The 144,179-nt window shown below is 37.9% G+C and overlaps 1 protein-coding gene and 5 long non-coding RNA genes across 6 annotated transcripts; 1 reads left to right on the top strand and 5 right to left on the bottom strand.

Moving 5' to 3' along the window:
- Nucleotides 1–21,602: 21,602 nt before the first annotated feature.
- On the bottom strand, nt 21,603–24,906 carry LOC131243046 (uncharacterized). Its single transcript, XR_009169826.1, has 3 exons — nt 24,842–24,906; nt 22,790–22,860; nt 21,603–21,694 (listed from the first exon to the last, which is right to left on the bottom strand). It is a non-coding gene; the product is annotated as an uncharacterized LOC131243046 (long non-coding RNA).
- An 18,401-nt stretch (nt 24,907–43,307) lies between these two features.
- LOC131244464 (uncharacterized) lies at nt 43,308–44,098 on the top strand. The gene is made up of 3 exons (XR_009170304.1): nt 43,308–43,442; nt 43,721–43,777; nt 43,907–44,098. It is a non-coding gene; the product is annotated as an uncharacterized LOC131244464 (long non-coding RNA).
- Nucleotides 44,099–49,803: 5,705 nt separating this feature from the next.
- LOC131243044 (uncharacterized) lies at nt 49,804–105,809 on the bottom strand. Its single transcript, XR_009169824.1, has 4 exons — nt 105,761–105,809; nt 104,752–104,795; nt 50,454–50,820; nt 49,804–49,932 (listed from the first exon to the last, which is right to left on the bottom strand). It is a non-coding gene; the product is annotated as an uncharacterized LOC131243044 (long non-coding RNA).
- Nucleotides 63,849–65,010, bottom strand: LOC131243045 (uncharacterized). Its single transcript, XR_009169825.1, has 3 exons — nt 64,581–65,010; nt 64,229–64,285; nt 63,849–63,959 (listed from the first exon to the last, which is right to left on the bottom strand). It is a non-coding gene; the product is annotated as an uncharacterized LOC131243045 (long non-coding RNA).
- On the bottom strand, nt 67,188–67,871 carry LOC131243043 (uncharacterized). Its single transcript, XR_009169823.1, has 2 exons — nt 67,779–67,871; nt 67,188–67,316 (listed from the first exon to the last, which is right to left on the bottom strand). It is a non-coding gene; the product is annotated as an uncharacterized LOC131243043 (long non-coding RNA).
- On the bottom strand, nt 69,097–78,439 carry LOC131243042 (uncharacterized). The gene is made up of 3 exons (XM_058242105.1): nt 78,131–78,439; nt 69,729–69,845; nt 69,097–69,535 (listed from the first exon to the last, which is right to left on the bottom strand). Exons 1-3 carry the CDS (start codon nt 78,197–78,199, stop codon nt 69,143–69,145), a joined length of 579 nt encoding a protein of 192 aa, XP_058098088.1. The 5' UTR covers nt 78,200–78,439; the 3' UTR covers nt 69,097–69,142.
- Nucleotides 105,810–144,179: the final 38,370 nt, after the last annotated feature.

Below are 144,179 nucleotides of genomic sequence, written 5' to 3'. Positions count from 1 at the left end.
TCAATTGTTTTTCCACTCCTAAGAGTGGTGATAGACTTGGCTTGCTCCATTTGATTTGAAGAGCTTGGGTCACTAATTTCACATTGTGGCTTTAGATTGGGAAGAGATTGGGTTAGAAGAATCCCTTTCTCGCCACTCGCTAAGTGTGACTCAATCGTTTGAATGGACGATGCAAACATTCCCATTGTTGTTTTGAGATCCTGGAATGCTTGTACCGTATTCTGGTTGAATAACTCTTCGTTTTACATGAATTTTTGAACTGTATCCTCTTGAGGTCTCTTTTGATTTAAAAATTGAGTAAGGTTCTCATATGGGTTAGCCGTTTGATCATTCCTCCAATTGAAATTTAGATGGTTTCTCTAGTTGGAGTTGTATGTATTTGAAGTGAATCCTCTGAAAGGTCTTTAGTAGTGTTTACGATATTTAATTACTCATTCAATATCTCTTGAAAAGGAGAAATTGTTGGATAATTTTCAGTTGTATGTATGTTACAAGCACAAATACTACAAATAACTTCTTCAGCCTTATCGGGTTTGATAGGTTCCGCCTTCTTAAGTTCCATGGCCTTGACTTTCCTTGTGAAATTTTAATGGTTTCTCTAGCTGGAGTTGTATGTATTTGAAGTGGATCCTCTGAAAGGTCTTTGGTAGTTGTTTACGATATTTGATTCCTCTCATTTCCTTTGATTGAGTAGGCTTAGAAGTGGTGGGTCTTGGGGAGGTGTCCCATGATTGGATGTTTTCTGCCAATTGATCAAGGTAATCCTACTTATATCATCCTCCTTGTTCATGAATTCACCTTTACACATCATCTCTACGAACTGGCGCATTGGTGAAGTTAATCAGTTATAGAAAAAGCTTATTATTTGCCATATTTCGTAGCCATGGTATGGACAAGAATTCGTGAGATCTTTGAACCTTTCCCAACATTGAAAGAAGGTCTCTTCCTCTTTCTGAGCGAAGTTCATGATTACTTTCCTTAAAGTGTTAGTTTTATGAAACGGGAATAACTTTTTGAGAAATTCTCGGGTCATTTCAGCCCATGTGTTAATAGATCGTGGCTTTAAGGAGTGTGTCCACATCTTAGCTTTCTCCTTCAATGAGATGGGAAACAATTTAAGTCGCACTATATCTTCAGATACATTTGGAAAGTATAATGTGATGACTATCTCATCAAAATCTTTGATGTGTAAGTATGAACTTTCAGATTCTAGTCCATGGAATTTAGGAACCGTTATATCATTCCATGTTTAACATCCACGGTTCCTACATTCAATGGGAATATCATGTAGGAAGGTCACCCCCGCTGGTTATAATAAATCTCATAGAGAATGAGGTGGGTGTACATGATATACCTCATTCTCATCTTCAACTTCCTCAACTAGATGTTGAGGTTGATTTGCAGCCATAACATTAATTAATTTAGAGGATCTCAAGTGATGTCTAATCCGGTGATGGATAAGCAACCCTTCAACTAATCCTCCTTCACTCAAGAGACGGAAGTGGTAGCTAAGAAGCCATTAGTATGTTCTGCATTGGTCAAAGTGAAATTGACCATAGTCACCACACAAAAGGCTCAAAAGGTTTACACTTTTAGTATCACTAGAGCTGAGGAAATATTTGACATTCTATTGGCTAGGAAATTGATCAAAGTTCCTATGAACCATAAGATAACCTCGGCTGAAGAATTGCAAAAGACCAAATATTGTAAATTGCACGAAACTTAGTCTCATTCAACTAACCTCAAGGTCACATCGACCACATATTGTTCTATTTCCTGAGAAAGGGGAGGAAGCCACGTTGATCAATACAGACCCATTCCCATCTAACCATGAGGTTAACATGGTCATAACTAATATGAGGAATCAGCCATGGTTGAAGGTCAATCTTGGCCAAGGAGAGGTATCACAACAACCAACATAGGGTCGGAGTTGGCCCTACCATTCAATTAAAAATCGGTTAGACCCCGTTCAACGAGCTGGTCAAGGCTCACAACTTTGTGACCGATGTGCCCGAAAGATTGTTCCTGGGTGGGGGGATCCTCCCGAACCAAGATGGAGAGGTCATTATGTGGCCCCTCAGCTAGTTAAAAACAACGATCGTCATCGACCGTAGCAGTTGGCTCCCACTTACCGCTAGCAAATGAAGCCACTGAGCCAAAGGATTGTCAAATTCCCATCAACTCGAGAGGGAATATGGAAGCAAGTCACGCATCCAAAATTCCCTGTGGTGCCATAAGCAATAACTTAGACTCAAAAGCATTGATGGCAAAGACATCAGGCCATGATAAGAAGGAGATTAGAAGAGAATGTAAGACCTCCTCAGTTAGAAATAGCTCCACCCAAGCCTTTCTGGAGAATTCCTATGACTGAAGGACATGTGACTGTAAACATAGTAGGGGCAATACTGTCTCCCATGTTACAAAGTTAGGATTCTGATGTTCTCGGCCGACCTGGTTAGTCGGTAAGTCCTAAGGAAGAAGATAGTTGTGGTAACTTATCAGACTATCTTAGTGACAAGTGCTTCTCGGTGGATGAATGGTTGGCTAATGAGTTAACGTTGACTACTAAAGCACTGAAAATTGTCTCACCAACGGATGCCTCGGCCGAACTTGTGGTTGATGAAAGCATTGATTAGATAGAAGATATCAGGAAGAAAGCAGACCCTGAAACACTAAGGCGACAATGTCTAAGTGATGGGATTATGTTAGGGACATTGCCACCAGTTGTGTTCCACTGCAACATGGTTTTCTCACTGTCTTCTAGTTTCCAAGCAAGACCAACCTAGCCAAAAAGGATGGCGGGCGATGTGGATGAATATACCCCCCAATAATAATACAACATGCTTCTTTCCCATTCAAAGAAGATGATAGAAATGAATCCAATGCCGGCGGAGCCCCTCATATTAACACTATCACAATAGAGGTGTGGACTATGTCCAAAAGGGTGATTATCGATAAACTTACCCATAACATGATGCAACACCTCATGCTATTGTACATATCGTCTCATCTCGAAGGATGTCCTGTTATTAGAATCTTGGTCGACAATGGGGCCACTGTCAACCTTTTGTCATTGAGGATGATGGCTAAGTTGGGAAAAACCCTAGCCGATTTGATTCAATAAGAGGTGACTATTAGTAATTTTTGTCGGTCATGTTATGAATACTCATGGTGTCTTACCCGTTGATCTGACTGTTGGAACTAAGACAATATTAGAGCCATTTTTTATGGTCGATACCTCATTAAGTTATAATGCTTTGTTGGAGAGGGACTAAATTCATTTGTTTGCATGCATCACATCCTCCTTACATCAGTTTGTGATTTTCTTAAAAAAAGATAAATTCTAATTATCTTGGCTGATAATAAACCTTTTTTAGCCACTTTAAATGCCAATAAGGCTTATTATCATGGAGAAGAGGTAGAACCGATTAGGTTCACCGGTGTAGAAGAACCTTGAGAGTATTGTACAAGCCATCATCGAAGTAATGCGATCAAGTGACACCCTACTGACGAACATTGTTCCTTATTGGCCGGTTTTGCATTGCACTATTGAAGAAATTCCATGATCAATACACCAAGAGATGAGAACCACCAAGCCAATTTCAAGGCCAAAATAAGAAGGCTCGAAGAAAGCCTAAAAGCAATGGATGATGGATGTCTTGTAAATTTGGTTGATATGGAGGACTCGGCCGAAGAAGACGACATCAATATTAAGGAGGCTCCTGATAAGATGGAAGATTCTTGGCCCTAAGTTCAAGATATGTTGATCGAAGTCAACTTAGGGACCGAGCAGAACCCAAAGCCTACATTCATCAGTGACTTGTTGAAGCCTCATGAGAAGGTGCAACTAGAGGATCTACTCAATGAATTTGCTGGTAGTGTTGCATGGGATTATCACAATATTCGGGGGCTCGATCAAGGTTTAGTCGAATACGTGTTGTCGATAAAAGAAGGATGTCAGCCGCACAAGAAGCCACCTAGACGGATGACAACTGAAGTAACCCACAAGATCAAAGAGGAGATTGAACAACTTTTTAAGGTTGGTTTTATTTGGCCTATCAAATATGCCGAAAGGTCTCAAAATTCACCACGTACAAGTACTAAAGTGAGTCCATTTGCACTGTTATATGGGCATGATGCAATGGTGCCTTTAGTGGTCATTGCGCCATCTTTATGAACCACTTATCAACCCAGATTAACTCCTCCTGAGTTTACAGAAGCAATGTTGGTAAGTTTGAAGGGCTAGATGAAATTCGAATGAAAGCCCTTGACTCGATCATTGCCCATAAAGCAGTTGTTACTCATGCTTATAACAAGAGGGTGAAAGGGAAATCCTTTAGGGTAGGAGATATGGTTTGGAAGGTGATACTACTTATCGGTCAAAAAGACCGTGCTCTTAGTAAGAAATGGTCTTGCATGTGGGATGGACCATATGTTGTTATCCAAGTTCTCAAAAGATAAGCATATATTTTAAGGGATATGAACGGAAAGGTCATGAAAGCTCCAAGAAATGGCCGATTCCTAAAGCCTCGCTTCCCCTTGTTGTGGAAAGTTTTTAAGGAATAGGCCGAGTGAAGTTAAAGGATAGAAGGAGTAATATGTTTCTTTAATAAAAAAAGGGGGTCCTAAAATAGAGGCCATTCGATTAAAAAAAAGAGGGAGAGCAAAGAAATATATTATTAACTAATCGGCCAAGTTACAAGTGGGCTTCCTAGAGTTCTTCAAATCTCTTGGTGACCGATTCCTTGACCTTTACAACAAGTGCACGCTTTCTTCTCCACGAAGGTTGCTAGTCTGTGAGCTTGCAGAGAAGGTTGTTGACTTCATCAATGCGCCGATGGACAGATGCGTACTCCTACTTGGCCTTCGACCTCTCGAACTTGTTGGACTCCTCGCGAGCTCGATAGAGTTCTATTTGAGACTCGATGAAGTTTCTCAGGTCCTGATTGTGTGGCCAATCTCGGTCTAGATAAGGTTGTTGGGCCTCGGAGAAGTAAGTGAAGAGGTTGCCAAGTACGACCTCCATAAATTGTAACATCTCTTTGTCAAAACGATATGTTGATGAATCTAGTGCAATCGATTCTTCCAAGCTGCATCATAACGAGCTGAAAGAGCCGCGAACTCGACACGAATGGCCGAGAATTCCATTAATGGGATAGTGCATCGTTCAGGTTCAGAGTTGGCTCTGGAGTATGTTTCTCAAAGCTGTTGGAGTTCCTAAATGATCTTAAGGACCTCTTGAAGAGGTCCATTGGTCTCAGATGCTTTAGTTGCATCCCTGAGGAAGGGATATGGATCATGAAGGAGAGAGGAATGGAAAAAGGAGTCGATCACTTGAAAATTTCCTCCAGAACTTTGAAGGATTGGGAAAAGAAGGAAGGAGAAGTCATGGTGTCAAGGTTTGCTACTAAGGGTTTTGTTCATGATGTGTTGCAAATATGAAATATGAGTTCTTTTTATAGACCTCGTAAGGAATAATAAATGCACATATTGGATAGGGTTCGACGGTTGGGAACTCGAAGAAGGCGATTGGGTTGATTTGTTTTCAAGAATATGGGGAATGCAACGGAATAAATGAGGCACCATAAGGAACATTGTGCATTTACTCCTATTGAGTCAACATATGATAAAACATATGCAATTGGAAAAAATGGCTAAGTGATGAACGACTGATTGATGATAAAGAAATTCGATTCACTGTGGGAATGTTGTTCGATCTATTTTGAACATCCCTAACCATGACTGATTATAACATCCCGAATTTCCACAGCCCGAGTACATACTCGTGCCTGATAAATCTGGGTGTTAATAATGTATAAATTAGATGCTTTAAAAATCACACCTTTTTTTTTCATTTAGATCACATCCAGTTACATTTTGGAAGGTAGCCATTCGAGAGAATAAAATCGATTGTATTCATTATTTCATTAGAGTAAAAGAATTTAATAAATTATCAAATGTCCTCTCAATGTGAGTGTATTACATTATTAAGTTTGTAGCAAAAATATAAAATTAAATCATAAAACTATCTTTTTATTCATTCAGTATAATCTTCCATACAGAGATGGTTCTCTGAGTCTTCAATCTATACAGCACCTGCATCATCTTTATGGTTGGAGAGGGTCAACGCCCTACTCATAGTGATGGTTATCCTATAAGATTAACTATAATTCAAGAGATTCATAAAAGTAATGTAAGGGTTCTGATACGTCCCGTACTCTATGACTAAGAGGGTATCAATATGTGCAACCAATATGTATATGAATCCATGCCTAGCAAAGTGTATGCGGCTCATCATATGTAATAATCATCACAATGTGGAATATAATTGTTAATCCTAAAGTCTCAAATCCCTTTTTTTAGCCCATTTCGTTCAAAATCTCACCTTTCACCATCTTATTCTTTAAATTTTTCTAGGTACTTTTACATTAGACACTAATCCTAAAGTTTAAATGATGAAGAACAATACTTAAACTAAAACTTACTATAAACGGTAAATACATAAATAAAATGAGACTTTTACAATTAACCTTTTTGTAATATCATGATATAAATAGGTTATTTGGATAGATCAGCTTCTCTTACCCCAAAATCATATATTTCACATCATTTAACTCATTCTAAATTTAAAGATGCACCCGTTTCAAGTATCGGGTGGCGAAACCACATCAAACGAACTCGGAGGGCCAAACGACGCAAATCGTGGGGACCCGAGGTGAGTCCCGCACATTTTCAGAACCCTGGGGGGGATAGCATTAACCCTAGGGTGACCCATGACCTTAGGGTCCAGCGAGCGGCGTTGCCCTCGCCGAAGCGGTGAGGCCTCGCCGGCCAGCGGACCGGGCGGCCCATTTTCTGCACATTTTTTGTAATTTTTATCCTACTTCAAAAATTCATATCTCCCTCGTTATAACTACAATTTAGGTTATTCAAAATCTAGATTGGATCTTGATAAGTCTAATTTCATATAAAAATAAGGTCGTTTTTAGAATTTTTCTATAATACGAAATCTAATAAAATTTGGTCGAGAGAATAAAATCGAAAGCGGCGTAGAATCGACCTGTATTTGTCGTAATTCATTATTTCACTGAATAAGAAAAGAGTAAAAGATCTCAAAACCCATTTAATAAATTCGACCGCACATCGAAAGTCTGATTACCGCGAAACTCTACGGTTATGACCGCCTTGTTGGACTTAACAACCATCTCAGAAATAAAATCCAGATAGTGTCCAGAAATGCACAACTTGAGCCTGGAGCGAATACATTATCAAGTTTGTCGAGAATCGAAAAATATAAAATTAAATGTCGTGCACTTGTAAAAATATCGAAATATTCATTCAAAGATAATCGAAAGCTTATGTCCAACCGCATGTAGAAAAGGAGCCTCCATATGTGCCCCGTTGAGCCAAAACAACCAACTTTTGGCTATAACTTAAGTATGCCATTTCCATCAATCCCGGGCCTATATAAAGTTCTCTAGGTTTCAATAACCACCGTTACATCACCTACATCATCTCTACGGTTGGAGAGGGTGCTATGGACAAAGACTTAGTGTACAAACCGAGTTCGTCGAGTCGACTCGGACTATAAATATTTATAGTGATGGTTATCTTTGAAGATTAACAATAATTCAAGAACTATGTTGAATATAGTGTATTCCATGTGTTTATTAATATGATTGAATGAGTATGGAATTTGGATTCATGCTGGCCATGATTATTCATCATGAATATATGGTTGTCATATGTGTGACAACTCCTTGGTTAAAGGATTTTCCCTCTTGTGAAAATGTCTGAATGAGTAAATGCTTGTTTAAAGGTATGATATAAGGGCATTGAGACAGGATTCTCAACCCCCTTATCTATACTTATGGTTTCCTTTATGTAACCTATCATACTATTACGTGATTTGTGATGAAATGCCTATGTATGTTAACATGTACACTAGGTGTTTGTTAAAATGCTCAAATAAGATCTCTATGTGGATTGATTGTCACATGCTGTTCTTAACTATCACATGTGAAATAAATTATTTTGGAGTGTGTTTGGGACTATGGTATAGTCCAGGCAATCAATAACAGGTCCTAGATTGGTGGCTGAGGTTGTTTCGCCACACCGGACGTGTTCGATGAATCTGAGTCGTACTTGGGTTGTCGATAGTGGTTAAGCCACACGAAGTACTTACGCACTTCATGTCGATCATCTCGATGTGCGCTCGTATTAGTCGAGCTTGTCAAGTAACTCGATTGGCCCGATCTATGTTCACCATGTATGGACGTTACTGCTTGAACCAGAGGTACCAAACTCACCAGTGGAAACCTGGTTAACCTTGGTACCTCGATCCGCTAAGACTCATGAGTCGAACATGGTGGTATGGGACACCGTGGTCGAGTTGTCAGCCTACATTGGGGTGACGAGCCTCCCCGCAGTGACCAATCAGTAACGCCGCCTCGTGAGCCGAATACGATGGTATGAGACACTGTATTCGAGCTGTCAGCATACACTGATCAGGTGACGAGCCCTTTATAGTGACCTCGAGCATACTCTAAGACTGTGTTCAGGTGACGAGTCTTTCCATAGCAACTAGAGTATAAACTAAGCCTACCCCGGTGCAGCCTGGCTATGGTCCCCAGTCGGGTTGGTGACGAGCCTTCAAAAATATACTGCCAATTGGTAGGGCGTTGGTGGTAGTGACCTGAACTTGCCTATCATATGTGACTGCTAGGATTGACGACCCTAGAATGGATCATTGTTTGGGAATTGATATAAGGGAGGTACCTTAGCTTCCCAATCTTACTATATGAAGAACACCGCATTGGATGTGCCTTTGGCATTGGAGTTGAGCACTGTGGAAGGGATGCATGCCGCGACCTTGAGATGAAGTTTGTAAAGGGAGTGCAGGCGAGGGTATGCATCATTAATACACATCATGTTTGCATTAACCAGAGTACTTATGGATGCTTGATTGCATTGCTTTATCATTACTGTTTGACTAAATTAATAACATGTTAACCTTTGCTTTATAGCTCCACTGAGTTGATCATTCCCATGTTACAGGACGGTGTTTTGAACACCAACCAGACCCTGTTTTAGTTTTAGATTATGGCGATACTTATGAAGCAGAGCTGGACTTTTATGATGATGAGGAGGGTTTCTCCAATATGCAGCTATCAGGTGGATCTATGTAGACCATGTTCTGATCGACGGGGTTACAGGGATGCTGATTAGACGTCATTACGCTTGTTATTTTACACTTTTGGAACACCCATGTATATTCATTTTGTTCATTTTTGGAGTATACATGTATATATTTAACCTGGTAACATGTTCACACTCTAGAGACTTACAACAGTTTATACATTTTATATATCCATCACAGTCTTCCACTTGCGTAATTTAAATGTTTCTGGAGTATGATATGCTGATTTGGTATAATCTCATTCATGTTTAATGCACTAATATGGACAACATTCAATCATCATTACCTATGTTACATAAGTGATGCGTTAGAACTCGGGAGTTGAGCTTCTGCTCAACCCCTGATTTTCAGGGCGTTACAATAATTCATAGAAAATCTGACTCGCCCTGCATCCCATTACTACAGAGATTCGCCGGCATGTCTAACGCTACCATGGATTTATGTGAACATCTTGAGGCAACACAACACATGAGTCAGATGAATTACATGACACGATTTGTTCATGGAGCGACTTTTGCAACATCCAATCTCGGAAGTGATGTAACACACATTGTGAATTACTTACATCGATTTGTGTACCATTACTCAAACCCATGAATAATGCGTCGACCAAGAGAGTCACTACCTAGAGCTCATTACGTCCATGATAAGTATTTGAATCACTAGTTGTGATACCCTAATACATCACTTACACCAAAGAGAAAATAAATTGAATCGTGAGGGTTTTGGAATTTCAAGACATATGCCTAAGCCATAAATGGAGGTAGTACAATGCTAACATAACAAAGGATAAGAGTAGCAATGGCTAACTCAACGAAGAGGAGAGCGGCAATGGCCAACTCAACAAAGAGGAGAGTAGCAATGGCTAACTCAACAAAGAGGAGAGTGACAATGGCCAACTCAATAAAGAGAAGAGTAGCAAGGGCTAACTCAACAAAATTGGTAAAGGCAAGGGCAAGACTTGTATCCATCACCCCAAAAATAATAAAGATCACCCATAATCATCATCATACCATAATTTACAAAGGGTAATTGATTGTTGGTAGTAAATTGAACAATTACAGGGAGAAAATCATAGTAGCATGAAAGAAAAACATGTAAAAGACAAGATGAATCATATGTACTTAAATCAAGGTAAGCTTAAAGGAATCCCTTGAAAGTGCCTTGGTTTGTCAATTAGTGTGAGGGTTGAGTCGGTGAGTCAAGTGAGCCCCATATGAAGATCATACAAGCTACTGCCTCAACCAGATGTGTGTTTCAAGATCGTCAAAGGTAAATTAAGCCTCACATCCCATGTCCCAAAACACCCAGGTAAATAAATCATTAAAAACCTTACAACAACATAGGAGTTAAAAGTCTGAAAACTTATTTTTAAACAGGAAAATTTTCTAAGTTTTCTGCTTAGTTCGATGACATCGAGCTTACGTTGATGACATCGCACACTCATGTTTGATAACATCGAACAGGCTTTGATGACCTCGGAGTTTGGGGAGAAGTGACTCAAGCATTGTGTAAAGGATCCACCATCCCTATGAATGAGGAAAATGTTCTCCACACCAAGTATCTCGAACCTACATTCAAGATTCTTCACAACATTTTTAGTACCAATGTCTATCCATGTGAAGTAAAAGGAAATGAACTCTCTCCCTATGTGCTCAACATCTTGTATGATGTTCATCAAGACATTTCCTATGTGTTTGCCAACCCTTGTACTCCAACAATTAACTTGCTTAGTCAAAGGGGAGCATCTTGCCAAACTACCATTCCCATCTCTCATTTGCAAGATCGCACGCTTTGTGGGGTTGCCGCCTTCGTTTGGCCAAAAGAAACCTGAGGTTTGGTTTAATGAAGATACTATTCAGAGCCTGCACTTAACAACAACTATCTATCCGGTCAGGCCCACTACTCTGACCCGAGATGCAGAGGACAATCAGCACAAACATCCACAAATGATGCGGGATTCCAGTCAGACACCTCTAAACAGTCTAAATTTGGTCAGTAATCGCCAACTGTTCAGTCAACACGATCTTGGCCGACATCTGCTGAATGGGCAATCTGACATAGAAGAACGGCTTCGACAATGCGAAGCACGTTTGACCGGAATCGAGGAGAGTATAACCATGTTGCAACATACTACACAGCAAGTCACTGACTTGCTGACATCATGCTTGGATGATGTGGCTTTTGCACCATAGGGTGTCTCCCCTATCATCACTTACCCATGAATGGTTGATTGGTACTTGGGATATTTCTTTTTACACCACGTATATATCTCTGGGTATATGTGAAGTTCCTCATTTTGTGCAGACATTTTTGTCTTTGCTTATGCCATGGATGGGCAGAATGGTTGGAGATTTTTTTATTTTTTATTTTTGGTTAGATATGCCCATGGATGGGCTGGATGATATTTTTATTTTATTTAAAAACTAAATTACTGCCAAGCTTGGGTAGTGACTTTTGATTGCTCTTATATATTCCTGATGATCTTTCTGGGCTTCATACTCAATGTCCATGGGAGTGAATGTTATTTGTAGAATGCTGACCTAATTACGGTTTATCATATGCACTATGGAAGCATGTGTTATTTGTGGAATATTGATTTAAGGTGTTCATATGCATATCTGTGTCTCTAATATGCTCTATGGAATGTTGATTGAATTCCTATGAAATGTTGATTAAGAATGATGATACAATCCCCTGCCATGATCCTTATATGCTACATCTCCCTCCCATTACATTGGTTCTCCTAGTTTCTTCAAGTTCAACTTTTAGTCAATCTATCTGATATTGGTGTATACTAACCTTTTCCAATGACTGATAAAAAGGGAGAAAACAAATCCCACCATGAGAACACTTGGGTGTATGTTTTATACGCATGGTGATACAGGTGATAGGGGGAGAAGTTGCAAGAAGATAGGGGGAGCAACTACATGAAGATTCAAAATTGTGTGTGATCTTAATAGAATATTTGTAAAATTTTGTAAAGTTGATGTACACATAATTTAGAGCGTTGTTCTAGGTATTGTTTTAGGTGTTTTGTCATGTAATTGACAAAGGGGGAGATTGAAAATTCCCTGGTTTGTCAATTAGCATGAGGGTTGAGTCGGTGAGTCAAGTGAGCCCCATATGAAAATCACACAAGCTACTACCTCAACCGGATGTGTGTTTCAAGATCGTCAAAGGTAAATTAAGCCTCACATTTCATGTCCCAAGACACCCAGGTAAATAAATCCTTAAAAACCTTAGAACAACATAAGAGTTAAAAGTCTGAAAACTTATTTTTAAACAGGAAAATTTTCTAAGTTTTCTGCTTAGTTCGATGACATCGAGCTTACATCGATGACATCGCACACTCATGTTCGATAACATGAGACCTTTTATGTCCAGCAACCACATAATATTTGGATAAAATATTCAATGAATCGAACATACCTTCGATAACATCGAACATCAGTAATCAATGACATTGAAGGCAAGTCGATGACATCAAAAAACTTAGAGCATTATCCAGCAAAACCTCATGGAAAATATTTTGATTTTGCTTGAGGAATTGAACACGCTTCGATGTCGTCGAAATTCAAATTTCGATGACATCGACCAATGTTTGATGACATCAAATCTGGACAAGTCTGTGTTCAGCAAGCTTCAAAGGAAAATCAACTGAAAAGTTTGAGGAATCGAGACTAACCTCATTGTCATCAATATTCAAACTTCAATGACATCGAGGGAGCCTCGATGACATTGAAGTTGGACAAGGCTGGTCCAACAAGCTTGAAAGGAAAATTAAATGGAAATGTTCAAGCAATCGAGATAGCCTCAATGACATCGAAATTTAAACGTCGATGACATCGAAACTAGTTCGATGACATCGAAAATGGACAAAGAAGTGTCCAGCGAGCTTTCAAGGAATATCTTCTGAAATGATCGATGAATCGAACTGGGATTCGATGACTTCGAACTTCAAAATTTGATGCCATCGAATCAAGCTCGATGACATCGTAGACAGACTTAAAACTGTTCGACAAGCTCTAGTGAAATGTCATGTAGATTGTCAAGGAATCGAATCGTAATTCGATGACGTCGGAGTTCAAATCTCGATGACATCGAATCAAGTTCGATCACATTGATCTCTAGTGAAAAAGTTCTAGCAATGTTTTACAGTTGAGTTCGTATCATTAAATTGATATTCGATATCATCAAAAGTATACATTCGATGACATCGAACTCAGTCAGACACTGACTATTTTATTACCGTTGGAGCTTTTTACCTTTATAAGGAGAGCTTGTTCTTGGTTGCTGTATTGAGAAAAAGAGAGAGCTTTGAGAGAGTTATTGCTTATCACCAACCGTAAGCCCTTTTTCTCATGGGAGTTCATCCTTCAATCCACCCTCATCATTGATATTTAATAGAGTGGATTGGTGAATGAACTTCCTCATTCAAGGATAATCCAACTACTACCTTAATGGCAAATCATTGAGCCGGGATCCCTTGAATGCTTAAGACTTTAGAATCACTCCGTCTCCTCAATGATTAACATTCATTAGAGTGGATTCTAACAAAACCTTGACCCAACCCCATCGCGTTACATTGGATCATCATCAATGTTGCGGATCAAGGGAGCTAAAGAATCTCTGCCATCAAGGGAGAGCATCTTCATCCACGCGCAGAATGGGGCTCATCTATTTATCTGTAAGTCATTAAAGTCCATAGACCCTGTTGATCATTCCTTATGCAGGATTGGGTCATAGGTGAATCTCAAACCCTTCAAGCCCTCATTTAAGGCCTCCGACGGGAGAGTATTTTTAGGTACTTAGTGTAGGACCTTTGCTCTTGTATAGGGTATAAACTTAGATCCTTTGTGTAGGTTCTTGGCCTGTGTGCCCTAAACTAGGTTCCTTGTGTGGATCCTTGGCCTGTGTGGCCTAAACTAGGGTCCTTGTGTGGATCCTTGACTTGTGTGGTCTAAACTAAGATCCTTGTGTGGATTCTTGTGTTTTCACACCCCAAACTCGGAGAACGGGCTCACAAAATTCCTGATCGCCAAATCTGAGACCAACAGCCTCCGTAGTGCCCCATTCTCGGCTCCCGGCACTCACATGCCAGATTTCGATCCTGGGATCATATAAGGAGGATTTTCAGTATGATTTTTTTTGTAATGGAGCATAACCGCAAGCATAACCAAATCACAAAACAACATCACCACATATCCACTAATATAAACATTTGAATACAATGTTGAAAGGGAAACTCATATGTATCAAAATCAAAGCTCCAGAAGTCCGCTACATGCTCCAAATTCAATGCTACTACGACCTAACGCCACCTGTACACATCTATCGTGCATAAGCTTATAAAAAGCTTAGAGGGTGATGGAAGTGTGTGTAAGGTAAGTGCCAAGTATACAATAAAGCTTATAGATCATACATCATTGGAATAAGCAGAAATACTAACAAGATCATGAATCAAACGATATCAGAGTAAGCAGAAATATACTGGTAAGTTCATGAGTCATATAATATCAGAGTACGCAATGCAGATCATAATGAGCCAAATATCATATACTGCGGATGCAATGCAATATGCAGATCCTGTCAAGTCTGTCTAAGCCATATAAGTGCAGAAACATAGCAATCCTAAATGCCATATGCTATGGATGCAATGCAATATGCGATACGAATAAAATGACCAAGCTAGAGTGAATTCGGGATGATAGTACGTAGTATCGCAAGTTATGGGGTCCATCACAAGGAAATTCTATCCAAACCAGTCCCATACCTAAATTTGGATAGTCAAACACAATGTAGTAAAATCTTGATCTCAGGTTAGTCGTGTGCTCAAACCGAAATCCTGGCCATTGTGAAGGTACACAACAAATAGTTGTGCACCACCAGCCCGAGTGGATAGTGAATGGATGAATGAATGAGTATGAAACTCCTGCTCAGTAGCTTGCCAACACAGTAACCTGCCAACCACTGATAGCTCGCCCAGTGTGGTAGCACGCCTAGGCCTCAACCCCACCCACATCACACCCGCCCACATGTGCAACATGGACGGAGTGTCATAATATCATGTTAGTCCTCATATCAAGTCCACATATTAGTACTGTACATCTCTGGGATTATCACTGGGGTCTAATACACTCCACACTGACTGCTGCCTCCCTAGCCGCATAACCCAGTGAGAGGACACCGGTAGTCTGTCAATACCTACCCGGCTGGTCGATAGTGGACTCATTTACGAGCTGGTCAAACTCGGCCTAGCTTATAGCCCCCTCACTAAGGCGGATAAGGCTACAACCCCTCCTAACTGACCATTACACAGTGAGAGACGCGACCTACTAGTATTCAGCACTCGAGCGCTCATGTATCCACTCGGTCTAAACGTTGGGGCATCTCGTGGCCTCGAAGGTTTAGGGACTTTCACCCACAGACATCCAAAGTGACCAGATGCTCGAACTAAATATTTCTAGTGTCCCATCTGGCCATCCACGACATGCTTGTGGAGGTCACAGCCTTGATGTCTCCAGGGCATACAGTAATCACAATCACACAATATAAGATGCATGAGTCATACAATCCAGTCATACATCAATCCTGTGCATACTGTGCACTCATGTGAGACAATCTCTGCCTATCAGGGAGTCTCACAACAACATGCCCAATGACATATGCAATGGTCAATCACACCTCATAATAAACATGGAGATGATGCGTATGGGCATGTATCATGATGCTATGCTGTTACATACTCATAATCAGTATCAATAACTGGTATCGACAATCGGCATCGACAATCGGCCTCGACAATGTGGACATTTAACCAACATTGCCCCCAAGGAGTGGCCCACATAGAGCCTAACATATAGTGGACCCATGGCCTCATACAAGGGCCTAATATACAACACTATGGGCCTCACTCAAGAGCTTAATACACATTACGATGAGCCTCTCACATGTGCCTAATATACATCACAATGGACTCTACCGCCTGGCCCTCAAATGCATCATAATGGGCCTCATCACATAGACCTCATATTCATCACATTAGGCCTTAAACACGGGTTGTATATACATCACATAAGTCTCGACAATCAGCCTTAGTAATCAAAATCGGCCTCAACAATCAGAATCGACACTTGGGATCGTCCTCAATACTCGGCCTTGACAATTAAAATCGGCCTCGACAATCGAGATCGGCCTCGACAAATCGAAATCGGCCTCGATAATCGGAATCGGCCTATACAATTAGCCTCGACAAATCAGAATCGTCCTTGACAATCGAAATCGGCCTATACAATTGGCCTCGACAAATCAGAATCGGCCTCGATACTCGGCCTCGACAATCGGAATCAGCTTATATAATCGGCCTCGACAAATTAGAATCGGCCTATACAATCGGCCTCGACAAATCAAAATCGGCCTCGACAATCGAAATTGGCCTATATAATCGGCCTCGACAAATCAGAATCGGCCTATGCAATCGACCTCGATAAATCGAAATCGGCCTCAATACTCAGCCTCGACAATCGAAATCAGCCTCGATACTTGGCCTCGACAATTAGAATTGGCCTATACAATTGTCCTCGACAAATCGAAATCGGCTTATGCAGTCAACCTCAACAAATCAGAATCGGCCTCGATACTCGACCTCAACAATCAGAATCGGCCTATACAATCGGCCTCAACAAATCAGAATCGACCTATACAATCGGCCTCAGCAAATCAAAATTGGCCTCAATACTTGACCTCGACAATTGGAATCGGCCTATTCAATCGGCCTTGACAAATCAGAAACAGCCTCGATACTCAGCCTCAATAATCGGATGAACCAGGCTTAAGGGAAGGTACAATGTGAACATCTAACCATCATCGCCCATCAATGTGGACATTTTACTATCACTATCCTTACAATGTAGACATCAAACCATCATTGCTCCCAAGGCATGGCCCACTATAAATATCATTACATAAACCATGGTGGAATCACACATTGCAATGAACCTTATATACATCCCATTAGGCCTCGACCCATGGGCCTCAAATACATCAAATGCGTCGCATCTCATGGGCCTCATATATATCAAGGTGGGCCTCAACAACAGGCCTCATATATCACATCGGGCTTAATCAAATGGGGTGAATCAATGAGCTGAATCAAATGGGCCAAGTTGAATGGGCCGACTTGAATGGGCCAAGTCGAATGGGCTAATTCAAATAGGCCGAACCCAACTTATCTATTTTTAGAAATCAATATCTATATATAAGAATATGAATCATATCAAAAGATCAACTGGACCATACCATATCTAACCGTAGTGATAATGATTTCCACGGTTAAATTCTAGTGGACCCCACCATAGGGTTTATTTTCCATCGAGTCTATTCATAAGGTTACAAAGACCTGGATTTAGAGGAAAACAAATATCATAATGGTCCAAACTTGGTAACCCAAGGGTTTAATGGTGGACGTTCAAACCCATTGTTTTCTATAATGTGGTCCACCTGATCCTAGATCTGTCTTATTTTTAGTCTCAAGTTGTAAGATGAGCTTGCTAAATGGTTGGACGGTATGGATATAACACATGCATCATGGTGGGCCCCATCGTCTAAACAATGGATGGTGTGGATAAATCAATTACATCAAGTGGGTGGGTCTCACCGGCCAATGGTGTAGATGATGTGGATAAAACACACACATCATGGTGAGTTCCATCGTCCAGTGGTGTGGACGGTGTGGATAAAACACATACACCATGGTGAGTCCCACTGTCCAGTCATCTGGACGATGTGGAATACAATACATACATCTGTGGGTCCCACGTGGAGCCCGCCATAATGTTTATCTACCATTCAATCTGTTGGTAAGGCCTTACAGACCCGGATTGAAGAGGAAAAACAAATTTCATAATGATCCAAAACTTATGTTTTCAATGGCAGACGTTCAATCACACTGTTCCCTGTGATGTGGGCCACCTAAGCACCACATACGGCTAATTTTTGGGTGGCCCAGGGTCCCAGAAGGAGGCCTATCAAATGCACGGTGTTGATGTCAACACACATCACGGTGGGGCCCACGGTAGGGACCCACGTCCCTACCCATTCACATACGCAGCAACAACAGGACGCTACTACAGGACGTCAGCAGCAGTGCCTGCTGTATAATAGTTTTTTTTCTTTCTTTTTAGGTTTGTGTGTGGTTTTTCCTAGGCGGGCCGGCATCAGGTGAATCTAACCCAACCACTGGATTCTAGGACTCAAGACGGACCAAACAAGCCCAATTGCGATGTGTTTTGGTGGGTAGAAACATCAAGGTGGATTTCAATGGTAAAAACCACTGTTTTCGATGCTATGGCCCGCTAGAAAATCGGATTGGCTTCATTTTTCAGCTCGACGCCTAAAATGACTTGGGAAATAGGATAGACGACGTGGATTAAAAGCATGCATCAAGGTGGGGCCTACATGAATAGCCCACCATAACGTTTAGAATCAAACTGATATTTTTGTTTTCACTGCACGTCCAACGTCCCTAGATGTTGGATGGTTTGGGCGCAACACATATATAAGGTGGGCCTTCCTCAGGTGGGCCACCAAATGCACGGATGGTGTGGATAAGATATACATCAAGTGGGGTACATCCAGGTGGGCCATACGGCCACATCATCACATAAGAAAAAATGAAAAAGATAGGGAGAGCGAGACAGAAAGAGGCACGCGTGCGATGGAGAGACCCCGCCACTATGGTCCCTCCCTTCCATACATCATAAGATAAATCAAGTAGGTCCCATTACATGTGGGCCCATCGATCAAAAATCAATGGTGGAGATTACTTCTCCACCAAAATGAAAGGTCTAGATGACCTCTTTAAATCTAGAAAGTAAACATCATGATGGGGTCCATGAAGATTGGCCCCATTATGGAATGATCATGAGAATCATAGTGGGCTATCGGCCACATCTAGGGTCCAAAGTGAGATCCATAGCATCAATCGGTAGGCCCCACTTGACCCATCATAAAAACATGAAATCTATGCCTATGAAACATCCACTGTTCAATCTTCTTGGTCCGATGGAATGTCGAGGTCCTTATGTCTCACTTTGATGGAAGGTGATAAGAGATGAAGGGCTAAGATGATAGATCTTGGAAGAGGAAGTGGGCCACACACAACATCTCACTTTTCTCTTATGGAATAGCTTGGACGTCCATTTTTTTCTTTGCTAGGTTGCTTGGAAAATGTGAAGAGAAAGAGAGAGAGAGAGAGAGAGAGAGAGAGAGAGAGAGAGAGAGAGAGAGAGAGAGGGAGAGAGGGTGGTTGTAAGAGAGGTGATGGGTGTGAGTGATGGATGTGAGGTGATAGTTATACTTAACATGTATGGGTGTGTAAGAGCACTACAAGAAAATTGGGTAAAGGCTACGAACAAAAACCGTAGCTAAAGGCACGTCCGTAGCTATTGGTGGTGTAGCTAAAGGTCCAAAAACCGATGGCTACGGATTCAATCCGTAGCAATAGAGATCAATCGCTACGGACAAAAGCCGTAGCTATAATTTCTGTAGTGAAATGTAATTATGCCTATAGATTGAATTTGTAGCAATAGATATTAATAGCTATAGATAAAGGCCATATCGATAATATCTGTAGCAAAACATACCTACGGCTACAGATCACATCCGTAGCAATAGATATCACTAGCTACGGAAAAAAGCTATAGCTATAATTTCTTTAGTGAAATGTACCTACGGCTACAGATAATATCAGTAGCTAAAAGTGGAATGAAATCCGTAGCAATATGCTGTAATTATCAATAGTTATGGTTTTCAGAACAATAGCTATAGCTAAAATCCGTAGCTATTTTTAAAAAAAATTTAAAATAAAATTATAATAATGGTGCTTGTTTCCATTGCAAGAACCTACTATGATTGATAACTCATCTAAGCTTAATGCTGATAGGAATAGTACATAAAATGCAATTAGAAAAAAAATGATGCATTTATTACAAATAGCAATCAAATCATACAATGCATCTCACATTCACATTTCTAAATAAACAATACTTCACTTTGCTCAACATATCATAAGAAGATAGAGCTTCTTTCCCTGAAATTACAGATGTAACTTCTGTAGACTTTAACACAAGATCACTTTCAAGTTCTGAAACCTTCCTTTGAGAAAGTGAATTTCATCCTCCAGTGACTTCTTTAGCTTGTCAGCCTGTATAAAAAAGCATTTGTAGATACAATCAAACAAGCATGCCTTTGTACACATCTCAAAAGAAAGAAAGACAAAAAAAAAACACTAAAAACAAGGATTGCAACTTTCAAACAAATGAGGTTCAGGATACAGGGATGTACCTCAACCTTGAATTTTTCATAAGCAGATTCAATTTTCTTCGATGCAACTTCATTCACTTGTGCTATTTCTTTATACTGTAAAAACAAATATCAAAAAATATTTAAATCCTTAAGAGTATCAGATAATAAATCCAAGTAAAAAATCTAAACCACCTGTAGCATGTGATCGTTGTTGGCTTGTGCCTCCCCTTTCAGTTTTTCCATCTCCTCCTTTGCTTTCTGCATGTCCTCAATAAGTTTTACATATATAACTAACAAAATTGGAACATACTTGTAGAACATTACATAGTAAGAGAGAAAGACATGAGTAAGATAGGTTTAGGTTTAGGTTATAGGTTATAGATTTAGGTTATAGGTTTAGGTTTAGGTTATAGGTTATAGATTTAGGTTATAGGTTTAGGTTTAGGTTATAGGTTATAGATTTAGGTTATAGGTTTAGGTTTAGGTTATAGGTTTAGGGCCCATTTGGCCGGGTGGAATGGAAGGGATTGAATGGTATTAGGGTGGATGGCATGGATTTCAAGGTAATGATGGTGTTGTCAGTGGATTGTCTTAAGATCCACGGGATTGCTATATCCCAATATTGTTATATCGAGTATGTTTGGCATGCTTGGCCAATCCTGGGATTAAACCTTCCCATCCCTTCCAATCCCTCAAACCAAACACGTCCCAAGCAAATTTGAAAGGATTAGGGTGGATTGGATGGGATTTAAAGGTAATGATGGTGTTATCAGTGGATTGTCATCTAGTAGTAGAAATCATGGTGTTGGGTGGATTCAACCACATGATTACCTGTGCACCACATAGATCTAAGAATTTCAGACGTGGTAGAAATGACATCTTCCTATAAGCCTGATCTATTAAGTTGTAAGAAAAGATTGAATATTACGGCCAGTATGTTCATTTGAAGTCGGGCATGCATGCATGTCAAAATAAGTGGAGCATAACTCAAAAGCATGGCATGCATGCTTATCAGTACAACTGCAACATTTTTTTTGAAGGTCAGTACAACTGCAGTCTAACTTAAAAAAATAAAAATAAAAATCCTTTTTTGTACCTTGAAAGGGCATAAATTAAAGGTTCAAGCTTCAGAGGGAAGAACACTTGAGAAGTATCTGTTGCAATCCGCCATCTGTTAGCTTGATGCACCTAATAATGATTGAAGGGTTATGTTACATCTATAAGCATGAAATGTGGCATGATTCAAGCAATGATTACCATTTGCACCAATCTAGAACTAGATCACATAACATGATAAGGGGATCAGTTTTTTGCAATATTGATATTGATGCATGTACCGTACCCTTGAGATACAGAAACATATCGGTATCGGATGGGAAATATTGCATGTATAGAAGAATGTGTTGCTGTCTAAGGGAAACATCAGGAGAATGATGGAATTTTTCAATGGAACTTTAGGAGATGTTTCACAAGAGAACAAGTTTGCATAATATGTTTCATGTTGGCTTTGTGTGTTGCAATTCCACATAATTGTCTTTCTATCATCTTTATGCTTCAAATTTTGTACATAGAATTCAGCACCTCCGATTAGTTTCAATAACTTTTATTCTATTTACATTTGCAGGCCAAGGTAAAATGCTTGGGATGAGCTGATTGAAAATTTCTGAAGGGGACTCGTCATGTGGAAATGCAAGCTCCTCTAATTAGTCTTTCGGCAATCCAATCATGTTTCTGAAAGTTGTAATCTCCAGTCTTCCAATGTACACTATCTGGATGTTCAAAGTAGCTGCTAGATTAGAATCCATCTAAAAGAAGTTTTTGTGGAGTGGCAGCGAAGAGAAACACAAATAGCACCTCTCCTCCTAGAAAGACATAAGACAAGAAAAGCTTGGAGGTTTTGATATTAGACAAACAGGGCTCATGAATACCAGAGCCACGCATTCACGGGGTGCCTCCACTTGTGATCCAAATGACACCATGCCAGAGACATGCATGCAACTTTGGAGCAAATTTACGGGATGGCTCCACTCATGATCCAGATGAAATGAGAAAGATCATGAGAGAATTTCAGGGCAAGAATGGAAGAATAATATCGCTGCAATTGATATACATGATAATCAAGATGCATTGAATGAAAGTAGTCCGCACTGGTTTACAATAAGAAATTCAGAATTCTTAACATCACCATCACGGCCTATCCCGGCTATTTGGAGTAGGCCGAAATTTGAAAAATTAGAATTCATACATGAGATCAAATTAGAACATTTTGATAAGTATGCATACCTTGTCAAATTCAACACTTCCAACTCTTGATAATCATCAGCAATTAGATGCAAACTCTAGTCCGTTATATTCTGCAACTCACCACATAAAAAAAGAAAGTTAAAAACATGCTTCAATATAAACAAATTTTAGAAAATTTGTATAGAAACAATAACAAGGAAACATCTTCATGCATTATATATGGGCCTATTTGCTGCATTATATATGGGCCTATTTGCTAGACACATAAAAATGAGTTCATCTCAATTTAGTTGCTTATAATATGTGTTAGAGATCATGATTGTTGGTTATCAAGATTATTTTTAATCCTGAAATGTGATCTCTAATGCATGATAAAGATTGATGAATGTGAGATGAACTCAATTTAGGTGGCTACCAAACAGTCCCTGAGTGTGGACAAGAACTTCTACATAGATTATGCAGTTAAGATACTATTCCATAGAATCTCATGGATACTTATTATGCAGCACATGCTTCAAATGGGAATCTTTATGCACCTAAAGCTATTTTTTCAACATTATTTCAATAATTTAAAAGATGTTTACTCAAATAGTTTTTTCATAGGTTCCCCATAGAAAATGGAACTATACTTGAAGAAGCTCTAGCTAACCCTCTTTTGTAAGAGTATCATGTTAGCCTTGTAAAATAGAAGACCAAAGCTGGGTTACTTTTTTTAGCCTACCACAATGAGAATGTCCCGATAAGAACAACTTGAAAACATTCAATCTTTTTATGTTCCCCTCTCATCTCTTAAAAACCATCTATAAGAACTAGAACCAGTTCTCAATTGAGCTCCCATCTAAGCTGAGGTTGATGGAACTGAATGGTGATTATTTCCATCTCATCACCAATCTCTTTTCCAACACTGCTTTTATGCTACAAGCTTCCGATGTCTGTATCTTCTATCATTCCTTTCCATATCCACAAGGATAGGGAGGGAGAACTTTCCAAAGAAAGTAGAAAATGCCATTTTATCCCCAAGTGGAAATTTCTGCTTCCATTGAATGTCTTCTACCATCATTGGAAATGCCCAAGAAATCCCACGAATATTGAGAAAGTAGTTCCAAAGTCCAAAATCATCCCCGTGTCAAACAGAGTGAAACAAGATGAATTTTTCTTTTGCTTTCATTCTGCCAAGTCAACATCATTCAACCTATGGGTGAATTGCCACTCAAGTTCAAGTTTCCAGTCCATCAATCTATGCCTAATTCTTCTGTCAGAAGTTCACCTTCCACACCTGAGATTTCTTTGCACGTAACCACTAAAAATATAATAGAAAACTAATAGCACTGAATGGGCTCTGTTTCTTTTTTATTAGCGAGAGTAACCTTATCAATGAAGGACGGAAAGAAATATAGAAAAGGACAGAAACTGAAAAACTATACAGGAGGGTCTACAGTTGCGAATGACACCCTCCGTAGCTTGGGAATGAGCAATAAAAAGCAAGCAAAGTACATTCAATTCCATTATCTGATGAAAAAATCCATCCCCTGTATATCTGCACTGAAGGGGAGTCTCATACACTAACAATAATAGAAGAACAAGGGAAGATGGCAAAAACCGTAATGTTATCCAAACATCACCCTTTACAACTTGATAAAACTTTCCAAAAATTACCTTAATAACTTTATAAGCTCTATTTGTGCTTTTTTTTTGGGAAAGGTGAAGCTCTATTTGTGCTTGACTTTATTCAACCTCAAACATCTAATACACAATTCCAATTTGCAATTTGAATACTAGTGAGTGAATGAGAAGACTCAACATCCAGGCATCTTCAGAATGCCAATAAAATGTGCATGGGCATGATAATCTCAATAGAAACCACCAATTCCAATTATCTCATGAAATTCTTAATGGACTAAAAGAACTCAGGTGCCAAAACAATCATATTCAGTGACACAATAAAAAATCCCAAAATAAAAATTCAAATAGAAGTTGGATAAAGATTCCCAAAAGAAAAATAAAAATAGAAGATGGATTGAATTGTGGAAAGGGGCAAGGCTCCCAAACAAACAATTATAAGGCAGATGCATCTTCTTTGACAATAGATACTTTACAGCCACTCAAGTTCAGATCTATTATCTCTTTGCAGTTCTTAACCAAATGCTTCATACTTACTCTGATCTCAATCGTCATTCCAGTCCTAACATATTAGTATGAACAAGGATGATATTAGGGAATCACTATTCACACCCAACTTGATTGATTTGCTTACACCTATTTTCCATCTTGGGAACTGAGATGTTAGAAAATGTACTATCTTAATTCTCAAAATGGAAATTGGTGCTAGCAAATTAATCAGGCTAGTTGTAGATATCAATTCCCTAATGTTATCGTTGGGTATGTTGAAAATATCATGAGGCAGCCATACAAAACAGGTGAAATACCTCACGTTCCAATAAATGGAGAAGTTCTTGAGTTTTGGGGAGGCACTAGTTATACCTTCAATTCCATTATCAGAGATCTTCTGGTAGCAATTCAGATTTAGAGACAACAAGTCTTGAAGTGTCTCCATACACTGTCAATTCACAGCAGTAGAGGGAGAGGGAGATCGATCGTAGAGGGAGAGGGAGAGGCACAGAGAGAGAGAGAGAGAAAAGAAGAGGAGGGAGAGGAGAGATGGAGGGAGAAGGAGTGGTAGACGGAGAGAGAGAGTGAAATACCCTCTTTGGGCGCGGCTCTATTTTGAGCGCGCGCCCAAATTTGGGTGAGACGGACGCAGACGGTCCGGACAGGTGCTCCGTGGGGCCCACCATGATGTATTTGGTTAATCCATTCTGATAAATAATTTTAATAAATAATTTTAGTTTATGACACCAAATTTCAAGTATATTGAAGGCCCAAGTGGACCACACCATAAGCAGCAACTATAAATTAATATTCATGTTTCCTATCATGTGGTCCACTTGAGCGTTAGATCTAGCTAATTTTTTTTTTATCCTCTAACGTAATATTTACAAATATATAGATGGCTTAGATATAACATATAGTTTTTTTCAGGCATCATAAAGCCCCTTATAATACCATTAATTATTAATGGTGTATTAACTTTTCAGCTACGGATTAAAACCGTAGTAACTATAGTTAAGGCTTATATCCTTAGCAGAAAACTAACGTGGTCTGTATCCTTTGCCCCTTTTTTTGGTAGTGGAGAGAAAGAGGGAGAGAGTTGACTTTGGGATTTCTCTTGTACTTGACATGAGCTCATTGATTGATTGATTGATTAATTGATGGGACATGATGTAGAGATTCTCTTGGAATTGTAAATGCATAGTGTTTTCTTTGAGATAAACGTCAGTCCATATCTCTTGGCCAGGGTATCGAATCAGTGCGCAAGACGTGGCGTTGAAACCGCGGCAACGGTGCGGTCGCAATGGTACAAGTCTCGGATTAAGCTGACTTAAATCTATGGGATACAACTTAGAGTCATGCGCAAATGTCGATTATAGGTCGCAGGTTGCCGAAATTTATCGGAAAGGATCATGGGAGTCGACGGAACAGTACGGACTAGGATACGGGCTTTACATGTATGGCCTAAAACCCAAGTTCCTTGTGTGGATCCTTAGCCTGTGTAGCCTAAAACTTCGGTGCTTTGTGTAGGACCTTTACTCTTATGTAGGGCATAAACTATAATATCCTTGTGTAGGACCGTTTACCTTGTGTAGGCATGTTTAGGTACCTTGTGTAGGTCCTAGAGTCAACCTTGTGTAGGTTGTAAAGGTTAGAGGTGAACCTGATTTGAAACCTCCGTTAGTGAAATTCGGTACACTCAAGGGTTGAGTGTGTCTGCCGGGAGTGGAGTAGGTACATAGCCGAACCACTATAAACGACTGTGTTTGGGATTTCTATTTGCATAATCTTTTATTGTGTTTACTTTGAATGTTCACATGAAGCATGATAACATGATTATCTAGAACTGATAAGAATCACATCCCACACACTTTCACATAGTTCGTCCATCATAGACTAATTATTATATCTTGTTTAAATATTGAGTAGTCTTGTGATTGGATCCTTTACTTGGCTTGGAAGCCATTAGAGTTGAAATGAGTATATCTTGATGGTTGCATATGAGATCAAGATTAGGTTAATAGGATTTTAAATTGCCATAAAATTTTATAAAGTCCTATTCACTCTCCTCTAGGACACTTTGTGTAACGCCCTGAAATTCGGGGGTCGAGCATAACTCAGCTCTCGAGTTCCAAAACATCACTTATGCAACATATTTAATGATGAATGTATGTTGACTGTATTAGTGCATGAAACATGGAATAGATTAAGCCAAAACACAGATATGATTCAGGGATAAGTGAATAAAGCAAGCGGAAGACTTATAGTAAAATGTGTACAAGTGTAAAACCTTGAATTTCATATACAAGCCGGATCGTGTAAAAGTGTTATTTAACAAAATTTAAGTATCAAATACATCATTTCAGTTCCCAAAATATAATCCCAGAGATCCTGCGCAACAGACCGAAGCTCGCTAGAACCCGTCTGAAAACTGCATATAGGAGAAAGCAGCCTCGTCGTCATCCAGCTCCCGCTCTGCCTCAGACGTCGCATCCACATCTACAACATCAGAGCCTAAGACAGAGTCTGGTGGGTGTGTAACACCGCCCCAGAAACGTGGGAGTGAGTGATCAACTCAGTGGAACAATAAGGCACTGGTTAACATGCTATCAGTTCAATCAAACAGTAATGATAAAGCATAACACTTAAATAAAGCCTAAGTACTCTTATTAATGCAGGTATGAATATGATGCGTGCCCTCACGCGTACACCCTCAGCGTCTTCATCTTACGTTACGCATGACATCGCCTCAAAGTGCGCCACATCTACAAAGCACATGCAAATGCGGTGCATGGATATGATTACCAAGTTGTTATTAGTCCATTTCACACAACAGGATTGGGAAGCTAAGATACCTTCCTCATATCACCATCCAAACAGTGATCCATACTAGGGTCGTCAATCCTAGATATCTCATACGATCATATAGTTGAGGTCGTAGCAAAGGGCTAGTCACCAATCAATGCACGCCTTTCATGCCCTTACTACCACAGATCGGCTCGTCACCTCCTTGCGGTATCCAGGTATGCTCGAGGTCACTACAAAGGGCTTGTCACCAATCAATGTAGGCCGACAGCACGAATATAGTGTCCCATACCACCATAATCGGCTCACGAGTTAAGTTGCTCACTGGTCACTACGGGGAGGCTCGTCACCCCAGCGTAGGCCGACAGCACGACCACGGTGTCCCATACCACCATGTCCGGCTCATGAGTCTTAGCGGATCAGGTACCATGGTTATTAGGATTTCACTGGTAAGTTCGGTACCCTAGATTCAAGCAGTAGCGTCCATACATGGTTAACATACATCGGACAATCGGGTTATTTGACGAACTCGACTAGCACGAGCGCACGTTGAGTTGAACGACATAGAGTGCGCAAACACTCCGCGTGGCCAAACCACTGCCGTCAACTCTAATACGGCTCGGGTTCGTCTAATACGTCCTACGTGGCGAAAGCAATCTCAACCACGAATATAGGGTCAATTACCGATCTCCTGGACTAAGGCATAGTCCCAAATATCCTACACTACGACAGATACTCATATGGAATGTAAAACAGTAATGGATCAACAACTCAAATCATGGTACATACACATCTGAAGAATATCAACTTAACATAAATGTAAGCATAGGAGATGCTTGAATTTAAATAACTTGAAAGGTAACTGCATAAAGGAAAACATGCGCATCAATAGGAGTATTGAGAATCACTTCTCAACGCCCACAATTAGTGTAATCAGTTACACTTAGATCATTCATGCATTTCTACAAACACTTAGCATACAAGGAACAACATACATGACGTATGTTGGAATACATGCACTTAGACAATTCCTTTTACCAAGGAGTTGTCATACATGCATCTAGCATACATACATGACAAATAATCATGGCAAACACAAGTGCGTATTTTATACGTATACGGTACTTTATAAATACACTTAGAATACACAAATCTCAACATAACACATGCATATCAGGAAAGCAATGTAAACACAACATTTGACATGTGAAATCTCATCCATAACAAGAATAAATCACTAACTGGGATTGAAAGCCTTGAAAACCATAACCTATACACTTAAAGTCCGCACCTTAAGCGAAGAAAGAACCGCCGAGCTGATTTAGACGAGTTGTCTTCGTCAACGGCGCTAGAATACCCTAAAATAAGGATAGAAATGAGATACAACAACACCAAGTCTAATCTAAGCTCTAACACAGGTTAGGGTTAGGTTAACTTACCCCAAGAGAACTCAGAATCGTCAGAGGAATGATCCAAAGTGAAGGTTCAAAGATGAAGGAGAACAAGGAAGAAATCAAGACGATTCACCAACTTATCTCTCTCACTAACTCTCTCTTTTCCACTCTCTTTCCAAGCTAGGGTTAGAGAAAATTCGTATGGAAATGAGAGCTAGGGTTTAAGGACTATATATAGGCCTTAAAATGATGGAAATAACCCCAGGGTCAAGGTATACTTACGTTATAACCAAAGTAAGCCTTTCTCGATCCAACGAAGCACTTCTGGTGGGCCTATAACCACGAAAGGTCGGACTTAAGCTCATTAACCATGGATCTAGGTCAAGCTGAGATTTCATACCGACCGGCTCTTCAGATCAGCCGTGGCGGACCACACTCAATTCAACGGTCACGGAAACTCGATCAGGTCCACAAGCACTAGGATATGCCTGGGCCAACTATCCTGATCAGAGGGTGAAATTGGGTCAGAATCCAACGGTCCGAATGCTTAAAATCGTCGCGCAAGTGACACGACTCAGATTTCAAATAAAGCTTAATAAGTTCCAACCGTTCTCACACTCTTCACTCCGAGCTCAACCAAATCGACCCAGAACATCAGATCGACTTGATTTTCGAGGTGAAGATCAAGCCCAACTCGGTGACCGCAACAGCCTAAGATCATCGCCACGGACTTTCGACGCGCGGTCCAGGTCCGATCCAGATCTTCCAAAAATTCCCCAGAACAACTGGATTTAGCGATGGATCCCAGATTTCAGAGTAACGTAGCGCTCACTAATCTACACGTTTAGAGCCATGCAGATACAATTTAAAGTGATTGATGCGAATTTCACAAGCAATCGAGTAAAGCGCTAATTACCCCAAAACAACTACTTGAGGAAAGATTAGCACAGAAAATTCCAAGGTCGTTACACTTTGAGCTATTCCTACTACTAGAGCGGTCTTTACCGCAATTTCATCCCTCACCTTTATTGTCTATGTCTCCTTCGAGTGTGAGGATGTGTCACAGGCTTGGAGCCTTAACCTAACATTTAACACTTTGAATGGTTAAGTTCTTTTATAATTTATCTTGGGTTAGGATATGTCTTATCAACGTGATTGCATATTTATGAGATTAAGGGCTTAACGTTAATTTGTTATGACTTGAGTTTACACTCGGGTTTCCCGGTCGAGTCGACTCGTTTCGACTCGGCTTTAGTTAATTTGAATCACACCGTTGGACAAAGAAGAAAAGAGGAATTCCAGAAGGGAATGGGTGATGGTCTACCTTGGCTTGGGTGTGACTCAGTGACTCAGTGGGTGCAGCACTCATCTTTGATCACCTTCTCCCTTGTGCTTGCGGCCAAGAGTCCCCTTCCTTTCTTTCTTTCTTCCTTCCTTCCTAGCGTGGAGCTGTGCTTGCGGCTAGGAGTCTCCTTCCTTCCTTTCTTTCTTTCTTCCTGGCGTGGAGTTGAATGGTTCTTTCCCACCTCCAAATACCAGGGTTTTATAAGCCTTTAGTCCAGTAGAAAGGAGAGTCTCGATCGAAAGTGGTTGCGTCTTTCGCACATTGTTTATGCATAACAATCTGCTATTGGCCTATGTGGACTTAACTTTTGTAGTGTAGTTTAGCATTCAGTTTCATCTAGAGTGTTGGGAGAGGTTTCTTAGCTAAGGGGCCAACAGATGGTCGGTTACGATCATTCCTTGCGTGTTTAAGACAGATGCTGTTGTCTAGCGATCAGTCGGGAGGACGATCTCTGCTCTGATGGCAAATCCATCACCGACCATTCCTCATTCAAAATCTTTCTTTTAGAGGGTCTAGGATTACCATTCAATGCTCACAAGCCCAGAAGATGGGTGGTCCGATCGCCCTAATTCTTACGAACATGATTTCCACGGCGCGAGGGGTTGGGGGGGGGGGTGGGGTGAGGAAATGACGGAATATCGTAATCTCTGCTTCCTTTTCTTCATTTCAAACATCTTGGGGAGGATCAGAATCCCATCTCTTACGATTTGGACGGCTCAGATCGGAGCTAGGTAATTGATTTTAGTTGTCCTACGTGTGGAGTTTTAAACACATTTGTTTTCTCTGCTGGCTATCATTTGTGATAGAAATTCACTTTTGCTAGTCCTTTGGAAGGTCCACTCAGTTCATCTGGTTTTGTATATTAGTGTCAGGTTATGGGCCAAAATCTAAAATGGATTTGAGCTTTGTGTGGCCCACACCATTCGTAGGTGAGGAGGTGGTGTACATCATTGAAGCTAGCTAATGTAAGAAGTAGTTATGTGCACTACACGTGATTGTACATAACTCCTCGGCTTCGTGAGTGGCTAGGGTGAAGGAGGGGTCTACCATAATGTTTTGTCGAGAAATCCACTCCATTCACCAGTGTTGTAGGATCATGTTATGCTATAAGTTCAAATGTAAAGCGTGTTCGAGCCTTGGGTGGGCCACACACCACAAAAAAATGTGTGAGTTTCATTCACGTGTAAAATCTACGTGAAAACCATAAAATGCACTTATGTTGTGTATAAGTTGTGACTCTATAATTACAATCTTACCGCTTTCCATTATCTCAACTTCTATCATCTGTTCCTCCTAATTGCACCGTCCGAATGAGATGAAATCTCACCACTAATCGTTATTTTTCAAGATCTCTCAACTAGCTAAGTTTGGACCCTGATCTCTTAAGGATAACAAAGATGCTCTTTTTATGGCTAGCACACTCCGTGCTTTAGAGTGGCAGTTGTAAATGTCTAATTAGACTATTACCCAGTAGTTTAGACATATGACTTAAGATCTTCATAATTACCAAGTTGTCCTAATATTCGGATGACATGTTTGGGGGATCCAAATACAATGGACAGTTAGGTGACATGCTAAAAACATGAAGACTTGATGGTTGGTATTTTACCAATGTCTATAAGTGGGTATATGGTCACTTTTACAAACGGATGATCACAAGTGAGTTTTTAGAGTGATCCAGAAGCAAAACATGTCTACCGTTAGATTTAAGTGACTGGTTCACATGTGTAAGTTTCTCAGATTGTAGTTTTGATGGTGGGTTCAGCATATTCAATAAGATGAACGGATCAGAATCTCAACTTGTGTTGAGTGTCAAATATTACTTATTTTCCCATATTTATATCTTGGTTTTATGAACATGATAAGGCTTAATGGTATATTTTATACATGTTTGTGTTGGAAGGTGAATCTGAGAGCTTGGATTGTTAAAAGCATGAATTTAATGCTCAAGAATCACCAAGGTAAAAGATAGATCTTAGGAGACCAAGAATGAAGAATTCACATGCCAAAGATCCAAGGAAGCTAAGTACAAAGGATGAAAAAAGGACTTGAAAGAATGCAAAATCTGTAGCAAAAAACAGGACATTTCGGTCCAACCTAAGCCAACTTCGATCTGACCGAAATCGCAGAAAACAGTCCAGAAAGAAAACAGGGTAATTCGGTCTGACCTGAGCCAACTTCGGTCTGACTGAAGTGCTTTGGTTGAAGTCGATTCGACCTAAATTTGACAGATTTTCTGCACAAGAATTTTCAGTATCAACTACGGTCCAACCGAAGTCAACTTCGTTCTGACCGAAATCGCGCAGAATTGTCCAGCGAGAAAGTGCGATTTTCAATCTTAATTCGGTTCAACTAAACCTAATTTTGGTCTGACCGAAGTGTAATGCAAAAAAGCTGCAGACTGTGTAAATTGATGCAATTTCACAACGGATTGCAGAAATTCCAAGTTGGTGCATAAGGTGGAGCTTCACAACTATAAATAGGAGTCCCTAGGACGTTCCTAGGCATCTTCTAGGGTTCAAGAAGTGGAGAAAAAGGGTGGAGCCACCGCTCGTGGGTTTTTCTTCTTCTTCCTTAGTTGATCTTTTTGTTTTGTTTAAGAGTTCTTAGTTCAATCATGTTCATGGTTGGCTAAACGTCTTAGTTAGGGCTAAGAGGTGAAGCTTGTAGCGTGATAAGGATGTTTACTTTGCTTCGATTCTTGTTTATGTTGAACTTCATTGATTTATAGTTGATTTCAAGAAATATTTTCAGTTTTCAATGGTTTGTTATGACTCAAATTATAATAGATCTGCGATAACTTTAGATATCTTCTTTTCTTAATTGAGATTGTGGGATTAATAAATCTTGTTGTTTTCCATCGTCTCCGGGCCATGGTTGGGTGACGAAATCCCTTATAAATCCTCACAATTCTCCTCCTTGAGACTGGATCAATGAGAAGTTCAGAGATTCGATTATCTCTTTGTCCAACTGGATAAGATAGGACCTGACTCTAGTTGGATCTCTTGAATCAAGTTAGATAGCATCCCAAGAGCTACAAGTGGATCCTTGGCACCCTAGTTCCCACCTTTGAACTTATAAGTTTTAATTATCTTATTCAAAATTACCCTCTCAAATACTTTAGATTTAGTTTCACATCTTCTTCTAGTTCTATTTCTAGTTACTTTTAGAAACGTACGAGTTTAGTCCCTGTGGATTCGACCTCAGTCTCATCGAGATTATTTCTACATCGCAACCCTAAACTTGGGGTTGTGAACAACTTGATGTGTGTATGAGTAGATGTAGAGATCAAGTAGCTAGTTTACTACATTCGGGTGGTTCAAAATCAAAGTGGACGGTTAGATGTCTCTATCTAGCAGTGCATATTTGCTTGAATGGTTGGTTATGATGGACAAGTGAGAATATTTGGGTATATGATGATCCTATCTTAAAATCAATGGTCAAATTACATGATTTATGAATGGAGATTATTCCCAATGGTCAGATTCATGTTGGAGTATAGGTGTAAGGTTAGGATAGTTAGATTGGTATCGTACACATGTACAAAATAAGTTAAATTTTATAGTAACACTCAAGAACTTTCAATACTCGGGTATTGAAAAGTTTGGGGTGTTATAATTTACCCCCCCTTAAATAAAATTTTACCCCCAAAATTTAATTACTTGCACCATCTACATTGATTCATTTGGTTTAATTTTTCACTATATTCCTCATGAGGTGGATATGTATGTCAAGGTGGGCGTATAATTGGCTATATGTAATCGGGATGCTATACTGATGGTATAAGGTTTGGTACCTAAAAGGGAAACATCCCATGCCTTATTAAAATATCAATTTTATTGGTAAAGGGATATATTTATTTAAAACATTGAAGGTCATTGACCACATTACATACGCAGGAAAGGGAAAACTTAAAGCGACTGAGTGACTCAAATCTTCATTCCCTCGAACTCCTTGAGGAGAGCTGGCATCTCGGTCTCATTCTTCTCTTGCGTCGGTGCCCAATCTACCCCTTTTTTATGATAATTGGTAGGAGGTGAAGCAGCTAGTCAACGCAGATACTGCTTGAAGAAACCTTGCTTTCGGTTGTTCTCTTTGCACTGAGGCTTATTTTCGACCGCATCTGGTAGATGGTGATCTGTCCGTCTAGAAATGAGAGGTCTTCTAGGACGACCACATCTTTCACAAAGAAGGAATGTTCCCATTACTTGAGTTCTTCCATCAGTCCAGTCTAATAAGCTTGCAAAGCACGAAGCATGGTGGTTTGAATTGGTGGGTCTAAACCCAGCGAAATTAGTCGTGCCAAGACAATTCATGGGTCCTACTCACTTCTGCAGAGTCCTCCTTGGTTGATGCTTGCTGATGAAGGTACCAAGAGAACACTTCGAAATTGAAGGTAAGCTTGAGATAATGACATCACATGTTATATCGACGCTTTAGTTTTTTAAGGAGTTCCCTAAGCGTTGCCTCTGATTCAACCGCTATTGAAGCCTCTTTGATGAAATAGTTCACATCAAAAGGTAACAAGGATTGAGAAAACTTTGCTGAATCCCACTTAAAGATCTCTTTCAGATAACTCTCAGCACCAACAATGAAAGAAGGGTTGGAAGTCATGAGAGCAAGATAGGGGTATAAAGACAATGTTAGTTTGAATTTGAATGAGGTTTGGATCGGTTTAAATAGGTGATTTTGGCATCCACGATCTAGAACGATTATAGCAAAGAAGTCGCTTCATGTTCCGAGCAACTAGGGACGTGTAGCGATTGAGGCTTTAAATTTGAAGTAAGCCCATAACGTTTTGGGTTTTAAGGGCTAGTTCAACAATTAGTTACAAACAAAAAAGAAAATAAAACAAACTATGGCATGAAAAGAACAAAACAAGCTCGATGGCCTATTATATTGATAAGTGATTTTTGGTACAAAGTTACAATTCAACAGAAGAGAAGCATTGAAGTGACATGATTATCATCTCCAATTGGCCCTTCAGTAGATATAGAGTGGCCTCCTACTTGATCACTAATTGACAGAGTAGACTGATGGTGGTTGTTTGAGTCTTAACAAATACCACCAATCTTTTGACTATCTCCTTTTGGCGAATATGTTATGTGTGCATTGTTGAGTGTCAAATATTGTATATTTCTCCCTATTTATATCTTGGTTTTATGAACATGATAATGCTTAATGGGTATTTTTATACATGTTTGTATTGTGAGGTGAATTTGAGAGCTTGGATTGAACAGAATGTTAAAAGCATGGATTTGATGCTCAAGAATCACCAAGGCAATAGATGGATCTTAGGAGACCAAGATTGAAGATTTCAAGACCTCAAGATTCAAGGAAACCAAGTGGAGAAGGAAGGAAGTCGAAAGTGCAAAGTGCATAAATTCAGAGAATCTGAATTTCACTGTCTATGGCATGGACCTTCGGCTGATGACATCGAAGCAAGTTTCGATGACATTGAACACGGGTCGATGACATCGAGAATTACATGAAAATTGAGTTTGGTTGATGGACAAATTAGATGCATTTATTGATGACATTGAATCCCTGTTCGATTGCTTGAAGACCCGTTCGATGACAACGAAGGCCGATTTTTGGAAAATTCTAGAGCAACTCACTGAAACGTTCTGGACACTTTTTTTTATTACTCGAGCACCCTTTGATGACATCGAAGGATTGTTCGATGATATCGAAGGAATCTTCGATGACATGAAGAGTTACGCAATGCGAAAGGCGTTATGCAGTGAGAAAAGGCGTGACTTCCGGATTTGATTCACATTCGATGACATCGAAATGTTACGCAGAGTGCGTAAATTTAAGGCAATTTTCAAAGACAATCGGACAAAGGCTACAAATATGGGTTGTTTGAGGAGTTCTAAACATGAATTAGGTTTTTAAGAGTAGAGAAAAAGGGTTGAGCAGCCTCCCAAGAGTTTTTCTCCTTTCCTTATTTATTTTTAATGTTTTGTTTAAGGGTTTTAGTCTTAATCATGTCTATGGTTAACTAAACCTCTTAGCTAGAGCTACGAGGTAAAGCTTGTAGTGTGTTGGGATGATTATCTTGCTTTGATTCTTGTTTATGTTGAACTTCATTGATTCTTACTTTGATATTAAGGAATATTTTTAATTTTCTATGATTTATTGTGACTCAAATTACAATAGATACTGTGATAGCTTTGAATATGTTCTTTTCTGTTTTGAGATTGTGAGATGGATGAATTCTCTTCCAATCATCATAATACCCCATCATGTGTGAACTAATTCAATGAAAAGTTTAAATTTAATTTAATTGCTTCATCTTCCAACTGGATAGGATAGGACATCGATTCCAGTTGTGTTTATTGAATCAAGTAAGGTATCATCTTGATAGCTACAAGTGGATCCTTGATGCTCTAGTTTCCTTTTAGATTGTTGATACTTTATTCACAATTATTCTCTTTTATTCCATATTTTAGTTTAGATCTTATTCTAGTTCTAGTTCTAGTTATTTTCAAAATAGGTACAAGTTTAGTCCTTGCGGATTCGACCTTGGTCTTATTGAGTTATTACTATATAGCGACCTTTCACTTGGGATCGTGAACAAGTTTTTGGCGTCGTTGTTGGGGAACTACGGCTACATTTTTTTTATAGATTAATTAGTATTGAAATTAGTTTACAATTAGGGTTAGGCTTTTGTTCTTAGGTTAAGATTTTTTAAATTTATTTTTAGAACTAACTTTGTTTTCTGTTTTGTAGAATCCTAACATAGCAACTATAATTGGGTAACTTCTCTCCAATTCTCTCTTATCTTTTTATATTTCTTACATGCTGTAGATTTTAGTTTTCTCTTTCTTAGGTTTTAGTTATTTAGAATTTGAGGGCTGTGAGTGTTTCATGCCCAAGTGGGTTCGTGACAACACTCTTTGTCTCTTAAGTGAAGGAGGATTAGTCAAAGGATTGCCTATCCATCACCGAATTAGACACCACTTGAGATTATCTGAATTAATTGAAGTTATGGCTGCAAATCAACCTTAACATCTAGTTAAGGAAGTTTGAAGATGATAATGAGGTGCATTATGCACCCCGCTTCGTACTCTACGAGATTATTTACAATCAACGGGAGTGAGTACCTCTTGCATAATATTTCCATTTAATGCAGGAAACGTGTATGTTAAACCGGGAGTAATACAACTCCTTCCTAAGTTTCATGGGCTAGAATCGAAAAGACCATACTGGCACACCAAAGAGTTTGATGAGACAGTTGCTATATTACACCTTTCACTACGTGAAAAATGAAAAAAAAGGACAGATTTCGAGACGGTTCTGGACCGTCTCTAAAATTGCTTGGTTTAATGACACTTTAGAGATGGCCGTAAACTGTCTCTAAAATTTTAGATGGCCCCTGACCATCCTTAATATTGTCTTAAAATTTTGAACATCCAAAAATCATTTAAGACGGTCATTGACCGTCTTATATGCGGTCATATGAGACGGTCGTTGGCCATCCGCATTAGAGACGGTCCTTGACCGTCTTATACGCGGTCATCTGAGACGGTCATTGGCCGTTTGTATTAGAGACAGTCATTGGCCATCTTTTACCTGTAATCTGAGACTGTCAAAGACCGTCCCTATTAGAGACGGTCCTTAACCGTCTTATAGCCTTGTTAAAGACCATCTTTATTTGAGACGGTTCGAAACCGTCTCTATTAGAGACTGTCAAATGCCATCTCTATTAGAGACGGTCCTAAACCGTCTCTCTTAGAGATTGTCAAAGACCATCTCTATTAGAAACGGTCCTTAGCCGTCTTTTAATTGTAGTCTGAGACTGTCAAAGACCGTCTCTATTAGAGACGGTCGTTAGCCATCTTATTTCCCTGTGAAAGTCCATCTCTAATAGAGATTGTCAATAACTGTCTCTATTAGAGATTGTCAATGAGCATCTCCATTAGAGACGGTCCTTAGCCGTCTTATAGCTGTCATCTGAGACCGTCTAATGTTACCAACCAAAAAATTATGAATTTCGAAAAAAAAAAATAGTTAAGAAGCTTAGAAAAAATAATTAACAATGTTTATAAAAAAAACTATGATTTTATAAAAATCTAAATTTTGAAAAAAAAATTAAAAACTTTGAATAATGTTGATAACTTTGAAAAAAAAAAGATTTCGATAAAAAAATGATATTTTGAAAAAGAAAATATTAAAAATTAAACAAAATTGTGAAAAAATTGACAAATTGTAAAAAAAATATGTTTCAAAAAAGAAAACTAGATTTTGTATTTTGACAAAAAAAATTAAAAAGTTATATAACAAGATTTTGATTAAAAAATTGATATTTTGAAAAAGAAAATTTAAAAAATTAAACAAAATTGTGAAAAATTTGACAAATTGAAAAAAAAAAATATTTTTTTAAAAAAAGAAAACTAGATTTTGCATTTTGACAAGAAAAATTGAAAAGTTATATAACAAAAGTGTGCCGACTTAAAAATGATATTTTGAAAAAGAAAATTTAAGAAATTAAACAAAATTGTGAAAAAATTGACAAATTGTAAAAAAATATATATTTTAAAAAAGATAACTAGATTTTGTATTTTGACAAGAAAAATTGAAAATTTAGATAACAAAAGTGAGATTTTGATGATGTATTGTATATCCTTGTCGCCCCTATGTTTCTCCAACCCATTTTTGGGCCAAGTATAAAAATTTGTGTAGATTTAAATCTTAAGTAGACCACACCACTGGAAAGAATGATAATATAGTACCTCGCCATTAAAAATTATAAAGAACCCATCGTAAGGTTTTAATAATGTTTATTTGCAATCCAACATGTTGATAATGTAAAGATCTAGATGAAGGTAAACTACAAAGATCAAATTCATTTAAAACTTTTGTGGCCTTCAAAAGGTTTTTAATAGTTACTCATCATTGTTTTAATTGGTATGACCCACCTGAGATTATTGAGTTCTTATGATTTGAAATCACATCCTAAAATTTGATGGAAAAATATATGGATGGTGTCGATATACATAAAATATATCAAGGTGGGCCCTACACGGTTAGAGTAACACCCATGAAGGAGTTACCTAAATAGTGAAATGGTACTATAAGGTCACCTCATGGGAACTTCCCATGAGGTTAATCTATGTGCGCCCCACCATGATGTATGTAGAACATTAACACCATGCATTTGATGTGTCCTCTTTAAGTCCAAAAATCAGTCGTATCCGAAACTTAGGTGGGCCATAGCATCTAAAACTATGTGAAGACATCCCTAAAACATATAAAAGCATTTAATTGGTGGGGCCCACATGAGTTTTGGATGTGTATGAAACTTGGGTTGACTCCTCATCCAAGTGGGACACACATAATGAATGGGCTGGATCTATGAACCACATCTAGGTGGGCCCAATAAATGATTATGAATGTTTTAATGGGAGAGTAACCCTCTTAACAATAGTATGTGGTGTGGCCCACCCAAGTCATGGATTGACTTTATTTTTAAGCTCGTGGCCCACCATGGAATGGTGCATCTAACTGACGGGGCAGATCCAAAGTTCAAGTGGACCCACCATAGAAAAGAGTGGGATAGTGACACCCACTATTGAAACCTTTTTAGGGCCCGCCGCGATGTTTATTTAAGATCCAACCTGTTTATAAGTTAATACATACATGGAATAAAGGAAAACATATATATTATAGCTTGGTTGAAAACTTCTACGGCCCAAAGTAAGGTTTTAATGGTAGGCATTCAATCCCCACTGTTTTTTGTGACGGGGTCCACTCGAACTTTGAATCTACCTCATACTTTGGCTCAATCACAAGAAGTTTTTAATGTTGGATATTCAATCAACACCATTTCATGTGGTGTGGACCAAATACTTGGATGAATAGGAAAAACAAATTTCATATTGATCCGAAACTTTTGTGATCCCCGAAAGGGTTTCAACACACATTGCATCCTACCATGCCGTATCTAGTTAGTAATGACATAGTGAATGTATCTGGTTTATCCACACTGTCAATCCATTTTTTCAGATCATTTTAGTGGTTGAGCCCAAAATTAAAGCATGTCCAAAGCTCAAGTGGACCATACCACAGGAAACAGTGGGAATAATGATTTCCACCGTTGAAATCTTCCTATGGCCTACAGTAATTTTTATTTGTCATCCAACCTATTCAATAGATCACAATACATGGATGAAGGGAAAACTAAAATATCAACTTGATCCAAAACTTCAGTGGCCTCCCAAAATTTTTCAATGGTAGACGTTCAGTTTATACTATTTCCTATGATGTGGTCCACTTTAGATTTTTATAGGCTTCATTTTTGAGCTTATGTAATAAAATTATATGTTAAAATGGATGGATGGAGTGGATAAAATGAATAAATCATGGTGGGCCCTACAGGATTTACTTAGTACGCTTAGGGTATAAAGGGCCCTATAGGGCCTAAAAAAATATGTGTTCTATCTAAGCTGTCTATATATTTTGAAATATTATTATAAGGCATGAAACTAAAAATCACCTAGATCAAAGGCTAAAGTAGACCATACAGTAGGAAACATGGAGATTGAATCATATGTGTGGATATAACAAATACATCATAGTGGGGCCCATAATACTTGGTGTCCTCACCGTATGACATCCAAGAGAGAAACGAATTGGCTACTCCCCTTACACCAAACCCGTGGCTGGTAGTCAGTGCTCTATGGGTCCCATATATGTTTCATCCATGCCGTCCATCCATTTTTACATATCATATTAGGGCTTGATACCAAAAATGAGAGGGATATAAATCTCAGGTGGACCACACCACATGAAAATAATAGTGATTGGATATCCACCATTAAAACCCTCCTAAGGTCCACTGTACTTTTTATTTGACATCCAATCTGTTGATTAGGCCATACAGACCCAGATGAAGGGAAAAAATATCAGATTGATCCAAATCTTTATATGCCCCCAAAAGGTTTTTAATGGTCGACACTCATTCAACACTGTTTCCTATAATGTGGTCCAGTTGAGATTGGAAAATACCTCATTTTTTGTCTCATATAATAAAATGATATGGAAAAATAGATGGATGGCAGGGTTGAAACACATACATCATGGTGGGGCCCACAGAGCACCGACCACTAGCCCTTGGCGTTGGTATCAGCGCAAGTAGCCAATCCGTTTCCTGAGAGAGACTTCAAGTCTCTCTCTCTCTCTCTCTCTGTCCTCTCTCACTCTCTCAATATCTCTCACTCTCGCGCACCCTCGCTCTCTCTCTCTCGATCCTCTCTCAACCGCACCCTCTCTCTCTATCTCTCTGTCTCTCTAGGTGCTCTCTCTCTCTCGTGCACCCTCTCTTTCTCTCTCTCTCGGTCCTCTCTCAACTGCTCTGTGGTTCCATACAGCCCCAGGCACATAGGTATATCTCCATGCCGTGTCACATTCAATCCGCTCTCTGTTCTTTTTCTTTGAAAACATCGGCCTTGGTTAACAGCTCAGTGATGAGTCTCTGACCATGGGGTCACCACGAGGTACGTGTTGCATATCTACGTTGTTCATCCATTTTATTAGCTAATTTAGGGATTTATGGATTTGGGGATTTAGGGATTTGGGGATTTAGGGATTTGGGTATTTAGGGATTTAGGGATTTGGGGATTTGGGGATTTGAGGATTTAGGGATTTGGGGAATTGAGGATTTAGGGAATTGGGGATTTAGGGATTTAGGGATTTAGGGCGTGTTTGGGCAGTGGGAGGTGGGACCCACCTAGACGTGTATGGTTTGGTGGGCCATCCATTTGGACAGCGGGGTCCACCTTATGTGCGGCTCGCCCGATTTATGTGTGGGTTGCACCTAAATAGGGCAAGAGTGGTTGCTTGGGCAACCATGATTATCTAGGGTTTCCATCATTACTTTTGTAATCTAGGGTTTCGATCATCACTTTTGCAAATCAAGGGTTTTTGCAAATCGTGGCTATGAATTTTGTATCTGATGTTTTTTTTTTCCGGTTGTTTTGGATTTGTTTTTGGATCTGGTACTGTGTATTGAGATCAATGATATTATTCCCTGATGTTCTTTTTGTAGCTCTATTACTCGTTTTATGATATCGGTTTATGTTTCTTGTAGATCTGATTGTTTTGGAGAGAGATTGGCTTCGCTGAGCTTGTTTGTATCTTTCTAGTTCTGATTTTACATAGTACTGTATTCAGATGCTTCTTGTGAGGTGGTCAGATTGGTCAGATTGATGTTGTGTCATTTGGTTGGAGGATTTGGTTTTGAGATTTCTCCCATTTTTTTGGTAGATGTCTTTGCCCAGATCACAAGTGGGATGGGTGAGAATTGGATTTGAACTGTTCTTATTCTCTCTTTTTCCTGATTTCAAGCAGGGATAAAATTCCAATGGGGAGTGCCTCATTTGGTTGTGTTTCTAGCTCTGCAAGGAATCTATCCTGGTTAGGAATGCCTTTGGAATGGACTATTGTGTAGTTTAATGAGGTTTGTGGGGCTAGATTTTTTCATGCTTTGCATAAGGGTGCATATGATGATGCGGTGGTGATGATGGAAAAAAAATACTAATATTAATTCTTGCAAATGTAGTGAAGTAATCTATGTGCCTATGGTCCTCTGTTAGAATTCTAGTAATAGTTTTCCTTGCTTGTGTATATATGTTGTTGCATATACTTGAGTAAAAATAATTTTAATGAGTTGCATGTAGTGATATATGTGCCTAGCCATGGAATTCAACTAATACATTTGCTTACATATGTTGCAATATTAACAAATCAGCTGTAGTTCTTGAAATTTCAGATACTTTAGGGACCGATTAGATACTTGGAAATTATTGAATCAGAAATTGGAGCAACATAGAAAACCCAAAAACCAACATACAAAGTCATAAAAAGGAAATGAAATGAATTTTATGTTTGTTGAATCGTGAATGAAAATCCTTCCTAATGTGCAGGTGCTTGTTTGTTTGTCTTATTTAACATTGCCTCTTTCTTTCTGCCAGGATTATTTCGATCCTATAGTTGAAAAAGCAGGTCGTGAACTGATCCCTGCTATGGTCTATGGGTAAGTCATGGACATTGTTCATTTGAATTTTGTACAAATGAATTGATTCTGTCTGCCGGCAAGGGTGCGATGTGAATAACTACGCGCCGGCCCATATAAGGACACAAGTGATCCCAATTGCATGCGAGCATGAATGCCTATATTTATTACTATTATCATTATTTTGTTTTAGTGTGAGGCATAAATTGCCGATTCCTTGTATCCTTTTCTTCTCTGCCTTTATGATTTATATCTTGTATAGCATCCCACATTGCTGTGGTTTCTTAAATATTTTGCAGAAGAAATGTAGCAGGTCAAGAATTTGGTGGGATGTATTGTGCAATTTTAACTGTAAAGTAAGAACTTGCATCTTTAAGCCAAAATATAATTTTGCAGAAGATTCAAACTTTCACATTCGTATCTCTTTGCAGATTTTGTATTCCAGATCATAATTGTTTTGATACTTGCATTTTTAATCAATACAGTTTAGATGTTGTATCAGCTGGAATCCTTAGAATATTTGGTCAGGATGTTGCTGAACTTCCTATGGTTGCTACAAGTAAAGAAAGCCAAGGAAAGGTAATGCATTCAAGTTGAAAAGTAAAAGCTAATTGCGATGCACTTGGTTTTTTTTCACTAGCATTGTTTTTTTTAGAGTTTTTCTTATGCTTATGATTTCCATGCGCTTTTCAGATTAGTTTTCCACTCTTTCTTTTTCTTTTTTTTAGTGTTTTTCTTATCCTTAAGATTTCTGTGTGCTTTGCATAAGGGTGCATTTGCTTGCATATGTTGATGGAAAAGCAATTAAGGACAAACTTCTTTCTGACTATCCTTTGTTTATTGTAATTAAGGAGTATCTAAGCAATCCTGTGCAAGTAAAGGTGGGAAAGTAAGTAGCCTGACAACAAACGTATCTCAGATTTTGGAGAAGGTTACTGAAAGCGAGAAGGTTAGCTTATCTGGAAACTTATGTGAAAAGTAACGTAAGCTTGAAATTTTATTTTCTGAATTAGTGCTTGAATATTGATAATCGTATTTGTAAGTTAGATAATTAGTTACTTGTTTGAGGATGATGAATGTTTCAATTTCTTGGATGGATGATGAATATATTTACGAATGTAAATGAAAATAAAGAACTTATAATATATATATATATATATATATATATATATATATATATATATATATGTTATCAATGGAGGATACCTTGTTTAGGGGGACATGAAATTCTTGTAGCTTATGGGATGGTGCCCCAATATTGGTTGTATGTTACTAGCATGTACTAGATAATACTAGGTTCAATAGTAGATAATACTAGAGAATACCTAAACCCGATGTGCGTCTTAATCCAGAACCTATGTAGTTACCGATTCATTGTGTCCTAGTAACAGTGTTCTTTCTTCTGTCAGTGACATTCGTAAACCCCTTTTCTTGAATAGATAATGAGTGTGACAAGATCACGCCATTTTCTGGGAAAAAAGTGGTTTCTGGCAGTGTTCAACACTCATGTCAGACATTGACATGGCCATGAGGGAAAAGAAAAATCAATTTATATTCTATTCTATTATTTCAGAAGCATTTATGTAGTATTTATAGGGCTAGTGCATTTCTTTTTGTTTAGATATACTAGTCTATCTTATGCATCTGCAAGCTAAATAAACTTTTATGTAATAAAACATTTTTTTATTTATATTATATCGCCTGTCAGGTTTCCAACATCTATTTACTGAATACCCATGTTTATATATACTAGTCTATCTTATACTCATGCCACTGCTTTCAGACTGCAGTGCTATAGATTTTGCTGCTTTATATCAGACTATAAATATCTACTTAGCTGACTAGTGTGTGTTGCTGGATAGAGGAATGTTAATTCCATACAGCTTATTGAAACCGCGAACGTCGTCTCTGTATGGCAGGTGGCTCCATCTATAATACAGATCTTGACGGAATAAACTAGTAAACCCTCCAACCATGCATGCAACATGTCAACAAAGTCATATTCCATTATGTCAAACATTATGGGGATTAAGTGGCGGCGACAATGCTTAAACATGAATTTGAGAGTATCCACATGTTAAGAGGACCGCATAGAGTCCAATCATTTAAATCTACTTCCAGAATCATGAATCAAATCTTTTTTTTACAATCCGATAATAGGAGAATTCTTCATACCGGCATTACACATTGCATTATGAGCAAAGAAACCCCCCAATCCGCTATTCAAGTAGTCTCGACATTTGTCTCCTCCCTCCCCGATCTCTACTTGATGGTATTCGAAGAAACCATCTGTAAAAGGTTACACTCTTCGCGATCCGGCCCCCCATATTTCTTTCATAAATGGTGTGGGAAGGGGATCTCGCATACATCATGGAGCATGATGAAGTCTATGCCCTTCTTCTTTTCACCATTCCTCTTGATAGAGATGACGATGGGAGTAACCCACTTAGATTCTATGACGAGGGAGGCAATTGTAACCATGTGGCAGTTCTCACACTGCACTGAATGGATTGGTGAGGGTCCAAAAATCAAGGTGGTTGGACAAATTCTAACCATTTGATTGGAGTAGGCCATGTCTAACTTTGTTTTTTGGAGTTCCAAGTGTATATTTCTTCTCAAAATTGCAGGGCTAAGGATTATAATGCAGTAGAACAACCTATGGAAGCATTCACGAATATCCTTTTCTCATCTGGAACTATAGGTAAACTTGAAACCTTTTAACTGAAACATCTCAAAGATCTTGATGCTTCATCTTGCATATTTCATGCAAATTTCAATTTTTTTAATGCAAAACACTGCTTGGTTTTCTCAAGGGGTCGAAGTGGACAATGATCACCTGCAAGATCCCGGCTATAAAGAGGTCTATGGAACGCTTCTTGTTTCACGTTAAGGCTCTCCTTCACAACACATCAAACGGGGAAACTTTTTAAATGGGTATGTTATATCTTAAACAACTCACTGTTTTTGAATAGATTGGTATCTTCAATGCCATGTGACATGTCTGTTATTGGAACTTTTGCAAGGTGCATGCATACAAGGCATGAATTAGGCTTTTTCTACTAATAGTTGTGGTGTTGTGTCACTTCAGGGGGTGTTAACCAGATAAGTTTGTTTTAGATCAATAAGGGACATCCCCGTATTCAAGGAACAGTTTCAACATGACAATGATGGTAAGCTTAACTCTAAATATCACCTTTATAATAAGAATTTGTGCTCTTTATTGTCTGTTTTTGAATTATAATTTTTTATATAATAGACACATTTTATCTCGGAATATGATCTATGAAGTAGCATTTGAACGCAATCCTTATCAAAATTCACACCTAAGGGAGCACAAATAAGAGGATTGATTTTAACAGTATGGTCGTCATGGATAGAAATTGCTTGCAATGAATGTTTATGAGTACTTGGTAATTTTGGAGTCCTTCTTGATTAGGGTTTGGGCTGAAAGTACGAGTGTTGGAGCCAACGCTTTCTTGGAAATGTTATTCTGATAACTAACCTGATGAGAGTAATTTGTGGTTCAGTTCTTGGACCAATCTCTCTATGATATTTAAAGAAATCCACATTTTTCTTCGTGTTTCTTACATGGTTCTCTGTCCCATTTTTGTTTGACTTAAAAGTAAAGGTGATTCATCTTCTTATTTATTTAATCACGGAATGCAGGATGTTGCCGTTAAGGTTCTTACAGATTAGGACTTTCATGAGGATTAACTGAAGGACTTTCTAAGGGAGGTATGCATTTGAAACATTGCTAATAATATTCTTTGAAACTGTACTCATTTATGTATCCGGATGTGCGTTGGAGCTATCTGGATGCTGAGCAGGGGTCTCTGGAAGGTGGGAATCACTGTTATGACCATGATGAAGCTGTCCATTTCCTATGGACAACATTGGAGAAGCCTGACCATTTAGACAAGCCGTGTTTATGTATTTGCTTGAAATTAATGGAGCAGATCCGGATGTGCATCGGAGCTATCCGGATGAGCAGGGGTCCTTGGAAGGTGGGAACCGCTGTTATGACCATGATGAAGCTGTCCATTTCCTATGGACAACATTGGAGGGGCCTGACCATTTGGATAGGCCGTGTTTATGTATTTACTCGAAATTAATGGAGTAGACCCGAATGTGCGTCGGAGTTATCCGGATGTTGAGCGGAGGTCCCTGGAAGCTGGGAACCGCTGTTATGACCATAATGAAGCTATCCATTTACTATAAACAGCATTAGAAGGGCCTGGCCAATTGGAGCAGGCCGTGTTTATATCTGTATTTGTAGGGACCACACCCTTAACTTATAACCTAAACCTATTCTCAAATTCCAAAACCTATAACTACAACCTAAACCTTAACCTAAACCTACACCTATAACCTAAACCTATAACCTATAACCTAAACTCAATTCCATAAACTTTAACCTACAACCTAACCTAAGCCTATACTTATAACTTAAACCTATTCTCAAATCGAAAACCTATAACCTAAACCTTAACCTAAACCTATAACCTACAACCTATAACCTGAACCTATAACCTAAACTCAATTACCTAAACCTTGACCTATAACCTAATCTAAACCTATACTTATAACCTAAACCTATTCTCAAATCCCAAAACCTATAACTATAACCTAAACATTAACCAAAAACCTATAACCTAACCTAAACCTAAACCTACAACCTTAACCTTAACCTCTAAACTTAACCTAAACCAAAACCTATTCTCAAATCCCTAAACCTATACCTAAACCTAAACCTTAACCTAAACTTTAACCTATAACCTATAACCTAAACTCAATTCCCTAAACCTTAACCTAAACCTAAACCTAAACCTATAACCTTAACCTAAACATAAAACCTAAACCTAAACCTATACTTATAACCTAAACCTATTCTTATAACCTAAACCTATTCTCAAATACCAAAACCTATAACCTAAACCTAAACCTACACCTAATCCTAATCTCAACTCCACAACCTAAACCTAAACCTAAACTTGAAAACCCAAACCTAAACCCGATCCCGAACCTGAACCTGATTTCCTAAACCTAAACCAATAGTTTATAACCTTAACCTAAACCTAAACCTATAACCTTAACCTAAACCTAAACCTAAAGCCTAAATGTATTCTCAAATCCCTAAACCTAAACCTACACCTAATCCTATTCTCAACTCCCTAACCTAAACCTAAAGCTAAACTTGAAAACGCAAACCTAAACCCGATCCCGAACTTGGACCTAATTTCCAAAACCTAAACATTAACCTATTCTCAATTCCCTAAACCTACAGCTTATAACCTAATCCTAAACCTAAACCTAAACCTAAACTTATAACCTATAACCTATACCTATACTTAAAACCTAAATGTATTCTTAAATCCCTAAACCTAAACCTACATCAAATCCTAATCTCAACTCCCTAACTTAAACCTAAACCTAAACTTGAAAACCCAAACCTAAACCTGATCCCGAACCGAACCCGATTTTCTAAACCTAAACCTTAACCTATTCTCAATTCTCTAAACCTATAACTTATAACCTTAACCTAAACCTTAACCTAAACCTGAACCTAAACCTATAACCTATAACCTAAACCTAAACCTAAACCTAAATCTATTCTCAAATCCCTAAACCTAAACCTACACCTAATCCTAATCTCAACTCCCTAACCTAAACCTAAACTTAAAAACCCAAACCTAAACCTGATCCTGAACCCGAACCCGATTTCCTAAACCTAAACCTTAACCTATTCTCAATTCCCTAAACCTATAGCTTATAACCTAAACATAAACCTAAACCTAAACCTTAACCTAAACCTAAACCTGTAACCTATAACCTAAACCTAAACCTAAAGCTAACTCAATTCTCAAATCCCTAAACCTAAACCTACACCTAATCCTAATCTCAACTCCCTAACCTAAACCTAAACCTAAACCTAAACTTGAAAACCCAAACCTAAACCTGATCCTGAACCCGAACCCGATTTCCTAAACCTAAACCTTAACCTATTCTCAATTCCCTAAACCTATAGCTTATAACCTAAACCTAAACCTTAACCTAAACCTAAACCTAAACCTGTAACCTATAACCTAAACCTAAACCTAAAACCTAAATGTATTCTCAAATCCCTAAACCTAAACCTACACCTAATCCTAATATCAACTCCCTAACCTAAACCTAAACCTAAACTTGAAAACCCAAACCTAAACCCGAACCCGAACCCGATTTCCTAAACCTAAACCTTAACCTATTCTCAATTCCCTAAACCTATAGCTTATAACCTAAACCTAAGCCTAAACCTATAACCTATAACCTATAACCTGAATGTATTCTCAAATCCCTAAACCTAAACCTACACCTAATCCTAATCTTAACTCCCTAACCTAAACCTAAACCTAAACCTGAAAACCCAAACCTAAACCCGATCTCAAGCCCAAACCCTATTTCCTAAACCTAAACCTTAACCTATTCTCAATTCCTTAAACCTATAGCTTATAACCTAAACCTAAACCTAAACCTTAACCTAAACCTAAACCTAAACCTATAACCTATAACCTAAACCTAAACCTAAAACCTAAATGCATTCTCAAATCCCTAAAACTAAACCTACACCTAATCCTAATCTCAACTCCCTAACCTTAACCTAAACCTAAACTTGAAAACCCAAACCTAAACCCGAACCCGAACCTGAACCCGATTTCCTAAACCTAAACATTAACCTATTCTCAATTCCCTAAACCTATAGCTTATAACCTAAACCTAAACCTAAACCTAAACCTATAACCTATAACCTAAACCTAAACCTAAACCTAAAACCTAAATGTATTCTCAAATCCCTAAACCTAAACATACACCTAATCCTAATCTCAACTCCCTAACCTAAACCTAAACCAAAACTTGAAAACCTAAACCTAAACCCGATCCTGAACCCAAACCCGATTTCCTAAACCTAAACCTTAACCTATTCTCAATTCTATAAACCTATAGCTTATAACCTAAACCTAAACCTTAACCTAAACCTATAACCTTAACCTAAACCAAAACCAAAACCTATGACCTAAAACCTAAATGTATTCTCAAATCTCGAGACGTAAACATACACCTAATCCTAATCTCAACTCCCTAACCTAAACCTAAACCTAAACTTGAAAACCCAAACCTAAAACCCGGTCCCGAACTCGAACCCGATTTCCTAAACCTAAACCTTAACCTATTCTCAAATCCCTAAACGTAAACCTACACCTAATCCTAATCTAAACTCCCTAACCTAAACCTAAACCTAAACTTGAAAACCCAAACTAAACCTGATCCCAAACCGGAACCCGATTTCATAAACCTAAACCTTAACCTATTCTCAAATCCCTAAACCTAAACCTACACCTAATCCTAATCTCAACTCCCTAACCTAATCCTAAACCTAACTGGAAAACCCAAACCTAAACCCGATCCCGAACCTGAAACCGATTTCCTAAACCTAAGCCTTAACCTATTCTCAATTCCCTAAACCTTAACCTATAACCTAACTTGAACCTAAACCTATAACCTACACTTATAACCTAAATCTAAACCTATAACCTAAACCTAAGCCTAAAACCTAAACATATGACCTAAAACCTAAATGTATTCTCATATCCCTAAACCTAAACCTACACCTAATCCTAATCTCAACTCCCTAACCTAAACCTAAACCTAAACTTGAAAACCCAAACCTAAACCCAATCCCAAACCTGAACCCGATTTCCTAAACCTAAACCTTAACATATTCTCAATTCATAAACCTTAACCTATATAACCTAACCTAAACCTAAACCTATAACCTACACTTATAACCTAAACTTGAACTTGAAAACCCAAACCCAAACCCGATCCCGAACCCAAACCCGATTTCCTAAACCTAAACCTTAACCTATTCTCAATTCCCTAAACCTATAGCTTATAACCTAAACCTAAACCTTAGCCTAAACTTAAACCTATAACCATAACCTAAACCAAAACCTATGACCTAAAACCTTAACCTATAACCTATAACCTAAACTTATATCCTATAACCTAACATTAACCTAAACCTTAACCTATAACCTAAAACCTAAACCTAAACCTAAAACCTAAATGTATTCTCAAATCCCTAAACCTAAACCTACACCTAATCCTAATCTCAACTCCCTAACCTAAACCTAAACCTAAACTTAAAAACCTAAACCTAAACCTAATCCTGAACCCGAACCCGATTTCCTAAACTTAAACCTTAACCCATAACCTAACCTAAACATAAACCTAAACCTATAACCTACACTTATAATCTAAACCTATAACCTGCACTTATAACCTAAACATATAACCTAAACCTAAGCCTAAAACCTAAACCTAAACCTAAAACCGAAATGTATTCTCAAATCCTTAAACCTAAACCTGATCCTAATCTCAACTCCCTAACCTAAACTTAAACCTAGACTTGAAGACCCAAACTTAAACCCAATCCCAAACCCGAACCCGATTTCCTAAACCTAAACCTTAACCTTAACCTATTCTCAATTCCCTAAAGCTATAAGCTATGTATTATAACCTATAACCTAAACCTAAACCTTAACCTAAACCTAAACCAAAACCTATAACCTAAACCTTAACCTATAACCTATAACCTAAACTTATAACCTATTACATAACCTTAACCTAAACCTAAAACCTAAACCTAAACCTAACCCTAAAACCTAAATGTATTCTCAAATCCCTAAACTTAGACCTACACCTAATCCTAATCTCAACTCCTTAACCTAAACCTAAACTTGAAAACCCAAACCTAAACCCGATCTCGAACCCGATTGCTGTAATAATATAGCCCAATCACATGATAACAAATAAGAATGGATTCCTTTTAACACATGCCTATTTTTACAAAGCTTTAATTTTTGTTGTTGTTTCTATTAATTGAAACACTTTTTTTGCATTATTTACTCGTATTAGTTTTATTTTAATGATCAGTTTTATTTTAAAAAAGTGTCCACTTTTTTGGAAGAAGTTTCTGCAATTCTTCATGATTCTGAATTATAATGTTTTGTTGGTTGAATATTTTTTTATTAGATGAAAGACACAAAAAGAAAATTGTTGCTGATTTTTTTTTCCTCTTTTTTTTTTACTTATGATGTTAAACTTATATGTATTATACGTGGATGAATGTAATGTGGATAAGATTGTGTGTTTGGGTGGATGTAGTTTATGTTTGGATAGATTTACGTAGTTTGGGTTTAGATGGATGTGAATGTGAATATGATGAAATATATTGTATAACAGGTGTATATCAGGAAGAATATGATGATTGTAACAGGTCAAATGTGAAAATGTCCTTTAAGGATCATAAGAGATGGACCATAGCAGTCCTTTTGAAGGACGGTCTATAACCGTCCTTTGAAGGCTCATAAGAGACGGTTCATAGTAGTCCTTTTAAAGGACGGTCCAAAGCCGTCCTTTGAAGGGTCAAAAGAGATGGTTCATAGCAGTCCTTTTAAAGGACAGTCCATGGCCATCCTTTGAAGGCTCATAAGAGACCGTCCATGACAATCATTTTTAAGGACGGTCCATCGCCATTTTTTTTAAGGACGGTCCATGATCGTCCTTTTTTTATCAATAAGAATGATGGTTTTCAACCATCCTTTAAGTAATATGATACGTCAAAATTTGACGGCCTATACGACGGTCCATGGCCGTCCTTTTTGGTCATTTGAGACGGTTTTGGACCGTCCTTTTTTCACAGTTTTGGCGTAGTATCTTGTGCATGGGAGCATATTACTACGCACCTGCGTGTACGTACGAAGGCAGCTCATGTGCATGATGAATTATTTCATTGGTCAAAGATGTTTTGTTGGTAATAAGTATTACCAACGAAACATGTCGTCAAAAAAATCGTCGCAATAAGACCGTGGCTAAAGGCTTTTATTGACGAAATATTAATTCGTCGGCAATGGTACACCTTTTACCGTAAAACTGACTTTTACCTACGAAATTTTTCGTAGGTAAACAATGTGGATGAATATTTTACCTATGAAATTTTTCGTAGGTAAAAAATGTGGGTGAAACTTTTACCTACGAAATTTTTCGTTGGTAAAATATGTGGATGAATCTTTTATCCATGAAATTATTCGTAGGTAAAAAATGTGAATGAATCTTTTACCTAAGAAATTTTTCGTAGGTACAAAATGCGGGTGAAACTTTTACCTACAAAATTTTTTGTAAGTAAAAAATATGAACTAAACTTTTACCTACAAAATTTTTCGTAGGTAAAAAATGTGGATGAATGAAACTTTTACCTACGAAATATTTAGTCGATAATAGTAACTTTTTTTTTTTCAAAATTCAGGCAAAATTTCCCGATATACACCTATTACGATATATTTCATCATATTCACATTCACATCCATCCAAACACAGACTACATCCATCCAAACATAAACCACATCCATACATACATTAACAATCTTATCCACATCACATTCATCCACACAAAAATACATATAAGTTTAACATTTGTATATAAAAAATCATAAAAAATTTTAAAAAATCATGAAGATAAAGGCGGAGGTGGTGGGGCATCAGATGAAGGCAAAGGTGGTGGGGCATCGGTGGCTAAGTGTGTAGCAAGAGCCTGAAACATCTCCTGCATCCGTCGCTCATGCTCCACCCACATCTCTTCAATCCTCCTCTCCTGGTCCTCCATCTGCCTCTCCAGCTGCTCTCTGATCTCTTCGACGACGACCCATAGCTGTTGAACCTCTCTCTCTGTGATATCAGCTCGGCGTAGGGCGCTCCTGCCAATGACGGATCGGTTAGAGTCAGGTCTAGCGGGTGCCATGAGCTTGGCACCATGTCCAAGCCCACGCACATATCCAGAACAGGTGTCAAGCACCTCACTCAGGATATCTGGCTTACTTCGCTGACTACCATCTGGAGTGGGCTGACTGCGCATGGTGTCTATCACCGCCTATAATGAAAACATATGAATTTTCATAACGAATGATATTATTATAATTCAATGCAATTAAATTTTACAATGTAAGGATTTTTGCCCAATTCTCACTGGCTCTAGGATGAACCCAAGATCTCATCGCCTGCCGACAGTGAGTCCCTCTGTAGAGGTCCACTGGTCCAGGCTCCTGGCCAGTGACGGAATCTCTCTGTGTAATTAAAAGGACAATAGAGTTAATATAAATGACTTTGAATATACCAACTTAATAATCACCAGAAATTTCTTGCCATGTTGTGACAATGTCGTAGAAATGACTTTGAACCAGCTATGTGGTTCAGTTCTAACTTTCCCTTGTTCATAGAATTTATTCTGCTCATTTTCTGAACACATTATTCATAATACATTGTTATTAATTGTGAATTTAATTATTACCTTAAGATATCGTAAATATGTAAATATTACCTGAAAAGCCTTAGAAGAAAATTTATCGCAGAGCGTCCACTAGTCGTCTATAGTCACTTACGGCGGTGTGGACAGTATGGCCTCCTCATGGCTCCTGCACCACTTGTATCACTGGTGTAAATCCCCACATTACTCCTTGAACTGCTCCTTAACCATGTCGTCGACAACATGGGAAATATATGGAACACTTAGATTTAAGACAAATTTATCCTGTAGTTTTGTAAATAATAGATTAAGGCAATAAAAATAACTTAACCGTAAATGAACTTTTAAAAAAGAAAATCTAATTTACTAAAATTTACCTGAAGACACTGACGGATGAGCTACCGTACATCATTTGTCACGTCTGCCCAACGGGGGGTAGTGGCGGGATCATAGATCGATATAGGACACCGATCTCCGATGCAAACAATCTGACATTGTCCCCAATGGGTATATGGCAGTCCTGTGGAAACTCTACCATCACCCTACCCTCATGCGTAAGTCGCTCTAAAACTAACCCACGCGTGGGTCCACGTCCTCGTCGGCTGGTCAATGATGCTGTCGCAAAAGAAATATGTAAGTCTAAACATAAACAGAAGTCACTAAAAGAAATATATGTCTACACTTACATGCAGTGCCCGGTATATGCTGAACGGAGGGCTCAGACGCCTGTAATGCAGCATACGATGTCGATGCTGTCTCCATCACATCACGGGTGGAAGGGGTAGATCCAGTGCGCGAACGACCTGATCTCCCACCTGGTGCCATGACTAAGCTGTGCGAACTACAAACTTATAAATTTAAATAATGTCAGTACAAGTGTATGAATATTAATATAATAAACACATTAAACTTTACAGTGTAAGTGGAATATACTAAAACATTACACAAGTAGTGTTGATGGTAGAATGAATTTGTGCTTATACTTAGAGAGATGATTAAAATATGATTAGACCATTACACTATAATGCAAACAAAATATAATAAAACCGTAAACATTCTAATAAAATTTAGAAATTTCATTACACATTGTCACTCTATATTAAATACATTTATTTCATTGTAATAATTTATAACTTTGGATCAACTATCCGAAGTACTCCCTGCGTAAGTTATCATAAGCTGCAGAAGTATATGTTAAGCTATGTGAACCACTCGACATTGTTACAGCCAACATGCTAGTCACAATAGGAGAAATCTGGTCTTTCAAGACTCCATTCAGATGTGCAAGTGACAAAACCATATTATCCATACGAAGTTTCCAACGGTTATATTCCTTAATCAGGTCCAAATTTTTTTTGAGATTGTATAATCTTTCATCTGAGTCATCGTCGATATATTCCTCCCTACACTCATCGACTAGACCGGGTATCTCTTTGGCCCTACCAGAAGAAGATAGGGCCGGAAAGTCCACCCACAATAGCTAATGACGTATGCTGCATGCTTCCATTATGCTCCGGTTTGAGGAGGACATGATTAGAAATTGACTCAACTACAAATGTGGATTATAAACAAGTTAATTAAAGGAATAAATTATGACTTGTAAAACATGTATACATGTAATAATCAAATTATTCAAATTGAAAAATGACATGTAAATCATATGTATATTTAATATTCGTTACTTGTATCACTATCGCTTAAGACTATTTCTTCTTCACCATCACTATCGCTGATCAATATTTCCTCTTCATCGTCTGCAACATCGTCATCACTATCATCTCTAACAGTGTCATATATTATTGCGGCATCAATATGATCAGGTGGCACATCATCTCTATCCAATTGCACCACATCAATATTAACATTTGGATCAGTCCATCTATCCCTAAATGGTAAGTCTTCTTGATATGCTTGTTCAGCCCTAGACGTTTCATTTCCCCCGTCCTCGCTATCTTCAACATCTGGTTCGAGAACGTCAAATATGTTCCTGGGCTTTATTTTCTACACCACGTGTCAAGAGCTGCCTAACCTGGTGTCAGTGAGGTAAACTACTTGTTCAGCTTGGCTGGCGAGGACAAATGGGTCATCCTTAAACCACTTCCGAGATAAATTTACGCTCGTAAAATAGTCGTCAGTCTGTATTCTCAACTTCTTATTTCTAATGTTCCACCAATCATATTTAAATAAGTACATCTGTTTTCTCATACAATAACTCAACTCATTAATATTCGTTAAAATGCCATAAAAATCAATTTCTACCTCCTCATGCATTCCCTTCACAACCACCCTATTATTTTGTGTAGTCCTATACTTCTCACGCTCTTCAGTGTGGAATCGAATCCCGTTTACAATACAACTTGTATACCTAGATGCACGTCTATCAGGGCCACACACTAGTGAGTAAAGTGCATCAGATGCATCCACAAAGTTGGTAGCGTGTGACGTCTTCATTTATTATCATGTATAGAATGTAATTGTTTAGAAATTTTCTTAGGTTTAAATATTGTGCAATATAATAAAATTCTAAATGTGGTGAAATACAAGGTGAAATCTTACATGTTTCGCGAACCATTCTGGAAACTAATCCTAATGCATTCGATCATAATTTGTAGGGTATTAGGACTTCATCTCCTAGATATGTTCGCTACACATAATTGGCACGTCATCAGTAAGAAACATTAAAGATCATCGTATATAGAGATACAATTATCAAGGGATTTGACTTACTCTAAGTACGACTCTATTTCTTTACAATTATGCAACACATACCACCGTGCCTTTACTTGATCCCCAAGGTTCATATCATGAAACATCGGGGATCCTAAAGGATGGACGTTATGTGAGAATGCAGATATGAGTCCTTGTTCATGCTCTTGCCCTTCATCGGCATTCCGATCTTCTTGGTTGAATCTAGTGTCTATGTTACGAAAATACATGGAGTAAAATGTCAAACACTCATTATCAATGTACGCTTCAGCAATGGATCCCTCTAGACGTGCCTTATTCCTCATAAATCATTTTAGTGTGTAAAGGTATCTGTACACAAAACCACTATGTTATACGTATGAAAACATGGATATATGTAGTCTATGGAATGAATAAAAAAATTTATAGGTTCTATCACCTTTCGATCGGATACATCTATTGATATTGATATTGTATTGGATAAACATGGATATATGTAGTCTATTGATAAGTGAATCACTAGGTGTATCATGACATCAAAAAACGCAGGTGAAAATATTCTTTCAAGTTTGCAAAGGGTTATGATAATGTCCCTCTCCAGTTGTTTAATAACCTCTACATTTAATGATTTCGAACACAAATCCTTAAATAATATTCCTAACTCAATCAGTGCCGCACTGATATCCTTACAAAGGAATCCATAAATCGCAACCGGTAATAGACGTTGCAAAAGGACGCGACAATCATGACTTTTCATTCCTATTACCTTACAGTCTATAAAGTTTATGCGCCCAGATATATTTAACGCATACCCATCGAAAAACTTCATCGATCTCAACCATTCACATAAATGCTTTTTCTCTAGTTTTTTCAATGTGTAGTAGGCTGCTGGTATAGTATATGAATTTTCATGTGGTTGCAAGTGTAACTCTTTCCTTAAACCCGTTGCTTGTAGATCCAATCGAGTCTTAAAATTGTCTTTTGTTTTCTTTTCTATGTTCATCAATGTTCCAAAGACATTGTCACATATATTCTTCTCAATATGCATGACATCCAAGTTGTGTTGCAATTTTCGATCACTCCAATAGGGCAACTTAAAAAAAAATGCTCTTCTTCATCCAGTTATACTCCAATACTGTACGTTTCCTCTTCTTTAAGTGCGATGCCTTACCAAATCTAAGTTCTCCAATGTTACTCAGTTGTTGTATCATATCTTCTCCAGATAGCTCTTTTGGTGGTGGCCTATGATCTTATTTGCCATCAAAGATCATCGTCTTCCTGCACCAACTATGATCGCTCGGAAGGAAGCGACGATGGTCCATATAACACATTTTTTTACCATGCTTCAATGACAATGAAAAAGTCTCAATACTACATGTAGCACAAGCTAACTTTCTATTCGTGCTCCACCTAGACAAATTTCCATATGCAGGGAAGTCATTTATTGTCCACAAGACCAATGCATGCAATCGAAATTTCTATCCTGCAAATGTGTCATACATCTGTACACCTTGACTCCACAATTCGTTTAACTCATCTACTAGCAATCGTAAATACACATCAATGTCATTCCCGGGTGACCTGGGTCCAGGAATAAGCAATGACATCATGAAAAATGACTCATTTATACACAACTAAGGAGGTAAATTGTAGAGCATAAGTACCACTGGTGACATATTGTACGAGCTACTCATATTATCAAATGGATTAAAACCATCACTTGTAAGACCTAGTCGAACATTGCGAGAATCCTCTATAAACTAGTCATATTGCTTGTCAAAATTTTGTCAGGCTTCAGAGTCCGCAAGGTGCCCCAGTGTACTATCATCATGAACGTGTTTCTCCTTATACCACCTCATATCTTCAGTCGTCTTGAGAGACGTAAATAATCTTTGCAATTTGGGTTTCAATGGGAAGTACCTTAACACCTTTTGCGGAATTCTTTTTACGCTTGGCTTCATCATACTTCCACCTAGACTCTTCAACATTTTCATGCTCTTTCCAATATAATACACAACCATTTATATATGCGTGTATGAGGATGTAACCAAGGCTCAAATCTCGCATCAAGGATTTTGCCTCGTAATAAGACTTACGCAATGTCTTACCATCCGGTAATGCTTCTTTCAACAAGTCAAGCAACATGTCAAACGATTTGTTACTCCAATGATTTATTGTCTTCAAATGAAGTAACCTTGTAAGAAAATTCAACTTGGAGAAGTTCTCACACCCCGGATAAAGTAGACATTGCGCATCCGTTAACAACTTACTAAACTTTTTTGATTCGATATCACCCATAGGAGGAATATCTTGGCTACTACTTGTCACTACAAAATTAGTATCTGCAATTGTTCCCCTAAACACATCCCCTATGATATCTTGCATTTCGTTAACGTCTTCATCCTCGTCATTTGGCACAATTGGGTCAGTAAGGACTTTAGTGGCCTTAACTTTTTGGTGGATATTTTCACCATGATGGATCCACCAAGTGTAACCCTGGTCAATCCTAACTAGGAACAAATCGTCTTCTACTTTGTCTAAAGTCTTATGAACCATATTCTTGCATTTTCAACATGGACACCTAATCCTACTGCCTGAATCTGCCCGATTTCGTGCAAATTCTATTAACTCTTGAGCCCCTTGTTTATAATCTGGGTCAAACCTGTTCTTAGCTCGCATCCAACTCTTATCCATCTCAATAATGAAAAGACTAGAGTCAGCTTACACAAATAGGTTTAAGATTAGGTTAGGGTTATAGGTTTAAGATTAGGTGTAGGTTTAGGTTCAGGGATTTGAGAATACGTTTGGGTTATAAGTTATAAGTTTAGGTTATAGGTTTAGGTTATATTTTATAGGTTATAGGTTTAGGTTATAGGTTTAGGTTAAGGTTATAGGTTAAGGTTATAGGTTTAGGTTTAGGTTTAGGTTATAGGTTTAGGTTTAGGTTTAGGTTATAGGTTTAGGTTACAGTTATAGGTTTAGGTTATGTAGGTTATAGGTTTAGGTTTAGGTTTAGGTTAAGGTTATAGGTTATAGGTTTACGTTTAGGTTTAGATTTAGGTTTAGGTTATAGGTTATAGGTTTAAGTTTAAGTTAAGGTTATATATTATAGGTTTAGGTCAAGGTTAAAGGTTTAGTTTATAGGTTTTGGTTTTGGTTTTGGTTTTGGTTTAGGTTGTTGATCTGCTAAGCAGAGTGGCTAAGCTGGGTTGGAAATGGAAGGCTTGGTTGTATAGAATTCATCAGCTGCAGAGAATCGGCAGTATCAGATTCGTGCATGTCCTGAGGGAAGGGAATTCTCCCGCGGATTTCATGGCCCGGATTGGGAGTGCTTCTCAATCTTCTGTTTCTTTCAACCAGCAATCTGATCTTCCTCAACAGGTTAGAGGCTCTATCTTTCTTGATAAAGTTGGATTGGGATCGATTAGGGTTGTGTGACTACCCTTTGCTGGTTTTTCTTGTAATTATTTGGTGCTTTCAATGTTGGGCCCTCTGTTTTATGTAAAGGGGTGCTCAGATGCATAGGCAATTTTTTTGAAAGATCAATGATATACATAGTTTTAACCAAAAAAGAAGGTTTAGGTTTAGGTTTAAGTTAAGGTTATAGGTTTAGGTTAAGGTTATAGGTTATAGGCTTAGGTTAAGGTTAAGTTTATAGGTTTAGGTTACAGGATTAGGTTTAGGTTTAGGAATTCGGGTTCGGGTTCAGGTTTAGGTTTAGGGATTTGAGAATAAGTTTAGGTTATAGGTTTAGGTTTAGGTTTAGGTTTAGGTTATAGGTTATATGTTTAAGTTAAGGTTCAGGTTATAGGTTTAGGAATTCAGGTTCGGGTTCAGGTTTAGGTTTAGGGATTTGAGAATAGGTTTAGGTTATAGGTTTAGGTTTAGGTTAAGGTTATTGGTTTAGGTTTAGGTTAAGGTTAAAGTTATAGGTTTAGGTTATAGGATTAGGATTAGGTGTAGGTTTAGGTTTAGGGATTTGAGAATAGGTTTAGGTTATAGGTTATAGGTTTAGGTTTAGGTTAAGGTTATAGGTTATAGGTTTAGGTTTAGGTTAAGGTTATAGGTTTAGGTTTAGGTTTAGGAATTCGGGTTCGGGTTCGGGTTTAGGTTTAGGGATTTGAGAATAGGTTTAGGTTAAGGTGACAGGTTTAGGTTAAGGTTATAGGTAATAGGTTTAGGTTATGGTTAAGGTTATAGGTTTAGGTTTAGGTTTAGGAATTCGGGTTCGGGTTCAGGTTTAGGTTTAGGGATTTGAGAATAGGTTTAGGTTATAGGTTTAGTTTTAGGTTAAGGTTATAGGTTTAGGTTTAGGTTATAAGATTAGGATTAGGTGTAGGTTTAGGTTTAGGGATTTAAGAATAGGTTTAGGTTATAGGTTATAGGTTTAGGTTTAGGTTCAGGTTTAGGTTTAGGGATTTGAGAATAGGTTTAGGTTTAGGTTGTAGGTTTAGGTTTAGGTTAAGGTTATAGGTTATAGGTTAAGGTTAAGGTTGAGGTTATAGGTTTAGGTTTAGGTTTAGGAATTTGGGTTTAGGTCCGAGTTTAGGTTTAGGGATTTGAGAATAGCTTTAGGTTTAGGTTTAGGTTTAGGTTTAGGTTATAGGTTTAGGTTATAGGATTAGGATTAGGTGTAGGTTTAGGTTTAGGGATTTGAGAATAGGTTTAGGTTATAGGTTATAGGTTATAGGTTTAGGTTTAGGTTTAGGTTATAGGTTTAGGTTTAGGTTTTGGAATTCGGGTTTGGGTTTAGGGATTTGAGAATAGGTTTAGGTTATAGGTTTAGGTTTAGGTTTAGGTTTAGGTAATAGGTTATAGGTTAAGGTTATGAGCTGAAGAATGAGGTAGATATTGGATCCCACCATGATGTATATGTTATATCCAACCGTTCATCCATTTGAAGAGATCATTTTAGGGCATGAGCTGAAAAGTGAGGTGGATCCAAAGCTCAAGTGGACCTCGAAACTAATTGGGGCCACAACAGTTTTCGATCAAGCTGATTTTTGTGTTATCCCTTCTTCAGGTCTAGGTCTGTGTGAACTTACCAACAAGTTGGATCTCAAATAACCATCATGGTGGGTCTTAAGAAGGAATCAACGGTATAGGGCACTGTCCCCACCATGATGTTTAGTTATAGGTTTTAGTTTTAGGTGTAGGTTTAGGTTTAGGGTTATACTAGGGTCTGCTCCATCAATTTTGAGCTAATACATAAACACGGGCCTGTCCAAATGGTCAGGCCACTCCAATGTTGTCCATAGGAAATGGACAGCTTCATCATGGTCATAACAGTGGTTCTCACCTTACAGGGACCCTTGCTCAACATCCGGATAGCTCCGATGCACATCCGCGTCTGCTCCAACAATTCTGAGCTAATACATAAACACGGGCTTGTCCAAATGGTCAGGCCACTCCAATGCTGTCCATAGAAAATGGACAGCTTCATCATGGTCATAACAGCGGTTCCACTACACCAAAATCATCAATTTAGGAACGATTTTAAATTGTTCCTAAATGCTTTAGGAACGGTTTAAAACTGTTCCTAAAAACAGGAACAATTTAGAACCGTTTTGGGTACCATTTCAAATTTTAGAAACGAAATTTTAGGAATGGTTTTAAACCGTTCTAGTGCCAACAGTCACATTTTAGGAACAAAATTTTAGGAACGGTTTTAAACCGTTCTTAATGTTGCCAACGGTCAAATTTGACAGAATTTTAGGAATAATTCCAAACCCTAATAAACACACGAAATTTAGGGTCAAAGAAAATAAATTAATAGAAGTTTATTGCATTCCATCAAAATAGAGATTAATTCAAAGAAAAACATAAGAAGCAGAGGGGTATGCTCGTCTTAAGACTGCAACTAAGTACATTTATCTAAAAATATCTACATTAGTATCAAATTTTATGAGCAAGATGCCATCGATCAATCTAGCACTAGGTGCATCCGACAGGTCCATTAATTTCTGTACAAAGTAAGAAAATTTCTCATTCCACACATCATCAATTAGCTAAAGAAATCATAACAAAATGGTGGGAAAAATCTCATTAATTTGAAACATGATCTCAATACAACATATAAAACTCGACAAAGAAAAGCTAATCATGAAGGACAAAAAACAACCAATAATAAAGTTAGCTCAAATAGCTAACGGAAAAAGAAAAAGAAAAGAAAAATATAACTTGAGCAACCATCCAATAATAATAATAATAATAATAATAAACACAGTAGTCTAATCCAGATAAAGCAATCCAAGAGATACTGAATCAATGGAAAAAGAAATCCAAACTCACTTGGCTTGTAGTTGGTTTATAGAACGACACACTTCCCCTTCATGAGTCAGGATCAACATTGACACCATCTTCCTCCGCTCCATCTTCTAGGTTCCTTTCCAAGATCTAAAGTCTATCTAAGACATCACCATATCAACATCAAAAGGCCATGAATGCACATAAAATTGGAGAAAAATCAAGCTGCCACTGACCTGCCCCTAGTCTCCATCAAGGCCATGAATCCACTATCCATTTAACCAAAAAGAAAAACAGAATAGAGAAACAAGGCCAACAACTCAATAAACATGTTCTAAATGAGAATATAGTCAACTAGCAAGTTCAATTCAATTGGCACTGAATGAAGTTTGGTCAATCTAAATGAAATTTGATCATCTACTATGGTTTTTTTAGATAGTAGTGGCGGAAGATTTGTAAAGCTGACAATTAATAGCTGGGACAAGGCTATAGTGATGATGATGAATTGATGGAAATGATCAATAGATACAACATGCACCTGAAGTTCAGATGGTTTGATGACACAAGCACACAACCACTTCAGCCTCAACAAGCTCTAAAATTATAGAAGAAATTAATTCCATCAGTATGATTAAATAGAAACACAAAAAAGTAACATATATATATATATATATATATATATATATATATATATATATATATATATATATATATATCAAGTGCAATTTTAAATGCAATCAATGTGACACAATCAAGTTGCACTTTTCTTAAGAGACTATCAGATGGATTATAACCAAGAATGGAAACAACTTTTATCTAAAAGCAGGTTTATCTAAAAGCATCCAAATTTTCCATTCAGGAAACAAGCAATCAGTTACTAAATAGCTCACCTGAAACACAGCAGTTCACTTGATCATTCGCAAGATTATGCTATGTCAACCCAGCACTAATGTCAGAGATGAAGGAACCCATGAGCAATACCCATCTCGCGAAACCCTCAGTAAGCCACAAAGATTTGAGGAAATACACATTTCAAAGATTGTCTCCATTTCATTGTTTGTTTTTTTATCCATTTTCCTCAATAATAGCAGGGTTGATTATGGAGAACTTGCTGGTTCTGTCAAAACAATTGAAACCAGCTTGAACCAAAAAAGATAACAATATCACTTTGAAAATGGGAAGAAAAGGTAAACTTGTGGATGCTACTATGTATAGAAACTATTTGAATTGTAGATATTTTTCTCTAGATGGAAAATAGAACAGATCTTCCCAATGTCGTCTATCATGAATTCTCCAATTAGTCTAGCAACTAGTGGTAGCTGAAAATGTGCAATTTTTTTTTTTGAAAGATAACGATTGCATTAAGAAAAGAGAAAGATACAAAAAGAAGAGGGAGGCTGCAGAGATTGCAAACACCCTAAACACCTAAAAAATTGAGATCCATTGTAATGTGAAGTTTTAGAAACCTTTATATAGGCTCTACTACATTTTAGAGAGTAAGAGAGAAGTGTCTCTTTATCGTTCCCTCCTCCTGTCCTACATACCATGTTAATCAAACATCCAATCTATGTGATTCCGCATTGTGCTAGTGGAACAAATCCAATTGTGGTGTGACCCATATATGTTTTAGATTGGTGTGATTTTTGGAATAGCTAATGGAAAAATAGTATGTGAGCTAGCTAGCCCTAAAGCCCATGTATCTTCTTGTAATCTTATTCCACAAACATTAAAGCAGATCAACCGTCCTCATAATAACTCCACATCTTCATTTGGCCAACCCCAAAGCAAAAATCTAATAAGATATTCTGGGCAAACTACCTTGTCTGGTTGGAAGGGTGGGAACTTGAGCCCACTCCTCTTTCTAGGATTACGTTGGGGATGGAAAGGTGATTTAGGTATGTTGAGGTTGCTAAGCCTGATGGACCAGCTCCTACTATCACTACTATGCTCTCCATCTCTCACACTAGTGTAGTATTTTTCTCTCTCACTGCTATTATTAATGCCTAATGTCACTGTAGCTATTGAGGATGTCTCCTTATTGTATTTATAATCAATGGGAATTGTTTGATACTCTGGCAGTTTATGATGCTTGATACACAGGCATTGTTAATCAATCACATGCCATATATTACATCAAATTACATGGTCTAAATTGCAGAAGCCACCATAACTATGTCACATGCCCAAAATCAGATAGGTTTACTGGTTCTTGCTTCTGATATGTGGATACTTGTTGGCTGAAATAGGACTGTTGGATATTTTTTTTATTTCAATGATTGTTTCCCATCTTTCAAAAAAAAAATATCAGTGTTTGGATGCCCCCAAAATGCAGAGAGCGCATCCCACCACCTGCACTATGGCAGAGAACACTCAAAAATTTTGAAAAAAAAAAGTAATAGCATACCTAATAATAGGTTTGCCACATGAAAAAGCAAGTGGCTGGGAAGTTAAATAAAAGAAGGTGACTGCCACAATAGTGTGGTCCTCCAGCACCATGTATGAAGAGATGGAATTTGTGACAATATGGATGTGGGCAACTTACTTGTAAATGATGCTTTATTGGCAGTGAGCTATTGCTGCCTCTGATAAATCAGCAGATATTTCGAAAAACCCTGAACACAAAAGTAAGGTGTAAGTAGAGACTGTGAAAACAGCCCACCATATTAATCACAGTATCGAAAACAACAGAACACGAGATCTGTGAAGATCAAAAAGAGGAGATAATGGAGAGTTAGTAATGAATTAAAGTACATAAAACCGTGGACACTGACCATAGACATCGAACCCATCAGGTCATCAAATGGATAACCGATCATGGACCCCACTTTCAGAAATTGGAATATTCGACTACAATTTCTCATCAATATATCCGGGCATGTGAGACCCATGCATGTTATTCAAATAGAACATACCCATGGATTCATTGTACCTCTGAGTTAGCTCAGTTGAATTAGCATTTTGCATTCTTGGTGCACATGAAGCATGTTGAAAAACAAGAGGAACCGAAATTACTTGACGATGCCGAAGATGAGAGAATGCTGATTCTGTTTCACTCCTGTTTGATGGATACCTAAAATATGAATTTCCAAAACCTGAACATACAGTTAGAATAGTTTAATCAATGACATGAGAAAAGCAAACTTGAAAATTCAGGTGAAATTCACAGTGTCCATCCCAATCTGGATTCATATTCACATGAAGGGTGATAATGCACGACTTTGACTAAGATTTCGTCCTAAAACCCATTCAAGGAATTTTCAATAGGTTCTCTTCTACATGCATTTAAATGAAGAGCTATATATGCTTGAAATACCAACAGTAAGACAATATAGCTGTTGACCCCTGAATAAATCTTAACACAAGTGTACCGCTGCCCATCCACATAAAAGAACACGTGCCAATATGGACTATAAAATTAGTTGAGCAATCCTAACCTCTGATTCGTGGATGCTTGTTTGTGGAAAAGGACTATAAAATCAGTTGAAGCATTTACTTACATTAAAACTAGTCAAGAATAAAGTAGGAGGAAGTATAAGTTCCTATCCATTTGGTTGAAGTGTTCTTCTGCCAGCATTCTATGCAAGTGGATATGGTCTACTGCAGATCCTAATCTGTCAATCAATGTCCTACAAAAGACGGACAAAAATACATAAATTTTATGTGAAAATAATAGCATAAATGTTGGATGACAAAGAATTCCTATTTAGATTTGGTTGAAATATTACTAACATAAACAAAATTAAAATTTTGGGATATGAAATAATTTTTTCATCGAATATCGGCTTTAAATGATGGGCCAATATCAAAGAAACTCAAATGCACTGGCTTCTCGATGAGTTTTCTATTCTGTGAAGCCAACTAGCAATAGGATGAAAGCAAATTAATACCATATGAAGTAGACCTAAAACAGTACTTAAAAAATGTAAAAATAATGTGGTATAAAAAGGCTACAGACGGATTTCTTAAGAGAATGAGAAATTTTGACTGATGTTTATTTTACACCCAGCTCTTGAACCAATGTTTAGATTGTCCATATTCTAGACAATAACAACAAAAAGGAAAAGTTAAATCAATAGAAGATGGTTTACCAGTCATGCAAAACACCAGCAAAGCCTACTGTGCTCTCCTCTAGTTAAGATTACATTGCAATTAGGCGGCTAGCCAACTAACCACAACCGAGTAGCAAGATCTCTACTGATGCACGACCTAAAGGAAAGGACTTGGGCCATGATATAAAGCACTGCAATGAAGTCCTCACTATCCAAACATGAATCTCCAGCTGAAATGGTAATTGCAGCAGATAAATAAGATGAACACTAACATGCAGCTCCCTCGGAATAAAGCAACACATATGGCATGCAGCCAGACAGTGGCATGCAATAGGAACAGTTGGGAGGAGCAGATTCTAACCAGCAAAGTAGATGAAGAATGCAATTATTGCAATTTAGAGTCGTAGACTCACTGTAATTTTTTATTACATGGATGACCCAATAGATTGAATTATTGCAATTATGTTCAACTGAACATCTATATATCAAATGCTTTCCACACAAACACAAGAAATGAATGTAAATATTCAGCTCAATTAAGAGATGAGATTTTTGTAATAACATCATATTCTTGCAATCAACTATGTGCAGCCAAACAAATCATCCATGACAAGAATAAAGGCAGCTTGCTTTTCAAGTACAAACCAAATTCACTGAGTTTATGCAATCCTAGGAAGATTTAAAGAATATCAAGGAGCACCCAATGGTTACAGTAAATATATCATTGTCTAACCATCACAGCCAATTTAACTAATTGAAATGAAACAAAATTAACAAAGCCATGTGAACTGAAAATGGTACTAAACAACTTCCAAACCATTTGCGGTATAGCCCCACTTTTGGAATGAAACAAAATTAACAAAGCCATCCTGGTTTTCCCTGTAGACAATCATTTGCGGTATGGCCCCACTTTCTGCACCATCCGAATGATTACGAAAAGTCCCACTTTGGGTAGGAAAAGAAGGCGCTGTATGTGAAATCTTCCATACAACGGGTGAAATCGCCCCTAATTCGCCAAGAGCAACGACAGTTGGAGGCTGTAGCTGCAAAAAAAAAAAAAAAAAAACCAACCACAAGATGCTACCACCACATCCGCAGTCACCGGTCCCTGCAACAAGATCTGCCAGTGGGCCATTAGCTTCCCAAGAAAGCTAGATGTGGGCCAGACCTGGACATGTCCTGCCACTACCATCCCTACCTTTTTCATCTTCTCTAGTTATTTTTGCTAATACTCCAGCCAACTCATCTTATATGCAACCTATACACATTGTGAAAGATGAGTGAAATTGATTGATGAGAATAGAGAAGGAGATGGGAGTTTCTCTTAAGTGGGCCTCACCAGATCATTGAATCCTGCTCGTAGGGAAGCTCATTGCTGTGTGCGAAGCTTGATATCCATTGTCTTATCTTGGAGATATTACATTATATACATACCCAGGAAATGCATTGGATGAAGCAGAAAAACTATCTGGTGGTAGTTCCCCTCTATGTTCAGGATCCATCAAGTTGGTAAAGTCCGAAGATAGGATCACCTGAGCAGCTCTGAATTGCAAGAGATCACTTCTCATTTTAGTAGTACTTTCTTTTTCATTATTTTGAAAATCATCCCCACAGTTGTCTTCTGCATTTCCCTTTGGATCTTTTATCCCTGGTGATTTGTCCTGGAAGCTTACCCTGAAGACTAGATTGAAGCAAATCTGAAGATTGGGAAGGATAGGCCTGCTCCATTTGCAATTTTCTAGGGCAAAGACTCTCTTAAGCAATTGGTTTTTTAAGAATGGACTGGATCTGGCAGGCTGAAAAGGGGGGAAACTAGAATTAGCTACACATCATGGTAGTATGGTACTCAGAAAAACAAAATTAACATTATCCAATCTCGACAACATGGTAAAATCTTCAATCACAGCAAAGGAAACTCAAGTTTATCTAAACATGTGTTTTGAAGATTTGTCGCTGATGTCAATAACATGAACTGAGAAACAGACGAACCATCACGTAACAGCTTATTTCTAGGTGTCTTCCCACCACTGGTGAACTTGCGGACATTTGAGCTGCTAGAATTTGAACCCTCAACTGGCCCCGAAGAAGTATCATTTTTGAGGTTTCCTGCACATTCAAGAAATATATTTATCATATTTTTGTGAACGTTAAAGGCAAATAAATTTTTTTGTTGCGCAATACGTTAAAAACAATAGAGATAACATTATTAAGTTTAATGCCTTTTTTCCTATTTCAAACGTGGATGATCTTCTGAAAAAACAGCAATAAAGAGAGAACATGTGCATAGTAAAAAAACACACGAAGCTCAAGTCTTCAAAGACCATCAACAGGAGTATTAAACATCCAGGTGGTTGGCTGTTTCTTTGTTTAGGTTACAGTAACGTCAAAGCTTACTAACCAGGAGTTAAGCAGGAGCCAAAATGTGGAAATGGCAGTGGCAAAGGCTAGGAGTGCAAAGGAAGTCTCAGTGAATGTATTAATAATTCAGACTAGGGCTAGTCTACAGTGTCAAATGTATATATCCAAGTTATTAAGCAATCTATCTCTACACATGTGGCATATTTTCACCTGATCCAGACAGTTCATCTCTACTGGGATAGGCCACACCCAAAAAATCAGTGGTCAAATGATTATAACCTCCAATTAGAGGACATTGCTCATTGAATATTAGCTACCTATTTGACTTTTTCCTAGCCATCGATCATCCAATGGTGTGACTTTCCGCATATGCCCCAGAGAGATAAATTTGAGCTATGAATTATAATAGTACTGGCCCAAATCTGGAAACTAGTTTGAATTATAAAATTGGGAAAAGCCCACATAATTTTCTTATAGAAGTTCTTAGCTTAATTACTTATAATCTTAGTTGGCTTGTATTGAGTGTCAGTAAAACAGTAAATTACCATAGGTCAAGTGGTAGACTAAGTGAAGGATACCACAAAATTATCTGGTTCACCAAAAGTTCTCCCCATACATACAGTCAAGGAGAAAAAAGACTAGAACACATGCATATACTACTCCACCTGATGATTAACCAGCCTGATTTTAGATTGGATCAATGAAAATGATGTTGTATAGTTACACCAAAATTTGGTGTATGTGAAGTCCGATCTCTGATTGGTGTAGTTAATCTTTTTTTCTTTTTTTTTTTTTTGAATCAATGTAAAAAGATATTGAAAATACTACTTACAATTACAACCAGGGATCTACAGCATGGAGCACTTCTCTCAGATGTAGAGGAGCATTCAGGGTAATAGGTTTCAATAAATTCGTCTTCAATGTTCTACAAAAAAATAAAAAATAATAAAAAATAAATGAATGTTTTCAATCAATAATTCCAATTTCAATCAAAAGATCATTTAAACATAAAAATTGAAAACTTCAAATTGCATAAGAACACAAGCTCATGTAAATAATAATAATAATAATAAACCCATAGAAAACAATTCATGCAGTGGGTAAAGGAAAGCAGAATGATAAAAGAAAGATGGGCTTTTATCAAGACAGAAACAATAAAAAGGCAGCAGCAAAACTCTACTCTCATAACAGCAAAAACCATAAAACACAGGTAGAAAAACCCAATTTTCTGTTGGAGAAAAACCAATTACTATCTACAAAACCCATTTTAGTTATAACATAAGCACCATGCAGGCATAATTCAGATAAAGGCCGGTTAATGTGTTTGTGTGTGCAAGTGGGGGGGATAGACAATGCACACTATGGAATGCAAAGAGAAGTCGGGCCCTTTGGCTCGATTCAAGTGTTGGTCCCTGATGGGGTCACTGAACCTTTCACATTCGACTATGATCGAAGTATTTTTTATGGATTTGACCTTCAAGAAGCTGAAATTTCTGATTTGCACAAGAAAAGACTAATTGTTGGCATTATATGTCAAAGACTGCTGCCTAATAGCCTAGTGGAAGAAAAAGCATCACTTTGGATGAAAGGTGTTAGCTTGCAGAGATGGTGCATGAGAGTCATCTTGCTGTTAAGGGCACATGTGTCAGTGAGTTTAAGAGTTGGCAATTATCATTAGTTTGGCTTCTAGGAAGCTTTGTCAAAGAAATGTACTTACTAAAGATCACATGAATCACAAGCAATTAACGTGTTAAGAGTCAAACCTTCCTCAATTTTCACCAGTCCACTTTTTAACTTGCAACCATCACCATCCAAACAGATAATTGCCTACAAGTTAATAGTTATATAAAAATCAATGGTAGACAATGATTTTCCATTTTGGATAGCTCCACCAAATATCACAGAACTTCAACTATTAAAAATGATTTGCCATTCAATCTAAAAGAAATAAATGCTGGTGGGATTTAATGCCATTTTTAATAACGAATACAATAACCACTCCTAAAAAATTCACTGTGCAGTTCTCACCAAGAAGATCAACATCATCTGAAGACCAACTGGAATTAGCTACATGAATCCTGTTCTGCCATTGCACGTCATCAAGGACCATTCTCTCAGTTAAACTAGTTCTCATGAATTGCCTTGCCTGATAGGAGCATGGACACACCAATAAACTGTGTACTACAATCTTCCTCTTAGAACTATGAATCATTGCCAATGACCTATTGGACATGAGTCAAAGGATATTGTAAGACCCGTATCGTAGCCCGTACCGTTTTGTAGGCCTCAGCGGACCTCCCGATCAAATTTCGGCGACCTGCGATCTATCATCAGAAGTTGCGCGCGACCCTTAGTTGCATCCTATTGATCTGAGTCAGCTCGGCTCGAGATTTATATCATTGCGACTGCGTCATTACCGCGGTTTTGACTCCGCATCTCGCGCATTGAGGTGATACCTGGGCCAGGTGATGTGGGATCGCGTTCAGTTCGAGAAAACACTGCGCATTTGTAATCCCAAGAGAATCTCTACAACATGTCCCATCATTCAAGTACACATCCATCACTTCACATGTCAAGTACAAGCAACCATCCTCTCTCTTACACAAGTACTCCAAAGTCAACTTTCTCCCTTACACAAGTACATCCATCCATCACTCACCATCCCTCTCTCCCATTACCCCTCTCTCTCATTCTCTCTCTCCATTTTAAGCAACTCCATGAGAGTCCAACGTCCATGGCTTCCATGGAGAAGCTAGTGTGGCCCACCTTCCTATCTCCCATCCCTACCCTCCAAAGTCCATCTCGACCATTGAATCGCACCCCTTGGAACTTTAGATCGCATTGGCGGAAGAAGGAAGAGGAGATCAAAGGTGGGTGATCTTGTATTTACCTTTTTGTGATTTAAGGGCCCACATTGGTGGGACCCATCTTGATGTATGCTTGTATTCAAGAGGGGCCCATAGTGGCGGGGCCCCTCCATCATCGCCGATCTCTCTCGTTCTCTCTTTCTCTCTCTCTTTCTCTATGATCAATGGCCCACCTATGAAGTATATATGTTATCCATGGCGTCCACCTTCGTGGGACCCACCTGGTGAATGGTTGGCTGGTGACCGTTGTTTTGTTGGCCCCACCTTATATAATGTATGTGTTTTATCCTAATGGATGGTGGGATCCCACGGTGGCTTACGTCCAGCATGCTGGACTTATATCTGGTATAAGATGTGTGTGTGTGTGTCATACATGTGAGGTGGCCCCACGTGGGACCCACTTAGTGTGAGAAGCCAATTGGCTGGTGTACGCTGGCCATTAGCCAGCTACATAGCTGCTAGACGCAACAAATTTTGGTGGGCCCCACACGATCTATGTGGGATACGTCCACACTGTCCGTCCATCAGGTGGCACCCACCTTGACGCATGTGTTTTTAGATCCCCACCATCCGGAGATATCTGGATGGTGTAGTGGACTCCAAGGGGTGTGCATGCTTTAGATCCACACCATCCAGACCTCTGGACGGTGGGTCTAGTTGTGAGGTATGTGTTTAGTCCACACCGTCCATCAATCAGTGGGACCCACCTTGATGAAAGTATTTTTTACCCACCGTCCAATCATTTAGGATGTGGAGCCTACCATGCTATATGGATTTCATCTACGCCGTCCATGTGTTAGGGCCTTAGACGTTTATGCCTTGCATCTGCACCGTCCAGTGATCTGGACAGTGGAAACCCACCATAATGTATGTGTTATGTCCAGCCGTCCATTCGTACAGGGCCTCACCACTGATGTAAGTGTTTTATCTGATGCCGTCCATCTGGATGGTGGCCCACTGCTGACTGACGTTAGTCAGTTACGTGGGCTACCATGATGTATGTTCTGTAGCCACACCGTCCGTCTAGGACGTGGCCCACCCCACACGTGTGGGTGGGACCCTCTTTGATGTATATGTTCTATATCCTCACTCTCCAGCAACTGGATGGCGAGGTCCTTGATGTGTTTGCTGTGGCCGCACTGTCCAATCGAAAAGTGGGCCCTGATGATGTACGTGTTTTTACCACCCAGGCCCACTGGGTTGGGTGGCTGTATGGGGTCAGCCCAACTCTTGGTGGCCCATGTGCCAGTGGGACCCACCTTGGTGAATGTATTGTATATCCACTACTGTCCATCACACGAACGCTGCTGGGTGGAGCGCACCATGATGCATGTGGGTTGTATCCATGGTGCCCGTGCTTCCACCAGCATATGGGGCCCACTTGATGATGTGTGTGGGGTCCAAACTGTCCATGGACCCCACCTTGATTAATGCATTGCATCCGCACTGTCTAACCCATGGACAGTGGATGCAGTTTGGCCGGGGAACCTCACACCAGCTATGTAGCTAGTCAGTTGAGGTCAGCAAGTCCTGTGGATACCACCATGATATATGTGATATTCCACACCGTCCATTTTCTGGACGGTGGACACCTCACGGTGATATATTTGTTCCATCCACACCGTCCAGATTATGCTGGACGGTGCTGGGAGACTTTTAGATAGTGATGATTTACATAAACAATATTTGGATGGTGCTGATTTACTTGGAAAATGTTGGATAGTGTTGATCATCATTTGTGGCCATGTGCCCCATAGAATGAAAGTGTACAGTGATACGCGTGTTATACCTGCAACTAGTGAAATGATTTTTGGTGTGGTCCAAGCCCATTTGAGGCCCATTGGTGTAGCCCATCCATGAGGCCCATTGTGTTGTATATGAAGCCCATGGATGCGGCCCACTTGATGTATATGAGGCCCATTGATTCGGCCCATTGATATGGCCCACTTGATGTATATGAGCTCGTTAGTGCGGCCCATTGATATAGCCCACTTGATGTATATGAGCTCATTAGTGCGACCCATTGATATGGCCCACTTGATGTATATGAGGCCCGTTGGTGCGGCCCATTGATATGGCCCGATGTGATGTACTGGGGGCCCATTTGGTGAGGCCTGATGGGATATGTACAAGGCCCTTGTGTGTGGCCCAATATGATGTATTTAGGGTCCATTTGATGAGGCCCGATGTGATATATATATTGGCCATTTGATTGAGACCATGGGCCACTATGTGTTAGGCCCTATGTAGGCCACTCCTTGGGAGCAATGTTGGTTAAATGTCCACATTGATGGGCAATGAAGGTTGAATGTCCACATTATGACCTTCCCTTATGCCTTATTAGACCCATTCTCACTGAGTTAGATTGTCGAGGCCGATTCCATTTGATCGAAGCCGATTCCGTTTGGTCGAGGCTGATTTTGATTGTCGAGGCCGATTATCGAGGCTGATTCAGTTTGGTCGAGGCCGATTCCGTTTGTCAAGGCCGATTCCGATTATCGAGTCTGATTCCATTAGTCGAGGCCGATTCTGATTATTGAGGCTGATTCCGTTTGGTCGAGGCCGATTCCATTTAGTCGAAGCCAATTCCAATTGTTGAGACCGATTCCAATTGTCGAGGCCTAATGTAATGTATACAAGGCCCATGAGATGTGGCCCCTTGTGATGTATATTAGGCTCGTGTTAGAGGCCCATTGTGATGTGGCCCACTTGATGTATATGATGCCCGATGTGACGTATTTATGGTCATCCATTGAGGCACATCTTGATGTGATGCATAATGGACTCATGTGAGGGGCCCATTGTGATGTGTTTAAGGCCCATGGGTTGTAGCCCATTGTGATGTATTCGGGGCCCATGGGACGTAGCCCATCCGTTGTATATAGGCCCATGTGATGTGTATTAAGCCCATGTGACGAGGCCCATTATGATTGTATGAGGCCTATTTGTGGTACATTTAAGGGCCAGGTAATGTAGTCCATGGTGATGTATGTTAGGCCCATGTGAAAGGCCCATCATGATGTGTATTAAGCTCTTGAGTGAGACCCATGGTGTTGTATTTTTGGCCCTCGTGAGAGGCCATGGGTCCACTATATGTTAGGCTCTATGTGGGCCATTCCTTGGGGGCAATGTTAGTTAAATGTCCACATTGTCGAGATCGATTGTTGATGCCAGTTATTGATACCGATTATGAGTATGTGACAGCATAAGCATCATGATACATGCCCATAGCATCATCTGCATATTTGTTATGAGACGTGGTTAACCATTGCATATATCATTGAGCAGGTTGTAATGAGACTCCCTGATAGGCGGAGGTTATCTCACATGAGCGCACAGTATGCGCAGGATTGATGCATGACTGGATTGTATGACTCATGTATCTCGCATTGTGTATTGTGATTACTGTATGGCCTATCGACGTCAGGGTCATAGCCTTCACAAGCATATCGTGGATGGCTAAATGGGACAACAGAAATCTGTTACTAGCATCGGGCTGTCATAGATGGCCTTGGGTGAAAATCTCTAAACCCCCTTGGTACCAGAGGATGCCCCAACGTCGAGACCGAGTGCATATATATGAGTGCATGAGGGCCGTATACCAGTAGGTCACGTCTCCCACTGTGTCGTGGTCGGTTGGGAGGGGGTGTGGTCTTACCCACCTAAGAGAGTAGGCATAGCTAGGCTGAGTTTGATCAGCTCATGAATGGGTCCACTATCGACGTGCCGGATAGATATTAGCCAACTACTGGCCAAGTGGATAGTGAGGTCTTTTCCATTTACCCAGCTGTGCGCTTAATAGGGAGGCAAGCTGGTGTAGAGTGTACTAGACCCCGGTGATGATCCCAGAGATGAACAGTACTGATATGTGGACTTATTGAGCAAGAATTGCATACTCATTCATTCATTCATTTATTCACTATCCACTCAGGCTAGTGGTGCGCAACTATTTGTTACGTGTACCTTCGCAATGGCCAGGATTTCGATTGGGGCGCGCGACTAACCTTAGATCAGGAGTTTACAATATTGAGTCTTACTATCCAAATTTAGGTATGAGCTAGTTTGGATAGAAGTCCCTTGTGATGGACCCCGTAGCCTGCGATACTACGTACTATCATCCCGACTTCACACACTAGCTTGGTCATTTCATTCACATCACATATTGCATTACATTCGCAGGCATATGGCATTTTGGGTTACTATGTTTCTGCATGGCCTAGATACGGCTGACAGTATTCGTGAACTCATCAGGAATTGTATATTGCATTGCATCCTCGGCATCTGATATTTGGCTCTTTATGACTCCTCATTTGCATACCTGATCTGTATTGCGTACTCTAATATTGTATGACTCATGGACTTGTCAGTATTTCCTCTTACTCTGATATTGTATGATTCGTGATCTTACCAATATTTCTGATATTGTATGATTATGGCATTGTATTGTATACTTAGCACTTACCTTGTACACACACTTACACCACCCTCGAAGATTTCTATACGCATATGCACGATAGATGTTTGCAGGTGGCGTTAGGTTGCAGTAGCGTTGAGCTTGGAGCGTGCAGCGGTCTTCTGGAGCTTTGATTTCGATATATGTATTTCCCTTTCAGCATTGTACTCAACTGTTTATATTAGTGGATATGTGATGATGATGTTGCCTTTGTAATTTGGGTATACTTGTGGTTATGCTTCCTATGAGACAAATGCACGTTGGAAAATTCTCCTTGTAGGATCCCAGGATCAGAACCTGGTGTATGTGCACTAGGAGCAAAGAAGGGGGACTAGGGAGGCTGTTGGCACCGGATTTGACAATCGGGAATTTCGTGAGCCCGGTTTTCGAGTTTGGGGCATGACAGATGTGATCCTATGCACAACAACAAATCTACACAATTTGGAAGGGATGATTTAAGAAGAAATAGTATATATTGACAGTATTAACTCTAAGTTAGAACAAGAACAAATGTAATGCTAATCTGTTGTATGACTATTCAGTACCTACATTCTTTGGTCATATATTGGCTCTTATATATATATATATATATATAAAGAAGAAGAAGAAGAAGAAGAAGAAGAAAAGCAACAATATTCTAAAGATGAATAGAACTACTTCCAAGTTTCCACCCAAGATTGAAGGGCAGTTTGAATTTTGTCCTAGTGTGTTACCTTGAACATAATGGATAAACTTGTCCATTTGTTTGAACCATGATTCAACATATTAGTACTGAAAATCATCACCCATTGTCCACATGATGTGATTTATACGTGTCACATTTGCCTGTTCATCAAAGCCAAATAAAATTACAATAGAGGGAGTGCATATAAGTATTAGATTAAATGCATGGGCTGCATTGTACTCTTATCAAAAACCACTAGGACACTTCATATGAAGAGTACACAAAATTCTTACTTGAGTCCTAACAGCATCAATGAAATTATTTATGCATTGTTCAACATTGTAGTCATATAGACGAGGATCATCCTACAATTGTTACATGATAGCAATGAGGAGATACAGTTACAACAAAATCCAGATGAGTACATGAGAACTGTCATAAGAAGTAGGTACCTGTATAGGTGAAGATTCATCATTAAGTTCAAAATGGAAACCATTTGGAGGACTATAATGAACAGGAAAGGAACTTGTGAAAATCTGGTGGTTGGACAACATGATATGTCAGCAAACTATAGAAATTTAAAATAATAAATAAATAACAGAACAAGAACTTGAAGTCTCATACCTGAGAAGAAGAACCAAAAGTCTTTGACCCACGCCATATAACTTCAAGTGATTTATCCACCTTAGGCATTGCCCTGTCCTGGTAATCAATCCTTGCAAAGTATAGAGAATCGAAACCAAGCTATAAGAACAATATAACCAATTAGATAATAAGTAATTTGTTCAATAGACATCTGAGAGTATTGACAGATGGATTTTTTTACAAGAGAGAAGTACCAAATCCTGATGCATCATGGCATCCATAATGTCCAGATGTGACTGTCTGTATAAGTTGGATCCATGTTTCTGTGATCCAAACCACTGACTTGATGGGCCGTATAGTGCAAGGAAGAGGCCTTAAAATCTTCAAACCAGAAGATCCTAACCTTCCAATCTTTAGCCTTTTATAGCCTTTTTTCTCAAACAGTTGTTGCATTTCTTCCAATCTGTAAGAACTTAGGGCATCCCCATCCACAATGGAGCCCACCATATCAAAAGTCTAGATATCTGGCATAAACCCCACTTGTAAAGACCGGCGTAAGTGGCATACTGGACACTGGTCATGTGATGATGCATCGGGATCCTGTACTGCTCTTTAAATAATAATAATAATAATAATAATAAAATCAGTAATAGTGTTTGACATTGGCAATAATATGTGGTAAATGGCAACACAATCATCATTAGAGGAAACAGATATGCATTGACAACAGATTAAGACCACATACAGTGAAGAGTAGAAACAAGAAACTATATGCAAAAAACTGTTTTGTGCTTTGTATAATTTACCAATAAGAGAAATATGCTCAGTTGCAAATAGTAATCAATCAGTTCAATCAAGTCAAAGATAAGCCCTCAATCTATTTCACAAAAGCAGCTCTGTTTCAAGTTGAAAATGTCATATATGAGCCATTATTTTTAATTGAGCATGACGTTGAGAATTCTTCAGAAAAGACAATATAAAAAATAATAATAAAGAGATCGTGGAGCTCAGCTTCAGTTGGATTTTCCCAAAGAGATCTCATCATAGTACAAAGTTCTTTGGTAGTGATGCAACCTACATTAAAGAACATCAAATTTATATTAGCAAAATACTAGTGTTGCAATTATAATTCAAATACCACACAACTACATTTTACCTGTTGATGCAAAAGTCTTGATAGCAAAAATAATAATAATAATAAAAATCACTCTTCTTCATTCAATATGTCTCCAGTTGAACACTTGCCAAATCTGGCACTTGTCTAGTTTCAAAACATTAGTGTGTGTCATATCAAAGGGTGCTATTGGTATCGCTACCAATGTTATAGGTATCGTTGAGCTAGAGATAGAGATAATATCGGGGATAGTTTGAAAATATCGGGGATACAACCGAAAGTTTAGTGGTCTCCTACAATATTTTGATCCACGGCGCAAAAGCACTACTGATTCGTTTTATTTGCACCTGTGGAAGTTTTAGAAGAAGAAAATGCACACAGGACAATTGCAATTAGGCAAAGAAAATGCAGTGAATCCAATGTGGAGGGCATGGAGCCTGCTAAAAACAGGATTAGGCTTAATCCCGATTTCGCATGATCACCTGCCCCAACAGCCCAAAAACTAACATGATTGCAATATAGTGTCCAGTCCCTTTATGAGAATGCTCAGGAAATTACAATTTGGTCATTTCTACTTCAGTAAGCTAATAATTAATAACCGTAGCTCAATACAAAGAGTTCATTTTACCTCTGCACGACTTGAGATCCGGCATGTCACTGCCCACTGGGGCCAGGCCAACAGGCTGATTGGTCTAATAATAAGAACTATTCATGTTGCGAATTCTATGTTACACAGGCCACCATAAGAAAATTACTCCGAATTGATGATTGCGACTATCACTTTCTGGAGATAATTTAGAAACAAAAAGAAAATTTTGAATGGATCTCATTCGACTCTAAAAATCAAACATTAGGATCATCACTGAAGTGTGACTAGAGGACAATAACTTATTTGTGGAAGTAAAGAGAAAATGGGTGGTACCATCTCAGCACATGAGCCCTAGTGGTGGCAACAGAAACTGGATCCTAGGTTGCAACAGACGCAAAACAAACTCTTGGAAAAGTCCATTCAAAATACAATCTCTGAGCTATCAGATCGACGATTGCAGCAAGACGAAAGCTGGTGACGGAAATGAAGAATCAAATATTTCTAAACATTCTCACAACAAGCATATGGATGGTTCAAATCATCAGACCATCTCAGCATCATCATCATCATCCTCGCGGAAGAGACCACTTCGCGGAAGAAAACCCCTGCATTGGCATCATCATCATCATCTTGTCTCTGTATCTGTCCAGAAAAGAAAATGGATTCTTCTACAGGAGTAAATCTGGCGTTTCACTACTTTCGTGAGCTGTAATTAACCTTAAGATTTTTACCTTTGACTATCAATCAGATGGAGGAGAGAGCGCCATCCCAGTACATGTGGATAGTGAGGATGTTAGGAGAGAAGGGTTTGGGTTTGGGTTGAGAAGGAGAGAGGGAGAGAGAGGGAAAAGAAAGGGTCGAGGAAATGGGAATGTAAAGATGAGATGTTAGGGTTTGAAGAGGAGAGAGATTGGAATTTTGGTGGAGGAGTGTAGAGAAGAAGAAGAGCAGGACGAGCAGGAGGGCAGAATGACCTAGATTGGAGATTTGAAGAGAGAGAGAGAGAGAGAGAGAGAGAGAGAGAGAGAGATGCGAGACGAGAGTTCGAAGAAAAGGGGACAACAAAAGAGTCGTATGTGGAAGAGGGTACAGTCCCTGCATTCAGAAACGGGTTTAGAACCGTGTGCAATTAGAAACGGCTTAATAACATTTCTAAACCGAAGCACTAGCCGTACTAATAAACAATTTTGGTGCAGTGACGCTTTGTATCCAAGGTGATTGAGCAACATAGGTTAAGAAATTGTCTAAGTTATGGTACCTGCTCAAGATGTATCATGAACCAACCATTAATCTTATTTGATTATCTGACTATTAGATTGGTGGATAGTTGACAGTTAAAAATGAAGACAATCTAATTGTCCTACTTCCCCAAATGAGTGTCCACAAATCAGAGGTTAGGATTGTTTAACCAATCTAATCTTTGGATTTTGATTTGGAAACAGTGGGTTGCACAATCTAATTGGTTTTATTAATTAATATATGCTATGTGTACAATTTCTGAGTGGCTGTGTATCAAGCATCAAATGCAACCTGAGTATCATACAACCCTAAAATCAATACATGTAGTAAGACATATAACAACCAGACATTTCATCAAAATTATAAAATTTGGAACATTAGTAAAATGTGTGCATGAAATGGTATGTGTGCTGTGGATGATAATGGTAACATGCAATGGTAAATAATCCAGTACCAAACACAAATTCCTAAACACACTATTGACAGATCCTATCACCATATGAACATAAAGTTAGACACAACTGATCTAACCTCTTAAATAATTAAAGCAAGTGTCACCACCTAGACTAATTGATCAGAGATAGGATTCACAAAAGGCAAAAAACTCCCTCTGTTGGTTTGTGCACACTTTTTTTTTTTTGTAACCACAGTAGCTACTGGCCCCATTCATCAATATTTATATTTTACATGACTAACCTGCAGCCCCAGCGAGTGCACAAAATACTCAGAAGATAAGTCCATTCCTCTAAACCTGCTTAAGAAAGTCTTACACAAGGGGAGCTTAACCACGGATTTAGATTCTCCAGCAAGGTAGGAGAGATCATCGATATTGTAACAAGTTATCATTAAAGACTCAAAGGACATATTGGCAAGACTTGAAAACTCAGCTTTTATCCATCTTTAATCTTCCGAACTGAATTTCCAAATATCATAAAAAAGAGGTGTTTACATGTCAACTGCTCTATAGAGGACAAATATATCATGTTTAACAGATTTTGAGTGCAAAAATGATTACTCCCACCATGGTACATGGCTGAACCAAACTTTAAAAAAAAAAAAAAAAAAAAAAAAAAAAGGGACTGAAAAACAACACTTCCATCCTCACCAAGGACTGAATACCTACCTCAGGAACCTTGTCATGGGGCAAATGACCAGCAGGGCTGATTTCACAGGGTGAGAGAGAGAGAACGAACAAGTTTGTAATTGTACCCTTTTGAACAAAGCTTGCTAACTTATTAGAATGTTTCCTGTAAAAGATGTTCAGAATATAGATCTAAAGCTAATATTTCAAAAAGGGTAAATGTCAGGCGAGTGGATGCATGTCCCATTTCTTACAACTGAAGTGTATTAACACTACGTGAAAAATGGAAAAAAATGACAAATTTCGAGATGGTTTTGGATCGTCTCTAAAATTGCTTGGTTTAAAGACGCTTTAGAGATGGCCATAAACCGTCTCTAAGATTTTAGACGGCTCCTGACTGTCCTTAATATTGTCTTAAAAATTTAAACGTCCACAAATCGTTTAGGACGGTCGTTGACCATCTTATATGCGGTCATCTGAGACGGTTATTGGCTGTCCGCATTAGAGACGGTCTTTGACTGTCTTATATGCGATCATCTGAGATGGTCATTGGTCGTCTTTTACTTGTAATCTGAGACTGTCAAAGACCGTCTCTAAGTCATTGGCCGTCTTTTACTTGTAATCTGAGACTGTCAAAGACCGTCTCTATTAGAGACGGTCCTTAGCTGTCTTATAGCCCTGCCAAAGACCGTCTTTATTAGAGACTGCAAAGACCGTCTCTATTAGAGATGGTCCTAAACCGTTGCTACTGGAGACTGTTGAAGACCATCTTTATTAGAGACGGTCCTAAACCGTCTTATAGCCCTGTCAAAAACAATGCTAATGTCAAAAATTAAAAACTCAAAAAAATTATGAATTTCGAAAAAAAAAATAGTTGAGAAGCTTAGAAAAATAATTAACAATGTTTATGAAAAATTTAAATTTTGAAAAAAAAAACTGTAATTTTATAAAAATCTAGATTTTGAGAAAAAAAATTAAGAACTTTGAATAATGTTGATAATTTTGAATAAAAGAATTTCGATAAAAAAATGATATTTTGAAAAAGAAAATTTTAAAAATTAAACAAAATTGTGAAAAAATTGACAAATTGTACCTATATATTACAAAAGAAGCCTAAATTTTGTAAAAAATAAAAATAAAAAATGTTAAATTTATTTATATTAAAAATGATATTTAGTTAAAAGAGTAAAAAAAATATACATTTTGAAAAAAAAAAGTTAAATTTATTTGTGAAAAATAAAATTACTAAATTATTAGGCACATCCACTAATTAAAACTTTAATCATTTTTGGACAATCTAATCAGATCAAATTGAAGAGTAAATAACTTCAGATGTTTAAATCAAATTTCACTGAAATTATTGATCAATCTTGTATGCCCAATATCTTTCTCATATGTAGCCTGATTGAGGCGAGTAACTAGTCAAATTGAGAGTATTGATAGTAAAATAGAGTGAATAGACTAGACATGTAAAATGGGCCAAATATTCTGGTTAAAATTGTGACCCAACTTAATTATTGACCTCGTGAGAACCTAAGAATTGATGTTAGTAAGTTTTGTGGGCCCCATCATGATGTGTGTCGAACATCAACACCGTGGATTTGATGTGTCCCCTTTAGGTTATGAGATACCTCAAAAATCATCGGTAAATGAAACTCAAGTGGGCCATACCATTTAAGACTATGTGACGACATCTTAAAAAATAGAAAAGCACTTGGTGGGGCCCACATGAGTTTTGGATGTGGTTGAAACTTGGTCTGACCCCTCATCCAAGCTGGGCACACATAATGAGTGGGTTGGATATGTGAATCACATTTAGGCTGGCCCAATATATGATTATGAATGTTTTAAGGAAACCTTTCTCCACTACATTTAAGTGAGTTACTCGTTACCTTTACCAAAGTAAACTCTGTGGGGTTCACCGTTATTTATTTATTTTATCCACTCCATTTATCCATGTTAACAGATAATTTGAGGTCTAAAGAACAAAAAGGAAGTATATCCGAAGCTCAAGCGGACCACACCATAGGAAATAGTGTGATTGAACCTCTACCATTTGAAATTTCTTATAGGCCATAGAAGTTTTGGATCAAGCTGATGTTTGTGTTTTCTATTCATTTATATATTTTGATATTATGAACAACCTTTAACTGTTTTTGAACAATTTGATCAGTCTGGACATGAAGAGTAAATAACTTCAGATGTTTAAATCAAAATTCACTAAAATTGCTGATCAATCTTGTTTGCCTAATATCTTTCTCATATGTAGTATGATCGAGGTGAGCAATTACTAGTCAAATTGAGGGTAATGATCAGTAAAATAGAGTGAATGGACGGTGTCGATATACATAAAATATATCAAGGTTGGCCCTACATGGTTAGAGTAACACCTATGAAGGAGCTACCTAAATACTGAAATGGTACTATAAGGTCACCTCATGGGAACTTCCCATGAGGTTAATCTGTGTGCCCCACCATGATGTGTGTAGAACATCAACACCATGCATTTGATTTGTCCTCTTTAAGTCCAAAAATCAGTTGTATACGAAACTCAGGTGGGCCATAACATCTAAAACAATGCAAAGACATCCCTAAAACATATAAAAGCATTTGGTGGGGCCCACATGAGTTTTGGATGTGTATGAAACTTGGTCTGACTCCTCATCCAAGTGGGACACACATAATGAATGGGCTGGATCTATGAACCACATCTAGGTGGGCCCAATAAATGATTATGAATGTTTTAATGGGAGGGTAACCCTCTCAACTATAGTATGTGGTGTGGCCCACCCAAGTCATGGATTGACTTTATTTTTAAGCTTGTGGCCCACCATGGAATGGTGCATCTGACTGATGGGGCAGATCCAAAGTTCAAGTGGACCCACCATAGAAAAGAGTGGGATAGTGACACCCACTATTGAAACCTTCTTAGGGCCCACCACAATGTTTATTTGAGATCCTACCTGTTTATAAATTAATACTAGAGCTGGGCATCGGTCCAAGTCGGACCGGATTGGGTCCAACCCGATCAGATCTAAAATCTCAATGGCTTAACTCGAACCCGATCCAAACCGGGACCGAGTTTGGGTCGCCGCCCTCAAACTGACCTAAAGTATACATGTCCTGATCCGATCCGAGTTCGACTCGGTCAGGAAAATCGAGTTGGATCAGATGGGGCACTATTCGGATTGCTTCAGATTTTTTTACAAAAAAAATTTTGAAAAATTTGAAAAAAAACAAATTTTTTTTTTACCAGGACATCTTGGTAGATGCAATCCTTCTCTACTCTGACATTCACCTTGATCAATGCATGATACGTCTCTCTATTCATTAGAATCACAGCACTCAACAAATGCACGAAAGCTTCTGTCCCTTCAGCATCACCTTTGTCACCCAACCAACCCAACACACTGGAAGTGGAAACCACCCTATTGTTTGGCCTCCATCCTTCATTCCCTAGAAATACTGAAATCACCCTCTTCTTATATTCCACTGCCTTCCCCATCTCACCATTCTCTACATAAGCTAAGGTGATGATCCCAAAACCATTTGGTATTGGGGTCTGCTCCTCTTTTATCAACCGTTCGATCATAGCTTCCGTCGGACGCAATCAGCCAGGTTTACATCATCGAAGCAAAATATCAGACCTAGCTGCTGATCATCAGTTATGATATAACTTTTTCCTCCATTCTATCCCATATCTAGTAAATCCTATCCATACAAAATGTGTCCCACACAATGATAATAATTTATTATGAAAATCTAGCCGTTCCACTAACAGAAAGCTCCACACATGTAACTTATGTCACACCAACGGTTGTCCATTGATATTTGACGTTATTTCCCTGATCTAAGTTTGGGTTCACCTGATTTCATATCAAATGACCACCATGGTGTGGCCCACATTTATTTTTCCTATTTGACGGGTTGATGGAAAAGAAGACGCTGTTTCATAACTTCGATAGAGCCGGTGTATCAAATCATTTCTCTACTTCCTAACCTATAATAGCAATTGAGAAAATGCTCTGGTGCTCTTATAGTACTCTTTACAGTGCTCTGCAGTTCTCCTAGTTTTATTAGGAAATTTGTGAGTACGATCCATTGATCTAGACTATTTATTAGGTCCAACTCATATTTCATAGGCTACCATGAATAAATCATACTGATCTAACTAAAAAAAAAGAAAAAAGATTTGATCAATGGTCTTAAAATGGACGGTTAAGATCATTTATAAAAAAGTAGGTCCGATCAATAATTTGATTCATCAAATTTTTAGGGACCATCATGGATTGCTTATGAGTCTAAAGAATCACTTTTGTTAGCCAATTGAAAGTATCCTATCCATGTCTTGGAAAAAGGATGGTTATAGAAAAAGGCCAAATTAATCATAGATTATATCACTCATTTAGTTTAAATATTTTTCAAGGTAGCCCAGAAAATGTGCTCTAAACTTAATAGACGGTTGAGATCAACCGATTGGACCTTCTAAGTGTCTGAATACAACCAGAAGCACTATAAGTTATAGTGCCCCGATAGTACTCCCCTTACACCAGCCAATGACTGGTGGTTAGATCCATGTCGTCCCTATATTTTTACAGATAATTTTGCAATATGAGACCAAAAATGAGATATATCCAAATCTCAAGTGGACCACATTAAAGGAAACAGTGTTGAATGAGTGTCGACCATTAAAAATATGATCAATAACCATAAAAGTTTTGGATCAAGCTAATTTTTATTTTTTCCCTTCATTTGGTCTATATGACCAAATCAACAGATTGGATGTAAAATAAACAGTACAGTGGGCCTTAGGAGGATTTTAATGGTGGATATCCAATCACTATTATTCTCATGTGGTGTGGACCACCTGAGATTAATTTCCCTCTAATTTTTGGCATAAAGCCCTAATATGATTTGTAAAAATGGATGGACGGCATGGATGGAACACATACATCATGGTGGGGCCCACAGAGCACCGTCCAATCTCGTCAAAAATTGGGCATGCGCTCAAAACAGAGCCACGCCCAAACCTACTCCATTTTCTCTCGCCGCCCTCCCTCTCTTCCTCTTTCTCACCCCTGCCCTCCGCGCGTCATCATCTAGCTCTCTCTCTCACTCTCTTCTTCTCCCATGATCTCTCTCCTTCTCAATCTCAGATCTCTCTAGATCTGTCTCTCCTTCTCCCTCTCCCATCTCAATCTCTCTCTTAAGATGCCTCTCCCTCTCTCTCTCTCTCTCTCTCCTCTCTCTCCTCTCTCTCCCGATCTGCTTCTCTCCCCCTCTCTCTCTCTTGCCATCTACTTTTCTCCCTCCCTCCCCCCCCCCTCTCTCTCTCTCTCTCTCTCTCTCTCTTTCCGACTCTCGATTTGCAAGCCTTAACCCGCATCCACCAGCTGCTAAAACCTACCACATCTCTGGTCATCAACAACAATAGAAAGTGGTTGAGCTCCCACCTGTTGCCAATCTGAAAAGGTGATGTTGCATTTTGATTTTTAGTCTTCATTTTGGTTATGAATCTCTGTTTGGATGACTAGATCATGGAAAGTTGTTTTGAGGATTTTTTCATGTAAGGTGTATGTTGATATGCTTGTGAGAATATCATTCCAAATTTTGTTTGTGATCTGATTGGAAGCCCATGAGGACCCCCACCTGATGCAAATGTTTTATCCCCACCGACCACCTGCTGTATGCAGCTGGGCCACCGTGATGTATTTTTTATCCAGGCCAGCAGGGCCGTCCATCTGTGAACGCTGCTGGACTGACGCAAGGGATAACATGCCCCATGCTACAGTGTATGTTTCCATCTCTCAAAAGCTCTGTTGTATCTCTTCTTTCATCTGCAAAAAACTATTCGTTTCATCTACTAATCAACCAACCAGAATCATTCATCTACTAATATTTTCGAACTCTTCTAGTTAAACTGCTTGTTGTAGTATACTCCACTGAATCTCTATTGCAGCTGATAATCTGTAACTTTTTTTCTTTTATTTTTTACATCCAGTTGTCATCCATTCTTGTTGCATTTAATAAGGTTGTTTTTCTTGATAATGGTGTGTTGACCCTTCTGATAAAAAAGTTGTTGTTATTAGGTCTCTTCAGGGAAATAAGCTTACTGGGAAGATTCCAAAAGTGATAGGACTCATGCAAGCTCTTGCTGTTTTGTAAGTTTTGTATTGTCTTCCCAAATTCTTTTCATTTTTTTTTCAAAATTTCTTTTCTTCCTAAATAACTGCATGCATCTTTTATTGTGCTGTGAAGAAAACATTCCAGCGGGTGCCACTTTTGTATTAGTATTAACCTTCAATGTCGGCTTTCCATTAAACTATCATCATTATCTTAAGCTTTCATGTAGCAATCTGGGTTGTGCTTTAAATGGTTGGTAGAAGTCCTATGATATATCTGCTGACCATACCACATGCTCTCTCATTTACCTGGCATTGGAATTGGCCATGGGAGAGGTGCATGCCCATAACACTGACAGCGTTATAGATTGAGCTAGGCACTAGGGCTGCAGTCAAGATAGACCTGACCCAACCAGACTTAAAGCCTGAACACTAATGACATGGACTCTACTGAGCATGACCACTAATGAGAATATCAGATTTTTAGATCCCTCCCAAGACAGAAGAACAACGGGCCAATGAACCCACCTATGCTTAGGAGATTCGACGGTCTGGACCTAATTCAACAAAAGGGTTCAAGAATCAAAGTATAAATCCATTATACAAGTCTGATTTTTGGGATACCACCTATATATATTTGAATTCATAGCATGTATGGTTTAGTTTGAGTTTACCAAGTGCGAACCATGAAATGCATATGCAAGCATATGTTACCAAGTGCGAACCATGAAAAGCAATGCATTTTCATTTCCTATACATTTAGCTAATAGCCTGATATCCAATGGGCTTGAGGTAGCCCCTTTGTGTTAGGTACTTGACACGTGCCTCCTTGGTTGCACCTGCATTGTTAATAATTTTTAGGCTAACCCAGATAATAGAAAGTAACAAGGTGATTTTCACTTTAGCATATGAATATCTAGAAATCAAGTCAGTTGGAGTCACATAAATCCAACACTTGACTTTCTTGTGCAATATCTGGAAATCAAGTCAGTTGGAGTCACATAAATCTGGCCTAAAGAGTTGGGGCAAATACATCTTGACTAACTGTGACTGAGTGAAGTATGCTTTGAACTCCCATAATCACAGTAAATTTTTTTCCTGTATATTGGTGACCTTAAGGGATTGTTTGGACTTTTTATGGTTATCATGTAAATTCTTCGAGCAAAACTGAAAGTTCTGGATGTCTCGTAAGGAAGAGGGACAGGTAAGCCAGTTATTTGTACCCATTATGATAGTTTATCACTTGTTTTCTCTTTCAATGTAGCAAAATCCTAGTATACCTGTTACATACCTATTAAAATTTTAAAACATTCTTCCATCCATAATCTTCTTTTAAACTCTAGAATGACACATGCTGGAAATGAATTGATTGTTATAACCCTATGCCAGGTAATACAGCTCTCATATATCATCAAGGTAAACTTTTGGCACTCTCAGAAGTTGATAAGCCTTGTAAGTCTTCTTGTGATTGACCCTATTATTATTCCTAGAGTGCTACTTTTTTTTCAAACTTTCAATCTTTTTTTTTTCTTTCTTTTTTTGGTTTTTTATAAGTATAAAAATGTTGTGTAAGCTTTTCTGTTTACTTGATTCTAAAAATATTATCCACTAATAAGAATCCATGTTTGGATATTACCACTGTTAATTGGCCTGGGCACTGAGGGGTCCCAGATGTGTGTTTGTGTTTCTAGTCCTTTACAGCATGCTCCCATTCTTCAATCTTGATCATTAGTGGGAACACATTGCTTTTTCACTCAGTTACCTTAGGTATCTTTTTGTATCTTGCCAGAGTCGAGATTTGTTTGTTGTGTGTCTGTGATTTGAATTTAACACTTTAACTCATTTACTTTACTCATCATTTTCAAAAGTTATGTTCACCATAATTTAATGAGAAAATTTAAACATTTCAGCACAGCAAGTATGATGTTTTATACACATTCTCCTGAATTCAAGAGCATATCAAATAACTCACTACTTCAACAGAATTGCAAAAGAAAGCCTATCCAAAATAGCTACCTAAGACTGTATTTACCACCTTATAAACCCAAAACAATTTCAAACTTTTCAAAAATCCACTTCTTGATTTGACTTAAGGGCCTCTTTGGCTTCTAGGAAATGAGAATAGGATTTAGCAAATTCACAAGGCCTTTGGATATTGCAAGGAGATATTTTATAGCTTTTATGAGTTTCTCTTTTTGCTGATTTGAAAATTAATAAATTTTGAATTTGACAAACCTATGGATTTCAGGAATTTAGTATTTTCCCAAATCTGTTATGTATGGTTGTCAATCAACAGATTTTTTCTCACTCACTATTGTTGAAGGGGCTAGTAGAATCTTTCCTCATCACATATATTTTAATGAGAGATGCTCCTCTGCTTTCATAGCACTTATAAGTTATAGTGCTCCTTGTTGCCTTTAATTAATTGATCTAGACTGTCCATTAGGTCAAGCACACATTCTTGGGCTAACAAGTCAATATCAAATTGGTTTAATATTGCTCTGGTACCTTTTTTCTCTAAGCACCATGATGCTTCTTAGCCCGTCTTTGTTTTTTCTGGTGTCCTTTTTTTTTAGATAATCAGATCAGTTTTTGCTTTGACAAGACATGTCTGGTTTTTGCCCGGCATCAGCTGAACTTCTATGAACAAAGAGAATTAAGAAAGATCCAATTATTAAATCATAATTCCTGCAGTCCAACCTTATTTCATATCAGTTACCATGTAAGATGTGCAATGTGAGGTTAAAATCATAATTCTTTATTTTTTTGTGATTGGTGACCACATGTGTGGCATGTTGTGACAAATCTTTTTTCTCATTTGAATTGTAACAGATTGTATCAGTTGCATTTTTCTGTCATGCAGGTTATGACTATCAAAGATATAATATCACTTCCTTGTAAGGAAACATTTAATGATGTGTACAGGTAAATTCATTTTTTCTTATTCCTTATATTGTTTCCCAGTTATATTTGTGTTAGTTTCAGAGTACAGGTAGCGATAGAAATAGTTGGTCGATTGTGGCTTGTAGACAACGGGATGAGTAACCAACAATATGAATATAGGAGGCCTTCCCCAGGTATCCAGATGTTTTTAGATATATTTATGTTGTTTTTAAATGTATTAAGTCGAAATTAATGGAGTAGACTCGAATGTGCGTCGGAGCTATCCGGATGAGCGGGGGTCCCTGAAAGGTGGGAACCGCTGTTATGACCATGATGAAGCTGTCCATTTCCTATGGATAGCATTGGAGGGGCCTGGCCATTTGGACAGACCGTGTTTATGTATTTGCTCGAAATTAATGGAGCACACCCGGATGTATGTCGGATCTATCAGGATGAGCAGGGGTCCCTGGAAGGTGGGAATCGCTATTATGACCATGATGAAGCTGTCCAATTCCTATGGACAACATTAGAAGGGCCTGGCCATTTGGACAGGCCGTGTTTATATCTATATTTGCAGGAACCACACCCTTAACCTAAACCACACCCTAAACCTATAACCTAAACCTATTCTCAATTACCTAAACTTATAACCTATAACCTAAACCTATTCTCAAATCCCAAAAGCTATACTTATAACCTAAACCTAAACCTTAACCTATAACCTAAACCTATACTTATAACCTTAACCCAAACCTATTCTCAAATCCCAAGATCTATACTTATAACCTATACTGACAACCTTAACCTAAACTTATAACCTTAACTTAAACCTATTCTCAAATACCAAAACCTATACTTATAACCTAAATCTAAACCTTAACCTATAACCTAAACCTATACTTATAACCTTAATCTAAACCTACTCTCAAATTCCAAATCTAAATCCAATCCCGAACTCGAACTCGAATTCCTAAACCTAAACCTTAACCTATTTTCAATTCCCTAAACCTATAGCTTATAACCTTAACCTTAACCTATAACCAAATCTAAACCTAAAACCTAATGTACTCTCAAATCCCTAAACCTAAACCTACACCTAATCCGAATCTCAACTCCCTAACCTAAACCTAAACCTAAACTTGAAAACCCAAACCTAAACCTGATCCCGAACCCGAACCCGATTTCCTAAACATAAACTTAAACCTATTCTCAATTCCCTAAACCTATAGCTTATAACCTAAACCTAAACCTAAACCTAAACCTATAACCTATAACCTAAACCTAAACCTAAAACCTAATGTATTATCAAATCCCAAAACCTAAACCTACACCTAATCTTAATCTCAACTCCCTAACCTAAACCTAAACCTAAACTTGAAAACCCAAACCTAAACCCGATCCCAAACCCGAACTCGATTTCCTAAACCTAAACCTTAACTAATTCTCAAGTCCCAAAACCTATAGCTTATAACCTAAACCGAAACCTAAACCTATACCTTAACCTAAACCTAAACCTAAACCTATAACTTATACCTAAACCTAAACCTAAAACCTAAATGTAGTCTTAAATCCCTAAACCTAAACCTACACCTAATCCTAATCTCACCTCCCTAACCTAAACCGAAACTTGAAAACCCAAACCTAAACCAGACCTCGAACCCGAACCCGATTTCCTAAACCGAAATCTTAACCTATTCTCAATTCCCGAAACCTATTGCTTATAACCTAAACCTAAACCTAAACCAAAACCTAAACCTACAACCTATAACCTAAACCTAAACCTAAAACCTAATGTATTCTCAAATCCCTAAACCTAAACCTACACCTAATCCTAATCACAACTCCCAAACCTAAACCTAAACCTAAAATTGAAAACCCAAATCTAAACCCAATCCCGAACGCGAACCCGATTTCTCAAACCAAAACCTTGACCTATTCCCAATTCCCAAAACCTATAGCTTATAACCTAAACCTAAACCTAAACTTAAACCTCAACCTAAACCTAAACCTAAACCTAAACCTATAACATAAACCTAAACCTAAAACCTAAATATATTCTTAAATCCCTAAACCTAAACCTACACCTAATCTTAATCTCAACTCCCTAACCGAAACCTAAACCTAAACTTGAAAACCCAAATAGATTTCCTAAACCTAAACATTAACCTATTCTCAATTCCCTAAACTTATAACTTATAACCTAAACCTAAACCTAAACCTAAACCTATAACCTATAACCAAAACCTAAACATAAAACCTAAATGTATTCTCAAATCCCTAAACCTAAACCTACACCTAATCCTAATCTCTACTCCCTAACCTAAACCAAAACCTAAACTTGAAAACCCAAACATAAACCTGATCTCGAACCCCAACCCGGTTTCCTAAACCTAAACCTTAACCTATTCTCTATTCCCTAAACCTTAACCTATAACCTAACCTAAACCTAAACCTATTACCTGCACTTATAACCTAAACCTATAATCTAAACCTAAGCCTAAAATCTAAACCTAAACCTTAACCTATTCTCTATTCCCTAAACCTTAACCTATAACCTAACCTAAACCTAAACCTATTACCTGCACTTATAACCTAAACCTATAATCTAAACCTAAGCCTAAAACCTAAACCTAAACCTAAAACTGAAATGTATTCTCAAATCCTTAAACCTAAACCTACACCTAATCCTAATCTCTACTTCCTAACCTAAACTTAAACCTAAACTAGAAAACCCAAACCTAAACCCGATCACGAACCCGAACCCAATTTCCTAAACCTAAACCTTAACCTATTCTCAATTCCCTAAACCTATAGCTTTTATCCTAAAAACCTATAAGTTATAACCTAAACCTAAACCTAAAACCTAAATGTATTCTCAAATCCCTAAACCTAAACGGACACCTAATCTTAATCTCAACTCCCTAACCTAAACCTAAACCTAAACTTGAAAACCCAAACCTAAACCCGATCCCAAACTCAAACCCGATTTCCTAAACCTAAACATTAACCTATTCTCAATTCCCTAAACCCTAGCTTATAACCTAAACCTAAACCTAAACCTAAACCTATAACCTATAACCTAAACCTAAACCTAAAACCTAAATGTATTCTCAAATCCCTAAACCTAAACCTACACCTAATCCAAATCCCGACTCCCTAACTTAACCCAAAACCTAAACTTGAAAACCCAAACCTAAACCCGATCCCGAACCCGAACACGATTTCCTAAACCTTAACCTTAACCAATTCTCAATTCCCTAAACCTTAACCTATAACCTAACATAAACCTAAACCTATTACCTGCACTTATAACCTAAACATATAATCTAAACCTAAGCCAAAAAGCTAAACCTAAACCTAAAATCGAAATGTATTCTCAAATCCTAAAACCTAAACCTACACCTAATCCTAATCTCAACTCACTAACCTGAACTTAAACCTAAACTTGAAAACCCAAACCTAAACCCGATCACGAACCCGGACCTAATTTCCTAAACCTAAACCTTAACCAATTATCAATTTCCTAAACCTATAGCTTATAACCTAAACCAAAACCTAAACCTAAACCTAGACCCTATAACCTAAACCTAAACCTAAAACCTAATGTATTCTAAAATCACCAAACCTAAACCTACACCTAATCCTCATCTCAACTCCCTAACCTAAACCTAAACTTAAACTTGAAAACCCAAACCTAAACCCGTTCCCGAACCCGAACCCGATTTCCTAAACCTAAACCTATTCTCAATTCCCTAAACCTATAGCTTATAACCTAAACCTAAACTTAACCGAAATCTAAACCTAAACCTAAACCTAAACCTATAACCTATAACCTAAACCAAAACCTAAACTTAAAACCTAATGTATCATCAAATCTTTAAACCTAAACCTATACCTAATCTTAATCTAAACTCCCTGACCTAAACTTAAACCTAAACTTAAAAACCCAAACCTAAACCTGATCTCAAACCCAAACCCGATTTCTTAAACCTAAACTTTAACCTATTCTCAATTCCCTAAACCTATAGCGTATAACCTAAACCTAAACCTAAACCTAAACCTCAACCTGAAACCTAATGCCCAATAACCTAAACCTAAACCTGAAATCTAATGTATTCTCAAATCCCTAAAACTAAACCAACACCTAATCCTAATCTCAACTCCCTAACCTAAACCAAAACTTAAAATTGAAAACACAAACCTAAACCCATTCCCGAACACGAACCCTATTTCTTAAACATAAACCTTAACCTATTCTCAATTCCCTAAACCTATAGCTTATAACCTAAACCTAAACCTTAACCAAAACCTAAACCTAAACCAAAAACTATAACCTATAACCTAAACCTAAACCTATAACCTAAATGTATTCTCAAATCCCTAAACCTAAACCTACACCTAATCCTAATCTCAACTCCCTAACCTAAACCTAAACCTAAAATTGATAACCCAAACCTAAACCCGATCCCGAACCCGAACCCGATTTCCTAAACCTAAACCTTAACCTATTCTCAATTCCCTAAACCTAGAGCTTATAACCTAAACCTAACCCTAAACCAAAACCTATAACCTATACCCTATAACCTAAACCTAAAACCTAAATGTATTTTTAAATCCCTAAACCGAAAACTACAACTAATACTAATATCAACTCCCTAACCTAAACCTAAACCGAAACATGAAAACCCAAACCTAAACCCGATCTCGAAGTCGAACCCGATTTCCTAAACCTAAACCTTAACCTATTCCCAATTCACTAAACCTATAACTTATAACCTAAACCTAAACCTAAACCTAAACCTAAACCTAAACTTATAACCTATAACCTAAATCTAAACCTAAAACCTAATGTATTCTCAAATACTTAAACCTAAACCTAGACCTAATCCTAATCTCAACTCCCTAACCTAAACCTAAACCTGAACTTGAAAACTCAAAACTAAACCCGATTCCGAACCTAAACCCGATTTCCTAAACATAAACCTTAACCTATTCTCAATTCCCTAAACCTATAGCTTATAACCTAAACCTAAACCTAAACCTAAACTTATAACCTATAACCGAAACCTAAACCTAAAACCTAATGTATTCTCAAATCCCTAAACCTAAACCTACACGTAATCCTAATCTCAACTACCTAACCTAAACCTAAACCTAAAATTGAAAACCCAAACCTAAAACGGATCCCAAACCCGAACCCAATTTCTTAAACCTAAAGCTTAACCTATTCTCAATTCCCTAAACCTATAGCTTATAACCGAAACCGAAACCTAAACCTATACCTTAACCTAAACCTAAACCTAAACGTATAACTTATAACCTAAACATAAACATAAAACCTAAATGTGTTCTCAAATCCCTAAACCTAAAACTACACCTAATCCTAATCTCAACTCCCTAACCTAAACCTAAACTTGAAAACCCAAACTTAAACCCGATCTCGACCCTGAACCCGATTTCCTAAACCTAAACCTTAACCTATTCTCAATTCCCTAAACGTATAGCTTATAACCTAAACCTAAACCTATAACCTATAACCTAAACCTAAACCTAAAACCAAATCTATTCTCAAATCCCTAAACCTAAACCAACACCAAATCCTAATCTCAACTCCCTAACCTAAACCTAAACCTGAACTTGAAAACCCAAACCTAAACCCGAACCCCAACCCCAACCCGATTTTCAAATCCTAAACCTTAACCTATTCTCAATTCCCTAAACCTATAGCTTATAACCTAAACATAAACCTAAACCTAAACCTAAACCTACAACCTATAACCTAAACCTAAACATAAAACCTAGTGTATTCTCAAATCCCGAAACCTAAACCTACACCTAATCCTAATCTCAACTCCCTAACCTAAACCTAAACGTGAAAACCTAAACCTAAACCCGATCTCGACCCCCAACCCGATTTCCTAAACCTAAACCTTAACCTATTCTCAATTCCCTAAACCTAAACCTATAACCTATAACCTAAACCTAAACCTAAAACCTAATCTATTCTCAAATTCCTAAACCTAAGCCTACACCAAATCCTAAACTCAACACCCTAACCTAAACCTAAACCTGAACTTGAAAACCCAAACCTAAACCCGAACCCGAACCCGATTTTCAAATCCTAAACCTTAACCTATTCTCAATTCCCTAAACCTATAGCTTATAACCTAAACCTAAACTAAACCTAAACCTAAACCTACAACCTATGACCTAAACCTAAATATAAAACCTAGTGTATTCTTAAATCCCTAAACCTAAACCTACACCTAATCCTAATCTCACCTCCCTAACCTAAACCTAAACTTGAAAACCCAAACCTAAACCCGATCTCGACCCCCAACCCGATTTCCTAAACCTAAACCTTAACCTATTCTCAATTCCCTAAACCTATATCTTATAACCTAAACCTAAACCTATAACCTATAACCTAAACCTAGACCTAAAACCTAATGTATTCTCAAATCCCTAAACCTAAACCTACACCTAATCCTAATCTCAACTCTCTAACCTAAACCCGATCCCGAACCCAAACCCGATTTCCAAATCCTAAACCTTAACCTATTCTCAATTCCCTAAACGTATTGCTTATAACCTAAACCTAAACCTAAACCCAATCCTAAACCTACAACCTATAACCTAAATCTAAACTTAAAACCTAATGTATTCTCAAATCCCTAAACCTAAACCTACACCTAATCCTAATCTCAACTCCCTAACCTAAATCTAAACTTGAAAACCCAAACCTAAACCCGATCTCGACCCGAACTTGATTTCCTAAACCTAAACCTTGACCTATTCTCAATTCCCTATACCTATAGCTTATAACATATAACCTATAACCTAAACCTAAAACTAAAACCTAATGTATTCTCAAATCCCTAAACCTAAACCTACACCTAATCCTAATCTCAACTCCCTAACCTAAACCTAAACCTAAACTTGAAAACCCAAACCTAAACCCGATCCCGAACCCGAACCCGATTTTCAAATCCTAAACCATAACCTATTCTCAATTCCCTAAACATATAGCTTATAACCTAAACCTAAACCTAAACCTACAACCTATAACCTAAACCAAAACATAAAACCTAATGTATTGTCAAATCCCTAAACCAAAATCTACACCTAATCCTAATCTTAACTCCCTAACCTAACCCTAAACATAAATTTGAAAACCCAATCCTAAACCCAATCCCGAACCCGAACCCGATTTCCTAAACCGAAACTTGAAAACCCAAACCTAAACCCGATCTCGAAGCCGAACGCGATTTCCTAAACCTAAACCTTAACCTATATTCAATTCCCAAAACCTACAGCTTATAACCTAAACCTAAACCTTAACCTAAACCTAAACCTAAACTTATAACCTATAAAACCTAATGTATTCTCAAATCCCTAAACCTAAACCTACACCTAATCCTCATCTCAACTCCCTAACCTAAACCTAAACGTAAACTTGAAAACCCAAACCTAAACCCGTTCCCGAACCCGAACCCGATTTCCTAAACCTAGACCTTAACCAATTCTCAGTTCCCTAAACCTATAGCTTATAACCTAAATCTAAACCTTAACCTAAATCTAAACCAAAACCTAAACTTGAACCTATAACCTAAACCAAAACCTAAACCTAAAACCTAATGTATCCTCAAATCCTTAAACCTAAACCTACACCTAATCTTAATCTCAACTCCCTAACTTAAACATAAACCTAAACTTGAAAACCCAAACCTAAACCCGATCTCGAACCCGAACCCGATTTCCTAAACCTAAACTTTAACCTATTCTCAATTCCCTAAACCAATAGCTTATAACCTAAACATAAACCTAAACCTAAACCTAAACCTAAACATATACCCTATAATCTAAACCTAAACCTGAAACCTAATGTACTCTCAAATCCCTAAACCTAAACTTATACCTAATCCTAATCTTAACTCCCTATCCCAAACCTAAACTTAAACTTGAAAACCCAAACCTAAACCCATTCCGAACCCGAACCCAAACCCGATTTCCTAAACCTAAACCTTAACCTATTCTCAATTCCCTAAACCTGTAACTTATAACCTAAACCTAAACCTTAACCAAAACCTAAACCTAAACCTAAACCTATAACCTATAACCTAAACCTAATCCTAAAACCTAAATGTATTCTCAAATCCCTAAACTTAAACCTACACCTAATCCTAATCTCAACTCCCTAACCTAAACCTAAACCTAAAATTGAAACCCAAACCTAAACCCAATCCCGAACCCGAACCCGATTTCCTAAACCTAAACCTTAACCTATTCTAAATTCCCTAAACATATAGCTTGTAACCTAAACCTAACCCTAAACCTAAACCTATAACCTATACCCTATAACCTATACCCTGTAACCTAAACCTAAAACCTAAATGTATTCTTAAATCCCTAAACCGAAACCTACAACTAATCCTAATCTCAACTCCCTAACCTAAACCTAAACTGAAACTTGAAATCCAAACCTAAACCAGATCTCGAAGCCGAACCCGATTTTCTAAACCTAAACCTTAACCTATTTTCAATTCCCTAAACCTATAGCTTATAACCTAAACCTAAACCTTAACCTAAACATAAACCTAAACTTATAACCTATAACCTAAATCTAAACTTAAAACCTAATGTACTCTCAAATCCCTAAACCTAAACCTACACCTAATTCTAATCTTAACTCCCTAACCTAAACCTAAACTTAAACTTGAAAACCCAAACCTAAACCCATTCCCGAACCCGAACCCGATTTCCTAAACCTAAACCTTAACCTATTCTCAATTCCATAAACCTTAACCTATAACCTAACCTAAACTTAAACCTATTACCTGCACTTATAACCTAAACAAATAATCTAAACCTAAGCCTAAAAGCTAAACCTAAACCTAAAATCGAAACGTATTCACAAATCCTTAAACTAAAACCTACACCTAATCCTAATCTCAACTCCCTAACCTAAACTTAAACCTAAACTTGAAAACCCAAACCTAAACCTGATCACCAACCCGAACCTGATTTCCTAAACCTAAACCCTAACCAATTCTCAATTCCCTAAACCTATAGCTTATAACCTAAACCTAAACCTATAACCTATAACCTAAACCTAAACCTAAAACAGAATGTATTCTCAAATCCCTAAACCTAAACCTACACCTAATCCTAATCTCAACTCCCTAACCTAAACCTAAACCTAAACTTGAAAACCCAAACCTAAACCCGATCCCGAACCCGAACCCGATTTCCAAATCCTAAACCATTACCTATTCTCAATTCCCTAAACATATAGCTTATAACCTAAACCTAAACCAAAACCTACAACCTATAACCTAAACCAAAACATAAAACCTAATGTATTGTCAAATCCCTAAACCAAAATCTACACCTAATCCTAATCTTAACTCCCTAACCTAACCCTAAACATAAATTTGAAAACCCAATCCTAAACCCGATCCCGAACCCAAACCCGATTTCCTAAACCGAAACTTGAAAACCCAAACCTAAACCCGATCTCGAAGCTGAAAGCAATTTCCTAAACCTAAACCTTCACCTATATTCAATTCCCAAAACCTACAGCTTATAACCTAAACCTAAACCTGAACCTAAACCTAAACCTAAACTTATAGCCTATAAAACCTAATGTATTCTCCAATCCCTAAACCTAAACCTACACCTAATCCTCATCTCAACTACCTAACCTAAACCTAAACGTAAACTTGAAAACCCAAACCTAAACCCGTTCCCGAACCCGAACCCGATTTCCTAAACCTAGACCTTAACCAATTCTCAGTTCCCTAAACTTATAGCTTATAACCTAAATCTAAACCTTAACCTAAATCTAAACCAAAACCTAAACCTGAACCTATAACCTAAACCAAAAACCTAAACCTAAACCCTAATGTATCCTCAAATCCTTAAACCTAAACCTACACCTAATCTTAATCTCAACTCCCTAACTTAAACATAAACCTAAACTTGAAAACCCAAGCCTAAACCCGATCTCGAACCCGAACCCGATTTCCTAAACCTAAACTTTAACCTATTCTCAATTCCCTAAACCAATAGCTTATAACCTAAACCTAAACCTAAACCTAAACCTAAACCTAAACATATACCCTATAACCTAAACCTAAACCTGAAACCTAATGTACTCTCAAATCCCTAAACCTAAACTTACACCTAATCCTAATCTTAACTCCCTAACCCAAACCTAAACTTAAACTTGAAAACCCAAACCTAAACCCATTCCGAACCCGAACCCGATTTCCTAAACCTAAACCTTAACCTATTCTCAATTCCCTAAACCTGTAACTTATAACCTAAACCTAAACCTTAACCAAAACCTAAACCTAAACCTAAACCTACAACCTATAACCTAAACCTAATCCTAAAACCTAAATGTATTCTCAAATCCCTAAACCTAAACCTACACCTAATCCTAATCTCAACTCCCTAACCTAAACCTATACCTAAAATTGAAAACCCAAACCTAAACCCAATCCCGAACCCGAACCCGATTTCCTAAACCTAAACCTTAACCTATTCTCAATTCCCTAAACATATAGATTGTAACCTAAACCGAACCCTAAACCAAAACCTATAACCTATACCCTATAACCTATACCCTGTAACCTAAACCTAAAACCTAAATGTATTTTTAAATCCGTAAACCGAAACCTACAACTAATCCTAATCTCAACTCCCTAACCTAAACCTAAACTGAAACTTGAAATCCAAACCTAAACCAGATCTCGAAGCCGAACCCGATTTTCTAAACCTAAACCTTAACCTATTTTCAATTCCCTAAACCTATAGCGAATAACCTAAACCTAAACCATAACCTAAACATAAACCTAAACTTATAACCTATAACCTAAATCTAAACTTAAAACCTAATGTACTCTCAAATCCCTAAACCTAAACCTACACCTAATCCTAATCTCAACTCCCTAACCTAAACCTAAACCTAAACTTGAAAACCCAAACCTAAACCCGATCCCGAACCTGAACTCGATTTCCTAAACATAAACCTTAACCTATTCTCAATTCCCTAAACCTATAGCTTATAACCTAAACCTAAACCTAAACCTAAACTTATAACCTATAACCGAAACCTAAACCAAAAACCTAATGTATTCTCAAATCCCTAAACCTAAACCTACACGTAATCCTAATCTCAACTCCCTAACCTAAACCTAAACGTAAACTTGAAAAGCCAAACCTAAACCTGATCCCGAACCCGAACCCGATTTCTTAAACCTAAACATTAACCTATTCTCAATTCCCAAAACCTAAAGCTTATAACCTAAACCGAAACCTAAACCTATACCTTAACCTAAACCTAAACCTAAACATATAACTTATAACCTAAATCTAAACCTAAAACCTAAATGTGTTCTCAAATCCCTAAACCTAAACCTACACCTAATCCTAATCTCAACTCCCTAACCTAAACCTAAACTTGAAAACCCAAACCTAAACCCGATCTCGACCCTGAACCTGATTTCCTAAACATAAACCTTAACCTATTCTCAATTCCCTAAACCTATAGCTTATAACCTAAACCTAAACTTATAACCTATAACCTAAACCTAAACCTAAAACCTAATGTATTCTCAAATCCCTAAACCAAAACCTACACCTAATCCTAATCTCAACTCCCTAACCTAAACCTGAACTTCAAAACCCAAACCTAAGCCCAATCCCGAACCCGATCCCGATTTCCAAATCCTAAACCTTAACCTATTCTCAATTCCCTACACCTATAGCTTATAACCTAAACCTAAACCTAAACCTACAACCTATAACCTAAACCTAAACATAAAACCTAATGTATTCTTAAATCTCTAAACCTAAACCTACACCTAATCCTAATCTCACCTCCCTAACCTAAACGTAAACTTGAAAACCCAAACCTAAACCCAATCTCGACCCCGAACCCGATTTCCTAAACCTAAACCTTAACCTATTCTCAATTCCCTAAACCTATAGCTTATAACCTAAACCTAAACCTATAACCTAAAACCTAAGCCTAAACCTAAAACCTAATGTATTCTCAAATCCCTAAACCTAAACCTACACCTAATCCTAATCTCAACTCCCTAACCTAAACCTAAACCGAAACTTGAAAACCCAAAGCAAAACCGTTCCCGAACCCGAACCCGATTTCCTAAACCTAAACCTTAACCTATTCTCAGTTCCCTAAACCTATAGCTTATAACCTAAACCTAAACCTTAACCTAAATCTAAACCTAAACCTAAACCTGTAACCTATAACCTAAACCAAAACCTAAACCTAAAACCTAATGTATCCTCAAATCCTTAAACCTAAACCTACACCTAATCTTAATCTCAACTCACTAACCTAAACTTGAAAACCCAAACTTAAACCCGATCTCGAACCCGAACCCAATTTCCTAAACCTAAACTTTAACCTATTCTCAATTCCCTAAACCAATAGCTTATAACCTAAACCTAAACCTAAACCTATACCCTATAACCTAAACCTAAACCTGAAACCTAATGTACTCTCAAATCCCTAAACCTAAACCTACACCTAATCCTAATCTTAACACCCTAACCTAAACCAAAACTTAAACTTGAAAACCCAAACCTAAACCCGAACCCGATTTCCTAAACCTAAACCTTAACCTATTCTCAATTACCTAAACCTGTAATATATAACCTAAACCTAAACCTTAACCAAAACATAAACCTAAACCTAAACCTATAACCTATAACCTAAACATAAACCTAAAACCTAAATGTATTCTCAAATCCCTAAACCTAAACCTACACCTAATCCTAATCTCAACTCCCTAACCTAAACCTAAACATAAAATTGAAAACCCAAACCTAAACCCGATCCCAAAGCCGAACCCGATTTCCTAAACCTAAACCTTAACCTATTTTCAATTCCCTAAACCTATATCTTATAACTTAAACCTAAACCTTAACCTAAACCTAAACATAAACTTATAGCATATAACCTAAATCTAAACCTAAAACCTAAACCTACACCTAATCCTAATCTCAACTCCCTAACCTAAACCTAAGCCTAAACTTGAAAACCCAAACCTAAAGCCGATCCCGAACCTAAACCCGATTTCCTAAATATAAACCTTAACCTATTCTCAATTCCCTAAACCTACAGCTTATTACCTAAACCGAAACCTAAACCTATACCTTAGCCTAAACCTAAACCTAAACGTATAACTTATAACCTAAACCTAAAGCTATAACCTAAATCTGTTCTCAAATCCGTAAACCTAAACCTACACCTAATCCTAATCTCAACTCCCTAACCAAAACCTAAACTTGAAAACCCAAACATAAATCCGATCTCAACCCCGAATCCGATTTCCAAAACCTAAACCTTAACCTATTCTCAATTCCTTAAACCTATAGCTTATAACCTAAACCTAAACCTATAACCTATAACCTAAACCTAAACCTAAAACCTAATGTATTCGCAAATCCCTAAACCTAAACCTACACCTAATCCTAATCTCAACTCCCTAACCTAAACCTAAACCTGAATATGAAAACCCAAACCTAAACCCGATCCCGAACCCGAACCCGATTTTCAAATCCTAAACCTTAACCTATTCTCATTACCCTAAACCTATAGCTTATAACCTAAACCTAAACCTAAATCTCAACCTAAACCTACAACCTATAACCTATAACCTAAACCTAAACAAAAAACCTAATGTATTCTCAAATCCCTAAACCTAAACCTACACCTAATCCTCATCTCAACTCCCTAACCTAAACCTAAACGTAAACTAGAAAACCCAAACCTAAACCCGATCTCGAACCCGAACCCGATTTCCTAAACCTAAACTTTAACCTATTCTCAATTCCCTAAACCAATAGCTTATAACCTAAACCTAAACCTAAACCTAAACCTAAACATATACCCTATAACCTAAACCTAAACCTGAAACCTAATGTACTCTCAAATCCCTAAACCTAAACTTACACCTAATCCTAATCTTAACTCCCTAACCCAAACCTAAACTTAAACTTGAAAACCCAAACCTAAACCCATTCCGAACCCGAACTCGATTTCCTAAACCAAACCTTAACCTATTCTTAATTCCCTAAACCTGTAACTTATAACCTAAACCTAAACCTTAACCAAAACCTAAACCTAAACCTAAACCTATAACCTATAACCTAAACCTAAACCTAAAACCTAAATGTATCCTCAAATCCTTAAACCTAAACCTACACCTAATCTTGATCTCAACTCCCTAACTTAAACATAAACCTAAACTTGAAAACCCAAACCTAAACCCGATCTCGAACCCGAACCCGATTTCCTAAACCTAAACTTTAACCTATTCTCAATTCCCTAAACCAATAGCTTATAACCTAAACATAAACCTAAACCTAAACCTAAACCTAAACATATACCCTATAACCTAAACCTAAACCTGAAACCTAATGTACTCTCAAATCCCTAAACCTAAACTTATACCTAATCCTAATCTTAACTCCCTATCCCAAACCTAAACTTAAACTTGAAAACCCAAACCTAAACCCATTCCGAACCCGAACCCGAACCTGATTTCCTAAACCTAAACCTTAACCTATTCTCAATTCCCTAAACCTGTAACTTATAACCTAAACCTAAACCTTAACCAAAACCTAAACCTAAACCTAAACCTATAACCTATAACCTAAACCTAATCCTAAAACCTAAATGTATTCTCAAATCCCTAAACCTAAACCTACACCTAAACCTATACCTAAAATTGAAAACCCAAACCTAAACCCAATCCCGAACCCGAACCCAATTTCCTAAACCTAAACCTTAACCTATTCTCAATTCCCTAAACATATAGCTTGTAACCTAAACCGAACCCTAAACCTAAACCTATAACCTATACCCTATAACCTATACCCTGTAACCTAAACCTAAAACCTAAATGTATTCTTAAATCCCTAATCCGAAACCTACAACTAATCCTAATCTCAACTCCCTAACCTAAACCTAAACTGAAACTTGAAATCCAAACCTAAACCAGATCTCGAAGCCGAACCCGATTTTCTAAACCTAAACCTTAACCTATTTTCAATTCCCTAAACCTATAGCTAATAACCTAAACCTAAACCTTAACCTAAACATAAACCTAAACTTATAACCTATAACCTAAATCTAAACTTAAAACCTAATGTACTCTCAAATCCCTAAACCTAAACCTACACCTAATCCTAATCTTAACTCCCTAACCTAAACCTAAACTTAAACTTGAAAACCCAAACCTAAACCCATTCCCGAACCCGAACCCGATTTCCTAAACCTAAACCTTAACCTATTCTCAATTCCATAAACCTTAACCTATAACCTAACCTAAATCTAAACCTATTACCTGCACTTATAACCTAAACAAATATTCTAAACCTAAGCCTAAAAGCTAAACCTAAACCTAAAATCGAAACGTATTCTCAAATCCTTAAACCAAAACCTACACCTAATCCTAATCTCAATTCCCTAACCTAAACTTAAACCTAAACTTGAAAACCCAAACCTAAACCCGATCACCAACCCGGACCTGATTTCCTAAACCTAAACCCTAACCAATTCTCAATTCCCTAAACCTATAGCTTATAACCTAAACCTAAACCTATAACCTATAACCTAAACTTAAACCTAAAACCGAATGTATTCTGAAATCCCTAAACCTAAACCTACACCTATTCCTCTTCTCAACTCCCTAACCTAAACCTAAACCTAAACTTGAAAACCAAAACCTAAACTCGATCCCGAACCCGAACCCGATTTCCAAATCCTAAACCATAACCTATTCTCAATTCCCTAAACATATAGCTTATAACCTAAACCTAAACCTAAACCTACAACCAATAACCTAAACCAAAACATAAAACCTAATGTATTGTCAAATCCCTAAACCAAAATCTACACCTAATCCTAATCTTAACTCCCTAACCTAACCCTAACATAAATTTGAAAACCCAATCCTAAACCCGATCCCGAACCCGAACCCAATTTCCTAAACCGAAACTTGAAAACCCAAACCTAAACCCGATCTCGAAGCCGAACGCGATTTCCTAAACCTAAACCTTCACCTATATTCAATTCCCAAAACCTACAGCTTATAACCTAAACCTAAACCTTAACCTAAACCTAAACCTAAACTTATAACCTATAAAACCTAATGTATTCTCAAATCCCTAAACCTAAACCTACACCTAATCCTCATCTCAACTCCCTAACCTAAACCTAAACGTAAACTTGAACACCCAAACCTAAACCCGTTCCTGAACCCGAACCCGATTTCCTAAACCTCGACCTTAACCAATTCTCGGTTCCCTAAACCTATAGCTTATAACCTAAATCTAAATCTTAACCTAAATTTAAACCAAAACCTAAACCTGAACCTATAACCTAAACCAAAACCTAAACCCAAAACCTAATGTATCCTCAAATCCTTAAACCTAAACCTACACCTAATCTTAATCTCAACTCCCTAACTTAAACATAAACCTAAACTTGAAAACCCAAACCTAAACCGATCTCGAACCCGAACCCGATTTCCAAAACCTAAACTTTAACCTATTCTCAATTCCCTAAACCAATAGCTTATAACCTAAACCTAAACCTAAACCTAACCCTAAACCTAAACATATACCCTATAACCTAAACCTAAACCTGAAACCTAATGTACTCTCAAATCCCTAAACCTAAACTTACACCTAATCCTAATCTTAACTCCCTAACCTAAGCCTAAACTTAAACTTGAAAACCCAAACATAAACCCATTCCGAACCCGAACCCGATTTCCTAAACCTAAACCTTAACCTATTCTCAATTCCCTAAACCTGTAACTTATAACCTAAACCTAAACCTTAACCAAATCCTAAACCTAAACCTAAACCTATAACCTATAACCTAAACCTAATCCTAAAACCTAAATGTATTCTCAAATCCCTAAACCTAAACCTACACCTAATCTTAATCTCAACACCCTACCCTAAACATAAACCTAAAATTGAAAACCCAAACCTAAACCCAATCCCGAACCCGAACCCGATTTCCTAAACCTAAACCTTAACCTATTCTCAATTCCCTAAACATACAGCTTGTAACCTAAACCTAACCCTAAACCTAAACCTATAACCTATACCCTATAACCTATACACGGTAATCTAAACCTAAAACCTAAATGTATTTTTAAATCCCTAAACCGAAACCTACAACTAATCCTAATCTCAACTCCCTAACCTAAACCTAAACTGAAACTTGAAATCCAAACCTAAACCAGTTCTCGAAGCCGAACCTGATTTCCTAAACCTAAACCTTAACCTATTTTCAATTCCCTAAACCTATAGCTTATAACCTAAACCTAAACCTTAACCTAAACATAAACCTAAACTTATAACCTATAACCTAAATCTAAACTTAAAACCTAATGTACTCTCAAATCCCTAAACCTAAACCTACACCTAATCCTAATCTTAACTCCCTAACCTAAACCTAAACTTAAACTTGAAAACCCAAACCTAAACCCATTCCCGAACCCGAACCCGATTTCCTAAACCTAAACCTTAACCTATTCCCAATTCCATAAACCTTAACCTATAACCTAACCTAAACCTAAACCTATTACCTGCACTTATAACCTAAACAAATAATCTAAACCTAAGCCTAAAAGCTTAACCTAAACCTAAAATCGAAACGTATTCTCAAATCCTTAAACCAAAACCTACACCTAAACCTAATCTCAACTCCCTAACCTAAACTTAAACCTAAACTTGAAAACCCAAACCTAAACCCGATCACCAACCCGGACCTGATTTCCTAAACCTAAACCCTAACCAATTCTCAATTCCCTAAACCTATAGCTTATAACCTAAACCTAAACCTATAACATATAACCTAAACCTAAACCTAAAACCGAATGTATTCTTAAATCCCTAAACCTAAACCTACACCTAATCCTCTTCTCAACTCCCTAACATAAACCTGAACTTAAACTTGAAAACCAAAACCTAAACCCGTTCCCGAGCCCGAACACGATTTTCTAAACCTAAACCTTAACCTATTCTCAGTTCCCTATACCTATAGCTTATAACCTAAACCTAAACCTAAACCTATAACCTATAACCTAAACCAAAACCAAAACCTAAAACCTAATGTACCCACAAATCCTTAAACCTAAACCTACACCTAATCTTAATCTCAACTCCCTAACCTAAACTTAAAGCTAAACTTGAAAATCCAAACCTAAACCCGATCTCGAACCCAAACCCGATTTCCTAAACCAAACTTTAACCTATTCTCAACTCCCTAAACCTATAGCATATAACCTAAATCTAAACCGAAACCTAAACCAAAACATATACACTATAACCTAAACCTAAACCTGAAACCAAATGTATTCTCAAATCCCTAAACCTAAACCTACACCTAATCCTAATCTCTACTCCCTAACCTAAACCTAAACTTAAACTTGAAAACACAAACCTAAACCCATTCCCGAACCCGAACCCGATTTCTTAAACCTAAACCTTAACCTATTCTCAATTCCCTAAACCTGTAACTTATAATCTAAACCTAAACCTTAACCAAAACCTAAACTTAAACCTAAACCTATAACTTATAACCTAAACCAAAACCTAAAACCTAAATGTATTCTCAAATCCCTAAACCTAAACCTACACCTAAACCTAATATCAACTCCCTAACCTAAACCTAAACCTAAAATTGAAAATCCAAACCTAAACCCAATCCCGAACCCGAACCCGATTTCCTAAACCTAAACCTTAACCTATTCTCAATTCCCTAAACCTAGAGCTTATAACCTAAACCAAACCATAAACTCAACCTATAACCTATACCCTATAACCTAAACCTAAAATAAAAGTGTATTGTTAAATCCCTAAACCGAAACCTACAACTAATCCTAATCAAAACTCCCTAACCTAAACCTAAACCGAAACTTGAAAACCCAAACCAAAACCCGATCTCGAAGCCGAACCCGATTTCCTAAACCTAAACCTTAACCGATTTTCAATTCCTTAAACCTATAGCTTATAACATAAACCTAAACCATAACCTAACCCTAAACCTAAACTTATAACCTATAACCTAAATCTAAACCTAAAACCTATTGTATTCCCAATTACCTAAACCTAAACCTACACCTAATCCTAATCTCAACACCTTAACCTAAACTTAAGCCTAAACTTGAAAACCCAAACCTAAACCCGATCCCGAACCTGAACCCGATTTCCTAGACATAAACCTTAACCTATTCTCAATTCCCTAAACCTATAGCTTATAACCTAAACCTAAACCTAAACCTAAACTTATAACCTATAACCGAAACCTAAACCTAAAACCTAATGTATTCTCAAATCCCTAAACCTAAACCTACACGTAATCCTAATCTCAACTCCCTAACCTAAACCTAAACCTAAACTTGAAAACCCAAACCTAAACCTAATCCCGAACCCGAACCCGATTTCTAAAACCTAAACCTTAACCTATTCTCAATTCCCAAATCCTATAGCTTATAACCTAAATCGAAACCTAAACCTATACCTTAACCTAAACCTAAACCTAAACGTAAAACTTATAACCTAAACCTAAATCTAAAACCTAAATGTGTTCTCAAATTCCTAAACCTAAACCTACACCTAATCCTAATCTCAACTCCCTAACCTAAACCTAAACTTGAAAACCCAAACCTAAACCCGATCTCGACCCCGAACCGATTTCCTAAACCAAAACCTTAACCTATTCTCAATTCCCTAAACCTACAACTTATAACCTAAACTAAACCATAAACCTAAACCTTAACCTATTCTCAATTCCCTAAACCTAGAGCTTATAACCTAAACTAAACCATAAACCTAAACCTATAACCTATAACCAAAACCTAAACCTAAAACCTAATGTATTCTCAAATCCCTAAACCTAAACCTACACCTAATCCTAATCTCAACTCCCTAACCTAAACCTAAACCGAAACTTGAAAACCCAAAGCAAAACCGTTCCCGAACCCGAACCCGATTTCCTAAACCTAAACCTTAACCTATTCTCAATTCCCTAAACCTATAGCTTATAACCTAAACCTAAACCTATAACCTATAACCTAAACCTAAACCTAAAACCTAATGTTTTCTCAAATCCCTCAACCTAAACCTACACCTAATCCTAAACTCAACTCCCTAACCTAAACCTAAACCTAAACTTGAAAACCCAAACCTAAACCCGATCTCGAACCCGAACACGATTTCCAAATCCTAAACCTTAACCTATTCTCAATCCCTAAACATAAAGCTTATAACCTAAACCTAAACCTAAACCTAAACATAAAACCTAATGTATTCTCTAATCCCTTAAGCTAAACCTACACCTAATCCTAATCTCAACTCCCTAACCTAAACCTAAACCTAAATATGAAAACTCAAACCTAAACCCAATCCCGAACCCGAACCCGATTTCTTAAACCGAAACATGAAAACCCAAACCTAAACCCGATCTCGAAGCCGAACCCAATTTCCTAAACCTAAACCTTAACCTATTTTCAATTCCCTAAACCTACAGCTTATAACGTAAACCTAAACCTAAATGCAAACTTATAACCTATAACCTAAATCTAAACCTAAATCCTAATGTATTCTCAAATCCCTAAACCTAAACCTACACCTAATCCTAATCTCAACTCCCTAACCTAAACCAAAACGTAAACTTGAAAACCCAAACCTAAACCCGTTCCCGAACCCGAACTTGATTTCCTAAACCTAAACCTTAACCAATTCTCAGTTCCCTAAACCTATAGCTTATAACCTAAACCAAAACCTTAACCTAAATTTAAACCTAAACCTAAACCTATAACCTATAGCCTAAACCAAAACCTAAACCTAAAACCTCATGTATCCTCAAATCCTTAAACCTAAACCTACACCTAATATTAATCTCAACTCCCAAACCTAAACTTAAACCTAAACTTGAAAACCCAAACCTAAACCCGATCTCGATTTCCTAAACCTAAACTTTAACCTATTCTCAATTCCCTAAACCTATAGCTTATAACCAAAACCTAAACCTAAACCTATACCCTATAACCTAAACCTAAACCTGAAACCTAATGTACTCTCAAATCCCTAAACCTAAACCTACACCTAATCCTAATCTTAATACCCTAACCTAAACCTAAACCCGATCACGAACCTGGACCTGATTTCCTAAACCTAAACCTTAACCTATTCTCAATTCCCTAAACCTATAGCTTATAACCTAAACTTAAACCTAAACCTAAACCTATACCCTATAACCTAAACCTAAACCTAAAACCTAATGTATTCTCAAATCCCTAAACCTAAACCTACAGCTAATCCTCATCTCAACTCCCTAACTTAAACCTAAACTTAAACTTGAAAACCCAAACATAAACCCGTTCCCGAACCCGAACCCGATTTCCTAAACCTAAACCTTAACCTATTCTTAGTTCCCTAAACCTATAGCTTATAACCTAAACCTAAACCTTAACCTAAATCTAGACCTAAACCTAAACCTATAACCTATAACCTAAACATAAAACCTATTGTATCCTGAAATCCTTAAACCTAAACCCACACATAATCTTAATCTCAACTCCCTAACCTAAACTTAAACCTAAACTTGAAAACCCAAACCTAAACCCGATCTCGAACCCGAACCCGATTTCCTAAACCTAAACTTTAACTTATTCTCAATTCCCAAAACCTATAACGTATAACCTAAACCTAAACCAAAACCAAAACCTAAACCTATACCCTATAACCTAAACCTAAACCTGAAACCAAATGTATTCTCAATCCTTAAACCTAAACCTAAACCTACACCTAATCCTAATCTCAACTCCCTAACCTAAACCTAAACTTAAACTTGAAAACACAAACCTAAACCCATTACCGAACCCGAACCCGATTTCCTAAACTTAAACCTTAACCTATTCTATATTCCCTAAACCTATAGCTTATAACCTAAACCTAAACCTATAACCTATAACCTAAACCTAAACCTATAACCTAAATGTATTCTCAAATCCCTAAACCTAAACCTACACCTAATCCTAATCTCAACTCCCTAACCTAAACCTAAACCTAAAATTGAAAATCCAAACCTAAACCCGATCACGAACCCGAACCCGATTTCCTAAACCTAAGCCTTAACCTATTCTCAATTCCCTAAACCTAGAGCTTATAACCTAAACCTAACCATAAACCTAAACCTATAACCTATAACCAATAACCTAAACCTAAAACCTAAATGTATTCTTAAATCCCTAAACCGAAACCTACAACTAATCCTAATCTCAACTCCCTAACCTAAACCAAAACCTTAACCTAAATTTAAACCTAAACCTAAACCTATAACCTATAGCCTAAACCAAAACCTAAACCTAAAACCTCATGTATCCTCAAATCCTTAAACCTAAACCTACACCTAATATTAATCTCAACTCCCTAACCTAAACTTAAACCTAAACTTGAAAACCCAAACCTAAACCCGATCTCGATTTCCTAAACCTAAACTTTAACCTATTCTCAATTCCCTAAACCTATAGCTTATAACCAAAACCTAAACCTAAACCTATACCCTATAACCTAAACCTAAACCTGAAACCTAATGTACTCTCAAATCCCTAAACCTAAACCTATACCTAATCCTAATCTTAACACCCTAACCTAAACCTAAACCCGATCACGAACCTGGACCTGATTTCCTAAACCTAAACCTTAACCTATTCTCAATTCCCTAAACCTATAGCTTATAACCTAAACTTGAACCTAAACCTAAACCTATACCCTATAACCTAAACCTAAACCCAAAACCTAATGTATTCTCAAATCCCTAAACCTAAACCTACACCTAATCCTCATCTCAACTCCCTAACCTAAACCTAAACTTAAACTTGAAAACCCAAACATAAACCCGTTCCCGAACCCGAACCCGATTTCCTAAACCTAAACCTTAACCTATTCTTAGTTCCCTAAACCTATAGCTTATAACCTAAACCTAAACCTTAACCTAAATCTAGACCTAAACCTAAACCTAGAACCTATAACCTAAACTTAAAACCTATTGTATCCTCAAATCTTTAAACCTAAACCCACACAAAATCTTAATCTCAACTCCCCAACCTAAACTTAAACCTAAACTTGAAAACCCAAACCTAAACCCGATCTCAAACCCGAACCCGATTTCCTAAACCTAAACTTTAACTTATTCTCAATTCCCAAAACCTATAGCTTATAACCTAAACCTAACCATAAACCTAAACCTATAACCTATAACCTAAACCTAAACCTATAACCTAAATGTATTCTCAAATCCCTAAACCTAAACCTACACCTAATCCTAATCTCAACTCCCTAACCTAAACCTAAACCTAAACTTGAAAACCCAAGCCTAAACCCGATCCCGAACCCGAACCCGATTTCCTAAACTTAAACCTTAACCTATTCTATTTCCCTAAACCTATAGCTTGTAACCTAAATCTAATCCTATAACCTATAACCTAAACCTAAACCTATAACCTAAATGTATTCTCAAATCCCTAAACCTAAACCTACACCTAATCCTAATCTCAACTCCCTAACCTAAACCTAAACCTAAAATTGAAAATCCAAACCTAAACCCGATCACGAACCCGAACCCGATTTCCTAAACCTAAACCTTAACCTATTCTCAATTCCCTAAACCTAGAGCTTATAACCTAAACCTAACCATAAACCTAAACCTAAACCTAAACCTATAACCTAAAACCTAAATGTATTCTCAAATCCCTAAACCTAAAGCTACACCAAATCCTAATCTCAACTCCCAAACCTAAACCTAAACTGAAACTTGAAAACCCAAACCTAAACCCAATCCCAATTTCCTAAACCTAAACCTTAACCCATTCTCAATTCCCTAAACCTATAGCTTATAACCTAAACCTAAACCTAAACCTAAACCTTAGCCTAAACCTAAACCTAAACCTATAACCTAAAACCTAAATCTAAACATTAAACCTAATGTATTCTCAAATCCCTAAACCAAAACCTAGGCGTAATCCTAATCTCAACTCCCTAACCTAAACCTAAACCTAAACTTGAAAACCCAAACCTAAACCCGATCCCGACTTCCTAAACCTAAACCTTAACCTATTCTCAGTTCCCTAAACCTATAACTTATCACCTAAACCGAAACCTAAACCTATAACCTAAAACCTAAGCCTAAACCTAAAACCTAAATGTATTCTCAAATCCCTAAACCTAAACCTACACCTAATCCTAATCTCAACTCCCTAACCTAAACCTAAACCTAAACTTGAAAACCCAAACCTAAACCCGATCCCGAACTCGATCCCGATTTCCTAAACCTAAACCTTAACCTATTCTCAATTCCCTAAACCTAGAGCTTATAACCTAAACCTAACCATAAACCTAAACCTAAACCTATAGCTTATAACCTAAACCTATACCTTAACCTTAACCTAAACCTAAAACCTAAATGTGTTCTCAAATCCCTAAACCTAAACCTACACCTAATCCTAATCTCAACTCCCTAACCTAAACCTAAACTTGAAAACCCAAACCTAAACCCGATCTCGACCCTGAACCCGATTTCCTAAACATAAACCATAACCTATTCTCAATTCCCTAAACCTATAGCTTATAACCTAAACCTAAACTTATAACCTATAACCTAAACCTAAACCTAAAACCTAATGTATTCTCAAATCCCTAAACCAAAACCTACACCTAATCCTAATCTCAACTCCCTAACCTAAACCTAAACCTGAACTTCAAAACCCAAACCTAAGCCCAATCCCGAACCCGATCCCGATTTCCAAATCCTAAACCTTAACCTATTCTCAATTCCCTACACCTATAGCTTATAACCTAAACCTAAACCTAAACCTACAACCTATAACCTAAACCTAAACATAAAACCTAATGTATTCTTAAATCTCTAAACCTAAACCTACACCTAATCCTAATCTCATCTCCCTAACCTAAACGTAAACTTGAAAACCCAAACCTAAACCCAATCTCGACCCCGAACCCGATTTCCTAAACCTAAACCTTAACCTATTCTCAATTCCCTAAACCTATAGCTTATAACCTAAACCTAAACCTATAACCTATAACCTAAACCTAAACCTAAACCTAAAACCTAATGTATTCTCAAATCCCTAAACCTAAACCTACACCTAATCCTAATCTCAACTCCCTAACCTGAACCTAAACCGAAACTTGAAAACCCAAAGCAAAACCGTTCCTGAACCCGAACCCGATTTCCTAAACCTAAACCTTAACCTATTCTCAGTTCCCTAAACCTATAGCTTATAACCTAAACCTAAACCTTAACCTAAATCTAAACCTAAACCTAAACCTGTAACCTATAACCTAAACCAAAACCTAAACCTAAAACCTAATGTATCCTCAAATCCTTAAACCTAAACCTACACCTAATCTTAATCTCAACTCACTAACCTAAACTTAAACCTAAACTTGAAAACCCAAACCTAAACCCGATCTCGAACCCGAACCCGATTTCCTAAACCTAAACTTTAACCTATTCTCAATTCCCTAAACCTATAGCTTATAACCTAAACCTAAACCTAAACCTATACCCTATAACCTAAACCTAAACCTGAAACCTAATGTACTCTCAAATCCCTAAACCTAAACCTACACCTAATCCTAATCTTAACTCCCTAACCTAAACCAAAACTTAAACTTGAAAACCCAAACCTAAACCCATTCCCGAACCCGAACCCGATTTCCTAAACCTAAACCTTAACCTATTCTCAATTACCTAAACCTGTAATATATAACCTAAACCTAAACCTTAACCAAAACATAAACCTAAACCTAAACCTATAACCTATAACCTAAACATAAACCTAAAACCTAAATGTATTCTCAAATCCCTAAACCTAAACCTACACCTAATCGTAATCTCAACTCCCTAACCTAAACCTAAACCTAAAATTAAAAACCCAAACCTAAACCCGATCCTGAAGCCGAACCCGATTTCCTAAACCTAAACCTTAACCTATTTTCAATTCCCTAAACCTATATCTTATAACTTAAACCTAAACCTTAACCTAAACCTAAACCTAAACTTATAGCATATAACCTAAATCTAAACCTAAAACCTAAACCTACACCTAATCTTAATCTCAACTCCCTAACCTAAACCTAAGCCTAAACTTGAAAACCCAAACCTAAAGCCGATCCCGAACCTGAACCCAATTTCCTAAACATAAACCTTAACCTATTCTCAATTCCCTAAACCTACAGCTTATTACCTAAACCGAAACCTAAACCTATACCTTAGCCTAAACCTATACCTTAGCCTAAACCTAAACCTATACCTTAGCCTAAACCTAAACCTAAACGTATAACTTATAACCTAAACCTAAAGCTAAAACCTAAATCTGTTTCAAATCCGTAAACCTAAACCTACACCTAATCCTAATCTCAACTCCCTAACCAAAACCTAAACTTGAAAACCCAAACATAAACCCGATCTCAACCCCGAATCCGATTTCCAAAACCTAAACCTTAACCTATTCTCAATTCCCTAAACCTATAGCTTATAACCTAAACCTAAACCTATAACCTATAACCTAAACCTAAACCTAAAACCTAATGTATTCGTAAATCCCTAAACCTAAACCTACACCTAATCCTAATCTCAACTCCCTAACCTAAACCTAAACCTGAATATGAAAACCCAAACCTAAACCCGATCTCGAACCCGAACCCAATTTTCAAATCCTAAACCTTAACCTATTCTCAATACCCTAAACCTATAGCTTATAACCTAAACCTAAACCTAAATCTCAACCTAAACCTACAACCTATAACCTATAACCTAAACCTAAACAAAAAACCTAATGTATTCTCAAATCCCTAAACCTAAACCTACACCTAATCCCCATCTCAACTCCCTAACCTAAACCTAAATTTGAAAACCCAAACCTAAACCCGATCTCGACCCCGAACCCGATTTCCTAAACCTAAACCTTAACCTATTCTCAATTCCCTAAACCTATAGCTTATAACCTAAACCTAAACCTATAACTTACAACCTAAACCTAACCCTAAAACCTAATGCATTCTCAAATCCCTAAACCTAAACCTACACCTAATCCTAATCTCAACTCCCAAAGCTAAACCTAAACCAAAACTTGAAAACCCAAACCTAAACCCGATTCCGAACCCGAACCTGATTTCCAAATCCTAAACCTTAACCTATTCTCAATTCCCTAAACATAAAGCTTATAACCTAAACCTAAACCTAAACCTAAACCTAAACATAAAACCTAATATATTCTCAAATCCCTAAACCTAAACCTACACCTAATCCAAATCTCAACTACCTAACCTAAACCTAAACCTAAATTTGAAAACCCAAAGCTAAACCCGATCCCGAACCCGAACCTGATTTCATAAACCGAAACTTTAAAACCCAAACCTAAACCCGATCACGAAGTCGAACCCGATTTCCTAAACCTAAACCTTAACCTATTTTCAATTCCCTAAACCTATAGCTTATAACCTAAAGCTTAACCTTAACCTAAACCTTAACCTAAACTTATAACCTATAACCTAAAAGTAAGCCTAAAACCTAATGTATTCTCAAATCCCTAAACCTAAACCTACACCTAATCCTCATCTCAACTCCCTAACCTAAACCTGAACCTAAACTTGAAAACCCAAACCTAAACCCATTCCTGAACCCGAACTCGATTTCCTAAACCTAAACCTTTGCCTATTCTCAGTTCCCTAAACCTATAGCTTATCACTTAAACCTAAACCTTAACCTAAATCTAAACCTAAACCTGTAACATATAACCTAAACCAAAACCTAAACCTAAAGCCTAATGTATCCTCAAATCCTTAAACCTAAACCTACACCTAATCTTAATCTCAACTCCCTAACCTAAATTTAAACCTAAACTTGAAAACCCAAACCTAAACCCGATCTCGAACCCGAACCCGATTTCCTAAACCTAAACTTTAACCTATTCTCAATTCCCTAAACCTATAGCTTATAACCTAAACCAAAACCTAAACCTAAACCTAAACCTATACCCTATAACCTAAACCTAAACCTGAAACCTAATGTACTCTCAAATCCTTAAACCTAAACCTACACCTAAACCTAATCTTAACTCCCTAACCTAAACCAAAACTTAAACTTGAAAACCCAAACGAAAACCCATTCCCGAACCCGAACCCGATTTCCAAAACCTAAACCTTGACCTATTCTCAATTCCCTGAACCTATAACTTATAACCTAAACCTAAACCTTAACCAAAATCTAAACCTAAACCTAAACCTAAACCTATAACCTATAACCTAAACCTAAACCTAAAACCTAAATGTATTCTCAAATCCCTAAACCTAACCCTACACCTAATCTTAATCTCAACTCCCTAACCTAAACTAAACCTAAAATTGAAAACCCAAAACTAAACCCGATCCCGAACCCGAACCCGATTTCCCAAACTTAAACCTTAACCTATTCTCAATTCCCTAAACCTATAGCTTATAACCTAAACCAAACCCTAAACCTAAACCTATAACCTATACCCTATAACCTAAACCTAAAACCTAAATGTATTCTTAAATCCCTAAACCGAAACCTACAACTAATCCTAATCTCAACTCCCAAACGTAAACCTAAACCGAAACTTGAAAAAACAAACCTAAACCCGATCTCGAAGCCGAACCCGATTTCCTAAACCTAAACCTTAACCTATTTTCAATTCCCTATACAAATAACTTATAACCTAAACCTAAACCTTAACCTAAACCTAAACCTAAACTTATAACCTATAACCTAAATCTAAACTTAAAACCTAATGTATTCTCAAATCCCTAAACCTAAACCTACACCTAATCCTAATCTTAACTCCCTAACCTAAACCTAAACTTAAACTTGAAAACCTAAACCTAAACCCATTCCCGAACCCGAACCCGATTTCCTAAACCAAACCCTTAACCTATTCTCAATTCCCTAAACCATAACCTATAACCTAACCTAAACCTAAACCTATTACCTGCACTTATAACCTAAACAATTAATCTAAACATAAGCCTAAAAGCTAAACCTAAACCTAAAATCGAAATGTATTCTTAAATCCTTAAACCTAAACCTACACCTAATCCTAATCTCAACTCCCTAACCTAAACTTAAACCTAAACTTGAAAACCTAAACCTAAGCCCGATCACGAACACGGACCTGATTTCCAAAACCTAAACCTTAACCTATTCTCAATTCCCTAAACCTATAGCTTATAACCTAAACCTAAACCTATAACCTAAACCTATACCCTATAACCTAAACCTAAACCTAAAACCTAATGCATTCTCAAATCCCTAAACCTAAACCTACACCTAATCCTCATCTCAACTCCCTAACCTAAACCTAAACTTAAACTTGAAAACCCAAACCTAAACCCGTTCCCGAACCCGAACGCGATTTCCTAAACCTAAACCTTAACCTATTCTCAGTTCCCTAAACCTATAGCTTATAGCCTAAACCTAGACCTTAACCTAAATCTAAACCTAAACCTAAACTTAAAACCTTTAACCTAAACCAAAACCTAAACCTAAAACCTAATGTATCTTCAAATCCTTAAACCTAATCCTACACCTAATCTTAATCTCAACTCCCTAACCTAAACTTAAACCTAAACTTGAAAACCCAAACTTAAACCCGGTCTCGAACTCGAACCCGATTTCCTAAACCTAAACTTTAACCTATTCTCAATTCCCTAAACCTATAACGTATAACCTAAACCTAAACCTAAACCAATACCCTATAACCTAAACCAAAACCTGAAACCTAATGTATTCTCAAATCCCTAAACCTAAACCTACACTTAATCCTAATATCAACTCCCTAACCTAAACCTAAATTTAAACTTGAAAACACAAACCTAAACCCATTCCCGAACCCGAACCCGATTTCCTAAACCTAAACCTTAACCTATTCTCAATTCCCTAAACCTATAACTTATAACCTAAACCTAAACCTTAACCAAAACCAAAACCTAAACCTAAACCTATAACCTATAACCTAAACCAAAACCTTAACCTAAAACCTATTGTATCCTCAAATCCTTAAACCTAAACCTACACCTAATCTTAATCTCAACTCCCTAACCTAAACTTAAACCTAAACTTGAAAACCCAAACCTAAACCTGATCTCGAACCCGAACCCGATTTCCTAAACCTAAACTTTAACCTATTCTCAATTCCCAAAACCTATAGCGTATAACCTAAACCTAAACCTATACCCTATAACCTAAACCTAAACCAAATTTATTCTCAAATCCCTAAACCTAAACCTACACCTAATCCTAATCTCAACTCCCTAACCTAAACCTAAACTTAAACTTGAAAACACAAACCTAAACCCATTCCCGAACCTGAACCCGATTTCCTAAACCTAAACCTTAACCTATTCTCAATTCCTTAAACCTATAACTTATAACCTAAACCTAAACCTTAACCAAAACCTAAACCTAAACCTAAACCTATAGCCTATAACCTAAACCTAAACCTAAAACCTAAATGTATTCTCAAATCCCTAAACCTAAACCTACACCTAATCCTAATCTTAACTCCCTAACCTAAACCTAAACCTAAAATTGAAAATCCAAACCTAAACCCGATCCCGAACCTGAACCCGATTTCCTAAACCTAAACCTTAACCTATTTTCAATTCCTTAAACCTAGAGCTTATAACCTAAACCTAACCATAAACCTAAACCTATAACCTATACCCTATAACCTAAAAATAAAACCTAAATGTATTCTTACATCCCTAAACCGAAACCTACAACTAATCCTAATCTCAACTCCCTAACCTAAACCTAAACCGAAATTTGAAAACCCAAACCTAAACCCGATCTCGAAGCCGAACTCGATTTCCTAAACCTAAACCTTAACCTATTTTCAATTCCCTAAACCTATAGCTTATAACCTAAACCTAAACCAAAACCTAAACTTATAACCTATAACCTAAATCTAAACCTAAAGCCTAATGTATTCTCAAATCCCTAAACCTAAACCTACACCTAATCTTAATCTCAACTCCCTAACCTAAACCTAAACCTAAACTTGAAAACCCAAACCTAAATTCGATTCCAAACTTGAACTCGATTTTTGAAACATAAACCTTAACCTATTCTCAATTCCCTTAACCTATAGCTTATAACCTAAACCTAAACCTAAACCTAAAACCTAATGTATTCTCAAATCCTTAAACCTAAACCTACACCCAATCCTAATCTCAACTCCCTAACCTAAACCTAAACTTGAATACCCAAACCTAAACCTGATCCCGAACCCGAACCCGATTTCTTAAACCTATACCTTAACCTATTCTCAATTCCCAAAACCAATAGCTTATAACCACAACCGAAACCTAAACCTATACCTTAACCTAAACCTATACCTAAACGTATAACTTATAACCTAAACCTTAACCTAAAACCTAAATCTGTTCTCAAATCCCTAAACCTAAACCTACACATAATCCTAATCTCAACTCCCTAACCTAAACCTAAACTTGAAAACCCAAACCTAAACCCGATCTCGACCCCGAACCCGATTTCCTAAACCTAAACCTTTACCTATTCTCAATTCCCTAAACCTATAGCTTATAACCTAAACCTAAACCTATAACCTAAACCTAAACCTAAAACCTAATGTATTCTCAAATCCCTAAACCTAAACCTATACTTAATCCTAATCTCAACTCCCTATCCTAAACTTAAACCTGAACTTAAAAACCTAAACTTAAACCCCATCCCGAACCCGAACGCTGAAAAGGCCTAGCTATATGTCCTAGAGGGGGGGGGGGGGGGTGAATAGGACAATGTCAAATATAACTTATAACAGCGGAATTAAAAAGAATATGATAGCCAAAATAAATCACAATGCAAGAAAGTAAAATAACCTCAAAATTCAGATCTTGAGAGGTTGATACAAATGTTGTTCTAAGGACAACCTTACACCAAAAACCAGAGTTTATGGTAGGACAACCTTATTTCTAGAAAGATCTTTATATCAAATCTCAAACCAAAGAGGAATACAGAAATAAACACAAACTGAATTGAAATAAATTGTAATCACAAATGTATTGTTCTAGGGACAGCCATACACCATAAAAATGGTAGGACAACCTTGCTGGAACAACTTCTAAAAGAAATTGAATATCAAGATGATAAAGGAATAATAGAAAATAAATTCTAAACTATTACAAAATTCTCACAATGCTTGAATTAAATGATTACAACATTCACCACCATACATACATCCCACAAAAGAATAATTAAAGATCAGAAGTATAAATCATTCGACCACAACACAAGGAATTATAGTGGTCCGCCTGTGTGTTCACCAACTTTTAAACAACAGCCACACAGAATGCTACTCCACTCCTAATATCCTCACACAGGGGATATTCGCGTTCACTAACAAAATAGGTTTTCCCAGGTTCACCCAAAACCTTTACAATTGTGTCTTTGTCTGTGGACTTTCACAATTAAAAAACCTCACTTCTGAGTTTTCCTGGCTCTCCTCAGATAACCAATACAACAAGATTTTTTTAGCAAATCTTAAAAGAAACCAAAATAGAAAGGAATTTACAATTAAATGTAAAATACCTGATTATCTCCTTCGTTGTAGCAGCCCGGTAGAACCAAATCAGAGCAGATGATTGAATGTCCAAGTTCAATGTCCAGTACTCAATTACAATAGTTCTAATTCTAATAGATTTTAAATTAAACCAAATAGGGCTTGCCTTAATTGATTTTGATTCCAAAGAAAGGGAATAACAATTCCTCTTATCAAATGAGATTGTAGTAGAAACAAAATCAATTAAATAAAGCTAAGGAAAGAGAATATTAAATAAGCACATTTAGCTTAGATAGAGCACAGAATTTCTCAGAAGTTTGACGAAGATTGGCTTGAATGGATTAATTAATTCGATGATTTCTTGAGATTCGTGCACTATTTATAGGTGAGCAGATCGTGTCTTCGATTGTGGTCTAGGAGCTCTTCGACTAGTCAAGCAATAATAGATATTTAAAAAATCGGGCGCGATAAGCTTTGACCGTTTCTACGATCGTCGTAGGTCACCTTCGATCGTCAAGGTCTCCTTCGATCGTCGAAAACTCAAAACATCGGATTTTGAGTCGAAGATTTTCGATCGTCAAGATGCAATGACACTATTCCTTTAATCGGTCGAATGATTCTCGGACTAGTCAAGCCTCAATGATTTTATCCGAAATTTGTAACAAACTCACGATTGATCGAGGAATTTCTTAGATCGTCGAAGCAACTCTAGGACTAGTCGAAGAAGGCCTAGGACTAGTCGAAGAATGTACTCAAACTTATGTAAAATAAACATTCGATTTATGTATCCAAAATGACCTACTTCTAAGGTCAACCTAAGGTCAGTCAAACCTCAACCATGAAGTAAGGACATTGAAACATTAGGAACTAGTGACCTTGAAGTATGAGCCTTGAAGTCTTGATGTAGTTGAAATCTTAATGTAGCTCAATCTTGAAAGTGTCTTGAGTTCTTTACAAACTGCCTTGTACTCTTCTTGAAGTCTTGCAGCTTGAGTCTTGTCTTGTGAGCAGTTCTTGCATTCAAGATTGATCCTTGTACTTGTGATCTGTGCTTGTTGTGAGCTTAGCTTGTTTATGAATGTTGATCCTTGAGAGAGCTTCACTTATGCAAGTTATATATAACAGTGATATTGGCACCACAAATTTGACAACAGATAGGTATATAAACTATAGCACTTACAATCTCCCCCTTTGTCAAATTAGTGACAAAACACATAACCAAGATAAACATAAAGTAAAACAACTGGTTAAAGAGTTATGAAACAGGTCATATAAACTGGCTTACCTGTAAATCAATATTCAATATTCAATATTTAACATTCAACCAGTTTTATTCAACTAGTTCAAACATACTCCCCCTGAGTAACATAACCAATGCTACTCCTCTCACAATTACATCGAGAACAAACCATTCTCCCCCTTTTTGTCACAATATGACAAAGGAGAACTAAATAAAGGAATATATGAGAGTAAACATGAGGAGTTATGAGAGTATAGCAAAATAGTGATAGAGAAACTCAGCATTGCTTTACATAGAATAAAATCCAGCATAAAACATAGATAGTATCAAACTCAAAATCAGTCAACCAAGTGCTAAGTTATAAAGTTATTACAGACCAGAAGACTCATAAAAACTAGTCAGAACCAGAACTAGATGATGGAGCAGGAATAGAGGGATCAAGTTGGTGCATGCCTTTGTTCAATCGCCTAAGATATTTGCGCATGGACTTGAATTATAAATCATAAGCAATAGACATGTTTTCCATCTTTACATTTATATTCTCAACTTTATCCTCTAATGCACTCAGACGAGCATTAACATCAGATGGTTCAAAATCTGGATCATTTGTTGAGTCAGAATCCAGTTCCTCAAAAATGTTATCCATATTAATGTCATCACCAGCTTCTTCATAACCACCCCCACCACCACCACCTTATTCAGGAAGTAGATCCAGCTTCATCTTATTGATATTAGTATTGTTGAAGATTAGATGATGGATAGGTGCCTCATCAACCGGCATATCGACTAACATATGTGTAGCCAATACAATCATTAAATAGGCAAAAGGAATGTCACTATGACCAGGATGGAGTCTAAACTGAAGAATGAAATGACAGATTAAGGATGTTAAACAAATCTGAGTACTATTGGAAATAGCATGGATAACATGAACCATAAACGAAGTCAAGTCAGTTTTATTACCTGAACGAGGATACAGATTAGACATAAAGATTTTGTGAAGAATTCTGTATTTGGGTAATAAATACCTTGCGGGAAGCGCATTCCTTTTTTGTGTCCATTGAACATCCATGTTGCACAAATCTCTAGTGAGCATGCATTTTTCAGACATTGAGGGTTTATCAGTTAAGTTATGGATAGGAATACCCTCATCATTCACAGGAATGTCTATAAGGGCTGAAATTAAATGACGATCAATGCCAAAAGGCCCTTCTCTAGTAGATATTTTAAAAGTTAAATTATCCTGTGAGAAAGCACTAATACATGTAAACATGGATTGGGCAATGAACCGGTATGCAGGCCCACCCCAATGTAATAAGTTAACCCAACCTACATCTTTAAGCATAGTAAGGATGTCAAAAGGTGCAATATGATTAACATCAACAGGATGTTCAACAATAACATTACGTAATCTAATGTCCTTAACATATGATGGATCATCATTGGGAACAAGAAGATGACGCTTAGAGATAATGGACGATCTGGAGGAAGAAGAAGGACCACGGGAAGTAGTTTTTCTACCTCTAGAAGCCATTTGCAACAAGGATATCAAGGAATTAAGAAGTTGCAAAGGATTGAGAAGTGGGTTTACGCCAAACAGATTTTTCAAAATCCAAAACCCAAATCTCAATGAAATCCAAAATACAAAGCTTAAAGCTTGAAAAGTAAACAATCTAGACACAAATCTGCAAGAAAAACGTGATTTGGAACACTAACCTTGAAGAACATGAACAGTGGGTTCGACAAGTCGAAGATCAGCTCCTTAGAGAAGAAAAACGAAATGAGGAAGAAAGCAAAAATCCCTAAATTTTAAGTGATTCTTGAGTTCTACGACTGGTCGTGGATATCTACGACCGGTCGAAGGTCGACTGGTCGAGTATACTCACGACTGGTCGAAGAATGTCTAAAAATTCATATTTCTTACAAATTATACAAAAATTAGAATTCAATCTAGCAAATATATACACTATAATACAAGTAGGCATAAATAATCATTTTAAAATACACATGCCAAGATCAAATTTCATCTTTTTGAACCTGCTTTTATCGAGAGGTTTTGTGAAAATGTCAGCTCGTTGATCTTCAGTAGGAATATATTCTAGAGATAACTTTTTCTTCTACTAATTCCCTTATATAATGAAATCTAATGTCAATGTGCTTAGTACGAGAATGCTGAATAGGATTTTTTGAAATATTTATCGCACTAGAATTATCACAATGTAATAACATAGAATCTTGTTTAATTCCATAATCACTTAGCATTCGTTGCATCCAAACAAGCTGTGTACATGCATTACACGCATTACCAGTTGTTGAAAGTGATATAGAATTTTGTTTCTTACTAAACCAGAAAACTAGACAAATTTCAATGTAAAAACAACCACCACCGGTTGATTTTCTATCATCTAGATTACCCGCCCAGTCAGCATCCCAGCTAATTGGACATTGGTCTCATGAGGATACCAGAGACCGAGATTTACAATGACTTGCGACATATCTAATAATTCGCTTGACAACGAATCAAGTGAGATTCTTTTGGATCGATTGATATCTTGTGCAAATACCAACACTTAGAGAAATATCGGGTCTACTAACAGTTAAATATAACAAACTACCAATCATACTCCGATAAAGTTTTGAGTCAACATTTTTACCATTAGAGTTTTTGATAGTTTCAGGGTAGTACTCATAGGAGTATCGAAATTCTTGCCATTCTCAAATCCAAATCTCTTGATTAGATTCAAAGCAAACTAAGATTGAGAAATGAATATTCCTTCAGGTTGTTGCTTTACTTGCAATCCAAGGAAATAAGTCAATTCCCCAACCATGCTCATTTCGAACTGTGATTTCATCAAATCTGTAAACTCAGTAGTCAAGTCAGTACAAGTTGTTCCATAAATGATATCATCAACATAAATCTGCACCATTAAGATATGATCATTATGTTTTTTAACAAACAGAGTTTTATCAACAGATCCCATTTAAAAATTATGACTTAAAAGAAATTTTATTAGTTTCTCATACCATGCCCTAGGTGCTTGTTTTAATCCATAAAGTGCCTTTTAAAGCCGATATACATAATCAGTATTTTTGGAATCTTCAAAACCCATTGGCTATTCAACATAGACTTCTTCATGTAAATCGCCATTTAGAAAAGCACTTTTCACATCCATCTGATAGATCTTTATCTTTCTAAAACATGCAATGGATATAAATAGTCTAATAGATTCAAGACGTGCTACTGGTGCAAAAGTTTCATCGAAATCAATCCCTTCAATTTAAGTATAACCTTGTACCACTAGTCTAGCCTTGTTTCTAATTATATTTCCACACTCGTCAGACTTATTTTTGAAAATCCATTTTGTTCCAATGATGTGTTTATCTTTAGGTCTTGGTACGAGATACCAAACATCATTTCTTACGAATTGGTTGAGTTCTTCTTGCATCGCAACAATCCAGTTCTCATTAGCAAGAGCTTCTTTTACGTTAAATGGTTCTATTTGGGATGTAAAACATACATAATTACATATATCCTCAAGTTGTCTACGGGTGCGAACACCGGTGAGAGGATTTCTAAGAATTTGTGTGGTTGGATGATCTTTAACAGTCCTCAACTCAGAATCAGTCTGATTCGATGAAGTATCAGGTTTATCAATGATTAGTACTTCATCATTATCTGAATTAGATATTGGCTTGTTTAAGTGATCATCAATGACAACATTAATGGATTCTTGAATCACACCAGTCCTTTTGTTCAGAACCTTATAAGCTCGACTATTTAAGGAATATCCTAGAAAAATACCTTCATCACTCTTCGTATCGAATTTTCCCAAATTTTCACAATCACGTAAAATATAGCACTTCGACTGATCGAGGCGTGATAAGCTTTGACCGTTCTACGACTGGTCGAAGGTCTTTCATTATTATCTTTGCTAGTGTAGACTCGGTTAATAATATAGCAAGCTGTGTTGACTGCTTTAGCCCAAAGATTTTTAGAGAGCTTCATGCTATTCAACATGACATTAGCCATTTCTTGAAGCACCCTATTCTTTCTTTCTACAATTCCATTTTGTTGTGGAGTTTTGGGAGCAGAGAATTCATGTAATATTCCTTGGTCGGTACAGAACTTCTCAAAATTGTTATTCTCAAATTCAGATCCATGATCACTACGAATTTTACTGATTTGAGAAGATTTTTCAGTTTGAATCCTTTTAAAAACTTTTCTTACTTCTTCAAGGGTTTCAGATTTATCCCTTAAGAAGACTACCCAAGTGAATCTGGTAAAGTCATCAACTATTACCAGGATATACTTTTTCCCACCACGACTTTCTGTTCTGGTAGGTCCTATCAGATCCATGTGGAGAAGTTCGAGTGGTCTTGATGTGGTATTTGAATTCACCTTTTTGTGTGAGTTCTTTGTTTGTTTGCCTATCTGGCACTCACCACATATTTTATCTAATTTTTGAAGTTTGAGTAAACCTCTTATAAGTTCTCGTTTGCTCAATCTATATAAATTTCGATAATGTACATGTCCAAGACGTTTGTGCCATAAATCAGTCTCGTCTGTATGGACCATGTAACATGTTTGATTAGATGAGCTGGATTCGCTAATAATATAGCAATTTTCAGACGTTCTACGTCCAGTTAATATTACAGAACCCTTATTGTTTAGTATCTCACAACTTTGATTAGAAAACCGAACACTATGGTTATTATCACATATTTGAGATATACTAAGCAAGTTATGTTTTAAGCCTTCAACATATAAAACATTTTTAAACACAGAAAGATTAAAAAGTTGAACCATACCTTGGCTTATAATCTTGCAGTTGCTACCATCACCAAATGTGACTGAACCATCAGTCATATCTTTCAGATCCGTGAATAAAGCTTTGTCACCTGTCATATGCCTGGAGCATCCACTGTCTAGGTACCACTTTGAATGACTTGTTGCTTTGAAAGCAGTGTGAGCAACCAAGCAGGTAACTTTAGGAACCCATTTCATAACTGTTTTGGGTTTAGGAACATAGTTGGTCTTCTTTTGTGTATATTTGTAGGAATGACCTATAGAGTTAGATTTTAAGAGCTCCTTGAGTAAATCAACTATCTTTTCAGCTAGTGGATTTCGTTTCGGATTAAAGTGACATGGCCGCTTCTAGGTTTTTGAAAAGTTTTTGAATTTCTAGAAAAATCTTGATAAGTACTTTTCCCTTTTGAGTTTGAGGACTCTCCTTTAACAAACATAGGAGGAGTATACTTTTGTTTAGGAGGTAGATTTTTATCATAGCCCAACCCGGATAGATCGCCACATTTTCTTGATCCGGATAAAAGTTTCTCTAACTTTGATCACCTTGGGCATATTTCCATGTGTCCTTTAGACTCGGAAGAGAAGATACTTCAGTTTTAAGTTTCTCAATTTCAGATTTTAAATCAATAATTAAGGAGTTTTTGAATTCCAAATCGCATTTTAATTTTTCAAAACAATCTGAAATTTGTGATTTTTCTAAGACAAGTGATTCAAAACATTTTTTAAGTTTAGAAAACTTTTCTTTTGAAGTTTAAGTTTGACAGGAATTTTACAACTTTCCTTATATAGGGCATTGTAAGCGTCTTGAAGATCATCTTCATTTTCACATTCACTACTCGGATTTTCTTCACTTGTTGAGTCATTATCTCAAAATGTGAATTTGGCTAGAGTCATAAGAGCTTTAATCTCATTGCCCGACTTAGTTTCAGAATCTTCTGAAGAAGAACCTTCAGAATCCGATGATTCATCCCATGTAGCCAACATACCCTTCTTCTTGGGTTTGTCCCTTTTAGGACATCTATTTGCTAAGTGCCCATATTCTTGTCAACTTGTAACATTGACTATCTTTCAAAGATTTTCGAGATTTGGGTCTAAACTTCTTTTTATCATTTGATTTTTGAAAATCAACCCTTTTCTTGATTTTGAAAATCTTGTAAAATTTCTTAGCTAAAAGAGCCATATCATCTTCTGAATCAGAATTTTCTTCTGAATTACATTTAGAAGATTTTAGTGCAATAGATTTACCTTTAGGAGCTTTAAAGTTTAACTCGTAGGTTTGTAGAGAACCAACTAGTTCTTCTACCCTCATATTATCCGTATCACGAAGTTCCTGGATCGCGGTTACTTTAGAATTGAACCGTTCAGGAAGTGAGCGTAATATTTTTGCACACACTTTACTTTCTGGGATTTTATCGCCAAGACCCCACATTGAGTTTACAATGTCATTCAATCTAGTGTAAAAGTCCATAAACATTTCATTTTCCTCCATATGAATTTCTTCAAATCTGGTTGTGAGGAGTTAGACTTTAGATTTTTTTAACAATTGTAGTACCCTCGTGTGTCATTTCTAATCTATCCCAAGCTTGCTTTGCAGTATCACAGGAAATGATTCTTTTGAACTCATCCGGTGATAGTGCGCAAGTAATTGCATTTAGTGCTTTAGCATTTGCACTACTCTCACTTTTCTGAAAAGTGGTTCATTGGTAATATGGTGTGACCTTCATAGATTTTAAACCATCAACCCCAGTAACTTCCATGATAGGAGGTTTCCATTCAGTCACTGTGGCTTGCCACACATTTTCATCCATTGATTTGAGGAAGATCCTCATTCTCGGCTTTCCAATAGGCATAGTTGGAGCCATCAAAGGGTGGAGGCCAAGTGACCGAAAGGCTATCAAAATTTGACATCTTAAATAGCTTAAATCGTTAGCTCAGAATTAAATCCAAGAATTAAAAAGAGCTATTAGGCTTTGATACCACTTGAAAAGGCCTAGCTATATGTCCTAGAGGGGGTGAATAGGACAATGCCAAATAAAACTTATAACAGGGAATTAAAAAGAATATAATAGCCAAAATAAATCACAATGCAAGAAAGTAAAATAACCTCAAAATTCAGATCTTGAGAGGTTGATACAAATGTTGTTCTAAGGACAACCTTACACCAAAACCAGAGGGTTTATGGTAGGACAACCTTATTTCTAGAAAGATCTTTGTATCAAATCTCAAACCAAAGAGGAATACGAAATAAATACAAACCGAATTGAAATAAATTGTAATCACAAATGTATTGTTCTAGGGACAACCATACACCATAAAAATGGCAGGGCAACCTTGCTGGAACAACTTTTAAAGGAAATTGAATATCAAGCTGATAAAGGAATAGCAGAAAATAAATTCTAAACTATTACAAAATTCTCACAATGCTTGAATTAAATGATTACAACATTCACCACCATACATACATCCCATAAAAGAATAATTAAAGATCAGAAGTATAAATCATTCAACCACAACACAAGGAATTATAGTGGTTCGCCTGTGTGTTCACCAACTGTTAAACAACAGCCACACAAAATGCTACTCCACTCCTAATATCCTCACACAGGGGATATTAGCGTTCACTAACAAAATAGGTTTTCCCAGGTTCACCCAAAACCTTTACAATTGTGTCTTTGTCTGTGGGCTTACACAATTAAAAAACTCCACTTCTGAGTTTTCCTGGCTCTCCTCAGATAACCAATACAACAAGATTTTTCTGGAAAATCTTGAAAGAAACCAAAACAGAAAGGAATTTACAATTAAATGTAAAATACCTGATTATCTCCTTCGTTGTAGCAGCCCGGTAGAACCAAATCAGAGTAGATGATTGAATGTCCAAGTTCAATGTCCAGTACTCAATTACAATGGTTCTAATTCTAATAAATTTTAAATTAAACTAAATAGGGCTTGCCTTAATTGATTTTGATTCCAAAGAAAGGGAATAACAATTCCTCTTATCAAATTAGATTGGAATAGCAGAAAAAAAAATCAATTAAATAAAGCTAAGGAAAGAGAATATTAAATAAGCACACTTAGCTTAGATAGAGCACAGAATTATCTCTCAGAAGTTCGACGAAGATTGGCTTGAATGGATTAAATAATTCGATGATTTCTTCTGAGATTCGTGCACTATTTATAGGTGAGCAGATCGCATCTTCGACTAGTCTAGGGAGTTCTTCGACTAGTCGAAGCAATAATGATATTTAAAAATCAGCGCGATAAGCTTTGGACCGTTTCTACGATCGGTCGTAGGTCACCTTTGATCGTCGAAGGTCTCCTTCGAGTCGTCAAGAACTCAAAAACATCTGGATTTTGAGTCGAAGATTTTCGATCGTCGAAGATGCGATCGACACTATTCCTTCGATCGGTCGAATGATTCTTGGACTAGTCGAAGCCAAACAGATTTTATCCGAAATTTGTAACAAACTCACAATTGATCGAGGAATTTCTTAGACTGGTCGAAGCAACTCTAGGACTAGTTGAAGAAGGCTTAGGACTAGTCGAAGAACAAACTAAACTTATGTAATATAAACATTCGATTTATGTATCCAAAATGACCTACTTCTAAGGTCAACCTAAGGTCAGTCAAACCTCAACCATGAAGTAAGGACATTGAAACATTAGGAACTAGTGACCTTGAAGTATGAGCCTTGAAGTCTTGATGTAGTTGAAATCTTGATGTAGCTCAATCTTGAAAGTGTCTTGAGTTCTTTACAAACTGCCTTATACTCTTCTTGAAGTCTTGCAGCTTGAGTCTTGTCTTGTGAGCAGTTCTTGCATTCAAGATTGATCCTTGTACTTATGAGTTGTGCTTGTTATGAGCTTAGCTTGTTTATGAATGTTGATCCTTGAGAGAGCTTCACTTATGCAAGTTATATATAACAGTGATTTTGGCACCACAAATTTGACAAAAGACAGGGATATACACTATAGCACTTATAAACCCGATTTCCAAATCCTAAACCTTAACCTATTTTTAATTCCCTAAACCTATAACTTATAACCTAAACCTAAACATAACCTAAACCTAAACCTACAACCTATAACCTAAACCTAAACATAAAACCTAATGTATTCTCAAATCCCTAAACCTAAAGCTACACCTAATCCTAATCTCAACTCCCTAACCTAAACCTAAACTAGAAAACCCAAACCTAAACCTGATGTCGACCCCGAACCCGATTTCCTAAACCAAAACCTTAACCTATTCCCAATTCCCTAAACCTACAGCTTATAACCTAAACCTAAACCTATTACCTATAAACTAAACCTAAACCTAAAACCTAATGTATTCTCAAATCCCTATACCTAAACCTACACCTAATCCTAATCTCAACTCCCTAACCTAAACCTAAACCTGAACTTGAAAACCCAAACCTAAACCCGATCCCGAACCCGAACCCGATTTCCAAATCCTAAACCTTAACCTATTCTCAATTCCCTAAACCTATAGCTTATAACCCATACCTAAACCTACAACCTATAACCTAAACCTAAACATAAAACCTAATGTATTCTCAAATCCCTTAACCTATACCTACACCTAATCCTAATCTCAACTCCCTAACCTAAACCTAAACTTAAAAACCCAAACCTAAACCCAATCTCGACCCCGAACCCGATTTCCTAAACCTAAACCTTAACCTATTCTCAATTCCCTAAACCTATAGCTTATAACCTAAACCTAAACCTATAACCTAAAACCTAAACCTAAACCTAAAACCTAATGTATTCTCAAATCCCTAAACCTAAACCTACACCTAATCCTAATCTCAACACCCTAACCTAAACCTAAACCTAAACTTGAAAACCCAAACCTAAACCTGATCCCGAACCTGAACCCGATTTCCAAATCCTAAACCTTAACCTATTCTTAATTCCCTAAACATATAGCTTATAACCTAAACCTAAACCTAAACCTAAACCTAAACCTAAACATAAAACCTAATGTATTCTCAAATCCTTAAACCTAAACCTACACCTAATCCTAATCTCAACTCCCTAACCTAAACCTAAACCTAAATTTGAAAACCCAAACCTAAACCCGATCCCGAACTGAACCCAATTTACTAAACCGAAACTTGAAAACCCAAACATAAACCCGATCTTGAAGCCGAACCTCATTTCCTAAACCTAAACCTTAACCTATTTTCAATTCCCTAAACCTATACCTTATAACCTAAACCTAAACATTAACCTAAACCTAAACCTAAACTTATAACCTATAACCTAAATCTAAACCTAAAACCTAATGTATTCTCAAATCCCTAAACCTAAAGCTACTCCTAATCCTCATCTCAACTCCCAAACCTAAACCTAAACTTAAACTTGAACACCCAAACCTAAACCCGGTCCCGAACCCGACGCCGATTTCCTAAACCTAAACCTTAACCTATTCTAGTTCCCTAAACCTATAGCTTATAACCTAAACTTAAACCTTAACCTAAATGTAAACCTATAACCTATAACATAAACAAAAACCTAAACCTAAAACCTAATGTATCCTCAAATCCTTAAACCTAAACCTACACCTAATCTTAATCTCAACTCCCTAACCTAAACTTAAACCTAAACTTGAAAACCCAAACCTAAACCCGATCTCGAGCCCGAACCCGATTTCCTAAACCTAAACTTTAACCTATTCTCAATTCCCTAAACCTATAGCTTATAACCTAAACCTAAACCTGCACCTAAACCTAAAACTATACCCTATAACCTAAACCTAAACCTGAAACCTAATGTATTCTCAAATCCCTAAATCTAAACCTACACCTAATCCTAATCTTAACTCCCTAACCTAAACCTAAACTTAAACTTGAAAACCCAAACCTCAACCCACTCCCGAACCCGAACCCGATTTCCTAAACCTAAACCTTAACCTATTCTCAATTCCCTAAACCTAGAACTTATAACCTAAACCTAAACCTTAACTAAAACCTAAACCTAAACCTAAACCTAGAACCTATAACCTAAACCAAAACCTAAAACAGAAATGTATTCTCAAATCCCTAAACCAAAACCTACACCTAATCCTAATCTCAACTCCCTAACCTAAACCTAAACCTAAAATTGAAAACCCAAACGTAAACCCGATCCCGAACCCGAACCCAATTTCCTAGACTTAAACCATAACCTTTTCTCAATTCCCTAAACCTATAGCTTATAAGCTAAACCTAACCCTAAACCTAAACCTATAACCTATACCCTATAACCTATACTTAAAACCTAAATGTATTCTTAAATCCCTAAACCGAAACCTACAACTAATCCTAATCTCCACTTCCTAACCTAAACCTAAACCGAAACTTGAAAACCCAAACCTATACCCAATGTAAGACCCGTATCCTAGCCCGTATCATTCCATTACTTCCGCGGCCCTCCCAGTCGAATTCCGACGACCCGCGACTCGTAGATAGCATTGGCGCATGCTCTTGAGTCACATCCTATAAACCCGAGCCGACTCAAAACGAGACCTATGTCATTGCGACCGCGCCGTCGTCGCGGTTCCGACGACGCGTCTTGTGCGTCAATGCGACGCTCAGATTATGAGATCCGGCCCGTGCATTATCTAGGTCATTGATCACTTGATCGTGGGACCCACCTACCCTTGTTGTTGTACTTCCCTAGAAAAAAAATAATAATTACTATGATGTCACCATAGGGGTGACATCACCCTACCTTATCCTAGCCATAACCCCTTACAAGCAACCACCCCTTCCCCTTTTCCCCAAAAGTCAAAATTATTAATTGCCTAGAAACCTTCACCTCTCCCTCACTCCTTCTTCCTCATTCTCCTTGGCAAAAAAAAAAAACCATGGACGTCCAACCATCTCCCACCTTATATCCCCACCAATCCAACTTCTAGATCGTCATCTTCACCATTGATAGAGCTTCCTAAAGGCATTGGAGTATATGGGAAGAAGAAGAGTAAGGTGGGTGATCTTAGATTTTGTCTTTCATTCATTTCTTTTGAGTTAAGGGTCCATATATGTGGACCCACTTTGATTATGATTGTATGCAAGAGGGGCCCGTAGTGGCGGGGCCCCTCCGTTATCCCCGATTTCTCTCTCTCTCTCTTTTTCCATGATCATGGCCCACTTAAGATGAGCGTATTTTACTCATGCCATCCAACTGTTTGGCCACCTTAATCCCTATTTGGGGCCTGCACGACCGGACGGTCACACAGGCCGGGATGAAAGGAAATACAAATATTAGTTGGATCCAAAATCAGGTGGGCCACATCCATGTGGGACCCACTGTGATGCCTGTGTGCAATCCACACTGTCCAGCGTAAGTAGGCTGGCTATCGGTGAAGTGTAGACTGACGTGGGGTGTACTGACAGTGTAGTGTGGCTGAGAGTGGGAGTAGCTAACAGGGGAGCGTGCATGGACATTGAGGTCCATGGGACCCATCCTTGCCCTCCACCCCACGTGTGGGGCCACACCATGGCGGATGTGTTCTATCCAAACCGTCCACCGTATCTGGGCAGTGGGACCACGTCTGTGTGGGTCCCTCCTTGGTGCGCATGCACACCCAGGTCCATGGCTCAACTGGCAGATTGAGTGGAGATGCCTCGTTTCAACACTTGAGGTCTTGGTATTGATCCTTGCAGGGTGACTAGCATGGAGCATGTGTACTGGCACGGGCGTGTGCTGACAGTGGGGTCGAGGGGACCCACCCACGTCATCCATCTATTCCGGTGGGCCCCACTAGTGTACGTGTTTTATCTAGCCGTCCATCATCCTTGGGCGTGGGACCCACGTTCGTGTGGGGCCTCCTTCGATGTATATACATGTCCAGGCCATCCAGGGCCTAGTGGACGTTGCATCTTATTAATATAATATTAATATATTATATTATAATATTACCTATTATCATATGTTAGCTAGGAAGGGTGGGCCCTACCTGGGACCACCTTTACTCCCCACTTTAATGCAGTACAGCTGCACTACTGCAGCTACTTTATTGCATATAATATATACTATATATATATATATACTTAAGGGTGGGCCCTACGTGGGACCACCTCTGTTTCTTTTAAAGGCAGCAAAAAGGCTGTATGCTCGTACTTAATATAACATTAATATATTATATTTTATATTTGTTGGGGTGGGCCCTACGTAGGACCCACCACTGCCCTCTTTAACGGCAGAAATGCTGCACGTTTAGTAGTTACGTAGCTACTCTTCCTTTGAACATTCCAAGCTCTACAGATCCCACGTGACGTACGTGTACATCCCAACTGTTCTGATGGTGGGACCCACTCTGGATGCATGAGATCCATCCCTGTAGCGTGGGCCCCAATGTTGTATGTGCTTTATCTACACAGTCCACTGTTTTGACGGTGGGCCCACCATGATACATGTGTTGTATCCAAACCGTCCAACCATTTGAGATGTCATATCATGGCATGGGATAAATGAGTGAGATCCAAAATTCAAGTGGACCCCACCATTTGTAATAATAATGAGGTATAGTGACATCCACCGTTTAAAATTTTTTTTGAGCCACAGTGATCCCCACCCAAGCGGATAATTGGTTTTCACTTCATCTATCTCTATGCTAATTATGAATAGGTCGGATCTCAAAATACATAAGGGTGGGCCCGATTTGAAATACAGTTGGCCCATTTGACCCGGCCCATTTGACTCGGTCCATTTAAAACGGCCCATTTGGTTTGGCCCATTTGAGCGGCCCACTCAATTGACCCGATGCAATATATGTGAGGCCCATGAGCGAGGCCGAATGTGATGTATGTGTGGCCGTTACATTGTGTATGAATTCCTTATGTAGGTCACTCCTTGGGAGCAATGTTGGTTTGATGTCCACATTGATGGGCAATGATGGTTGGATGTCCACATTGTGACCTTCCCTTAGGCCTTGTTAGGCCCTTTCTCTTCCTTAGTGGGTTAACCCAAATAAGTGGGCCCCATTTGTCGTAGACGGATGGCTCCATGCTATCTAATTAATAAAACCACGGCTGAGTGCCGATCTTTATACTATGGTTGATCTGTTGATCACCTATGGACCCCACTTTGTTTATCTACTGATTATCGATGCCGATTGTCGATTAGCGATCGAGCCCGATTGTCGTGACCGATTTACCGATTTTGATTGTCGTGACCGATTTGTCGATTTCAATTTTTGACCGATTTCAATTGTCGTGGCCCATTGTGATGTATTCCTAGCCCATAAGATGCGGCCCATTATGATATATATCAGGGCCCATTGGTTGAGGCCCATTGAGATGTATTCAAGGCCTATGGGTTAAGGCCCATCGAAATGTATTTGGAGCCCATGAGAAGGGCCCACTTGAGGTTTAGATATGGGCCCCATTAATGTGGCCCACTTGTATTTGAGGCCCACGGGTTGCGGCCCATGGGTCGTGGCCCATTGTGATATATACTCGGCCCATACGTCGTGGCCCATTAAGATGTGTTTTCGACCCATTTAGTGAGGCCATTGTGAAATTTTCCTGTTCATGTGATGAGGCCCATCGAGATGTATTTGTCTCATATGATGCGGCCCATAGCGATGTGCATTAGGCCCATGTGATGCGACTCACTTGATTTATGAGACCATTGTGTAAGGTCATGGGCCTACTATATGTTTGGCCCTATGTGGGCCACTCATTGGGAGCAATATTGATTAGATGTTCACACTATGACCTTTCCTTAGGCCTTGATCGGCCGATTGCCTAATACCGATCGAGGCCGATTACCGATTCTGATTTGTCGTGACCGATTGCCTAATACCGATCTAGGCTGATTATCGATCGAAGCAGATTACCGATTCTGATTTGTCGTGGCCGATTGTTGATTACCGATCGAGGCTGATTATCGATCAAGGCCGATTACCGATTTTGATTTGCCGTGGCCGATTGTTAATTACCGATCGAGGCTGATTATTGATCGAGGCCGATTACCGATTCTGATTTGTCGCGATCGATTGTTGATTGTCGATCGAGGCTGATTATCGATCGAGGCTGATTACCGATTCTGATTTGATCGGCCGATTGCCTAATACCGATCGAGGCTGATTATTGATTGAGGCCGATTACCGATTCTGATTTGTCGTGGCTGATTGTTGATTACCGATCGAGGCTGATTATTGATCGAGGCCGATTACTGATTTTGATTTGTCGCAACTGATTGTTGATTGTCGATCGAGGCTGATTATCGATCGAGGCCGATTACCGATTCTGATTTGTCGTGGCCGATTGTTGATTATCGATCGAGACCGATTATCGATTTTGATCTATCTTGGCCGATTGCAGAATATCGATCGAGACTGATTATCGATCGAGGCCGATTATCGATTTCGATTGTTGAGGCCGATTTTGATTGCCGAGGCCGATTATCGAGACCTATAGATGTATATGCGATTCGTAATTGAGGTCCATTGTGATGTATATGAGGCCCATGTGAGAGGCCTATCGTGATATGTATTAAGCTCTTGAGTAAGGCCCATGGTGTTCTATATTTGGCCCTTGTGTGAGGTCATGGGTCCACTATATGTTAGGATCCATGAGGGTCATTCCTTGGGGGCAATGTTGGTTAAATGTCCACATTGTCGAGGTCGATTGTCGATGCCGGTTGTTGATACCGATTATGAGTATGTGACAGCATAGCATCATGATACATGCCCATACGCATCATCTGCATGTTTGTTATGAGATGTGGTTGATCATTGCATATGCCATTGAGCATGTTGTTATGGGACTCCCTGATAGGCGGAGGTTATCTCACATGAGCATGCGGTGTGCGCAGGATTGATGCATGACTGGATTGTATGACTCATGCATCTCGCATTATGATTACTGTACGCCCTAGCGACATCAGGGTCGTAGCCTCCACAGGCATATCGTGGATGGCCAAGTGGGACACCGAAAATGTTTGGTTCTAGTATACGGGCGCCATAGATGTCCCTGGGTGAAAATCCCTAAACCTCCGTGGCCAGGAGACGCCCCAACGTCGAGACCGAGTGGATACATGAGCGCCCGAGTGCCGAATACCACGAGGTCGCGTCTCCCACTGTGTCGTGGTCGGTTGGGAGGGGGTGTGGCCTTACCCGCCCGAGGGTAGGGGGCAATACTAGGCTGAGTTTGACCAGCTCGTGAATGGGTCCACTATCGACATGCCGGATAGGTATTGGCAGACTATTGGCCAGGCGGATAGTGAGGTTTCTTACGCTCACTTGGACTGTGCGGCTGGGAGAGCGGCAGTGCCATTTGGAGTGTACTAAACCCCGGTGATGATCCCAGAGATGAACCGTACTGATATGTGGACTTAGTGAGTAGGAGTTGCATACTCATTCATTCATTCATCATTCACTATCCACCTGGGCTGGTGGTGCGCAACTATTTGTTACGTGTACCTTCGCAATGGCCAGGATTTCGGTTGGGGCGCACGACTAACCTGAGATCAGGAGTTTACCACATTGGGTCTGACCATCCAAATTAGTTATGGGACTAGTTTGGATAGAAGTCCATTGTAATGGACCCCATATCCTGTGATACTACGTACTACCATACCGACTTCACACTCCAGCATGGTCATTCCATTTGCACTGCATGTTGCATTACATCCGCAGCATATGATATGGTTGATGCTATTCATTTTACTTATCAGGAATGTATATTGTATTGCATCCTCTGCATATGATATTTGGCTCTCAACGACTCTTCATTTTTATACTGATTTGTATTGTGTATTTCATTATTGTATGATTTATGCACTGACCAATATTTCCGCTTACTCTGTTATCGTGTGATTTATGACTTTGTCAGTATTTCTGTTTACTCTGATAATTCTTGCTCTTGTCAGTATTTCTGCTTACTCTGATAATTCATGATCTTATTCGTATAACTGTTTATTTTGTTATTGCACGATTTATGGATCACTAGTATTTCCGGTCTTGTATGATGATGGCATTGTATTGAATACTTGGCACTTATCTTGTGTACACACTTACACCACCCTCTAAGCTTTCTATAAGCTTATGCACGATAGATGCGTGCAGGAGATGTTAGGTTGCAGCATTGTTGAGCTTAGAGCGTGCAGCGGTCTTCTGGAGCTTGATTTTTTTATTTATGTATTTCCTTATAGCATTGTACTCAACTGATTATATTAGTGGATATGTGATGTTAATGTTGCTTTTATGAATTGGGTAATCTTGTGGTTGTGCTTATTACGAGTTAAATGTACAAAAAAAAAATATTCCTCCTTGTAGGATCCCAGGATCGGAATCTGGCGTATGGACGCTGGGAGCCAAGAATGGGGTATTACAGAGGCAGTCGCAACGGATTCGGCAATTGGGAATTTTGTGAATCCAATTTCTGGGTTTGGGGCGTGACACCCATTCTCGAAGCCGAACCCGATTTCCTAAACCTAAACCTTAACCTATTTTCAATTCCCTAAACCTATAGCTTATAACCTAAACCTAAACCTAAACTTATAACCTTTAACCTAAATCTAAACCTAAAACCAAATGTATTCTCAAATCCCTAAACCAAAACCTATACCTAATCCTAATCTCAACTCCCTAACCTAAACCTAAACCTAAACTTGAAAACCCAGACCTAAACCCGATCCCGAACGTGAACCCGATTTCCGAAACATAAACCTTAACCTATTCTCAATTCCCTAAACCTATAGCTTATAACCTAAACCTAAACCTATAACCTATAACCTAAACCTAAACTTAAAACCTAATGTATTCTCAAATCCCTAAACCTAAACCTACACCCAATCATAATCTCAACTCCCTAACCTAAACCTAAACCTAAACTTGAAAACCCAAACCTAAACCTGATCCCGAACCCGAACCTGATTTCTTAAACCTAAACCTTAACCTATTCTCAATTCCCAAAACCTATAGCTTATAACCAAAACCGAAACCTAAACCTATACGATAACCTAAACCTAAACCTAAATGTATAACTTATATCCTAAACCTAAACCTAAAACCAAAATGTGTTCTCAAATCCTTAAACCTAAACCGACACCTAATCCTAATCTCAACTCCCTAACCTAAACATAAACTTGAAAACCCAAACTTAAACCCGATCTCGACCCCGAACCCGATTTCCTAAACCTAAACCATAACCTATTCTCAATTTCCTAAACCTATAGCTTATAACCTAAACCTAAACCTATAACCTATAACCTAAACCTAAAACCTAATGTATTCTCGAATCCCTAAACCTAAACCTACACCTAATCCTAATCCCAACTCCCTAACCTAAACATAAAAGTAAACTTGAAAACACAAACCTAAACCCGATCCCGAACCCAAACCCGATTTCTTAAACCTAAACCTTAACCTATTCTCAATTCCCAAAACATATAGCTTATAACCTAAACCTATACCTTGACCTAAACCTAAACCTAAACGTATAACTTATAACCTAAACCAAAACATAAACCTAAAACCTAAATGTGTTCTCAAATCCCTAAACCTAAACCTACACCTAATCCTAATCTCAACTCCCTAACCTAAACCTAAACTTGAAAACCCAAACCTAAACCCGATCCCTACCCCGATCCCGATTTCCTAAACCTAAACCTTAACCTATTCTCAATTCCCTAAACCTATAGCTTATAACCTTAACCTAAACCTATAACCTATAACCTAAACCTAAACCTAAAACCTAATGTCAAATCCCGAAACCTAAACCTACACCTGTTCCTAATCTCAACTCCCTAACCTA

This window comes from Magnolia sinica, chromosome 4, assembly GCF_029962835.1.
Source record: "Magnolia sinica isolate HGM2019 chromosome 4, MsV1, whole genome shotgun sequence".
Classification (NCBI taxonomy): domain Eukaryota; kingdom Viridiplantae; phylum Streptophyta; class Magnoliopsida; order Magnoliales; family Magnoliaceae; genus Magnolia; species Magnolia sinica.
The sequence above is the reverse complement of the archived record's forward strand: the minus strand, read 5'-3'. Positions and strand labels throughout refer to the sequence as shown.

Coding starts and splice junctions, on each gene's coding strand:
- LOC131243042 (XM_058242105.1), bottom strand. CDS start 78,199: ATGATTTTCAGTACTAATATGTTGAATCATGGTTCAAACAAATGGACA. Junction 69,846..78,130: donor GTTTATCCATTATGTTCAAG/GTAACACACTAG, acceptor TTGAATGTGCAG/GAAACCTCAAAAATGATACT. Junction 69,536..69,728: donor AAATAAGCTGTTACGTGATG/GTTCGTCTGTTT, acceptor CCCCCTTTTCAG/CCTGCCAGATCCAGTCCATT.